We start from the raw sequence: 144,179 nt of genomic DNA, 5'->3' as shown, positions 1-144,179 counted from the left end.
TAAACCAGCACCGTTCAGGCCAGCTGGTCGCCTGCATGCCCTTTTAAAGGTGGAGAGTTGGGACATCCTGTCTCAAAACACATCCCACCCTGTTCATACTGAGAATCCCAGGGTGGAGAGCTGGGACATCCCGTCTCAAAAACACATCCCACCCTGTTCATACTGAGAATCCCAGGGTGGAGAGCTGGGACATCCCGTCTCAAAAACACATCCCACCCTGTTCATACTGAGAATCCCAGGGTGGAGAGCTGGGACATCCCGTCTCAAAAACACATCCCACCCTGTTCATACTGAGAATCCCAGGGTGGAGAGCTGGGACATCCCGTCTCAAAAACACATCCCACCCTGTTCACACTGAGAATCCCAGGGTGAACAGGTGAGACACCCTGCCTCAAAACACATCCCACTTGCTCCTAGTGAGAGCTGGGTCATCCTCTCTCTCAAGAATGTTTAATATCCAATTTTTCCGAAGATACAAAAATAGGTGGGAGGGAATGTTGTGCTGAGGACATAAGGAATCTGCAAGGGGATATAGATAGGTTGAGTGAGTGCGCAAAAACTTGGCGGACGGAGTTTAATGTAGGAAAGTTTGAGGTCATACACTTTGGTGGGAAGAATCAAAAGGCAGACTATTATTTAAATGGTGAGAAACTTCAAAAAAAGTGCAGCACAGAGGGATCTGGGTGTTCTTGTGCATAAAACACAAAAAGTTAGCATGCAGGTGCAGCAAGTAATTAAGAAGGCAAATGGAATTTTGGCCTTTATTGCCAAGGGGTTGGAGTTTAAAAATAGGGAAGTCTTGTTCCAACTGTACAGGGTGTTGGTGAGGCCGCACCTGGAGTACTGTGTACAGTTTTGGTCCCTGTATTTAAGGAGATACTGGCATTGAAGGCAGTTCAAAAGAGATTCACGAGGCTGATTCCTGGGATGAAGGGGTTGACTTATCAAGAACGACTAAACAGGTTAGGCCTTTATTCGTTAGAGTTTCGAAGAATGAAGGGTGATCTTATTGAAATGTACAAGATTCTGAGGGGACTTGACAGGGGAGATGTTGAGAAGATGTTCCCACTAGTGGGGGAATCTCGAACTAGGGGACATAGTTACAGAATAAGGGGACACTCATTTAAAACTGAGATGCGAAGGAATTTCTTCTCTCAGAGGGCAGTGAATGTCTGGAATTCTCTACCCCAGAGTGTTGTGGAGGCTAGATCACTGAAAGTACTTAAAGAGGAGGTAGATAGATTTTTGAAATATTGGTGAGTTGAGGACTATGAGGAGCTGGCAGGAAAGAGGAGTTGAAGTCTGGGGCAGATCAGCCATGAACTTATTGAATGGTGGGGCAGGCTTGAGGGGCTGAATGGCCTACTCCTGCTCCTATTTCTTATCTTCTTATGTTTAAGCACATCCCACCTTGTTCATACTGAGAATCCCAGGGTGGAGAGCTGAGACATCCTGTCTCAAAACACATCCCACCCTGTTCATACTGAGAATCCCAGGGTGGAGAGCTGAGACATCCTGTCTCAAAACACATCCCACCCTGTTCATACAGAGAATCCCAGGGTGGAGAGCTGAGAGATCCTGTCTCAAAACACATCCCACCCTGTTCATACCAAGAATCCCAGGGTGGAGAGCTGGGACATCCTGTCTCAAAACACATCCCACCCTGTTCATACTGAGAATCCCAGGGTGGAGAGCTGAGACATCCTGTCTCAAAACACATCCCACCCTGTTCATACCAAGAATCCCAGGGTGGAGAGCTGGAACATCCTGTCTCAAAACACATCCCACCCTGTTCATACTGAGAATCCCAGGGTGGAGAGCTGGGTCATCCTGTCTCAAAACACCTCAAACCCTGTTCATACTGAGAGTCCCAGGGTGGAGAGCTGGGAAATCCTGTCTCAAAACACATCCCACCCTGTTCATAACGGGAATCCCAGGGTGGAGAGCTGAGACATCCTGTCTCAAACCACATCCCACCCTGTTCATACTGAGAATCCCAGGGTGGCGAGCTGGGTTATCCTGTCTCAGAACACCTCCTACCCTGTTCATACTGAGAGTTCCAGGGTGGAGAGCTGGGACATCCTGTCTCAAAACACACCCCACCCTGTTGATACCGAGAATCCCAGGGTGGAGAGCTCGGTCATCCTGTCTCAAAACACATCCCACCCTGTTCATACCGGGAATCCCAGGGTGGAGAGCTGAGACATCCTGTCTCAAAACACATCCCACCCTGTTCATACCGAGAATCCCAGGGTGGAGAGCTGGGTCATCCTGTCTCAGAACACCTCATACCCTGTTAATACTGAGAGTCCCAGGGTGGAGAGCTGGGACATCCTGTCTCAAAACACACCCCACCCTGTTGATACCGAGAATCCCAGGGTGGAGAGCTGGGTCATCCTGTCTCAAAACACATCCCACCCTGTTCATACTGAGAGTCCCAGGGTGGAGAGCTGGGACATCCTGTCTCAAAACACATCCCACTCTGTTCATACTGAGAATCCCAGGGTGGAGAGCTGGGACATTCTGCCCCCAAATACATCCCACTTCTTCAAGAGAATCCCAAGGTGGAAAGCTGGGATATCCTGTCCCAAAACACATTAAACGTGTTCATGAGAATCCCATGGTGGAGAGCCAGGACATCCTGTCTCAAAGCTCATCCCACCCGGTTCATACTGAGAATCCCAGGGAAAGGACCATGGCCCAGAGTCTGGTACAAAACCAAAGCAGAGGGAAAGAGGAGGAGAGAACAGGAAGTAAATCAAGGAGTGTGGATTGAGGGACACCAGGTTTCAGTTTTAGACCCTGTAGAGTTTAGATTAGATTAGATTAGATTAGAGATACAGCACTGAAACAGGCCCTTCGGCCCACCGAGTCTGTGCCGAACATCAACCACCCATTTATACTAATCCTACACTAATCCCATATTCCTACCAAACATCCCCACCTGTCCCTATATTTCCCTACCACCTACCTATACTAGTGACAATTTATAATGGCCAATTTACCTATCAACCTGCAAGTCTTTTGGCCTTTTTAGGAGGGGTTCAGCGACAGAACAAGGAGCAGATAGGGAGACTGGTGTGCATTCCAGCACAATGGGGATGTGGGGGTAGGGAGATTCGGTAGGGCTGTGTATTAGGGGTATAGGAGGGACAGAGAGGAAAGGTGAGAGGAGTCATTGATAGGGAACTGTCTGACCTGGGGGAGCGTCCTGGGTAATTAATCTGCCATTGAAAGCACCATTGTTGAATGGATGATTATTTTCAGAGTGACCTGGGGGTTCATGTGCGTAGATTTGAAGATGGGAGGACATATTGAGAGAATAGTTGGCTTAGCATTTGGGATCTTGGGATTCATGAATAGAGGTATTGAGCAGAAAATCTGAGAATTTATGCTGAACTTTTATAAAGCTCTGGTTAGGTCATAACTAAAGTATTGCATTCAGTTCTGATCAGCACACTTTCAGAAGGATGTGAATGTCCTGGAGAGGGTGAACAGGAGATTTACCAGGATGGTTCCATGGATGAAGGAATTTAGCTACGAGGTTAGGTTGGAGAAGCTGGGATTGTTCTCCTTGGAGCAAAGGAGATTGAGGGGAGATCTGACAGAGGTGTACACGACGATGGCAGGTTTTGATAAGGTAGATAAAGAAAAGCTGTTCCCATTAGCTGATGGTACAAGGACTAGTGGACACAGATTAAGGTTTCGGACAAGGGGGATGTGAGGGAGACTTTTCTATGCAGCGAGTGGTAATGACCTGGAACTCACTGCCCATGAGGGTGGTGGAAGCGGAGATGATGAATGATTTCAAAATGAAATTGGATGGATTCTTGAGGGAAATAAGCCCACAGGGCGACGGGGATAGAGCAGGGTAATGGGACATAACTGGATTGCTCTACCGAGAGCTGGCATGGACTCAATGGGCCGAAAGGCCTCCCATCTATGCCATAAATGACGACGACTCATTTGTGTAATCTCTCTTCATAATTTAACCCTTGGAGTCCAGGTATCATTCAGGTAAATCTTCGCTGCACTCCCTCCAAGGCCAATATATCCTTCCTAAGGTGTGGTGCCCAGAACTGAACACAATACTCCAGGTGTGGTCTAACCAGGGCTTTGCGTATCTCTGTGCTTTCCCAGTCACACTGATACCTGAAATCTTTTCCTACAGACAGAACTAGGCTGATTCCTGGGATGAAGGGGTTGACTTATCAAGAACGACTAAACAGGTTTGGCCTTTAATCGTTAGAGTTTAGAAGATTGAGGGGTGATCTTACTGAAATGTACAAGATTCTGAGGGGGCTTGACAGGGGAGATGTTGAGAAGATGTTCCTATTAGTGGGGGATTCTCAAACTAGGGGACAATATTACAGAATAAGGGGACACTCATTTAAAACTGAGAGGGTAGTGAATGTCTGGAATTCTCTCCCCCAGACAGTTGTGGAGGCTGGATCACTGAAAGTATTTAAAGAGGAGGTGGACAGATTTATGACATATCGGGGAGTTGAGGGCTATGAGGAGCTGGCAGGAAAGAGGAGTTGAGGTCTGGGGCAGATCAGCCATGAACTTATTGAATGGTGGGGCAGGCTTGAGGGGCTGAATGGCCTACTCCTGCTCCTATTTCTTATGTTCTTATGTTTAAGCATACCCCACCTTCTTCATACTGTGAATCCCAAAGTGGAGAGCTGAGACATCCTGTCTCAAAACACATCCCACCCTGTTCATACTGAGAATCCCAGGGTGGAGAGCTGGGTCATCCTGTCTCAGAACACCTCATACCCTGTTCATACCGAGAGTCCCAGGGTGGAGAGCTGGGTCATCCTGTCTCAGAACACAGTGGCGCAGTGGTTAGCACCACAGCCTCACAGCTCCAGCGACCCGGGTTTAGTTCTGGGTACTGCCTGTGCGGAGTTTGCAAGTTCTCCCTGTGTCTGCCTGGGTTTCCGCCTGGTGCTCCGGTTTCCTCCCACCTCCAAAAGACTTGCAGGTTGATACTTAAATTGGCCATTGTAAATTGCCCCTTGTGTGGGTAAGTGGTAGGAGAATGGTGGGGATGTGGTAGAGAATATGGGATTAATGTAGTTTTAGTATAAATGGGTGGTTGTTGGTCGGCACAGACTCGGTGGGCCGAAGGGCCTGTTTCAGTGCTGTATCTCTAAATAAATAAAACTAAATAAACAGACAAAGCTTTCTCCTTCCACGTTCAAAGGTCGATGACATTCAGGTCCTGATGAATCGACTGACTCTGTCAGATCTTGATGTGATGTTTGCTTTGAGTTTCCCCACCTGCAAATCCTCCCCTTTCAATCACCTGTAAAAGAAGTTTACAAAACCCATCACAATCAGTACAGGCGAGAAATTCGGAATAGGCAAACATTTCTGTTGCTTTGAGTTTGCTGTGTGTAATTCCTCTGCTTCTGAACCAGTGACGACAGCCATCACTGTCATTCTGGGATAGAAATTCACAACAATCTCTCGTACTGCTTCCCAGCACAGGATGGCAGTGCAAGCACCCTAGAAAGATGGCGGTCATTAACCCGGGCTCCAAGGCTCCACTTTACAGTTTTTGTTACAGCATATTACTGCTGCGCCTCTCTTTAAGTTACTGATGTAAAAAAAAAACCTTCACAGGAGGTCAGCGACCACATCCAACACCCACCACCACACAAACCGGCTCCCAATTGGTCCGTTCGTGTTTCTCGACTCAGTTCTGTGAGCAACACCTGTAATGAAACAAAAGCAAAATACTACAGATGCTGGAAATTGGAAATAAAAGGAGAAAATACTGGAAATACTCAGCAGGTCGGGCAATATCTGTGGAGAGAGAAACAGAGTTAACGTTTCAGATGCATTGAGCCGCCGGGGCCTGCAGATTGAAACAAAAAATATAAAATGATCACTGTCAGGACTCTAGTCTACACATATACAGTACTTTTATATCTTTTAAATAAATACTGTATATTTTATAATAATTATTATAATTAATAATTAATCACTCAGGACCTTCCTGGTCTCTGCATCTCAGCTGCTCATTGGATAAACTTGCAGCAAGTATTTCAACCTGTAAAGCAGGAGTCCAGGTAATGTACAATGATATTTTCTGAGCCTTCAGGAAATTGTTGTGTTTACTTTAAGCAATACAGATACTGGTACAGTGTGGCACAGCCTGTCTGGGCTTCAGTTCAACACATGACCAAACAATCACTGACTTTGTGGCTCCAATCTTCATCTTTTTAAACAACCGTTCAAGTCCAATTAATACTGTGTGTGTCCGACCCGGACCCCAAGCCCGACCCGGACTGAGCACGAAAGCCGGACCCGGAAGAGTGACCCGACCCGAACCCGACACATGTCGTCGGGTCCCGTCAGTTTCGGGTCGGGTAGCCGGCCTTTATGGCTGGGTTCACTTCTGCACTCACTGGTTCCCCTCTCTCTCCCCTGCTGAAGGTGTTGACCGTGTGTACGAGCTCTCTCCCCCTCCTCCGACCCTCTGCCCTTCCTGTCCCATTTCTGATGATGGGCTCTCACTGACCACTCTCCATTTTGCTCCCTGATCATCATCATTTCATATGTTCATCCATTCAGAAGGAGGCCATTCAGTCCATCATGTCTGTTTTGGCTCTCTGAAAGAACTATTCAATTAGTCCCACTCTCCTACACTTTCCCCATAGCCTTGGAAAATTTCCCCTCTGAAGTTTTTATCCAATTTCCTTTTGAAAGTTATTATTGAATCTGCTTCCTCCACCCTTTCAGGCAGTGCATTCCAGATCAGAACAACTCACTGTCTAAAAACATTTCTCCTCACCTCCTCCCACTGGCTTTATTGGCCAATTATTTTAAATCTCTGTCCTCTGGTTACTGACCCTCCTGCCAGTGGAAACAGTGTCTCCTCAACTCAATGGAAATCCCTCATCATTTTGAACATGTCTATTAAATGTCCCCTTAACCTTCTCTGCTCTCAGGAGAACAATCCCAGATTCTCCAGCCTCTCCAGAGAACTGAAACCCCTCATCCCTGGTATCATTCTAGTAAATCTCCTCTGCACCCTCTCCAAGGCCTTGATTCTTTTCCAAAGTCTGGTGTCCAGAACTGGACGCAATACTCCAGCTGAGATCTAACTAGTGATTTATAAAGGTTTAGCAGAATCTCCTTGCCTCTGTATTCTTGGCTTCTATCTTAAAGCCAAGGATCGGGTCTACTTTTTAAATAGATTTATTAATTTGTCCTGCCACCTTCAAAGATTTGTGTACACGCACCCCCAGTCTCTCTGATCCTACACTGTTTAAAATTGGACTATTTAGTTTATATTGCCTCCCCTCATTCTTCCTTCCAAAATGCATAACTTTACACCTCTCTGCATTAAATTTCATCCACCATCTATCTGCCCATTGTCCACCAGGCTGTCAATATTCTCCAGAGATCTGGCACCATTCTTCTCACTCTTTACCGCTCCTCTGTCATTTACAGACATTCCCAGACTAGTCCCCATTTCTCCTCCATTTACAGACGCTCCCTGAGAGTACCCAGTTCTTGTTGATTCTCCCGGAGTTTGCCTCTTGCACTGCGCTTTCCGTCCGGGGTGATCCCGGGAGCCGCTCCCCTCCGGGGTTTATTAACCCGCTCCCTGCACACCTCTTACCTGGCAGCTCACAATGCCCAGCTGATTGACAGCAGCTCCGGACCAATGGGAAGAATGGGGCAGAGCTGGAGGACCGAGCAGGTGGGTGGTCCTCCAACCAATCGGATTGAGTGAGGGGCGGAGCCTGTGGCACCGAGTGGGCGGGGCTGAGACCACATCTCCCTCTTTGGATGACACTCTGCATCATTTTGAAAACTGATTTCTCTCAAACGCCAGGAGAAAACAGGCCTTTTCTGTTGTGACTTTAAACAGATGAAACCCTGTGGATGTGGAGCAAACATTTCAACATTTGTTAGTGAAGTGGATTCATTCAGGACAGACAGGAGGGATTATTTCAGGAAATAACACTGTGCAGTGATTGTTTCTCTTTGAACACTTCCCTTGGAGAACAGTGTGAATTAGTGGAAGGATTCACAGGCTGTTTAACCATTTGATTCCAGCTGATCCGTTGGTCAGTCTTTAACCGGGAGAGTTTGATGAACTCCCACAGCTCACACAATCTTTATTACTGGCAGCTGCCTGAGATGTCGTGGACAGTGATGTTTCAGTGGAAAAGGCTGCATTTTCTATTACTGCGCCATCTAGTGGTTGCGTTGTCAGCAAACGCAGCCTATCACAAACTATCTCTCTCAGGGACGGCTCATGTCAGACACTGAACAAATAGCACCCCACAGGGACATCACAAACTGTCCCCTCCCTGGGATGGCTCATGTCAGACACTGAACACACTGCACCCCACAGGGACATCACAAACTGTCCCTTCCCTGGGACAGCTCAGGGACAGACACTGAACACACTGCACCCCACAGGGACATCACAAACTGTCCCCTCCCTGTGATGGCTCATGTCAGTCACTGAACGTATTTCACACCACAGGTACCTCAAAATCTGGAGCAATAGGCCTGTAGAACTTTTTCATACTGCATTAATAATAAAGCCACTCACATCACAATATACTTAATTTAAATTAAACTGGGTCACAGTCCCATATATCTGAGTATTAATCCATCCCTGTGTCCAGTAAACCCGAGCATTAATCCACCCCAGTATGTATACACTGATGAACTTTTGTTGAATTCCCTCCAGGGAAAGTATGTCCCTCCTTAGGTAAAGAGACCAAAACTACACAGTACTCCAGGTGGGGTCTCACCAATGTCCTGTACAATTGTAGTTTGACTTCTTTACTCTTCTGCTCCAATCCCTTTGGAACAAAAGCCAACATCCGAATTGCTTGCTGTACCTGCATACTAACTTTGTGATTCATGTACAAGGACACCAGGTCCCTCTGAATACAAACATTTTTCAGTCTCTCACCGTTCATAATTTAAAAAACAATTTCTACCAAAGTGGATGATGTCACAATTCACCACATTGTATTCCATCTGCCATGTTCCTGCCCACTCACCCAGCCTGTCTACATCCCTCTGCAGCCACTTTACGTCCTCCTCTTTCCCACCTAAGTTTGTACCATCAGCAAACCTAGACCCGGTACACACAATCCCCTCATCTAAGTCATTAATATAGATTGTAAATAGCTGAGGCCTCAGCACTGATCCTTGCGGTACCTCGCTAGTTACAGCCTGCCAACCTGAAAATATCCCATTCATTCCCACTCTCTGTTTTCTGTCCATTAATCAATCCTCAATCCATGCTAATTCCTCAATCCCATGAGTCCTGATTTTGTGTAATAACCTCTGGTGTGGCACCTTATCAAATGCTTCTTGAAAACCTAAATACACGACTGGTTCCCCCTTATCCACCTTACTAGTTACATCCTCAAGACACACTGACAGATTGTTTAAACATGATTTCTCTTTGATGTCCACGTTGACTCTGCTTAATCATATTATGATTTTCTAAGAACCCTATTACCACGTCCCTAATAATAGACTCTTGCATTTTGCTGCCTACTGATGATAGGCTAACTGGTCTATAGTTCCCTCTATTCTCCCTCCTTTCTTGGATGGCAAGGTTATGTTTGCTACCTACCAATCCTTGAGAACTGTGCTAGAATCTAAGGAATTCTGGAAGATCAAAACCAATGCATCCACTATTGTTACAGCTAACTCTCATAAAACCCTAGATGCAGATCATCAGGTCCAGGGGATTTGTCACCACTTTATCCCATTAATTTGAGATGAAAGGTCACACAGACATGAACTGTTAACTCTGTTTCTCCATAAATGCTGCCAGTCCTGGTGAGCATTTACCGTTTGTGTTTCAGTTCTACACTCACTGGTTCCCCTCCCTCTCTTCCCCTGAAGGTGCTGACTCTGATTGGGTTCAGATCTACACTCACTGGTTCCCCTCTCTCTCTCTCCTCCCCTGAAGGTGCTGATTCTGTCTGTGTGTACGTGCTCTCCCCCAGCTCCTCCTACATTCTGGCCCTACCTGTCCATTGTCACATCTCCCAGTTCTGGTGATGGGCTCTCCTCCTTATGCAGATGCTCCCTGATTCATATAATCATGCAGAGAAGGAGGCCATTTACCGTTTGTGTTTCAGTTCCACACTCACTGGTTCCCCTCTCTCTCTCCTCCTCTGAAGGTGCTGACTCTGTCTGTGTGTACGTGCTCTCCCCCCACTCCACATCTCCCAGTTCTGGTGATGGGCTCTCACTGACCACTCCCCATTTCTCCTTCTTATGCAGATGCTCCCTGATTCATATAATCATGCAGAGAAGGAGGCCATTTAGTCCATCATGACTGTGCTGGCTCTCTGAAAGAACTATTCAATTAGTCTCACTCCCCTACACTTTCCCCATAGCTTTGGAAAATTTCCCCTCTGAAGCTTTCATCCAATTCTCTTTTGAAAGTTATTATTGAATCTGTTTCCTCCACCTTTTCAGACAGTGCATTCCAGATCAGAACAACTCACTGTCCAAAAACATTTCTCCTCACCTCCTCCCACTGGCTTTATTGGTCAATTATTTTAAATCTCTGTCCTCTGGTTACTGACCCTCCTGCCAGTGGAAACAGTGTCTCCCTCTCTACTCAATGAAAATCCCTGATCATTTTGAACATGTCTATTAAATCTCCCCTTAACCTTCTCTGCTCTCAGGAGAACAATCCCAGCTTCTCCAGAGAACTGAAACCCCTCATCCCTGGTATCATTCTAGTAAATCTCCTCTGCACCCTCTCCAAGGTCTTGATTCTTTTCTAAAGTCCAGAACAATACACGATACTCCAGCTGAGATCTAACTCGTGATTTATAAAGGTTTAGCAGAGTCTCCTTGCCTCTGTATTCAAGGCTTCTATTATCAAGCCAAGGATCTGGTCTGTGTTTTAAACAGCTTTAAAAATTTGTCCTGCCACCTTCAAAGATTTGTGTACACGTACCCACAGGTCTCTCTGATCCTACACTGTTTAAAATTGTACTATTTAGTCTGTGTCACCTGTCCTCAATCTTCCCTCCAAAATGCATTATTTTACACTTTTCTGCATTTAATTTCATCTGCCCGGTATCTGCCCATTGCACCAGTCTGTCAACATCCTCCAGAGATCTGGTACCATCCTTCTCATTCTTTACCACTCCTCTCTCATTTACAGACATTTCCTGACCAGTCCCCATTTCTCCTCCATTTACAGACAGTAACATCTTCACTCTTTTCTGCTGATCTTGTGCAGCAGGGCTGGTGTGGATAGAAGGACTTGGGCTGCAAGGTACAGTCTCCCTGAGGGTGATGATGAACATTCTTGTGTCACAGTTCAGTGAGATCTGATCATTTACTGAGTGAGTGAGTCTGTATCAATGTAACTCAGACACAGCTTGTGTCACAGTTCAGTGAGATCTGATCATTTACTGAGTGAGTGAGTCTGTATCAATGTAACTCAGACACAGCTTGTGTCATAGTTCAGTGAGATCTGATCATTTACTGAGTGAGTGAGTCTGTATCAATGTAACTCAGACACAGCTTGTGTCATAGTTCAGTGAGATCTGATCATTTACTGAGTGAGTGAGTCTGTATCAATGTAACTCAGACACAGCTTGTGTCACAGTTCAGTGAGATCTGATCACTTACTGAGTGAGTGAGTCTGTATAAATGTAACTCAGACACAGCTTGTGTCATAGTTCAGTGAGATCTGATCACTTACTGAGTGAGTGAGTCTGTATCAATGTAACTCAGACACAGCTTGTGTCATAGTTCAGTGAGATCTGATCATTTACTGAGTGAGTGAGTCTGTATCAATGTAACTCAGACACAGCTTGTGTCACAGTTCAGTGAGATCTGATCATTTACCGAGTGAGTGAGTCTGTATCAATGTAACTCAGATAGACACAGCTTGTGTCACAGTTCAGTGAGATCTGATCATTTACCGAGTGAGTGAGTCTGTATCAATGTAACTCAGATAGACACAGCTTGTGTCACAGTTCAGTGAGATCTGATCATTTACTGAGTGAGTGAGTCTGTATAAATGTAACTCAGACACAGCTTGTGTCATCGTTCAGTGAGATCTGATCATTTACCCAGTGAGTGAGTCTGTATAAATGTAACTCAGACACAGCTTGTGTCACAGTTCAGTGAGATCTGATCATTTACTGAGTGAGTGAGTCTGTATCAATGTAACTCAGACACAGCTTGTGTCATAGTTCAGTGAGATCTGAACATTTAGTGAGTGAGTGAGTCTGTATCAATGTAACTCAGATAGACACAGCTTGTGTCACAGTTCAGTGAGATCTGATCATTTACTGAGTGAGTGAGTCTGTATCAATGTAACTCAGACACAGCTTGTGTCACAGTTCAGTGAGATCTGAACATTTACTGAGTGAGTGAGTCTGTATAAATGTAACTCAGACACAGCTTGTGTCATAGTTCAGTGAGATCTGATCACTTACCCAGTGAGTGAGTCTGTATCAATGTAACTCAGATAGACACAGCTTGTGTCACAGTTCAGTGAGATCTGATCATTTACTGAGTGAGTGAGTCTGTATAAATGTAACTCAGACACAGCTTGTGTCACAGTTCAGTGAGATCTGATCATTTACTGAGTGAGTGAGTCTGTATCAATGTAACTCAGACACAGCTTGTGTCATAGTTCAGTGAGATCTGATCATTTACTGAGTGAGTGAGTCTGTATCAATGTAACTCAGACAGACACAGCTTGTGTCACAGTTCAGTGAGATCTGATCATTTACTGAGTGAGTGAGTCTGTATCAATGTAACTCAGACACAGCTTGTGTCACAGTTCAGTGAGATCTGATCACTTACTGAGTGAGTGAGTCTGTATAAATGTAACTCAGATAGACACAGCTTGTGTCATCGTTCAGTGAGATCTGATCATTTACCCAGTGAGTGAGTCTGTATAAATGTAACTCAGATAGACACAGCTTGTGTCACAGTTCAGTGAGATCTGATCATTTACTGAGTGAGTGAGTCTGTATAAATGTAACTCAGATAGACACAGCTTGTGTCTAGTTCAGTGAGATCTGAACATTTACTGAGTGAGTGAGTCTGTATCAATGTAACTCAGATAGACACAGCTTGTGTCACAGTTCAGTGAGATCTGATCATTTACTGAGTGAGTGAGTCTGTATCAATGTAACTCAGACACAGCTTGTGTCTAGTTCAGTGAGATCTGAATATTTACTGAGTGAGTGAGTCTGTATCAATGTAACTCAGACACAGCTTGTGTCTAGTTCAGTGAGATCTGATCATTTACTGAGTGAGTGAGTCTGTATCAATGTAACTCAGACACAGCTTGTGTCTAGTTCAGTGAGATCTGATCACTTACCCAGTGAGTGAGTCTGTATAAATGTAACTCAGACACAGCTTGTGTCATAGTTCAGTGAGATCTGATCATTTACTGAGTGAGTGAGTCTGTATCAATGTAACTCAGACACAGCTTGTGTCATAGTTCAGTGAGATCTGATCATTTACTGAGTGAGTGAGTGAGTATCAATGTAACTCAGACACAGCTTGTGTCACAGTTCAGTGAGATCTGATCACTTACTGAGTGAGTGAGTCTGTATCAATGTAACTCAGACACAGCTTGTGTCACAGTTCAGTGAGATCTGATCATTTACCCAGTGAGTGAGTCTGTATAAATGTAACTCAGACACAGCTTGTGTCACAGTTCAGTGAGATCTGATCATTTACTGAGTGAGTGAGTCTGTATCAATGTAACTCAGATAGACACAGCTTGTGTCACAGTTCAGTGAGATCTGATCATTTACTGAGTGAGTGAGTCTGTATAAATGTAACTCAGACACAGCTTGTGTCACAGTTCAGTGAGATCTGATCACTTACTGAGTGAGTGAGTCTGTATCAATGTAACTCAGACACAGCTTGTGTCACAGTTCAGTGAGATCTGATCACTTACTGAGTGAGTGAGTCTGTATCAATGTAACTCAGACACAGCTTGTGTCACAGTTCAGTGAGATCTGATCATTTACTGAGTGAGTGAGTCTGTATAAATGTAACTCAGATAGACACAGCTTGTGTCATAGTTCAGTGAGATCTGATCACTTACTGAGTGAGTGAGTCTGTATCAATGTAACTCAGACACAGCTTGTGTCACAGTTCAGTGAGATCTGATCATTTACTGAGTGAGTGAGTCTGTATCAATGTAACTCAGACACAGCTTGTGTCACAGTTCAGTGAGATCTGATCATTTACTGAGTGAGTGAGTCTGTATAAATGTAACTCAGATAGACACAGCTTGTGTCACAGTTCAGTGAGATCTGATCATTTACTGAGTGAATGAGTCTGTATCAATGTAACTCAGACACAGCTTGTGTCACAGTTCAGTGAGATCTGATCATTTACTGAGTGAGTGAGTCTGTATCAATGTAACTCAGACACAGCTTGTGTCACAGTTCAGTGAGATCTGATCATTTACTGAGTGAGTGAGTCTGTATCAATGTAACTCAGACACAGCTTGTGTCACAGTTCAGTGAGATCTGATCATTTACTGAGTGAGTGAGTCTGTATCAATGTAACTCAGACACAGCTTGTGTCACAGTTCAGTGAGATCTGATCACTTACTGAGTGAGTGAGTCTGTATCAATGTAACTCAGACACAGCTTGTGTCACAGTTCAGTGAGATCTGATCATTTACCGAGTGAGTGAGTCTGTATCAATGTAACTCAGACACAGCTTGTGTCACAGTTCAGTGAGATCTGATCATTTACTGAGTGAGTCTGTATAAATGTAACTCAGATAGACACTTCTTGTGTCATAGTTCAGTGAGATCTGATCATTTACCGAGTGAGTGAGTCTGTATCAATGTAACTCAGACACAGCTTGTGTCACAGTTCAGTGAGATCTGATCATTTACTGAGTGAGTGAGTCTGTATCAATGTAACTCAGACACAGCTTGTGTCACAGTTCAGTGAGATCTGATCATTTACTGAGTGAGTGAGTCTGTATCAATGTAACTCAGACACAGCTTGTGTCACAGTTCAGTGAGATCTGATCATTTACTGAGTGAGTGAGTCTGTATAAATGTAACTCAGATAGACACAGCTTGTGTCACAGTTCAGTGAGATCTGATCATTTACTGAGTGAGTGAGTCTGTATCAATGTAACTCAGACACAGCTTGTGTCACAGTTCAGTGAGATCTGATCACTTACTGAGTGAGTGAGTCTGTATCAATGTAACTCAGACACAGCTTGTGTCACAGTTCAGTGAGATCTGATCATTTACCGAGTGAGTGAGTCTGTATCAATGTAACTCAGACACAGCTTGTGTCACAGTTCAGTGAGATCTGATCATTTACTGAGTGAGTGAGTCTGTATAAATGTAACTCAGATAGACACAGCTTGTGTCATAGTTCAGTGAGATCTGATCATTTACCGAGTGAGTGAGTCTGTATCAATGTAACTCAGACACAGCTTGTGTCACAGTTCAGTGAGATCTGATCATTTACCGAGTGAGTGAGTCTGTATCAATGTAACTCAGACACAGCTTGTGTCACAGTTCAGTGAGATCTGATCATTTACTGAGTGAGTGAGTCTGTATAAATGTAACTCAGACACAGCTTGTGTCATAGTTCAGTGAGATCTGATCATTTACTGAGTGAGTGAGTCTGTATAAATGTAACTCAGACACAGCTTGTGTCACAGTTCAGTGAGATCTGATCATTTACTGAGTGAGTGAGTCTGTATCAATGTAACTCAGATAGACACAGCTTGTGTCATAGTTCAGTGAGATCTGATCATTTACTGAGTGAGTGAGTCTGTATCAATGTAACTCAGACACAGCTTGTGTCATAGTTCAGTGAGATCTGATCATTTACTGAGTGAGTGAGTCTGTATAAATGTAACTCAGACACAGCTTGTGTCACAGTTCAGTGAGATCTGATCATTTACCCAGTGAGTGAGTCTGTATCAATGTAACTCAGATAGACACAGCTTGTGTCATCGTTCAGTGAGATCTGATCATTTACTGAGTGAGTGAGTCTGTATAAATGTAACTCAGACACAGCTTGTGTCACAGTTCAGTGAGATCTGATCATTTACTGAGTGAGTGAGTCTGTATAAATGTAACTCAGACACAGCTTGTGTCACAGTTCAGTGAGATCTGATCACTTACTGAGTGAGTGAGTCTGTATAAATGTAACTCAGACACAGCTTGTGTCACAGTTCAGTGAGATCTGATCATTTACTGAGTGAGTGAGTCTGTATAAATGTAACTCAGATAGACACAGCTTGTGTCACAGTTCAGTGAGATCTGATCATTTACTGAGTGAGTGAGTCTGTATCAATGTAACTCAGACACAGCTTGTGTCATAGTTCAGTGAGATCTGATCATTTACTGAGTGAGTGAGTCTGTATCAATGTAACTCAGACACAGCTTGTGTCACAGTTCAGTGAGATCTGATCATTTACCCAGTGAGTGAGTCTGTATCAATGTAACTCAGATAGACACAGCTTGTGTCATCGTTCAGTGAGATCTGATCATTTACTGAGTGAGTGAGTCTGTATAAATGTAACTCAGATAGACACAGCTTGTGTCATCGTTCAGTGAGATCTGATCATTTACTGAATGAGTGAGTCTGTATAAATGTAACTCAGACACAGCTTGTGTCACAGTTCAGTGGGATCTGATCATTTACTGAGTGAGTGAGTCTGTATCAATGTAACTCAGATAGACACAGCTTGTGTCACAGTTCAGTGAGATCTGATCACTTACTGAGTGAGTGAGTCTGTATAAATGTAACTCAGACACAGCTTGTGTCACAGTTCAGTGAGATCTGATCACTTACCCAGTGAGTGAGTCTGTATCAATGTAACTCAGATAGACACAGCTTGTGTCACAGTTCAGTGGGATCTGATCATTTACTGAGTGAGTGAGTCTGTATCAATGTAACTCAGATAGACACAGCTTGTGTCACAGTTCAGTGAGATCTGATCATTTACTGAGTGAGTGAGTCTGTATAAATGTAACTCAGACACAGCTTGTGTCACAGTTCAGTGGGATCTGATCATTTACTGAGTGAGTGAGTCTGTATCAATGTAACTCAGATAGACACAGCTTGTGTCACAGTTCAGTGAGATCTGATCACTTACCCAGTGAGTGAGTCTGTATCAATGTAACTCAGATAGACACAGCTTGTGTCATAGTTCAGTGAGATCTGATCACTTACTGAGTGAGTGAGTCTGTATCAATGTAACTCAGATAGACACAGCTTGTGTCATAGTTCAGTGAGATCTGATCACTTACTGAGTGAGTGAGTCTGTATCAATGTAACTCAGATAGACACAGCTTGTGTCACAGTTCAGTGAGATCTGATCATTTACTGAGTGAGTGAGTCTGTATCAATGTAACTCAGATAGACACAGCTTGTGTCATAGTTCAGTGAGATCTGATCACTTACTGAGTGAGTGAGTCTGTATCAATGTAACTCAGATAGACACAGCTTGTGTCACAGTTCAGTGAGATCTGATCATTTACTGAGTGAGTGAGTCTGTATCAATGTAATTCAGACACAGCTTGTGTCACAGTTCAGTGAGATCTGATCATTTACTGAGTGAGTGAGTCTGTATCAATGTAACTCAGACACAGCTTGTGTCACAGTTCAGTGAGATCTGATCACTTACTGAGTGAGTGAGTCTGTATCAATGTAACTCAGATAGACACAGCTTGTGTCACAGTTCAGTGAGATCTGATCACTTACTGAGTGAGTGAGTCTGTATAAATGTAACTCAGACACAGCTTGTGTCACAGTTCAGTGAGATCTGATCACTTACCCAGTGAGTGAGTCTGTATCAATGTAACTCAGATAGACACAGCTTGTGTCACAGTTCAGTGAGATCTGATCACTTACCCAGTGAGTGAGTCTGTATCAATGTAACTCAGATAGACACAGCTTGTGTCACAGTTCAGTGAGATCTGATCACTTACTGAGTGAGTCTGTATAAATGTAACTCAGATAGACACAGCTTGTGTCACAGTTCAGTGAGATCTGATCATTTACTGAGTGAGTGAGTCTGTATCAATGTAATTCAGACACAGCTTGTGTCACAGTTCAGTGAGATCTGATCATTTACTGAGTGAGTGAGTCTGTATAAATGTAACTCAGACACAGCTTGTGTCACAGTTCAGTGAGATCTGATCATTTACTGAGTGAGTGAGTCTGTATCAATGTAACTCAGATAGACACAGCTTGTGTCATAGTTCAGTGAGATCTGATCATTTACTGAGTGAGTGAGTCTGTATCAATGTAACTCAGATAGACACAGCTTGTGTCATAGTTCAGTGAGATCTGATCACTTACCCAGTGAGTCTGTATAAATGTAACTCAGACACAGCTTGTGTCATAGTTCAGTGAGATCTGATCATTTACTGAGTGAGTGAGTCTGTATCAATGTAACTCAGATAGACACAGCTTGTGTCATAGTTCAGTGAGATCTGATCATTTACTGAGTGAGTGAGTCTGTATCAATGTAACTCAGACACAGCTTGTGTCACAGTTCAGTGAGATCTGATCATTTACTGAGTGAGTGAGTCTGTATAAATGTAACTCAGACACAGCTTGTGTCACAGTTCAGTGAGATCTGATCATTTACTGAGTGAGTGAGTCTGTATCAATGTAACTCAGATAGACACAGCTTGTGTCATAGTTCAGTGAGATCTGATCATTTACTGAGTGAGTGAGTCTGTATAAATGTAACTCAGACACAGCTTGTGTCATAGTTCAGTGAGATCTGATCATTTACTGAGTGAGTGAGTCTGTATCAATGTAACTCAGACACAGCTTGTGTCATAGTTCAGTGAGATCTGATCACTTACTGAGTGAGTGAGTCTGTATAAATGTAACTCAGATAAACACAGCTTGTGTCACAGTTCAGTGAGATCTGATCATTTACCGAGTGAGTGAGTCTGTATCAATGTAACTCAGACACAGCTTGTGTCATAGTTCAGTGAGATCTGATCATTTACTGAGTGAGTGAGTCTGTATAAATGTAACTCAGACACAGCTTGTGTCATAGTTCAGTGAGATCTGATCATTTACTGAGTGAGTGAGTCTGTATCAATGTAACTCAGACACAGCTTGTGTCATAGTTCAGTGAGATCTGATCATTTACTGAGTGAGTGAGTCTGTATAAATGTAACTCAGACACAGCTTGTGTCATAGTTCAGTGAGATCTGATCATTTACTGAGTGAGTGAGTCTGTATCAATGTAACTCAGACACAGCTTGTGTCACAGTTCAGTGAGATCTGATCATTTACCCAGTGAGTGAGTCTGTATCAATGTAACTCAGATAGACACAGCTTGTGTCATAGTTCAGTGAGATCTGATCACTTACTGAGTGAGTGAGTCTGTATCAATGTAACTCAGACACAGCTTGTGTCATAGTTCAGTGAGATCTGATCATTTACTGAGTGAGTGAGTCTGTATCAATGTAACTCAGACACAGCTTGTGTCATAGTTCAGTGAGATCTGATCATTTACTGAGTGAGTGAGTCTGTATCAATGTAACTCAGACACAGCTTGTGTCATCGTTCAGTGAGATCTGATCATTTACTGAGTGAGTGAGTCTGTATCAATGTAACTCAGACACAGCTTGTGTCACAGTTCAGTGAGATCTGATCACTTACCGAGTGAGTGAGTCTGTATAAATGTAACTCAGATCGATACAACTTGTTCGAACAGACCTGAGGAGGAAGAAGCTCTGATCTAACTACTGGACTTTCTCTTCTCCTCAATTGGGAAAAGGTGACTCTATCGATACATTCAAAACCACTAATAAAGTCATTAAAGATGATTTGTTGTTGTGAGCTGAATTATTTGGCAGAATTCGAGTCAATGGCATTGACCCAGAGCCTGAGTCATCAGTTATGAATTAGTAGGAGATGTGGCACTGAATCTGGATCAATGAGCAGAGAGTGGGAAGAATGTGAGAGACAGGGTTTATACATTTAGGGGAATGAAAAGAGAAAGATTATTCCATAGAAACCAAAATTGTCCATTCTCAATTTCTATCCTGTACTGACAGTGATAACTTTTATAAACTCGTTTTACAAGATCTTACAAGGAGAGGATTTGCAGACAGGAAACTCAAACCAAAAATCACAGCAAGATCTTACAGATTCACTTAATTTATGTATAATCGGCCTCTGATTATGGAAGGAGAAACGTTACTTTATTTTGTCTGCGGGGAAAGGTTTAAATCATCACAGAGGCTGGAAAAGCACCGAGACGCACACACACACCTGAGTGAGAGTGTTCTAGTGCATTGACTGTGGAAAGAGCTTTAACCGGTTACACAGCCAGAAAAAAATTACACCATTCACAGTGGGGAGAAACCGTACACGTGTTGTGCGTGTGGATGAGACTTCAACCAATCGTCCAAGCTGGAGAGACACAAGGACACCTGCGTCACAGAGAAACCCTGGAAATGTGGGAACTTTACCCATCAGAATGGGAATCTCATCTGCTCAGTCATACTGGGGAGTGGGCATTCACCTTCTCTGTGTGTGGGAAGGGATTCACTCAGGCAAACTGCTGATACACCAGGCTGTTCACACTTTGGAGAAGCCGATTGCCTGCTCTGTGTGTGTAGGAAGGGATTCACTTACTCATCCATCCTGTAAAAAAACACCAGCAAGCTCTAGTCACTGCAGGGTTGGATTCTGCTGTTATTGCTGTTGTTAATCACATTGAACAAGTTGCCTTCACATAGCGTTTTTAATGTCGGAAAACATCCCAAGGATGGTTATCAAAGAATATTTGACATGGAGCCACATAAGGTGAAATTAGGGCAGCTGACCAAAAGCTTGGTCAAAGAGGCAAATCTGAAGGAGCGTCTAAAAGGAGAGGAAGAGCAGGGTAGAGTTTTAGGGATGGAATTCCAGAACTTAGCAATTCAGCAGCTGATCGCACGGTCACCAATGATGGAGCATCAAAATAGGGGATGAACAAAAGGCCAGAATTGGAAGAGGGTAGATATCTTGGAGGGTTGTAGGGCTGGAGGAGATTACAGAGATAGGGAGGGGTGAGGGATCTTCTTTGGCCTCCTTGTCTCGAGAGACAATGGGGAAGCGCCTGGAGGTGGTCAGTGGTTTGTGAAGCAGCGCCTGGAGTGTCCATAAAGGCCAATTCTAGAGTGACAGACTCTTCCACAGGTGCTACAGATAAAATTGGTTGTCATGGCTGCCAGACAATTGGCTCTCCCCTTGCGCTTCTGTCTTTTTTCCTGCCAACTGCTAAGACTCTATCACTCGCCACACATTAGTCCCGCCTTTATGGCTGCCCGCCAGCTCTGTCGATCACTGGCAACTGATTCCCACGACTTGTGATCAATGTCACAGGATTTCATGTCGCGTTTGCAGACGTCTTTAAAGCGGAGACATGGACGGCCGGTGGGTCTGATACCAGTGGCGAGCTCGCTGTCCAACGTGTCTTTGGGGATCCTGCCATCTTCCATGCGGCTCACATGGCCAAGCCATCTCAAGCGCCGCTGACTCAGTAGTGTGTACAAGCTGGGGATGTTGGCCGCCTCGAGGACTTCTGTGTTGGAGATGCGGTCCTGCCACCTGATGCCAAGTATTCTCCGGAGGCAGCGAAGATGGAATGAATTGAGACATCGCTCTTGGCTGACATACGTTGTCCAGACCTCGCTGCCGTAGAGCAAGGTACTGAGGACACAGGCTTGATACACTCGGACTTTTGTGTTCCGTGTCAGTGCGCCATTTTCCCACACTCTCTTGGCCAGTTTGGACATAGCACTGGAAGCCTTTCCCATGCGCTTGTTGATTTCTGCATTGAGAGACAGGTTACTGGTGATAGTTGAGCCTAGGTAGGTGAACTCTTGAACCACTTCCAGAGCATGGTCGCCGATATTGATGGATGGAGCATTTCTGACATCCTGTCCCATGATGTTCGTTTTCTTGAGGCTGATGGTTAGGCCAAATTCGTTGCAGGCAGCCACAATCCTGTCGATGAGTCTCTGCAGACACTCTTCAGTGTGAGATGTTAATGCAGCATCGTCAGCAAAGAGGAGTTCCCTGATGAGGACTTTCCGTACTTTGGTCTTCGCTCTCAGACGGGCAAGGTTGAACAACCTGTCACCTGATCTTGTGTGGAGGAAAATTCCTTCTTCTGAAGTCTTGAACGCATGTGAGAGCAGCAGTGAGATGATGATCCCAAACAGTGTAGGTGCGAGAACACAGCCCTGTTTCACACCACTCAGGAAAGGGGTCTGATGAGGCGCCGCTATGCTTAATTGTGCCTTTCATATTGTCATGGAATGAGGAGCCTGTTTAAAGCGACTCGAGCAAAGACTTTCCCCACTATGCTGAGCAGGGAGATTCATTGGTAGTTGTTGCAGTCACCGCGGTCACCCTTGTTCTTTTCGAGGGTGATGATATTGGCATCACGCACGTCCTGTGGTACTGCTCCCTCACTCCAGCACAGGCAAAGCAGTAAGGAGAGTGCGGAGAGTATAGCAGGCTTGGCACTCTTGATTATTTCAGGGGTAATGCCGTCCTTCCCAGGGGCTTTTCCGCTGGCTAGAGAATCAATGGCATCACTGAGTTTCGATTTTGTTGGCTGTTCGTCCAGCTCATCCATGACAGGCAGAGACTGGGCTGCATTGAGGGCTGTCTCAGTGACAACATGTTCCCTGGAGTACAGTTATCGGTAGTGCTTCACCCAGCGGTCCATTTGCTTGTGTTGGTCAGTGATTGTGTCCCCTGATTTAGATTTGAGGGGGGCGATCTTCCTGATGGTTGGTCCAAAAGCTCTCTTAATGCATTCCTCTGATGTTTCCGGTGTCGGAGGCCAGCTGAATACGACTGCATAGGTGTTGCCAGTCGTCATTTGCACAGCGCCTGGCTGTTCTTTGTGCAGCGCATCTGGCTGCTTTAAGTGCTACGGATGTTAACCCCCTGGGGGCTTTCTTGTAGTTCAGCAGTGCAATGCACCTGGCAGCTATGACAGGTTCCAGCTCTTCAATGTGAGATTGAAACCAGTCTGCATTCTGCTTCACACGTTTGCCACAGGTGGTCATTGCTGAGTCACAGATGGCATCTCTGACGTTGGCCCACTTAGTCTCTGCATCCCCTGCAGGAATGTTTTGAAGGGCTTTTTCAAGTGAATTTAGAAACTTATGTAACGGCTGCGGATAAGAAATTCTGCTAGTGTTGATGCACGGGCGGCCCTTCTGCTTGGAGTGATGCAGCATCTTTGTTTTGAGTCTAACCTTGCTGCACACCAGGGAGTGGTCGGTGTCGCAGTCCGCACTGTGGAAGCTGCGTGCAACTTGAACGCTGTTGAAAGAGGCTCGCCTCTTTAAGAAGAGAATATATCTTGGAGGGTTGTAGGGCTGGAGGAGATTACAGAGATAGGGAGGGGTGAGGGATACAGCAATTGAAAACAAAGATAAGAATTTTAAAATTGAGGAATTACTTGACCAGAAGTCAATGTAGTTCAGCAAACACAAGGGTGATGGGTGAACAGGATTTGATGTGTGTTCGGACATTAGCAGTGGAGTTTTGGATGACCTCAAATTTCCAGAGGGTAGAAAGTGGGAGTCCAGCCAGGAGTATGTTGAAACAATCAAGTCTAAGGGTAACAAAGGCATGGATGAGGCTAACAGCAGCAGATGAATTGAGGGAGGGGCAGTGTCGGCCAATTTACAGAGATTGGGAATAGGCAGACTTGGTGACGGCACGGATATGATGTCAGAAGCTCATCTTGGGGTCAAATAGCACACCAAGGTTGTAAAACATCTGGTTTAGTGTCAAACAGTTGCCATGGAGAGGGATAGAGTCTGAAGCGAGGGAACGGATGGTGGAGCGGAGACCAAAGACAATGGATTCAATCTTCCCAATATTTAATCGGAGGAACTTTCTGCTCTTCCACCACTGGATATCGGACATGCAGTGTGACAATATAGTCGAGAGAGGTGGTGGTGAGGTAGGGCTGGGCACAACCAGCGTACATGTGAAAACACTGTTTTTCAGATGGTGCTGTTGAGTGACAGCATGTTGATGAGAAATCGGAAGGGGACAAGGATCGATCCTTAGAGGACACCACAGGTAACTGTGTCGGACTGGGAAGAGAAGCCATTGCAAGTGATATTCTGGCTATGATTAGATATTGATGGAACCAGGAGGGTGCAGTCCCACCCAGCTGGATAACAGTGGAGAGGTGTTGGAGGAGGATGGTGTGGTCAACTGTGTCAGAGGCTGCAGACAGGTCGAGAAGGATGAGGAGGGAAAGTTTACCTTTGTCACAGTTATATAGAATGGCATTTGTCACTTTGATATGAGTTGTTTCTGTACTGTGTCAGGGACAGAAACCTGACTGGAGGATTCGAACATGGAGATCTGGGCAAGATGGATTTGGGAGGCAACAAGACGTTCCAGGATTTTGGAGAGGAAAGGGAGGTTGGAGATGGGGCTTTACTTTACAAGGACATTGGGGTCCAGGGTTGGTTTTCTTGAGGAGGCGACGATGACAGCAAATATAAAGGAGAGGGGGACAGTACGTGAAGAGAGAAAACCATGAACAATATCAGCTTACATGGGAAAGTGGCCGGTCAGCGGTTTAGTGGGAATAGGGTTGAGGGAACAGGGGGTGGGTCTCATCGACAAGATGAGCTCGGAGAGGGCATGAGGGAAATAGGAGAGAAAGTAGAGAAAGATGTGGGCTCAGGGACCGGGCAGGGGGATCATTCGAGGCAGTTTGGGCCAATAGGCTAGAGGAAGGGAGGGAAGCAGCAGAGGCAGCTGATTGGATGATAATCTTATTGACAAAGATGACCAGGAGATCCTCACATGAGGAGGTGAGGATGGAGGAGACAGGGGAGAGGGAGAGCACTTCAAAAGGAATGAACATGTGTTTGAGATATGAAAAAGTCTGATTTATTTGACTTTCATCCACAATATTAAAACCTATAACTGGGCTGGAGTTTATCAGCGGAAACAGATTCCAATGAACATAGTTCAGTCCTGGATGCGATTAACAGCCGAATCCAACCATTGTCATTACTTGTGAACTCGCTGGTGTCTCAGCAGGTGGGATGACTGAGTGAATCCCTGCCCACACTGAGAGCAGGTGAACGGCTTCTCCCCAGTGTGAACTCGCTGGTGTGTCAGCAGGTTGGATGACTGAGCAAACCCCTTCCCACACTCGGAGCAGGTGAACAGCCTCTCCCCAGTGTGAGTGCGCTGGTGTACAGTGAGGTCGCCTGATCGTCTGAACCCAGTCCCACAGTGAAAACACCTGAACGGTCTCTCATCAGTGTGAACACGTTGATGGATCATCAGTTCAGTGGACTGTTTATAGCAATTCCCACAGTCCGGACATTTAAAGGGTCTCTCCTCAGTGTGAACTCGCTGGTGTGTCAGCAGGGTGGATGACTGAGTGAATCCCTTCCCGCACTCAGAGCAGGTGAATGGCCTCTCCCCAGTGTGAACTCGCTGGTGTTTCAGCAGGTTGGATGACTGAATGAATCCTTTCCCACACTCAGAGCAGGTGAATGGCCTCTCCCCGGTGTGAACTCGCTGGTGTTTCAGCAGGGTGGATGACTGAGCAAATCTCTTCCCGCACACAGAGCAGGTGAACGGCCTCTCGCCAGTGTGAACTCGCTGGTGTGTCAGTAGGGTGGATGAATCAGCAAATTTCCTACCACACTCGGAGCAGGTGAACGGCCTCTCCCCAGTGTGAACTCGCTGGTGTGTCAGCAGGTTGGATGACTGAGCAAACCCCTTCCCACACACTGAGCAGGCGAACGGCCTCTCCCCAGTGTGAACTCGCTGGTGTGTCAGCAGGTTGGATAACTGAGTGAACGCATTTCCACACTCTGAGCAGGTGAACGGCTTCTCCCCAGTGTGAGTGCACTGGTGTACAGTGAGGTGCCCTGATCGCCTGAAACCAGTTCCACAGTGAGAGCACCGAAATGGTCTCTCATCAGTGTGAATACATCGATGGGACACCAATTCTCCGGAACATTTATAGCAATTCCCACAGTCTGGACATTTAAAAGGACTCGCCCCAGTGCGAACTTGCTGGTGTATCAGCAGGTGGGATGAAGTAGTGAAAGAGTCCTGTTTCTCCCCACTGTCAACATTGATTTTTCCTTCTATGTTCAAAATCCTACGATACTCAGGTTATGATAAATTGGGCCACTTCGTTAGATCCTGATCTGATGTTTTGTTCGAGTTTCCCCACTGCAAATCCTCTCCTTCTAAAACCCTGTGAAAATGATTTAAAACAGAAAAAAGATAGTGTGAGAGACCCCACAAAAACACAAAGGCAGGTTGTGAAATGGATCCGAATGAATCTGGTCATTTATGGGGCCGACACGAGGAGAAGGTGACCATGAAAGCTCCTGGATTGACGGACAAACCCAACTGGTTCACTAATGTCCTTCAGGGAAGGGAACCTGACACCCAGTCTGGACCTACACAAGACTCTGCTCTCTATGGGACGAAAGAGAGGGAGGGGCAGGGAGAGGAGAGGGATTTTACATATCCACTTTGGCAGGAGGAATAGATGTGCAGAGCATTTCTTAAATGGTAAGAGATGAGAAAGTGTAGATCCACAAAGGGACCTGGGTGTCATAGAGCACAGAAACAGGCCCTTCGGTCCATCGTGTCTGTGCCGACCATCAAGCACCTAATTATTCTAGTCCCATTTTCCAGCACTTGGCCCGTAGCCTTGTATGCTATGGCGTTTCAAGTGCTCATCTAAATACTTCTTAAATGTTGTGAGGGTTCCTGCCTCTACCACCACTTCAAGCAGTGTATTCCAGATTCCAACCACCCTCTGGGTGAACATTATTTTCCTCAAATCCCCTCACCTTAAATCTATGCCCCCTGGTTATTGACCCCTCCGCTAAGGGAAAAAGTCTCTTCCTATCTAACCTTTCAATGCCCCTCATAATTTTGTATTCCTCAATCATGACCCCCCCTCATCCTCCTCTATTCTAAGAGAAACAACCCTAGCCTTTTCAGTCTCTCTTCATAACTGAAATGCTCGAGCCCAGGCAACATCCTGGTGAATCTCCTCTGCACCCTCTCCAGTGTAATTACATCATTCCTACAGTGTGCTGCCCAGAACTGTACACAGTACTCCAGCTGTGGCCTAACTAGCATTTTATACAGCTCCATCATAACCTCACTGCTCTTATATTCTATGCCTCGGCTAATAAAGGCAAGTATCTCATATGCCTTCCTAACCACCTTATCTACCTGTGCTACTGCCTTCAGTGATCTATGGACAAGTACACCAAGGTCCCTCTGACACTCTGTACTTCCTAGGGTCCTACCATCCATTGTATATTCCCTTGCCTTGTTGGTCCTCCTAAAATGCATCATCTCACACTTCTCAGGATTAAATTCCATTCGCCACTGCTCCGCCCATCTTACCAGCCCATCTACATCATCCTGTAATCTAAGGCTTTCCTCCTCACTATTTACGACACCACCGATTTTCGTGTCATCTGCGAACTTATTTATCATACCTCCTATATTCATGTCTAAATCATTAATGTACACTACAAACAGCTAGGGTCCCAGCACCGATCCCTGTGGTACACCACTGGTCAGAGGCTTCCAGTCGCAAAAACAACCCTCAACCATCACCCTCTGCCTCCTGCCACCAAGCCAATTTTGGATCCAATTTGCCAAATTGCCCTGGATCCCATGGGCTCTTACCTTCTTAACCAATCTCCCATGCTGGACCTTATCAAAAGCCTTACTGAAGTGCATGTAGACTACATCAACTGCTTTACCCTCATCTACACATCTAGTCACCTCCTTGAAAAATTCAATCAAGTTAGTTAGACACGATCTCCCCCTGACAAAGCCATGCTGACTATCCCTAATTAACTCCTGCCTCTCTAAATGGAGATTAATCCTTCCTTCAAAAGTTTCCCAACCACTGATGTTAGACTCACTGGCCTGTAATTACCTGGTTTATCCTTGCTACCCTTCTTGAATAATGCAGCTCACCATCACCTTCTCAAAGGCAATTAGGGATGGGCAACAAATGCTGGGATCTTGCTGTGCAAAAATTCCCTTCAGCATTTCTGACTTTGCAACAATGCCTGTGTTTTAAAAATTAATTCATTGTCTGATTTCACAGCCTCAGGAGTGCTTTCACAAAGTTTGTTATAATTCCTGAATAATGCTTGTGTTTCAGGCAATGAGATAAATTCTGAGGGTTAAATGCAATGTGCAGCGGCCATTGTAACTCATTTTACTGAGTTTCTGATTGTAGATTTCTCTCTATCTATCTATCTATCTATCTATCTATCTATCTATCTATCTATCTATCTATCTATCTCTCTATCTATCTTTCCCCTTGAATGAGCAAAACAGGAGAGAGAGAGAGAAGGGAGAGAGTGAGGGAAACAGTGGGAGGGACTGCAAAACAGAGGGGCAGGGGGATGACGAGACACAGGACCTGGGGATCCCCAGTGTGTCGTCACTACCCAGCTCCCAGTCTCGGGAGTAAATTCAAGCAAAATACTGCAGATGATGGAAATCTGAAACAGAAACAAAAAGTGTTGGAAACACTCAGCAGGTCTGGCGGCATCTGTGGAGAGAGAAGCTGAGTTAACGTTTCAGGTCTGTGACCTTTCATCAGAAGTCAAGGTCACACACCTGAAGCATTAACTTTGCTTCTCTCTCCACAGATGCTGCCAGACCTGCTGAGTGTTTCCAACAATTTTTGTTTTTGTTTCTGGAGTAAATTCCCTGTCACACCCTTCCAGAAGGTCTGATTAAAAATAAGGTGTGTTTAAAAGGTCTCCTGAAGGAATCAGCAGCTTCTTCCCACTGTAACATTCAATGTAGAAAACACCAATCCTGGGCTGAGTGGGGACAGGGGCAGTGAACAGGAGAGGGATGGGGAATCACCAGTGTGTGTGTTTTTACAATGAGACATAAACAGATGGTGAGACTCAGAGAGAAATAGAGGGAGAGAACGAGAATGAAATGACAGGTTAAACACAGAGGGAGAGGGACAGGCTCTGGGGGTCTCCAGTGTTGAGTGACTGCCCAGCTCCCAGCCTGTGTCAGAAAATACCCTCCCCACCCCACTTCTCACATCTTTCCCAAAGGTCTGATGTGCAAAGATGAATCCTGGAACAATGATAAGTAATTATCATGAGTTCCGAAGAAGGGTCACTGACCTGAAACGGTAACTCTGCTTCTCTTTCCACAGATGCTGCCAGACCTGCTGAGTGGTTCCAGCATTTCTTGTTTTTATTTCAGATTTCCAGCATCTGCAGTATTTTGCTTTTATATAAGTAATTAGCACCTGAATGGTAGTTTTAAAGAGAGTTTAGCAGCTTCTGGACAGACTGGGGCCGAGTTGTGTCACTGTCCTCCTGTAGATTAGCTGAAAGACTCAGCAAATATTCTCAACAATGACCTTGTACTGGGATAAATTCACAGATCATCAAAAAGCAGCTCCCTGGAATGTCTCTGGTCAAAGCAGCCATGGTACCTGGATTAACATGACAATGGGCAAGATCTCAGCACCTAATAGCCCCTCTCACATTATAAATCTGTTCCCTCTTTACAGTCTCTGCATTTATAGTGGGGGATGTGTAAATGATGCTGAGATTGTCCATGTTAGTGAGTGACAGAGAGAAAAGTAGCCCTGGGCATTTGATGTGTCTTCTATTTTAAAAACTCTTTGTTTTGTTTTCATCAATGTTTCATTTCTCTCTTTCCAGGAGATTTTTAGAAGCTGCAACATGTCGATGCAGAGAGAAATTGTGTGTGTTTTGACAAGAGGAATCCTTGGACAAGAGCTTCCTCCAGACGGGAATAATAATAAAGATATATGTTTCTCTGTGTCACTCATTCTTACCTACAGATGAAATTCTTGTCTTTTGGGGGGTTTGAGATATTTTTACATCAACAACCCAATTCATTGCACCACGGTTGGCTCTGCTGCACAGGGGAGGAGTAAAAAGTGTGGGAATGCAATAGTTATAGGGGATTCAATTGTAAGGGGAATAGATAGGCGTTTCTGTGGCCGCAAAAGAGACTCCAGGATGGTATGTTGCCTCCCTGGTGCTAGGGTCAACGATGTCTCAGAGGCACAGTGGTTAGCACCGCAGCCTCACAGCTCCAGGGACCCAGGTTCGATTCTCGGTACTGCCTGTGTGGAGTTTGCAAGTTCTCCCTGTGACCGCGTGGGTTTTCGCCGAGTGCTCTGGTTTCCTCCCACTGCCAAAGACTTGCAGGCGATAGGTAAATTGGCTGTTGTAAAGTTCCCCTAGTGTAGGTAGGTGGTAGGGAATATGGGATTACTGTAGGGTTAGTATAAATGGGTGGTTGTTGGTTGGCACAGACTCGGTGGGCCGAAGGGCCTGTTTCAGTGCTGTATCCCTAAAGGAAAAAGCTGTTACAGGTCATTCTGAAGGGGGAGGGTGAACAGCCAGTGGTCGTGGTACATATTGGTACAAATGACAGAGGTTTAAAAAAAAGGATGAGGTCCTAAAAGCAGAATATAGGGAGCTAGGAAGTAAGTTGAAAAGTCGGGCCTCAAAGATAGTGATCTCAGGATTATTACCAGTGCCAAGTGCTAGTCAGAGTAGAAATAGCAGGATATATCGGATGAATATGTGGCTGAAGAGATGGTGTGAGGGAGAGGGTTTTAGATTCCTGGGACATTGGGACCGGTCCTGGGGGAGGTGGGACCAGTACAAACTGGATGGGTTACACCAGGGCAGGACCGGGACTGATGTCCGAGGGGGAGTATTTGCTAGAGTGGTTGGGGAGGGTTTAAACTTAAATGGCAGGGGGATGGGAACCTTTGCGAGGAGTCAGAGGAGGAGGGATCAAAGACAAGAACAAAAGACAGTAAAGGGAATAAGAAAAGTGATAGGCAGAGAAATCAAGGGCCAGAATCAAACGGGGCCACAGTGAAAAATAGTGGGAAGGGGACAAGTAATGTTAAAAAGACAAGCCTTAAGGCTTTGTGCCTTAACACGTGGAGCATTCGCAATAAAGTGGATGAATTAATCACGCAAATAGATGTAAACGGGTATAATATAGTCGGGATTACAGAGACATGGCTGCAAGGTGACCAGGGATGGGAAATGAACATCCAGAGGTATTCAGCATTTAGGAAGGACAGACAAAAAGTAAAAGGTGGTGGAGTCGCATTGCTGGTTAAAGAGGAAATTAACACAATAGTGAGGAAGGATATGAGCTCTGACAATGTGGAATCTGTATGGGTAGAGCTGAGAAACACTAAGGGGCAAAAAACGTTAGTGGGGGTTGTATATAAACCCCCAAACTGTAGTGGTGATGTTGGGAATGGCATTAAACAGGAAATTAGAGACGCATGCGATAAAGGAACATCTGTAATTATGGGTGACTTTCATCTGCATATAGATTGGGCAAATCAAATCAGTCAAAATACCGTAGAGGAGGAATTCTTGGAGAGTATACGGGATGGTTTTCTGGACCAATATGTTGAGGAACCAACTAGAGAACAGGCCATCCTAGACTAGGTATTGTGTAGTGAGAGAGGAATAATTGACAATCTAGTAGTGTGAGACACCTTCGGGATTAGCGACCATAATATAATAGACTTCTTCATCAAGATGGAGAGTGACATTGTTGATTCTGAGACAAGGGTCCTGAATCTTCGTAAAGGAATCTACGAAGGTATGAGGCAGGAGTTGGCCATGACGGATTGGGAAACATTACTTAAAGGGATGACGGTGGATAGGCAATGGCAAACATTTAAAGAGCACATGGATGAACTGCAACAATTGTTTAGCCCTGTCTGGCGCAAAAGTAAAACGGGAAAGGTAGCCAAACCATGGCTTACAAGGGAAATTAGAGATAGCATTAGATCCAAGGAAGAGGCATATAAATTTGCCAGGAAAAACAACAGACCTGAGGATTGGGAGTAGTTTAGAATTCAGCAAAGGAGGACAAAGGGATTAAGAAGGGGAAAATAGAGTACGAGAGCAAGTTTGCGGGGAACATAAAAACTAACTGTAAAAGTTTCTATAGGTATGTGAAGAGAAAAAGATTGGTGAAGACAAATGTAGGTCTCTTACAGTCAGAAACAGGGGAATTTATTATGGGGAACAAAGAAATGGCTGACCAACTAAATGCATACTTTGGTTCTGTCTTCACAAAGGAAGTGTGGAGTTTGCAAGTTCTCCCTGTGTCTGTGTGGGTTTCCTCCGGGTGCTCCGGTTTCCTCCCACATGCCAAAGACTTGCAGGTTGATAGGTTAATTGGCCATTATAAATTGCCCTTAGTATAGGTAGGTGGCAGGGGAAATATTGGGACAGGTGGGGATGTGGTAGGAATATGGGATTAGTGTAGGATTAGTATAAATGGGTGGTTGATGGTCGGCACAGACTCGGTGGGCCGAAGGGCCTGTTTCAGTGCTGTATCTCTAAACTAAACTAAACTAAAATATCCTACCAGAAATGTTGGGGAACACAGGGCTTAGTGAGAGAGAGGAATTGAAGGAAATCAGTATTAGGAGAGAAATGGTGTTGGGGAATTTGATGGGATTGAAGGCCGATAAATCCCCAGGGTCTGATGGTATGCATCCCAGAGTGCTTAAGGAAGTGGCCCCAGAAATAGTGGATGCATTGGTGGTCATCTTCCAAGATTCTATAGACTCTGGAACAGTTCCTACAGATTGGAGGGCAGCTAATGTAACCCCACTATTTAAAAAGGGAGGTAGAGAGAAAGTAGGGAATTATAGACCAGTCAGCCTGACGTCGGTAGTGGGGAAAATTCTGGAGTCCATTATCAAAGATTTTATAGCAGAGTACTTGGAGAACAGTGGTAGAATCAGACAGAGTCAGCATGGATTTACGAAAGGGAAATCATGCTTGACAAATCTACTAGAATTCTTCGAGGATGTAACTAGTAGAGTTGATGAGGGGGAGCCAGTGGATGTGGTTTATTTGGACTTTCAGAAGGTTTTCGACAAAGTCTCACATAAGAGATTAGCGTGTAAAATTAAAGCGCATGGGATTGGGGGTAGTGTACTGTAATGGATAGAAAATTGGTTGGCGGACAGGAAACAAAGAGTAGGGATAAATGGATCTTTTTCCAAATGGCAGGCAGTGACTAGTGGGGTACTGCAGGGATCGGTGCTAGGATCCCAGCTATTCACAATATATATTAATGATATAGATGAGGGAACTAAATGTAATATCTCCAAATTTGCAGATCACACAAAACTGGGTGGGAGGGTGAGTTGTGAGGAGGATGCAGAGAGGCTTCAGGGTGATTTGCACAAGTTGAGTGAGTGGGTTAATGCATGGCAGATGCAGTATAATGTGGATAAATGTGAGGTTATCCACTTTGGTAGCAAAAACAGGAAGGCAGATTATTATCTGAATGGCTATAAACTGAGAGAGGAGAATATGCAGCGAGACCTGGGTGTTCTCGTACACCAGTCGCTGAAGGTAAGCATGCAGGTGCAACTGGCGGTTAAAAAGGCAAATGGTATGTTGGCCTTCATAGCGAGAGGGTTTGAGTACAGGAGCAGGGATGTCTTGCTGCAATTATACAGGGTCTTGGTGAGGCAACACCTGGAATATTGTGTGAAGTTTTGGTGGCCTTATCTGAGGAAGGATGTTCTTGCTATAGAGTGAGTGCTGCGAAGGTTTACCAGACTGATTCCTGGGATGGCGGGACTGACGTATGAGGAGAGATTGAGTCGGTTAGGATTATATTCGCTGGAGTTCAGAAGAGTGAGGGGGGATCTCATAGAAACCTATAAAATTCTAACAGGACTTGACAGGGTAGATGCAGGAAGGATGTTCCCGATGGTGGGGGAGTCCAGGACCAGGGGTCATTGTCTCAGGATACGGGGTAAACCTTTCAGGACTGAGATGAGGAGACACCCAGAGAGTGGTGAGCCTGTGGAATTTGCTACCACAGAAAGCAGTTGAGGCCAAAACATTGTATGTTTTCAAGAAGGAGTTAGATATAGCTCTTGGGTCTAAAGGGATCAAAGGGTATGGGGCGAAAGCGGGAACAGGCTACTGAGTTGGATGATCAGCCATGATCATAATGAATGGCAGCTGCAGGCTCGAAGGGCTGAATGGTCTACACCTGCTCCTATTTTCTATGTTTCTGCAACAAGGTGGAGGGGGAGGGGCCTCAGAACCACAAAGGTTGAGAACCGTTGCTCCAGAACACCCTCTCTATCTCTTCCTGCAACTTTATCTCTGCACCTCCCTGGCTCTCAGCCTCTCCACGTCTTTCTTCATATCTCAGGATCTTTCTTTCTATCCCTATCTGTGTATCACTATCTCTCAACACCCTTCATAGCTCTGCCTCTCTATATTTCTACAAGTTCTTTTTTTAATCAATTTTCTTTCTCTCTGTCTGTCCATCTCTTCCATTACGTCTGTTTGTGTCAATCGCTCACTATTTCTGCCTTCTGCTCTCAGTTCCTATCACTGGTTTCTATGATTCTCTCTCCCTCTCTGTTTATTTCTCTCTCACTCAGTTCTGTCCTTCTCCCTGGATCTCTGGTTTCTGTGTCTCAGTGGCTCTCACTGGGAGAGATTTGGACTCAATGCCATTGTGTTGTCCAAGTGACAATGAACCGGGATCCTGCTTCCCATCTCTCCTGAGTTTCACTTGTTTATGTAAAAACAGGGAAGAGATGTGAAACAAGTGGCCGGTTCACAACTGCCCGGTTTGTACTATTGCATCAAGTCAAAGTCTAGGCCAATGTTTCCTTTCGCTCGCTGTGTGTCTGATCCCTGACTGTCTCTGCCTCTCTCTTGAGGTGAGGGAATGATAAGACATGATCTAACATTGGTGGGACAGGTTTGAAGGGTTGAATGGCCTCCCCTATCCTGTTCCTGTGCTAACCAATGTTTCTGAGTGTCTGTTCCCTGCTCAGGGGGAAGGGCCACCAAGCTCAGGTTTTGATTCCCAGTTTACTGATGGGAGGGGGGGGTGGTGGGGGGGGGGGGTGGCGGGGACAGGAGAAACACCTTTCTGCAGTGAAGGATACGTCTGGGGCTGGGATAATCCTGTGCACGAAGGGACAGAATACCAGTGAGCCTCTGCAGGTCCTTGCTCTATGTTCGCCCCTCTGTTTGGTTGGACATGAATTAAAGGTACAGGGGTGTGGAGACTTTTTGTTTTTGTGCATTTTATAGATTCACAGCTGCTTCTCTAGACAGGAATTGAAGGAAATTACAGAATTAGACAGGGTCTGTTCACAGGGAGGGGCAATTAGACAGGGTCTGTTCAAAGGGAGGGGCAATTAGACAGGGTCTGTTCACAGGGAGGGGGGAATTAGACAGGGTCTGTTCACAGGGAGGGATAATTAGACAGGGTCTGTTCACAGTGAGGGGGGAAATGGGTCTGTTCACAGGGAGGGGGAATTAGACAGGGTCTGTTCATAGGGAGGGGGGAATTAGACAGGGTCTGTTCACAGGGAGGGGGAATTAGACAGGGTCTGTTCACAGGGAGGGGGGAAATAGACAGGTTCACAGGGAGGGGGAATTAGACAGGGTTTGTTCGTAGGGAGGGGGAATTAGACAGGGTCTGTTCACAGGGAGGGGGAATTAGACAGGGTCTGTTCACAGGGAGGGGGGAAATAGACAGGGTCTGTTCACAGGGAGGGGGAATTAGACAGGGTTTGTTCGTAGGGAGGGGGAAATAGACAGGCTCTGTTCACAGGGAGGGGGAATTAGACAGGGTCTGTTCACAGGGAGGGGGATTTAGACAGGGTCTGTTCACAGGGAGGGGGGAATTAGACAGGGTCTGTTTACAGGGAGGGGGGAATTAGACAGGGTCTGTTTACAGGGAGGGGGGAATTAGACAGTGTCTGTTCACAGGGAGGGGGAATTAGACAGGGTCTGTTCACAGGGAGGGATAATTAGACAGGGTCTGTTCACAGGGAGGGGGAATTAGACAGGGTCTGTTCACAGGGAGGGGGAATTAGACAGGGTCTGTTCACAGGGAGGGATAATTAGACAGGGTCTGTTCACAGGGAGGGATAATTAGACAGGGTCTGTTCACAGGGAGGTGGAATTAGACAGGGTCTGTTCACAGGGAGGGATAATTAGACAGGGTCCGTTCACAGGGAGGGGGAATTAGACAGGGTCTGTTCACAGGGAGGGGGAATTAGACAGGGTCTGTTCACAGGGAGGGATAATTAGACAGGATCTGTTCACAGGGAGGGGGGAGTTAGACAGGGTCTGTTCACAGGGAGGGATAATTAGACAGGGTGTGTTCACAGGGAGGGGGAATTAGACAGGGTCTGTTCACAGGGAGGGGGAATTAGACAGGGTCTGTTCACAGGGAGGGATAATTAGACAGGGTCTGTTCACAGGGAGGGGGAATTAGACAGGGTCTGTTCACAGGGAGGGATAATTAGACAGGGTCTGTTCACAGGGAGGGATAATTAGACAGGGTCTGTTCACAGGGAGGTGGAATTAGACAGGGTCTGTTCACAGGGAGGGATAATTAGACAGGGTCTGTTCACAGGGAGGGATAATTAGACAGGGTCCGTTCACAGGGAGGGGGAATTAGACAGGGTCTGTTCACAGGGAGGGGGAATTAGACAGGGTCTGTTCACAGGGAGGGATAATTAGACAGGATCTGTTCACAGGGAGGGGGGAGTTAGACAGGGTCTGTTCACAGGGAGGGATAATTAGACAGGGTGTGTTCACAGGGAGGGGGAATTAGACAGGGTGTGTTCACAGGGAGGGGGAATTAGACAGGGTCTGTTTACAGGGAGGGGGAAATAGACAGGCTCTGTTCACAGGGAGGGGGAATTAGACAGGGTCTGTTCACAGGGAGGGGGATTTAGACAGGGTCTGTTCACAGGGAGGGGGGAATTAGACAGGGTCTGTTTACAGGGAGGGGGGAATTAGACAGTGTCTGTTCACAGGGAGGGTGAATTAGACAGGGTCTGTTCACAGGGAGGGATAATTAGACAGGGTCTGTTCACAGGGAGGGGGAATTAGACAGGGTCTGTTCACAGGGAGGGGGAATTAGACAGGGTCTGTTCACAGGGAGGGATAATTAGACAGGGTCTGTTCACAGGGAGGGATAATTAGACAGGGTCTGTTCACAGGGAGGTGGAATTAGACAGGGTCTGTTCACAGGGAGGGATAATTAGACAGGGTCCGTTCACAGGGAGGGGGAATTAGACAGGGTCTGTTCACAGGGAGGGGGAATTAGACAGGGTCTGTTCACAGGGAGGGATAATTAGACAGGATCTGTTCACAGGGAGGGGGGAGTTAGACAGGGTCTGTTCACAGGGAGGGATAATTAGACAGGGTGTGTTCACAGGGAGGGGGAATTAGACAGGGTCTGTTCACAGGGAGGGGGAATTAGACAGGGTCTGTTCACAGGGAGGGATAATTAGACAGGGTCTGTTCACAGGGAGGGGGAATTAGACAGGGTCTGTTCACAGGGAGGGGGAATTAGACAGGGTCTGTTCACAGGGAGGGATAATTAGACAGGGTCTGTTCACAGGGAGGGATAATTAGACAGGGTCTGTTCACAGGGAGGTGGAATTAGACAGGGTCTGTTCACAGGGAGGGATAATTAGACAGGGTCCGTTCACAGGGAGGGGGAATTAGACAGGGTCTGTTCACAGGGAGGGGGAATTAGACAGGGTCTGTTCACAGGGAGGGATAATTAGACAGGATCTGTTCACAGGGAGGGGGGAGTTAGACAGGGTCTGTTCACAGGGAGGGATAATTAGACAGGGTGTGTTCACAGGGAGGGGGAATTAGACAGGGTGTGTTCACAGGGAGGGGGAATTAGACAGGGTCTGTTTACAGGGAGGGGAATTAGACAGGGTGTGTTCACAGGGAGGGGGAATTAGACAGGGTGTGTTCACAGGGAGGGGAATTAGACAGGGTCTGTTCACAGGGAGATGGGGAAGAGTTAAATAGGGTCTGTTCACAGGGCAAGGGGGGAATTATACAGGGGGATCTCCTCACTGCTGCGGATAATTATATGGGGGGTCTGTTCATAGGTAGGGGTAATTAGATGTGGGGGGATTATTTGTGGAAGGTTGTATTTAGGGCAGCATGGGCATTAAAGCCCAGCCCCAAGGGGCATTAAAGTCGAGTTCCTCATACACACACACATACATATACACAGGGGGAAGCTCTGTTATACCAGGCAGTGCCTCAATGTCCTAACACAGAGTTCAGAGACACACACAAACTAACACACAGTTCCACAACTCTGGCCTGGATCGTCTGCTGCATGGAGGCAACTTCACCATTTCTGAAGTTAAGGAAGTGGTGGGTAGTCACTTCCTTGGAGCAGACATCATGTACAAAAATGCTCTTCTCTGGTTAATCAATGTATGCATTCTGGTTCAATACAGTGAGTGGCTGACCATCCTCCAGCAGCTCCCACTGCTGCTGGCCACATCCAGACCAGTCCTTCTTGGTGGTAACTTCAACTGCATCATTGATGTGGCTGGATGATCCAGCAGGGATAATAGACACCACGTCCAGACTCCTGATGGAAACGGTAAAGGATGCCAAGCTGCATGAGGGCGGCACAGTGGCACAGTGGTTAGCACCGCAGCCTCACAGCTCCAGGGACCCGGGTTCAATTCGGGGTACTGCCTTTGCGGAGTTTGCAAGTTCTCCCTGTGTCTGCGTGGGTTTTCTCCGGGTGCTCCGGTTTCCTCCCACAAGCCAAAAGACCTGCAGGTTGTTAGGTAAATTGGCCATTATAAATTGCCCCTAGTATAGGTAGGTGGTAGGGAAATGTGGGGATGTGGTAGGAATATAGGATTAGTATAAATGGGTGGCTGATGGTCGGCACAGACTCGGTGGGCTGACGGGCCTGTTTCAGTGCTGTATCTCTAAACTAAAACTATGACGTCTTCAGCAACACTGCAGATGGAGCACAGCATAGATACACCTGGTCAAGACCTGATGGGACGTCCGTTCCAGGATTGACTTCCTGTTTGTGTCCCGAGCATTCAGGATCAGATCCGCCGATGTTCTTCTCTGACCACTGCCTCCTACTAGCGGATTATCACTGACACGACAACCAGAGGGTTAGCTGGGGCACATGGAAGCTGAACATAAAACTGCTGACTGAAGAGAACAATGAGGAACTCAAAGGGGATTACAAAGGTTAGAGAACTGTAAAACTCCTCTTTGAGACCTGGTGGGTCACTGGTGGGAAGTGATCAAGGTGAACATCGAGAGGTTTTCATCCTCAAAGGGGTTCGGACGGCGACAGAGAGAGACAGAGGGAAATGTCCCGACTCCAGAAAAACAGGCAGAATCTGCTCCTGTTGCAATCGATGGGGGTTGAAGTCAAGAAGGATCTCCAACAGATGAAGAGCCAACCGGCCTCGCTCTTTACCTCAGAGGCCTCCAAGATAATCTTCCGGTCTAGAGTCTGCTCCGTGGAGCAGGATGAGATGTGCTCGCGCTTCTTCTTCCAAAAGGTACGCAGAGAGAGCTCTCTAATCAGCAGCCTGAAGGAAGAGGATGGCTTGGTAATGTCATCGCAGTCTGAGATACTAAGGATAAGCAAATCCTTTTATGCTGGGCTGTATGACATCAAGCCCACAGACAGCATGGCCTCCCAGTCCTTCCTGTCATCTATCAGGGAGGTCTTAGATGACAGTACATGGGAGAGTCTGGACAAACCGCTAACTCTGGACGAGCTGTCAAAGGCTGTAAGGCCCTTCGAGATGAGTAAAACAGCTTACCGGTTGAGTTGTATTCGACTCTGTGGACTGGATCATCCCAGACCAGCTGGAAGTGTACGAGAGTATGCTACTCAGGGATACAATTGACGAGGTACGGGACACGGAGTGGACACCTGCCTCATCAGCTTGGACCAGGAGAAGGCCTTTGACAGGATATCGCACGCCTAAACGATGGAAGTGCTCTCCAAAATGGGGTTTGGGGAGGGAATCCGCAATTGGATCCAACTGCTCTACACAAACAACAGTAGCGCAGTCTCAATCAATGGGTGAGAGATTCGCAATCAAATCTGGAGTCAGACAGGGCTGTCCTCTCTCCCTTGTCTTGTTCGTTTGCTGTATTGAATCCTTTGCTGAGTCCATCAGGAAGTATAGGACCATAAGAGGGGTGACAATTCCAGGCAGTGGGTCGATGGTGACATGGTGGTAATTTTTTTAGATTAGAGATACAGCACTGAAACAGGCCCTTCGGCCCACCAAGTCTGTGCCGACCATCAACCACCCATTTATACTAATCCTACACTAATTCCATATTCCTACCACATCCCCACCTATCTATATTTCCCTACCACCTACCTATACTACGGGCAATTGCTAATGGGCAATTTACCTATCAACCTGCAAGTTTTTGGCTTGGGAGGAAACCGGAGCACCCGGAGGAAACCCACGCAGACACAGGGAGAACTTGCAAACCCCACACAGGCAGTACCCAGAATTGAACCCGGGTCGCTGAACTGGTACTCCAGAGGCTAAACCTGCACACATGGGTTCAAATCCCATCATGGCAGCCGGTGGAATTTAAATTAAATTTTATTCATATTTTTGTGTCAAATTGAGCAGCGGCATTTTTATTCCTGGCAGCTGTCGAGAGTGATATTTCAGTCGATGAGGCTGCATTTGCGCATGTCCCAGTGATGCACCACCTCGTGGTTACGTTGCCAGCAAACGCGCGTCCTTAACACGTTCCCATTTTATTTCTCTGAGTCGGGAACATGAACTTCCCGACCATTCTCTGACATGTAAATGGCAGTCTATATGGCCCAAAATGCTCCGCGCGGAGAAATGCGGTCTATCGCCATCACAAGGGCCACAAGGCGCAGGCGTCAGATGGCCCCGCCCCCGGATCCCGCCTGTCTGCGCGGAGCGGCTCCCGGAAGCTGAGCAGGGCGAGTGCGGCCTCAGCCACAGCACCGAGTCTCGGTGGCTCTTCGACCCCGAATCGGAGACACCGGGCTCGGTGGACGTGTGGCGAGGTTCCCGGGAGGGAGGGAGGACCATTAAAGTGATGGTGTAGCGCCTACCCCATCCTGGCCGCCGCTTCCTGGTTTCTTCTCCCGTTTGCACCGGGTCAGGAAGCCTGTGAGTTGATTGGCTGGTAAGTATTGTAGCTTTGTTTCCCTTTCTCCAAAGTTAGGAAGTTAGTCCAAGGAGCTGGAAATTAAACATTCCCGTTTTCTTCAAAATAAAGGGGGAGCTTCCCGAGATTTAACTGACAGTAATAGTGAGGAGGAAAGCCTTAGATTACAGGAGGATATAGATGGTCTGGTAAGATGGGCGGAGCAGTGGCAAATGGAATTTAATCCTGAGAAGTGTGAGGTGATGCATTTTGGGAGGACCAACAAGGCAAGGGAATACACAATGGATGGTAGGACCCGAGGAAGTACAGAGTACTTGGTGTACATGTCCATAGATCACTGAAGGCAGCAGCACAGGTAGATAAGGTGGTTTCCACAGCCTTTTGCTGTATATTTTCAGAGAACGGGCAATTGCTCTCTCTCTCTCTTTCTCTCCAGCTGTCCCTGCTGGGTTACTTCTCTTGAGGCCTCACCCCCAATGGGTTCTCTTCATCCAGCTTGTTCGAGGCACATCCTGTGCTATGTGGGCACACCAGGATACTTCCCGGGTCCTGGGGTAACCACTTGTGCAGGAAGTGTCGTCAGTTGCAGCTCTGGGTTTTGAAACATGAGTACCAGCTGGCGTCACTGCGGCGCATCCGTGAGGTTGAGAGCTTCGTGGATAGCACGTTTTATAGATGTGGGCCACCCACGCAGCTTAAGTATATGCAGGGAGAGAGGGAATGGGTGGCGAACAGACAGTCATGAAGAAATAGGCAGGTAGTGCAGGAGTCGCCTGAGTGCATCTCACTCTCCAACCAATATTCAGTCCTGAATACTGATGAGAGTTTTGGTTCATCTGGAGAGTGCAGCCAAGGCCATGGCACCACGGGTGGCTCAGCTACACAAAGAAGACTGGAAGAGCAGTAGTGATAGGAGATTCGATAGTTGTGGAATAGACAGGCATTTCTGAAGCAACAGCTGTGTTGCCTCCCTCGTGCCAGGGTCAAGAATGTCACTGAACGTCTGTAGAGTGCCCTGAGGGGAGGGTGAATAGCCAACAGTCATAGTCCACATTGGTACCAACAACATAGGCAGAAAGAGGGATGTGGAGGAATAGGGAGCTGGTAGCAAATTAGTAATGCTCCTGTGAAGAGGCTCTGGGTGTTTTTACTATGTTAAAGGTGCTATATAAATGCACATTGTTGTTGTTGAGAGTGGGCAGGGATTCAGTTCCAGTCTGAGCTGGAAACTCCTGGGTGCAGTCACGTCAGGGAGAGGGTGTTCACCAGCTGAATATGGAAATGGATTCACTCAGTCATCCCATTTACTGATAGACCAGCACAGTCACACTGGAGAGAGACCGTTCAGATACTTCACGTGTGAAGGGATTTATTCAGTTTTCCCACCTTTTAACATCCCAGCTTTCAAAGTTCAAAGGATTTGATCCATAATCAGCACATTCTTACTGGAGAGAAGCTGTTTAAATATTCTGTGTGTGTGAAGAGATTCACTCGTTCATCCCACATGCTGACACACCACTGAGGTCACATGTGACCGGAGAGGTTGGATTCTGCTGTTATTGCTGCTATTTTGGGGAATCTGGATTGGTCCTGAGTTCCTGTTCCTCTTTTTGGTAGATAATGAAGAGTCCGTGCACTTGGGTTTCTATAGTTTTTTTTCCTAATTTTAATGATTGGTCCAGCCCCAGTCTTCACAAATTGCAACAAAAATGTTACATTTATTTGGGTCTACAATGGCGGGGTTTTTACCCAGCATTGTTTATGGTGGAGAATGTTCCTTATTCACACCACAGGAGACCGGTGCACAGGCACAATGCCAAACAATCTTAGTAACTAGTGCTTCCTGTCTCCCAGTTTTGTTTCTGCTGCCAGGCAGAGGAGGGTGCTGGTGGATGGGGACTGGCTGGGCCTCTGTTCAAGGAAGAAGGTTTTTCATGTTTGTGCCTTTGGCTCGGGCTGTTCATTATTCTGTCTTTAACACTCTCTCCACTAATGCTTTGTCTTTCATCACACCATTAGCACACTCTCTTTGCCTTTGCCCCATGACCTCCTCGTCAGTTAATCTCTCCAGCCCTCTGTCCTATCACACAGCTTCCCTTTGGTTCTCTTTCTCTCCACCCCCGCTTTACTTGCATCCTTTTACATTTCTAACCTTTGCCTGTTCCGATGAAAGGTCACAGATCTGAAACGTTAACTCTGCTTCTCTCTCCACGGATGCTGCCAGACCTGCTGAGTATTTCCAGCACTTTGTTTTTGTTTCAGATTTCCAGCATCCGCAGTATTTTGCTTTTATTTTTACCTAATGTATCCAATCTTTCTTCCGAACTAAAATTCTCCAGTCCAGGCAGCATCCTCATAAATCACCTCTGTACCCTCTCTAGTGCAACCACATCTTTCCGAAAGTGCAGTGACCAGAACTGCATGCAGTACTCCAGCTGTGTCCTAACCAGTGTTTTGTGCAGTTTGAGCATAACAGTCTCCCTGCAGTTACAGACCCATAGGAAAATTACAACACAGAAGGAGGCCATTCAGCCCATCGTGTCTGCACCAGCTGAAAAAACTAACTGCCCATTCTAATCCCACCTTCCAGCACTTCAGGTGCAGGTCCAGGTACCTTTTAAAAGAGTTGAGGGTTTCTGCCTCCACCACCTAATTTTAGACACCCACCACCCTCTAGGTGAAAAAGTTTTTCCTCATGTCCCCTCTGATCCTTCTACCAATCATCTTAAATCTGTGCTCCCTGGTAACTGACCTCTCCACTAGGGGAAACAGGTCCTTCCTGTCTGCTCTATCTAGGTCCCTCATAATTTTGTACACCTCAATTAAGTCACCCCTCAGCCGCCTCTGTTCTAAGGAAAACAACCCTAGCCGATCCAGTCTTTCCTCATAGCTGCAACTTTCGAGCCCTGGCAACATTCTTGTAAATCTCCTCTGTACACTCTCCAGAGCAATGATGTCCTTCCTGTAATGTGGTGACCAGAACTGTACACAGTACTCCAGCTGTGGCCTAACCAGCGTTTTATACAGTTCCAGCATTACATCCCTGCTTTTGTATTCTATACCTCGGCTGTTAATCGAAAGCATTCCATATGCCTTATTCGCTCTATCTACCTGTCCTGCCACCTTCAGGGACCTGTGGACATGCACTCCAAGGTCTCTCACTTCCTTTACCCCTCTCAATATTCTCTCGTTTATTGTGTATTCCCTCGCTTTGTTTGCCCTCCCCAAATGCATGACCTCACACTTCTCTGGATTGAATTCCATTTGTCAATTTTCCGCCCACTCAACCAAGCCAATTGATATCATTCTGGAATCTACAGCTATCCTCTTCACCATCAACTACACGGCCAAATTTCTGTGTCATCATCAAACTTCCAATCATGCTCCCACATTTAAGACCAAATCATTAATATATACCACAAACAAGCAAGGGACCCAACACTGAGCCTTGTGGAACGCCACTGGAAACAGCTTTCCATTGACAAAAACATCTGTTGACTACTACCCTTTGTTTCCTGTCACCGAACCAATTCTGGATCCAACTTGCATCTGCATTATTTTTCCCTTTGCTTTTGTTGGGACTTTGTTGCTTATTTTGGCTTCTTTTAGATTAAATGGGCCACATGTTTGGGGTAACAAGAAAGGAATGAATGTTCCATGGAATCTTGAACTGTCTGTTCCATATCTGGAAACATGACCAGGTAGATGTTGTGAAGATGTTTCCACTAGTGAGGGAATCTCGAACAAGGGAACATAGTTACAGAATAAGGGGACACTCATTTAAAACTGAGATGCGAAGGAATTTCTTCTCTCCGAGGGTAGTGAATGTCTGTAATTCTCTAACCTCAGAGAGTTGTGGAGGCTAGATCACTGAAAGTATTTAAAGAGGAGGTGGATAGATTTTTGAAATCTCGGGGAGTTGAGGGCTATGAGGAGCTGGCAGGAAAGAGGAGTTGAGGTCTGGGGCAGATCAGCCATGATCTTATTGAATGGCGGGGCAGGCTTGAGGGGCCGAATGGCCTACTTCTGCTCTTATTTTCTTATTTCTGTCCTATACTTATAGTGATGGCTTTTGTAAACTTCTTTTCCAGGGTGTTAGATGGGGAGGGTTTGCAGACAGGAAACTGAAACCAAGGATCAAATCAATATTTGACTGAGTCACGTGATTCGTCTGGACCTCGGCCTTTGAATGTGAAAGGATAAAGGTTAGTCTGTTCTGTCTGTGGGAAACAATTTCAAATGTGATTGGAGATACACAATGTCCTGACGAGACCTGAAGTTAGCAACGAAGATGAAGAGGAATTTCTTCTCTGATGGTTGTTTGGGTTTGGAATTCTCTACCCCAGAGAGCAGTGGCGGCTGGGTCATTGAATATATTCAAGGCTGAGCTAGGCGGACTTTTGATTGAGAAGGGAGTTATGGGGAGCTGACAGGAGCCACACTCAGATCAGTCATGACCTTACTGAATGAGGGGCCGAGGTTCCTATTTGTTAGCTTTCTATGTTCTTATGACACACCTGGAGTACTGTGTTCAGTTCTGGGTGCCATACCGTAGGGTTAAATTATAAGAGATTACACAAATGAATCATGGAGTCATTATGGCTCAGAAGGAGGCCGTTTGGCCCCTTTAATCCATGCCAGCGGTGTAGAGAAATCCAGTCAGTCCCCATTCCCCCACTCTGTCCCCGTGGCCCTGCAAGTTTATTTCCCTCAAGTGCCCATCCAATTTCCTTTTGACATCATTCATCGTCTCTGCTTGCATCACCCTCGTAGGCAGTAAGTTCCAAGTCATTACCAGTCGTTGTGTGTAAAACTTCTTCCTCACTTCCCTCCTGTATCTCTTATCCAAAACCTTAATCCGTGTTCCCTAGTCCTTGTACCATCAGCTAATGGGAACAGCTTTTCTTTGCCTACCTTGTCTGAACCTGTCGTAATTTTGACCCTCTCGATCAGATTTCCCCTCAATCTCCTTTGCTCCAAGGGGAACAACCCCAGCTTCTCCAACCTAACCTTCGAGCTGAAATCCCCCATCCCTGGAACCATTCTGGTAAATCTCTGCATCCTCGCAAGGACCCGCAGAGCCTCCCTAAAGTGTGGTCACCAGACCTGGATGCAAAACTATGGTTGAGGCTGAACAAGAGATTTATAAAAGTTCAACATAACTTCCCTGTTTTTGTACTCAATACCTCTATTTATGAAGCCCAAGATTCCATTCACTTCACTAACTACTCTATGTCAGTAGGTCCGGCCATCTTCATGTATCGAGACACATGAACCCCCTGGTCCCTCTGTCCCTGCACACTCTTGAGAACATTGCTTCTCCCAATCCCTTCTGCCAAAATGCATCACTCACTATGAGGTGGTATTCCCTGGAATTTAGAAGATTTAACTGGTAATTTGATGGAAATGTTCAGAATGTTAATCGGAACTGATAGGCTACATAGAGAGAAACTATTTCCCCTTGTTGGGGAATCTAGTACTAGGGGGTTTAGTGTAAACAATAGAGCCAGACCTTTCAGGAGTGAAGATAGGAGACACACAAAGGGTGGTAGAAGTTTAGAACTCTCTTCCACAAACAGCAGTTGATGTGAGATCAATGTTAATTTTAAATCCGACAGTGATAGATATTTGTTAACCAAAGGTATTAATGGAAATGGGACAAAGGCGGGTTTATAGAGTTAGATCACAGATCAGTCATTATCTCATTGCAGGGTGGAACAGGCTCGAGGGGCTAAATGGCCAACTCCTAGAATCATAGAAACTTACAGCACAGAAGGAGGCCATTCAACCCTTTGTGCTTGTGCTGGCTCTTTGAAAGAGCAGTTGTGTTTAGTCCCACACACCCACTTGTTGTTTGTAAGCCTGTAAGTTCCTCATTCTCAAATACCTGTCAACTCCCTTTTAAAATGACTGACTGAATCAGGTTCCACCACCATTTCAGGTGGAGCGTTCCAGATCCCGACAACTCTCTGTTGGTGCAGAAACTGCTGAACTCACTGTGGAGTCTGGAAGGTTCGAACCATAGAAACGTTACGTCCCGGAAAGAGGCCATTCAGCCCATTGTGTCTGCGCCAGCTGAAAAATCTAGCCGCCCATTCTAATCCCACCTTCCAGCACCTGGTCCATAGCCTTGCCGGTTACAGCACTTCAGGTACATGTCCAGGTACCTTTTAAATGAGTTGAGGGTTTCTGCCTCCACCACCATTCCTGACAGTGAATTTCAGACACCCACCACTCTCTGGGTGCAAAAGTTTTTCCTCATGTCCCCTCTAATCCTTCTACCCATCACCTGAAATCTGTGCCCCCTGGTAATTGACCTCTCCGCTCGGTGAAACAGGTCCTTCCTGTCTACTCTATCTCGGCCCCTCATAATTTTGTTCACCTCAATTAAGTCACCCCTCAGCCTCCTCTATTCTAATGAAAACAACCCCAGCCGATTCAATCTTTCCTCATCGCTGCAACTTTCGAGCCCTGGCAACATTCTTGTAAATCTCCTCTGTGCTCTATCCATAGCAAATATGTCCTTCTTGTAATGTGGTGACCAGAACTGTACACAGTACTCCAGCTGTGGCCTAACCAGCGTTTTATACAGTTCCAGCATTACATCCCTGCTTTTGTATTCTATACCTCGGCTGTTAATCGAAAGCATTCCATATGCCTTATTCGCTCTATCTACCTGTCCTGCCACCTTCAGGGACCTGTGGACATGCACTCCAAGGTCTCTCACTTCTTCTACCCCTCTCAATATCCTCTTGTTTATTGTGTATTCCCTCACTTTATTTGCCCTCCCCAAATGCATTACCTCACACTTCTCTGGATTGTATTCCATTTGCCACTTTTCCGCCCACTCAACCAAACCATTGATATCATTCTGGAGTTTACGACCATCCTCTTCACTATCAACTACACGGCCAATTTTTGTGTCATCAGCAAATTTCCCAATCATGCCTCCCACATTTAAGTCCAAATCATTAATATATAACACAAACAGGAAGGGACCCAACACTGAGCCTTGTGGAACGCCACTGGAAACAGTTTTCCATTCACAAAAATATCTGTCGACCACTACCCTTTGTTTCCTGTCACTGAGCCAAATTTGGATCCAACCTGCCACATTCCCCTGTATCCCATGGGCTTTCATTTTACTGACCAGTCTGCCATGTGGGACCTTGTCAAAAGCCTTGCTAAAATTCATGGAGATGACATTGACTGCACTACCCTCATCAATCCTCCTTGTTACTTCCTCAAGAAATTCAAATAAGTTAGTAAGACACGACCTTCCCTTAACAAATCCAAGCTGACTATCCCTGATTAATCTGTACCATACTAAGTGGCAGTTTATCCTATCTCTCAGAATTGATTCTAATAATTTGCCCAGCACCGAGGTCAGACTATCCGGCTTATAATTATTTGGCCTCTCCCTCGCACCCTTTTTAAACAATGGTATAACGTTCGCAGATCTCCAATCCTCTGGTATCTCTCCTGTATCTGGTGAGGATTTGAAGATGATTCTCAGCGCATCTGCTATTTCCTCCCTGGCTTCCTTTAACAACCTGGAATACAATCCATTCGGCCCTAGTGATTTATCCACTTTCAAAGTTGTCAGACCCTCGAGTACTTCCTCTCTCATTATGCTTACTATATCTAATATTTCACCCTCTTTTTCTACAATATCTGCATCATCCCTCTCTTTTGTTAAAACCGAGATATAAAAGTAATTAAGAATTCTTCCCACATCTTCTGCGTCCACGCATAAGTTCCCTTGTACATCTGATATGCCCTACCCTTTCCTTAGTTATCCTCTTGCTGTTAATGTGCTGATAAAACATTTTTGGGTTTTCCTTGATTTTACTGCCAATATTTTTTCATGTCCTCTCTTTGCTTTCCTAATTTCCTTTTTTGCTTCGCCCCTGCACTTTCTACACTCGGGCTTTCTAAAGTATTAATTTTTTTGTGACCGTCATAAGCTTTCTTTTTCTGCTTTATCTTGCCTTATATGGTTTTAGGTACCCAGGGGGCTCTCGATTTGGTAGTACCACCCTTTCTTTGTGGGGTCAAGTCTACACTGTGCCCGTAGGATCTCACTTTTGAATACCTCGCATTGGTTTGCCACTGATTTTCCTTCAAGTGGCTGTGTCCTGCCCACTTTTGCCAGATCACCTCTCAGCTTTGTAAAAGTTGCCTTCCCCCAATTTAGAACTTTTGCTCCTGTTCTATCTTTGACCTTTCCCATGATTATGCTAAAACTAACTGTATTATGGTCACTATTTCCAAAATGGTCACCCATTGTTTTTTCATCCACTTGCCCAGCTTCAGTTCCTAAAACTAAATCTAGAATTGCGCCCCCCCTCTTGTTGGGTTTGTTAAGTGCTGGCTAAAAACATGCTGTTGAATTCAGTTCAAGAATTTTTTGCCCTCTGTGCCCTTCACACTATTGGAAAGGTTGTAAAGTGCCTAGTCGAAAGATGAGCTGCTGTTCCTCGAGCTCCCATTGACCTTCATTGGAACAGTGCAGGAGGCCGAGGACAGAGAGGTCAGAGTGGGATGGAGAATTAAAATGGGAAGTGACTGGAAACTCAGGATCATGCTTGCAGACTGAATGGAGGTGTTCTTCAAAGTGATCACCCAGTCTGCATTTGGTCTTCCCAATATAGAACAGACCACATTGTGAGCAGTGAATATAATCTAGTAAATTGCAAGGAGTACAAATAAATCACTGGTTTCAGTCACAAAACCTTGAGAATATCCCAAAGGGAGATACTCTAGATGAAGAGTAAAGAGTACAAAGTAAAACAAACCGATTGCTAGAATATTAAACTCCGCCCCCGCTATAAAGATCGATGAACATCAGATATAAACCCCACTGTCAGAATGAACATGGTTCAGTCCTGGATGTGACTCACAGCAGCAGTAACAGCAGAATCCAACCCCCTGCAGTCACTTGTGAACTCGCTGGTGTTTCAGCAGGTGGGATGACTGAGAGAATCTCTTCCCACACTCGGAGCAAGTGAACAGCCTTTCCCCAGTGTGAACTCGCTGTTGTGTATAAAGGCTGGATCATTGAGTGAGTCCCTTCCCACACACGAAGCAGGTGAACGGCCTCTTCACAATGTGACTGTGTCAATGAGTTTCTAGCTCTGACGGGTAATTGAATTCCTTCTCACGGCCCCCATATTTCCACCAGCGTGACTGTGCTTGAGATTCGACAGGCCAGATGATTGGCTGAAGCCTCGTCCACACACACAACATGTGTACAGTTTCTCCCCACGATGAATGGGGCCTTTTGTTTTCATTTTCAAAGGCTGATGCTATTCAGTTCCTGATGAATTGAGTGACTGTCAGATCTTGATGTCGGGCTTGGTTTGAGCTTATCTGTGACAATTCATTGGGATGTAAACAGTGACCCTGGCAGATACCAACATGTTCAGGAGAGATGGTGAGAAAGCCTCTGTGTGCAGAGTGAGAATCAAATCAATGAGTCAATGATTTTCTCTCCTGGTCACTGGGGCCCTGAAGTTCCGCCCACTCTGTTCTGGTCCCACAAATTACTAGATTCATTCAGCTCAGTTTCACAACCTGTCTTTGTGTTTTGTGGCTTCTCTCTCACTTCATTTTTCCTGTTTTAAATTCATTTTACAGGGTGTTAGAAAGGAAGGATTTGCAGACGGGAAACTCAAACCAAACATCACGTCAGGATCTGACAGTCACTCGATTCATCAGGATCCAAATATCATCGGCCTTTAACCATGGAAGCAAAAAGCCGCGTTCACAGTGGGGAGAAACCCTACACGTGTTCTGTGTGTGGACGAGGTTACAGCCGATCCTCTGGCCTGTCGAATCACAAGTGCAGTCACACTAGGGAGAAGCCGTGGAAATGTGGGGACTGTGAGAAGGAATTCAATTACGCATCCCGACTGGAAGCTCATCGACACAGTCACACTGGGGAGAGGCCGTTCACCTGCTCAGTGTGCGGGAAGGGATTCACTCAGTCGTCGACCCTGCTGACACACCAACGAATTCACACCGGGGAGAAGCCGTTCACCTGCTTGGGGTGTGGCAAGGGATTCACTCAGCAATCCCACCTGCTGAGGCACCAGTGGGTTCACACTGGGCAGAGGCCGTTCACCTGCTCAGAGTGTGGGAAGGGATTTGCTCAGTCGTCGACCCTGCTGACACACCAGCGAATTCACACTGGGGAGAGGCCGTTCACCTGCTCTGGGTGTGGCAAGGGATTCATTCAGTCATCTGACCTGCTGAGACATCAGCGAGTTCACGCTGACGAGAGACCTTTTATATATCCAGACTCTGGGAATGGCTATAAATGTTCGGCTGAACCGATCATTCATCAATGTGTTCACACTGCCGAGAGACCATTCAAGTGCTCTCACTGCGGGAACGGGTTCTGGCGATCATATGACCTCAAAGTACACCAGCGTATTCACACTGGGGAGAGACCTTTTAAATGTTCAGATTGCGGGAATTACTATAAAAGTTCTCAGGAACTGATGTCGCATCAACGTGTTCACACTGACGAGAGACCGTTCAAGTGCACTCACTGCGGGGCTGAGTTCAGACGATCAGGCAACCTCACTGTACACCAGCGAGTTCACACCGGGGAGAGGCCGTTCACCTGCTTAGTGTGTGGGAAGGGATTCATTCGGTCATCTCAGCTGCTGACGCACCAGCGAGTTCACACTGGGGAGAGGCCGTTCGCCTGCTCTGTGTGTGGGAAGGTATTCACTCGGTCATCTCAGCTGCTGACACACCAGCGTATTCACACTGGGGAGAGACCTTTTAAATGTCCAGACTGTGGGAATAGCTATAAAAGTTCCAAAGAACTGATGTCCCATCAACGTGTTCACACTGACGAGAGACCGTTCAGGTGTTCTCACTGCGGGCAGGGGTTCAAGTGGTCAGAGAGCCTCACTGTACACCAGCGTATTCACACCGGGGAGAGGCCATTCTCCTGCTCTGTGTGTGGGAAGGGATTCACTCAGTCATCCACCCTGCTGCGACACCAGCGAGTTCACACTGGAGAGAAGCCATTCATCTGCTCCGTGTGTGGGAAAGGTTTCACGCATTCATCGAACCTTTTGACACACCAGCGAGTTCACAGGTGATTATAGGGCTTGGATTCAGCTGTTGTTGCTGCTGGTAATCACATCCAGGACTGAATCATGTTCATTCTGACAGTGGTGGTTTATTTCTGATGTCAGTTACCCCTCTTGGACTGAGCGTGTGCCCCACAGCATCTCATTCATGTGTGAATAGACCATCATGTCTGCAAACCTCATTTTTAATTTAAATCCACTCAGTAAATGTACTGAACAAAAGATGAACAATAAACAGATCACAGGCCAATCCTGCAGCTCTATATTGACAGGAGAAAGTCTGTTCCTTCGTTTGAGAATGAGGCTGTTTGAGCTCTGAATGTTTGTAAGCACCAGCAGACTTGAGCTGTTTGATGGACAGGCTGTTCACAGCTGTTAACATGTCAGATATTGAAGGAATTACTCTAAAAGTAAACTCACCAATTTATAACCTCAGACTCCAGTCCCTGCTGTAATTAATACTCAGCATCCATTAGTGCTGATTTACAGTCAATCACTGAATAGACTGGTTAATCTTTACTTATTTTGTGAAATACTCTCCCTATTAGTGCCCAACTGCTGGATAACTCTGATTACATTTCTATGTGTTTATACATGTTTATAAAGTGTCTGTGTGCCCAGATTTAACTAAGTTGTGATTTGTAACCAATAAATGATGTTTCGGACATGACTTGTAGTCTGGTATCTTGTTGATTTGTCAAGAAAGATTTAATTCACTCACTCAGCAGCTTGAGAGGAACCAGACTGAGGTTTAATGAACATAAGAAATAGGAGCTGGAGGAGGCCATTTGGCCCTTCGAGCCTGTTCTGCCATTCACCAAGATCACGACTGATCTTCTACCTCAACTCCACCTTCCCGCACTATCCCCATATCCCTTAATTCACTCAGTACCCAAAAATCTATCAATCTCTGTCTTAAATATACTCAACGACTGAGCATCCACAGCTCCCTGGGGTAGACAATTCCAAAGATTCACAACCCTTTCAGTGAAGACATTTCTCCTCATTTCAGTCTTAAATGACCGACCCCTTATCCCGAGACTGTGACCCAGTGTTCTAGATTCCCCAGACAGGGGAAACATTTTCTCAGCATCTCCCCTGACAAGTCCCTTCAGAATTTATTATGTTTCAGTTAGATCGCCTCTCATTCTTCTAAACTCCAGAGAATATAGGCTTAGTCTACTCAATCTCTCCTCATAGGAGGAGATGGATCACAGTGGGGGTGCTGTGGCAGTGGTTATGTTACTGAACTAGTAATCCAGAGGCCTGGACTAATGATGCAGAGACATGAATTCAAATCTCATCACGGCAGTTCAGGGATTTAAACTCAATTAATTAAATAAATCTGGGATAAGAAAAAAAACAAACTACCAAACTGTTCTTAAAAACCCAACTGGTTCACTAATTCTGATTATGGAAGGAAATCTGCCGTCCTTTTCCTCTGCCGTCCTTCCCCGTTCTGGCCACTATGTGACTGTCGACCCACAGAAATGGGGTTGTCTTAACTGCCCTATGAAACGGCCTAGCAAACTTTTAAGTTATATTCAAGGAAGTGGCTCACCACCACCTTCTCAAAGGCAACTCGGAATGTGCAATAAATGCTGGCCTTTCCAGTGATGCCCACATTGTGTGAATAAATAGAGTATCACCTCATCCCAGGAACCAGATGAGAGAATTTCTGTTGAATTCCCTCCAGGGCAAGTATGTCCCTCCTTACGTAAGGAGACCAAAACTACACAGTACTCCAGGTGGGGCCTCACCAATGTCCTGTACAATTGTAGTTTGACTTCTTTACTCTTCTGCTCCAATCCCTTTGGAACAAAAGCCAACATCCGAATTGCTTGCTGTACCTGCATACTAACTTTGTGATTCATGTACAAGGACACCTGGTCCCTCTGAATACAAACATTTTTCAGTCCCTCACCCTTCATAATTTAAAAAACAATTTCTACCAAAGTGGATGATGTCACAATTCACCACATTGTATTCCATCTGCCATGTTCCTGCCCACTCACCCAGCCTGTCTACATCCCTCTGCAGCCACTTTACGTCCTCCTCTTTCCCACCTAAGTTTGTACCATCAGCAAACCTGGACCCGTTACACACAATCCCCTCATCTAAGTCATTAATATAGATTGTAAATAGCTGAGGCCTCAGCACTGATCCTTGCGGTACCTCGCTAGTTACAGCCTGCCAACCTGAAAATATCCCATTCATTCCCACTCTCTGTTTTCTATCCATTAATCAATCCTCAATCCATGCTAATTCCTCAATCCCATGAGTCCTGATTTTGTGTAATAACCTCTGGTCTGGCACCTTATCAAATGCTTCTTGAAAACCTAAATACACGACTGGTTCCCCCTTATCCATCTTACTAGTTACATCCTCAAGACACACTGACAGATTGTTTAAACATGATTTCTCTTTGATGTCCATGTTGACTCTGCTTAATCATATTATGATTTTCTAAGGACACGATTATCACGTTGTAGACCCAGTAAAAATACATATAGTAAAAACACATTAAAACTTAGTTAAAACAAAGGGGCCACAGCACACAACAATAAATAATGTGTTAAAGCATGGGGAGGATGAGTAGAAAGGGGCCACAGCACACAGATGGCCGAGGAATTGTAAACAGTATAGATAAGACATATTGATGGTACCAGACCCTGTCTTTGCAGATAAAGGGAGTCGTCATGGATACCAGATAAGATTTGACTCATAGTAGGTAATGGGAAACTGTGAAGTTTTGAACAGGTTCTCAGAGCCAAATAAGGAATTATCATTATGTCCGTACACCAGACCCCTATGAGTAAGTAAGAGGGGCGGGTCTTGGAAACAAGATTTAACCCCTGACTGAAACTGAGGAAGGTACGAGAACCCCGGGGAAGAACACTGGAGGAGGTACCCTGAGCCAGGGGCTCAGAGAACAGAAGAGCAGCCGCAAGTCCGAGACTGATCACCTCGTGTCTTGGCATGTAGTATACTGTGCAAGGAGTGAGAGCTTGTACTTTGATGAGTTTTGATACTGTACAAGTTAGTGAGAGCTTATATTTGATGATTTAGTGTGTGAATAAAATATCGATATACCTTTCACCGATCGGATTCCGCGGATTCTTTCAGAGTAAGTGCGTGTTCGGCACAACAACGTCCCTAATAATAGATTCTAGCATTTGCTGCCTACTGATGATAGGCTAACTGGTCTATAAATTCCGTATTCTCCCTCCTTTCTTGAATAGCAAGGTTATGTTTGCTACCTACCAATCCTTGAGAACTGTGCTCGAATCTGAGGAATTCAGGAAGAACAAAACCAATGCATCCACTATTGTTGCAGGTAACTCTGAAAAAACCCTAGGATGTAGGTCGTGAGGCCCAGCGGATTTGAAAATACTTAGTCCATTAGTTTGTGATGAAAGGCCACACAGACATGCACTGTTAACTCTGTCTCTCTCCATATATGCTGCCAGACTTGGTGAGCATTTACTGTTTTTGTTTCAGTTCCACACTCACTGGTTTGCTCTCTCCTCCCCTGAAGGTGCTGACACTGACTGGGTTCAGTTCTACACTCACTGGTTCCTCTCTCTCTCCTCCCCTGAAGGTGCTGACTCTGACTGGGTTCAGTTCTACACTCACTGGTTCCTCTCTCTCTCTCCTCCCCTGAAGGTGCTGACTCTGACTGGGTTCAGTTCTACACTCACTGGTTCCCCTCCCTCTCCTCCCCTGAGGGTGCTGACTCTGGCTGGATTCAGTTCGACACTCACTGGTTCCCCTCCCTCTCCTCTCCTGAAGGTGCTGACTCTGGCTGGATTCAGTTCTACACTCACTGGTTCCCCTCCCTCTCCTGAAGGTGCTGACTCTGGCTGGATTCAGTTCTACACTCACTGGTTCCCCTCCCTCTCCTCTCCTCTCCTGAAGGTGCTGACTCTGACTGGGTTCAGTTCTACACTCACTGGTTCCCCTCCCTCTCCTCCCCTGAAGGTGCTGACTCTGACTGGATTCAGTTCTACACTCACTGGTTCCCCTCCCTCTCCTGAAGGTGCTGACTGGCTGGATTCAGTTCTACACTCACTGGTTCCCCTCCCTCTCCTCTCCTCTCCTGAAGGTGCTGACTCTGACTGGGTTCAGTTCTACACTCACTGGTTCCTCTCTCTCTCCTCTCCTGAAGGTGCTGACTCTGGCTGGATTCAGTTCTACACTCACTGGTTCCCCTCCCTCTCCTCTCCTGAAGATGCTGACTCTGGCTGGATTCAGTTCCACACTCACTGGTTCCTCTCTCTCATCTCCTCCCCTGAAGGTGTTGACTCTGTCTGTGTGTACGTGCTCTCTCCCCCTCCTCCGGCTGAGCAGCAGCAGATTTTGACTTCCTATTCTCAAATTGCCATGGCAGAATTTGAACTCTCGGCCTCTGGATTAATGTAACAGAACCACTAGTTGCACCAAGTTCTGCTCAATTGAGTGCTGCACGACAGAGTGCTTAACTCAGGAATTTGGTAAGTGTGGAAACGTCAAGGTTTGATCTCTTTCCAAAGACTCGTCAAGTTTGCACTGAGCATTTACCTTAACTTTCGTATTAAATTGTAGTTTCTTTCAGTCTTAGTGGTAAACAAGCTGCTTGCTTTTTTCAGCTGCTAATTCCTTTGTTAGCTAGTTAGAACTGGTTCCCTAGTCAGCAGGGCCTGACTCAGGTCGATGGAATTCTCGCCAGTATAAATACAGGAGGTTTTGTTAACGCACAAAGAAATAACACAAAGTTCTGCTCGAATGAGTGCTGAACTTGGGAATTTACTAAGTGTGGGAATTTGGTGCAGTGAGGGAGGAGGTCTTGTTCTGGTCTCTTACAGTACAAACAGTGATCCAAGAGAGGGAGCTGGAGACAGTGAAAGCTGCTAATTTGCTAAGTGTGGGAATTTGGTTAACGGAAAATCATGTTTAGCTAACATGCTGGAGTTTTTTGAGGAGGTAACAGAGAGGGTTGATGAAGGCAATGCAGTTGATGTGGTGTACATGGTCTTTCAAAAGGCGTTTGATACAGTGCCACACAACAGACCTGTGAGCGAATTTGTTGCTCATGGAATAAAAGATACAGTAGCAACATGGATACGAAATTGGCTGAGTGACAGGAAACAAAGAGTAATGGTTAATGGATGTTTTTCAGGCTGGAGGAAGGTTTGTCGTGGAGTTCCCCAGGGGTCAGTGTTGGGACCTTTGCTTTTCCTGATATATATTAATGGTCTATACCTTGGTGCACAGGACACGATTTAAAAGTTTGCAGATAATATGAAACTTGGAAGCATTGTGAACTCTGAGGAGGATAGTGTAGAACTTCAAAAGGACATAACATGTTGGTGGAATGGGCAGACAGGTGGCAAATACAGTTCAATGCAGTGAAATGTGAGGTGATTCATTTCGGTAGAACATGGAGAGACAATATAGAATAAAGGGTACAATTCTAAATGGGGTGCAGGAGCAGAGAGACCTGGGTGTATAGGTGTATAAATCATTGAAGGTGGCAGGACAGGTTGAGAGAGCAGTTAATAAAGCATACAGTATCCTGGGCTTTATTAATAGAGGCACAGAGTACAGAGCAAGGAGGTTATGTTGAACTTGTATAAGACACTAGTTCGGCCTCAGCTGGAGTATTACATCCAGTTCTGGGCGCCGTACTTGAGGAAAGACGTGAGGGCATTGGAGAGAGTACAGAAAGGATTCACGAGAATGGTTCCAAGGGTGAGGAATTTCAGTTATGAAGGTAGATTGGAGAAGTTAGGACTGTTTTCCTTGAAGAAGAGAAGGCTGAGAGGTGATATGATAGAGGTATTCAAAATCATGAGGGGTCTGGACAGAGTAGATAGAGAGAAACTCTTCCCACTCCTGAAAGGATCGAGAACGAGAGGGCACAGAATTAAAGTATTTGGTAAGAGAAGCAAAAGTGACATGAGGGAAAACTTTCACGCAGCGAGTGGTTAAGGTCTGGAATGTGCTGCCTGAGAACGTGGTGGAAGCAGGTTCAATTGAAGCATTCAACAGGGAATTAGACTGTTACATGAAAAGGAAGAATATGCAGGGTTATGGGGAGAAGGCAGGGGAATGGGACTGAGGGAGTTGCTCTTTCAGAGAGCCGGTGCGGACACGATGGGCCGAATGGCGTCCTTCTGCACTGTAACGATTCTGTGACACTCTGGCCCACTCTGTCTGTTGTAATATATACCATTTCTGGTGATGGACTCTCACTGACCTCTCTCTATTTCTCCTTCTTATGCAGATGCTCCCTGATCATCATCATTTCATATCATCATGCACTCAGAAGGAGGCCATTCGGTCCATCATGTCTGTGCTAGCTCTCAAAGAACTAACCACTTAGTCCCACTCCCCTGCACTTTCCCCATAGCTTTGGAAAATTTCTCTTCTGAATTATTAACCAATTCCTTTATGAAAGTTATTATTGAATCTCCTTCCTCCACCCTTTCAGGCAGTGCATTCCAGATCAGAACAACTCACTGTCTAAAAACATTTCTCCTCACCTCCTCCCACTGGCTTTATTGGTCAATTATTTTAAATCTCTGTCCTCTGGTTACTGACCCTCCTGCCAGTGGAAACAGTGTCTCCCTCTCTGCTCAGTGAAAATCCCTCATCATTTTGAACATGTCTATTAAATGTCCCCTTAACTTTCTCTGCTCTCAGGAGAACAATCCCAGCTTCTCCAGAGAACTGAAACCCCTCATCCCTGGTATCATTCTAGTAAATCTCCTCTGCACCCTCTCCAAGGCCTTGATTCTTTTCCAAAGTCTGGTGCCCGGAACTGGACACAATAACTTAGCTGAGATCTAACTGGTGATTTATAAAAGTTTAGAACAACCTTCTTGCCTCTGTACTCTAGGCTTCTATTTATAAAGTCAAGGATCTGGTCTGCTTATTAAACAGCTTTATTAATCTGTCCTGCCACCTTCAATGATTTGTGCACATGCACCCCCGGGTCTTGCTGATCCTGCACTGTGTTTAAAATTGGACTATTTTGTTAATGTTGAGTGCAGTAAGACTCTAAATGGGGGAGAGGAGGAAAGGGATCGAGGGTAGAGGAAGAGCTCACACAATGAGGGTGGACAGTCACACTCACCAGACACGGCTATGAACTCCTCGTAAATCCAACCCTTTGATTTCTGTGTTGTAACCATCTTTCCATCCATTCTGCTGCCTGGTCCTTCACTCCACACAGCCTGATCTTGGTCACCTTGCAGATTGTACAAACTGTTATGGATAGCGAGCTGGTGACAAAACAGAAAACAGAGAGTAGGGGTTAAGAGTAGCTACTCAGACTGGCGGAAGGTGGGAAGTGGTGTTCCACAGGGAGCGGTGCTGGGATCACTGTTATTCACCATTTACACAAACGATTTAGACTCGGGAATCGGAAGTACAATTTCAAAGTTTGTGGATGACACCAAATTGGGAGATGGAGTTACTCCTGAGGAAAACTGCGATAAAATGCACACAGCCATCAGTAAAGCTGCAGAATGGGATTGTAATTGGTAAATGAATGTCAATATAGATAAATGTGCTGTGATGTATTTTGGTAGGAAGAATAAGGAGGCCACAAACTACTTGGAAAATAAGAGTCTAAATGGGGCAGAGGAGCAAAGGGATCGAGGTCACAGATACACAGACCAGAATGTTGTTACCAGTGTCAATGAGACACTCTGTTTCCTCAGGTGTTCACTGGTCGCAGAAAGGATCAAGCAAGCTCCCTCTTTAGGGCCACAGAAGAGAGGCCAGCAGCCAGAGTAACACCCCACTCCCAATATGGTCCCTGCACATCCTGGACCGACACAATGCTGTGTTAACTAGACCCAAGAGCAGGTCCAAGATGAGATCATTCAACTTACCCACCGCCCCTACCCCCCCACCCCCTCCACACCGAGAGGTCAAAGATTAGGAGAATGAGGCTAAACTGTAACTAAAACGTTGAGGAGCAGCCCCTAAAGGTAACTATACAAGGACTGTAACCTCTCACACTGAATATCTGACATGGACCATGGACTCCTCTAGGCTGCAAACATCACATGCAGCCTGGGAGTGGGTAAAGCTGCTTAAAACTCTATTGTCCAGGAGGCTCCAACTCTAGGGCACTAGGAGAGGGTCGGGAACAGAGATCCTGAAGCCACGCCCACTCTGCTGCCAGACCCTGCCCCGTCCAAGATGGCGGCCAGTGCCCTCGCTGCCTGTCACCGCGGGGTAAACACGGGGCCTCAGCCTCACCAATGCCCTGTATAATTGCAGCAAGACAGCCCTGCTCCTGAACTCGAATCCTCTCGCTATGAAGGCCAACATACCATTTGCCTTTTTTACCGCCTGTTGCACCTTGTTGGAGAAATCCAGATTATGCCAAAGTGTTGAACAAATTCTCTGGACTCAGACTTTGAGAATAAACACTTTATTGCATGATATCATGGGGTGCACACCTTTCCTAAAGGCGGTCCAGTGCTACTCCAAAGAGCTACAGATCACGAGGATTTATTGTGGTTGCACAAACACGATAAATGCGGAAGAGTCAGCAACGAACAGTCTTTGCCCACTCTCCATATCTGTCATGAGTGCGGTCTCGACCATGTGACAGCTAATTGTGGTTAGTTGCTCTGTCTACATTTTATGACCGTTGGTTAGGTTAGCTACAAGCTGCGTCCTGTTTTTCTGTTTCTACAAAGTTAAGTAATAATTAGCAAGCACAGCAAAACTTCTCCCACACACTTGCATGCTTACCTTCAGCGACTGGTGTACGAGAACACCCAGGTCTCGCTGCATATTCTCCTCTCTCAGTTTATAGCCATTCAGATAATAATCTGCCTTCCTGTTTTTGCTACCAAAGTGGATAACCTCACATTTATCCACATTATACTGCATCTGCCATGCATTAGCCCACTCACTCAACTTGTGCAAATCACCCTGAAGCCTCTCTGCATCCTCCTCACAACTCACCCTCCCATCCAGTTTTGTGTGATCTGCAAATTTGGAGATACTACATTTAGTTCCCTCATCTATATCATTAATATATATTGTGAATAGCTGGGATCCTAACACCGATCCCTGCGGTACCCCACTAGTCACTGCCTGCCATTTGGAAAAAGACCCATTTATCCCTACTCTTTGTTTCCTGTCTGCCAACCAATTTTCTATCCATCGCAATACACTACCCCTAATCCCATGGGATTGAAGGCCAATAAATCCCCAGGGCCTGATGGTATGCATCCCAGTGGTAGAATCGGGCAGAGTCAGCATGGATTTACGAAAGGGAAATCATGCTTGACAAATCTACTAGAATTCTTCGAGGATGTAACTAGTAGAGTTGATGAGGGGGAGCCAGTGGATGTGGTTTATTTGGACTTTCAGAAGGCTTTTGACAAAGTCCCACATAAGAGATTAGCATGTCAAATTAAAGCGCATATACTGATTTCTTTCAGTTCCTCTCTGTCACTAAGCCCTGTGTTCCCCAGCATTTCTGGTATGATATTTGTGTCCTCCTTTGTGAAGACAGAACCAAAGTATGCATTTAGTTGGTCAGCCATTTCTTTATTCCCATAATAAATTCCCCTGTTTCTGACTGTAAGGGACATCGTTTGTCTTCACCAATCTTTTACTCTTCACATAGCTAAAGAAACGTTTACGGTCAGTTTTTATGTTCCCCGCAAGCTTGCTCTAGTATTCTATTTTCCACTTCTTAATCAATCCCTTGGTCCTCCTTTGCTGAATTCGAAACTGCTCCCAATCCTCAGGTTTGCTGCTTGTTCTGGCCATTTTATATTTCTCCTCCTTGGATCTAATACGATCCCAATTTCCCTTGTAAGCCATGGTTTGGCTACCTTTCCCATTTTATTTTTGCGCCAGACAGTGGCGCAGTGGTTAGCACCGCAGCCTCACAGCTCCAGCGACCCGGGTTCAATTCTGGGTACTGCCTGTGTGGAATTTGCAAGTTCTCCCTGTGTCTGCGTGGGTTTCCTCCGGGTGCACCGGTTTCCTCCCACTTGCCAAAGACTTGCTGGTTAATAGGTTAATTGGCCATTATAAATTGCCCCTAGTATAGGTAGGTGGTAGGGAAATATAGGGAAGGTGGGGATGTGGTAGGAATATGGAATTAGTGTAGGATTAGTAACAAATGGGTGGTTGATGGTCGGCACAGACTCGGTGGGCCGAAGGGCCTGTTTCAGTGCTGTATCTCTAAAAAAAAACAATTGTTGCAGTTCATCCATGCGCTCTTTAAATGTTTGCCATTGCCTCTCCATCGTCATCCCTTTGAGTAACGTTTCCCAATTCGTCATGGCCAACCCGTGCCTCATACCTTCCTTTACTAAGATTCAGGACCCTTGTCTCAGAATCAACTACGTCACTCTCCACCTTGATGAAGAATTCTATCATATTATGGCTGCTCATCCCCAAGGGGTCTCGCACCACTAGATTGTCAATTATTCCTCTCTCATTACATTGGCAGGTGAAGCTTGGACAAGAGGGCATAGCCTCAAGATTAGAGGGAGCAGATTTAGGACTGAATTAAGAAGGAACTTCTTCACCCAGAGGGTTGTTAATCTATGGAATTCCTTGCCCAGTGAAGTAGTTGACGCTTCTTCAGTAAACGTTTTTAAAGCTAAGGTAGATATCTTTTTGAACAATAAAGGAATTAAGGGATACGGTGAGAGCGCGGGTAAGTGGATCTGAGTCCACGAAAAGATCAGCCATGATCTTATTGAATGGCCTACTCCTGCTCCTAGTTCTTATGATCTTATTACACAATACCCAGTCTAGGATGGCCTGTTCTCTAGTTGTTTCCTCAACATATTGGACCAAAAAACCATCCCGTATACACTCCAAGAATTCCTCCTCTACGGTATTGTGACTAATTTGATTTGCCCAATCTATATGCAGATTAAAGTCACCCATAATTACAGATGTTCCTTTATCGCATGCATCTCTAATTTCCTGTTGAATGCCATTCCCAACATCACCATTACAGTTTGGGGGTCTATATACAACCCTCACTAACGTTTTTTGCCCCTTAGTGATTCTTAGCTCTCCCATACAGATTCCACACCGTCAGAGCTAATAGCTTTCCTCACTATTGCATTAATTTCCTCTTTAACCAGCAATGCAACTCCACCGCCTTTTACATTTTGTCTGTCCTTCCTAAATACTGAATATTGAATTCAAACAGCAGAGGCAACATGTGATAGACAGGGTGAAGCAATCCCACAGCCAACGGATCAGATCTAAGCTCTGCAGCCCTGCCATATCCATCATGAATGGTGAACAATTAAACAACTAACAGGAGGAGGAGGCTCCACAAATATCTCCATCCTCAATAATGGGGGGGAACCCAGCACATCAGTGCGAAAGACAACGCTGAAGAATTTGCATCCATCTTCAGCCAGAAGTGCTGAGTGGATGATCCATCTTGGCCTCCTCCTGAGATCCCCAGTATCACAGATGCCAGTCTTTAGCCAATCTGATTCACTCTACACAATATCAAAAAACAACTGAAGGCACTGGTACTGCAAAGGCTATGGGGCCCTGAAAACATTCTGGCAATACTACTGAAGACCTGTGCTCCAGAACTATCCGTGCCCCCAGCCAAGCTGTTGCAGTACAGCTACAATACTGGCATCTACTTGGCAATGTGGAAAATTGCCCAGTTATCCATGTGCACAAAAAGCAGGACAAATCCAACCCAGCCAATTACCGCCCTATCAGTCTACTCTCAATCATCAGCAAAGTGGAAGGGGTCGTCAACAGTGCCATCAAGCGGTACTTGCTCAGCAAGAACCTGCTCACTGACGCTCTGTTTGGGTTCCGCTCGAGCCACTCAGCTCCTGACCTCATTACAGCCTTGGTCCAAACAAGGACAAAAGAGCTGAACTCCAGAGGTGAAGTGAGAGTGACTGCCCCTGACATCAAGGCAGCATTTGACCCAGTTTGGCGTCAAGGAGCCCTAGAAAAACTGGAGTCAATAGGAATCATGGGGAAAACTCTCTGCTGGTTGGAGTCATACCAAGTGCAAGGTTGTGGTTGTTGGAGGTCAATCATCTCAGTCACAGGACATCACTGCAGGAGTTCCTCAGCGTAGTGTCCTAGGCCCAACCATCTTCAGCTGCTTCATCAATGATCTTCCTTCAATCATCAGGTCAAAAGTGGGGATGTTTGCTGATGATTGCATAACGTTCAGCACTATTCATGACTCCTCAGATACTGAAGCAGCCCGTGTACAGATGCAGCAAGAGCTGGACATATCCACGTTTGGGCTGTTAAGTGGCAAGTAACATTCATGCCACACAAGTGCCAGGCAATGACTTCCTCCAACAAGAGAGAATCTAACCATCTCTTCTTGACATTCAATGGCATTACCATCGCTGAATCCCCCACTATCAACATCCTGGGGGTTACCATTGACCAGAAACTGAACTGGAGTAGCCATGGCTCCAAGAGCAAGTCAGAGGCTGGGAATTCTGCAGCGAGTAACTCACCTCCTGACTCCCCAAAGTCTGTCCGCCATCTACAAGACACAAGTCCTGACCTGCCATTGGGAAAATGCTGGAGAACATTATTAGGGAAGTAGGAGGAAATTTCGATAATCATAATACAATCAAGCAGAGGCACCCATGGTTTTATGAAAAGGAAATCATGATTGACTAACTTATTAGAGTTGTTTGAGAATATAATGAACAGGGAGGATAAAGGGGAACCAGTAGATGTAGTGTATTTGGATTTCCAAAGGCATTTGATAAGGTGCCACATAAAAGGTTATTACACAAGATAGGGGTTCATGGTGTTGGGAGTAATTTATTAGCATGATTAGAGGATTGACTAAGAGGAAACAGAGAGGCAGGATTGATGGGGCATTTTCAGGTTGACAAACTGTAACTAGGGGAGTGTCACACGGGTCAGTGCTGGGGCCTCAACTACTTCCGAACTATATTCATGACATGGGTAAAGGGGCTGAGTGGATTATAGCCAAATTTGCTGATGATACAAATGTAAGTAGGAAAGCAAGTTGTGAGGAGGAAACAAAGTGTCTGCAAAGGGAAATAGATAGTTAAGTGAGTGGGGAAAAAATTGGCAGATGGAGTACAATGCAAGGTCTGGCTCTAATCTTAGACTGTGCCCCCAGTACTGGATTCCCCAAATAACGGAAATAGTTTCTCTCCATCTACCCCCTGATCAGTTCCAATTAAAAACATGAAAACTTGATCAAATCACCCCTTAATCATCTAAATTCCACAGAATACAACCCTCATAGAGAGGTGATGATTCTGGCAGAAGGGACAGGGCAAGGCAATGGACATTTAATAGTTATAAAGAGTGTGCAGGGGCAGAGGGACCCAGGGATTCAGGTGCACAGATTATTGAAGGTGACAGGACATATTGAGAGAGTATTTGGCAAAGCAAATGGGATCTTGGACTTCATAAATAGAGGTTTTGAGTGCAAAGCAGGGAAGTTATGCTGAACCTTTATAAAGCTCTGGTTAGGCCACAACTGGGGTATTATGTACAGTTCTGGTCACCACACTTCAGGAAGGATGTGAAGGTCCTTTAGAGGGTGTAGAGGAGATTTACCAGAATGTTTCCAGGGATGAGGGAATTTAGCTACAAGATTAGTTTGGAGAAGCTGGGGTTGTTCTCCTTGGAGCAAAGGAGATTGAGGGGAGATCTGATAGAGGTGTAAAGATTATGGCAGGTTTAGACAAGGTAGAGAAAGAAAAGCTGTTCCCATTATCTGATGGTAGGACTAGGGGACACAGATTAAAGGGATGTGATGAAGAACTTTTTTTTTTTACACTGTTGGTGTTAATGACCTGGAACTCGTTGCCTACGAGAATGGTGGAAGCAAAGACGATCAATGATTTCAAAAGGAAATTGGATGGGCACTTGAGGGAAATAAACCTGCAGGATTACGGGGATAGAGCGGGGGGAATGGGACTGACTGGATTGCTCTACAGAGAGCTGGCATGGAATCAAAAAGCTGAATGTCCTCCTTCTCTGTAATGACCATGACTCATTTGTGTAATCTCTCTTCGTAATTTAACCCTTGGGGTCCAGGTATCATTCAGGTAAATCTACGCTGCACTGCCTCCAAAGCCAATAAATCCATCCTAAGATATGTGCACAAACCTGAGCACAGCACTCCAGGTGTGGTCTAAGCAGGGCTTTGTGTATCTCAGTGCTTTTCCAGTCACACTGATGCCTGAAATCTTTTCCCGCAGACAGAACAGACAAACCTTTTTCCTTCCACATTCAAAGGTCGATGATATTCAGGTCCTGATGAATCGAGTGACTCTGTCTGATCTTGATGTGATGTTTGGTCTGAGTTTCCCCATCTGCACATTCTCCCCTTCTTAACCCCTGTAAAAGGAGTGGATAGAATCATGAATCATAGAAAGTCCATACAGAAAGAGGCCACTTGGCCCATCGTGTCTGTGCCAGCTGAAAAACGAGCCATCCACAAGCCAAATTCCACCTTCCAGCATTTGGTCTCCCCGCCCGCTCCTGAAACAAACACTGTTCCGCACTGCGCATGCCGCCTCAATGTCCGGGTGATTGACGGAAAGTCCTGACCAATAGCAAAAGGGGGCGGTGCCAGCGGCTACAGGCGCCCCGCCCACTTCGTGCCGCGAGCCCCGCCCTCCACTCGCTCCGATTGGTTGGAGGACCCGCGGCCCGTCCCGTCCTCCAGACCCGCCCCCGCTCTTCCTATTGGTCCGGATCATCCGTCAATCAGCCGGGCGGGTGGTGCGAGCTGAGCATGCGCTACCGGCAAGGCCTGAGGCAGAGAGTGCGGTTCCAGCAGGTGAGAGGGAGGCGGGTTAATAAAGCCCGGGGCTCGCAGGCTGCAGACACACCGAGTGTGGAGTCAGGAGACAATCTAAACAGGGAGATCCAAACAAACAACAAGATCAACCCCCAGCCGCGGCTTCCACCGCTTCCCTCCGGGCCGAATCTCAACAAAGAGCCGAGAGCAGAGACTGTCCCAAAATCCAGGAGAGGCAGGGAGCGTCTCTAAATGGAGGAGAACTGGAGACTGGTCAGGGAGTGTCTCTAAATGGAGGAGCAATGGGAACTGGTCAGGGAATGTCTCTAAATGGAGGAGAGCTGGAGACTGGTTAGGGAGCGTCTCTAAATGGAAGTGAAATGGAGACTGGTTAGGGAGCGTCTCTAAATGGAAGTGAAATGGAGACTGGTTAGGGAGCGTCTCTAAATGGAGGAGAAATGGAGACTGGTTAGGGAGCGTCTCTAAATGGAGGAGAACTGGAGACTGGTCAGGGATTGTCTCTAAATGAGGGAGCAATGGGAACTGGTCAGGGAATGTCTCTAAATGGAGGAGAAATGGAGACTGGTTAGGGAGCGTCTCTAAATGGAGGAGAACTGGAGACTGGTCAGGGATTGTCTCAAAATGAGGGAGCAATGGGAACTGGTCAGGGAATGTCTCTAAATGGAGACTGGTCAGGGATTGTCTCTAAATGAGGGAGCAATGGGAACTGGTCAGGGAATGTCTCTAAATGGAGGAGAAATGGAGACTGGTCAGGGAGTGTCTCTAAATGGTGGAGAAATGGGGACTGGACAGGGAGATTCTGTAAATGGGGAAGGTCCCTCTGTTCCTCTATACTTCTCATTATTCCACCATTTAGTGTGTATTCTCTTGCCTTGTTCACTTTTCCCAAATGTATTAGCTCACACTTCTCTGGATTGAATTCCATTTGCTGCTGTTCTCCACACCTGACTGGTCCATTGATATCTTCCTGCAGTCTACAGCTTTCTTCTTCATTATCAACCACACGGTCAATTTTTTTTATCATCTGCAAACTTCTTGCTCATACACCTTAAAGTCCAGATCATTGATATATCCCACAAAAAGCAAGGGGCCTGGTACTGAGCTTTGCAGAACCCCACTGAAAACAGTCTTCCAGTCACAAAAACACCATCAACCATTACCCTTTGCTTCCTGCCTCTGAGCCATTTTTGGCTCCTACTTTGCCTTGGATCTCATCGGCTTTTACTTTGGTGACGAATCTGCCGTGTTGAATCTTATCAAAAGCTTTGGTTACACTTCAGTCCCACTCTCCTCTTTGGTTGCTCGGTGTGGAGGGAGGTGGGTAACTGAGTGGATCTTCTCCTGGACCTGCTCTTGGGCCTGGTTAAAACAGCAATGTGTAGGTCCAGGATGTGCAGGGACTGTATTGGGCGTGGGGTGGGGGTGTCACTCTGACTGCCGGTCTCTCTTTCGTGGTCTTGTCCGTGGCCGGGTGACCCTGGAGAAGGAGCACACTTGATATCTTCTGCGCCCGGCGGGGGGGCTGCGGGTACCTCAGGGTACAGAGGGCCTAATAAGACACTGGTAATGCCATTCTGGCCGAGTTAGGTGGGTTCCCTTTGCTATTGTTGGGACTTTGTTGCTTATTTTGGCTTAGTTTGAATGGACCACAACATTTAAGAAGTATTTAGATGAGCACTTGAAACACCATAGCATACAAGGCTACGGGCCAAGTTCTGGAAAATGGGATTAGAATAGATAGGTGCTTGATGGCCGGCAGAGACACGATGGGCCGAAGGGCCTGTTTCTGTACTGTATAACTCTATGACTCTATGTTTGGGGAGATCAAGAGAGGAAAGAATGTTCCTTAGAAACTAGAATTGTTTGTTCTGAATTTCTATTCTGTACTGACAGTGATGACCTTTGTAAACTCCTTTTACAGCACATTAGAAGGGGAAGATTTACAGACGGGAAACTCAAACTAAACATCACGTCAGGATCTGACAGAGTCACTCGATTCATCAGGACCTGAATATCATTGGCCTTTGAATGTGGAAGGAGAAATGTTGTTCCGTCTGTGGGAAAAGATTTCAAACATCAGTGTGACTGGAAAATCACCGAGACACACACACACACACCCGAGTGAGAGTGTTCCAGTGCACTGACTGTGGAAAGAGCTTTAACCAGTTACACAGCCTGAAAAAAACATCACACCATTCACAGTGGGGAGAAACTGTGCACGTGTTCTGTGTGTAGACGAGGCTTCAACTGATCATCCAACCTGGAGAGACACAAGGACACCTGCATCATGGAGAAACCGTGGAAATGTGGGGACTGTGGGAAGGGATTCAATTACCCATCAGAACTGGAAGTTCACCGACGCAGGCACACCGGGGAGAGGCCGTTCATCTGCTCAGAGTGTGGGAAAGGATTCACTCGGTCGTCCAACCTGCTGACACACCGGCGAGTTCACACTGACGAGAGACCTTTTAAATGTCCAGACTGTGGGAATTGCTATAAAAGTCCTGCTGAATTGATGTCCCATCAACGTGTTCACACTGATGAGAGACCATTCAGGTGTTCTCACTGCGGGACTGGGTTCAAGCGATCATTTGATCTCACTGAACACCAGCGCACTCACACTGGGGAGAGGCCGTTCACCTGCTCAGATTGTGGGAAGGGATTCACCCAGTCTTACACCCTGCTGAGACACCGACACACTCACACCGGGGAGAGGCCATACACCTGCTCTGTGTGTGGGAAGGGATTCACTCACTCATCGGCCCTGCTGACACACCAGCGAGTTCACACTGGGGAGAGGCCGTTCACCTGCACTGTGTGTGGGAAGGGATTCACTGATTTATCCAACCTGCTGACACACCAGCGAGTTCACACTGGGGAGAGGCCGTTCACCTGTTCCACATGTGGAAAGGGATTTATTCAGTCATCACACCTGCTGACACACCAGCGAGTTCACAAGTGACTGCAGGGATTGGATTCTGCTGTTATTGCTGTTGTTAATCACATCCAGGACTGGACCATGTTGGGATTTATTTCAGTTCATAATCCCTGTACCTGGACTGGAGTTTACTATTTTGGATTTATGTCAAATAAATCAGCTTTGCATCAAACACAGACTGATGTCCTGTTACTGCACCATTTTTGGGCCTTTTCTGCATTTTTTGTGGAAGACTTGTATTTGTATAGAGCCTTTAATGACATCAGGATATCCCACAGTGTTTTACAGGTAATGAAGTTATTTTGATGTTTACTCAGTGCTGTTGACAGCTGTGACTCAGTGGGTAACACTCTCACCTCTGAGTCAGAAGGTCGTGGGTTCAAGTTTTCTGCACAACCTGAGCACAAAAATCAAGGCTGGTACTGCAATGCAGTACTGAGGGAGTGCTACATGCTTGGAGATCCTGTCTTTCAGATGAAAATTTAAACTGAGGCCCCTTCTTCCCCTTCAGGTGAATGTAAAAGATCCTGTTGCACTATTACAAAGACGAGCAGGGGAGTTATCCCCGGTGTCCTGGTCAATATTTATACGTTCATCGACATCAGTAAAACAGATGATCTGGTCATTATGACATTGCTGTTTGTGGGATCTTGCTGTGTACAAATTGGCTGCTGTGTTTCCTACATTCCGATAATGTCGACACTTCAAAAAAACTTAATTGGCTGTAAAATGCTTTAGAACATTCCGAGGTCGTTAAAGGCGCTATATAAATGAAAGCCCTTTTAGTTTTGGAAATATGGCATGAAGATTGTGCACAGCGAGTCCCACAAACAGAAAGGTGACCATGACCACATAATCTTAGTGTCACACACGCAAGAGGTGCAATGATACAAATTTGGACAAAATCTGAAGAGTTATAAAAACTGACTGTCCTTTAAAAAATGGACCTTTCTTTAAAAAGTGAACAATGCTCCAAAATGGCTGCTGAAGGAAAAGGACTTGCACTTTGTATATTCAACCGATCTGACAGGAGCAAAGGAAAATGTTTTAAGCTAAGAGGTGTCAATTGCACCCATCCTCAAATATTCCAGAATTGAATGGGTTCTTCTGAAACAAAGAAGGTGTGAAGTAGCCACATCCTGGGCCATTGTGCGATCACCACTGGGAAGAGACCAAAGTGTCTCCTACCCGGAGGTGAGAAGTAATGCAGCTTTATCTTCAAAAGCAGCTGAGAGAGAGAGAGAGAGACGCCAGAGAAAAAAGGCGGCAGTGTCCAGAAGCTTGTTTCCATCAAACCAGAAACACATGCCCTGCTACAGAATTCTGTATCCACTCTATACAGCAGTGAACTAGAAGTGATCCACTGACTTCAACTGAACTTTCAACCAAGAGAGAAATCTAAAAACGCCTCAGGCCTGCAAACAACGGGAACTGGATTTCCAAGAGAATTCAACAGGTTTACCATGACCTCCCCAGAAATCTACCACCCCCTCCCCCCACACTTCTAATTGCTTCCCCCTTTTTCCCTCTCTATCTGTTTCTTGTGTGTGAGTGGATGTGGTTGTGACAATTTCAGGATAAGGTGTATTGATCAATAAGCAATTGATTTTCTGTTTTAAAACCTACAAGAAAGCCTGTCACTGTCTGTTCATTTGACAAATAAAACACCAAGGGGCCAAACCCTTATAACAAACACACTTGCTGTGGTCAGGTGGGAGTTCAACAGTGGGGACAACCCAAATCTCACCACGTGGCCGTAACATTAGTGATGTTGCCTGAAGGATGAATATTGACAGCACACTGGGGAGAAAACCTCTGCTCTTCGAGATAACTGTGTGGGATCATTTGCGTCCATCTGAGAGGACAGATGGGGTCTTGTTTGAAGGTGTTATGTGAAATATGGGACCTCTGACACTGTAGTGTTCCCTCAGTGCTACATTGGAATATCAGCCGAGATTTTGTGCTCAAGTCTCTGGATGCGGATTTGAACCCACAACCTACAAATGCAGAGATGAGAATGTAAGCAACGAGCCAGGACTAACATCTCATCATTACTGTAGATTATTCCAGTTCTCAGACGTTCGGTTATTCTCGTGGCCAGGTCTCAGCTCCCTGTATATTCCAGAGTGCCTCTCCTAGTCTTGGTATCCAGGGAAGGTATCGGTAACATGCACATGTATCTGCCCTCGGAAGTGTTTGACGGAAGAGTGTAGATGGAGTTTTACTCTGTATCTGACAGGAGAGTGCGTCAAGCAGACACGCAGTGCTCTGAAAGTCCCGTTTCCAGGCACTGACATTCATTACCTCGTTAAGAACAACATTGAACCCAATGATAAGAGAAACCCATCAGTTTCTCTCCTGGGCACTCTTCCAGAGGGACAGTAAGTGTCCCTGACATTTTTGTACATTCTGCTCGATATCATGCCCCTTCCATCTCAGTCTAAATCATTAATATATACCACTGTGGAACCCCGCAGGAAACATGCTTCCAGTCATGAGTCAGTTCTGGATGTGATTAACACCAGCAATAACAGCAGAATCCAACCCCTGCAATCACTTGTGAACTCTCTGGTGTCTCAGCAAGTTGGATGACTGAGTGTATCCTTTCCCACACTTGGAGCAGGTGAACGGCTTCTCCCCAGTGTGAATGCGTTGGTGTCTCCACAGATTCCTTGTTCTTTTAAAGCTCTTCTCACTGTCAGAACATTTAAAACAGTTTTCCAGCTGTAATTTTTTTTTTCAGGCTGTGTAACTGGTTAAAGCTTTTTCCACAGTCAGTGACCTGTAACACTCTCACTCATGTGTGCGTCTCACTTTGTTTCCAGTCACACTGATGTTTGAAATCTTTTCGCACAGTCAGAATAGACAAACATTTCTTCTTCAACATTCAAAACCCGATGATATTCAGGTCCTGATGAAATCGAGTCACCTTGACATGATTTTTGCTTGACATTCCAGCCTGTAAATCCTCCCATTCTTATACCCTGTAAAAAGAGTTTACCAAAGCCATCACTGTCAGTCAGGATAGAAATTCACAACATTCTCTCCTCCTGCTTCCTGGCCCAGGATGGTCCTGCATGCGCCCTACTGCACATTCCCTTCCAATCTACCTCCTGTGACAGTCTCACATTGGAAATTGTTGGGCCCGACTGGGCTCAAAGATACTCGGGGTTAAACCCAGCAGCTTCTCCACCTCCACTACTGCTCAACCTGATGCAACAAAAAAGACCAACACAGGTCAGGGACCAACTTCCACATCCAACAGCCACAGTGGTTAGCACCGCAGCCTCACAGCTCCAGCGACCCGGGTTCAATTCTGGGTACTGCCTGTGTGGAGTTTGCAAGTTCTCCCTGTGTCTGCGTGGGTTTTCGCCGGGTACTCCGGTTTCCTCCCACCACCAAAAGACTTGCAGGTTGATAGGTAAATTGACCATTATAAATTGCCCCTAGTATAGGTAGGTGGTAGGGAAATATCGGGACAGGTGGGGATGTGGTAGGAATATGGGATTAGTGTAGGATTAGTATAAATGGGTGGTTGATGGTTGGCACAGACTCGGTGGGCCGAAGGGCCTGTTTCAGTGCTGTATCTCTAAATAGAAAAATAAAATAAATACAAACCAGCTCCTAATTGGTCCGTCTGTGTTTCTCAACTCAGTTCTGGGAGCAACGTTTGCAATAAAACCAAAGCAAAATACTGCTGATGCTGGAAATCTGAAATAAAAGGAGAAAATGCTGGAAATACTCAGCAGGTCGGGCAGCATCAGTGGAGGGAGAGACGACAGAGTTAATGTTTCAGGCACATCGAGCCGCCAGAGATGGTCGGCACAGACTCGGTGGGCCGAAGGGCCTGTTTCAGTGCTGTATCTCTAAACTAAACCTGCAGCCTGGAATTCAGAGTGGGAGAATGAGGAGAGGCAATATAATCCAACACTCACAGCAACCTACAATCCACCGACATTACCGGGATAGGGAGACAGAGTTTAGACACACTCAGCAACACGACTCCAGTAAAACAGCCCAGGAGGAAAAGGGGGAGCAGTGTGTGTACCTGCCCTGATATCCCCCTCCCCAGGCCTGTCAGTCAAACCCCCCACTCCTCCCAGTCCACAGCTCAGCCGAGCAGCTTGCACCTTCCTGCACATTGAGCCAGGTGTGACCCAATCCAAGGGGAGTCTTTGTGGAGCCAGGGAGGGGGCACCTCCTGCCCTGTGCTGTGTCCCAAATGGTTCCTCCCTCCCTCCCCTCCCCCAGGCCCCTTTTTTAACTGAGCTCAGTTTCTTTTCCTTTGATGTTGCAGTTTATTAATCCTCAGTTCCTCCAAAACAGCTGGAACGCAGGTGGCTATTAACCTGGGCCTGTTACCTGGAGAAAACCCCACAGCTGCAAACGTGGCACCTGAAGGTTATTAAATGGGTTTACAGCTCACACTGTGTGTTTCTCAAGTTTCCCCACCCAGTCCCCATTTCTAGAGAATTGGTAGAGAATTGTCCCTTCTGAGCTGGCAAATTGTGTATTTTTAGTTATCCTGATGTCTAATGTTTCATGCCGTCCATGTCTCCGCTTTAAAGACGTCCGCAAACGCGACATGAAATCCTGTGACATTGATCACAAGTCGTGGGAGTCAGTTGCCAGCGTTCGCCAGAGCTGGCGGACAGCCATAAAGGCGGGGCTAAAGTGTGGCGAGTCGAAGAGACTTAGCAGTTGGCAGGAAAAAAGACAGAGGCGCAAGGGGAGAGCCAACTGTGTAACAGCCCCGACAAACACATTTTTCTGCAGCACCTGTGGAAGAGCCTGTCACTCTAGAATTGGCTGCTCCACACACCACTGACCACCTCCAGGCGCTTACCCATTGTCTCTCGAGATAAGGAGGCCAAAGAGATGGAAGAGATGTCTAACACTCACACATCAATACAACGGGGAATCCCTGGAAACTCGCTGCAGGTCCTTCTTTATCTGGAGATCAAATGTCTGTTGTATAAGTGTACCAGCAGTTAACAGGCTCCTGTGTTGCAGACTTTAACCAATTTATTTTAAACCAGTGTATTTTAAATGAGTTCACACGTGCCTTAAAATGGTCGACTCAGAACTGTCACACAAACACAGAATAATTACCAGTTATTTTCAGACTGGAAGCTTAAACCCGCCGTATCACTTTCAGTCAGGAACAGATCTCAGTTTTACACCAATCTCTGATTTGACAGCACGTTTCCAGCATTCACTGTTGTTCTTCCTGACTCGAAACACAGTTGTAAAGGAGCCTTCTGTTCCGTGCCCAGGAGCTCTGAACCATGGAAGAGAGCGGCTGGGACACATTTCTTACAGGCCTCAGGATTAACCCACACGGGGACTTTGCTGTCAGTGAAGAGAGACGAGAAAGACCAAAGTGCCATTTGTCCCTCTCAGTGTGATCCTGAAGGACTGTGTTCAGGCTGAAGTTCTGTTCCTGCCGTACGTTCCTCCCCCCAGATTGTACTTTCTGATCTCCAGCCAGGTGGAAAGACAAAAATCTACAACAATGCGTTTAAAACAAAACTGATTTATTTGACATTTGTCTGTATAGTAAACTCCAGCCACGTTATAGGGATTATTCACATCAGCAGAAACAAACCCCAAATGTTCAAATAGAAAAGTTATGTCACAGAAGGAGGCCATTCAGCCCATCATGTCTGCATTGGCCGTTAAGAGTTACCCAGCCTAATCCCAGTTCCCAGCTCATGGTCTGTAGCCTCGTAGGTTACGGCTCCTCAATTGCATATCCAAGTACTTTTTAAATGTGATGAGGGTTTCTGCCTCGATCACCCTTTCAGTCAGTGAGTTCCAGACACCAACCCCCCAACCTTTTGGGTGAATAGATTTCTCAACTGTCTTCCAATCCTTCTGCCAATTACTTTAAATCTATGTCCCCTGGTCATTGACCTCTCTGATAATGGAAACAGCTCCTTCCTATCCACTCTATCTCAGCCCCTCATAATTTTATACATCTCAGTCTCCTCTGTTCCAAAGAAAACAACCCTAACCTAACCAATCTTTCCTCACAGCTAAAATTCTCCAATCCTGGCAACATCCTTGTAAATCTCCTCTGTACCCTCTCTAATGCAGTCACATTCTTCCTGTAATGCAGTGACCAGAACTGCACACAGTACTCCAGCTGTGGCCTAACCAGTGTTTTATACAGTTCCGGTCTATCCTCCCAGTTCTTATATCCTATGCCTTGGCCAATAAAAGAAAACATCGCGTCCGCCTTCTGAACCACCTTATCGACCTGTCCAGCCACCTTCAGGAATTTGTGGACGTGCACTCCAGGGTTCCTCTGTTTCTCTACATTTCTTAGTATCCTACCATTTACTGTGGATTCCCTTGTCTTTTTCACCCTCCCCAAATGCATTACCCCACACTTCTCTGGATTGAATTCCATTTTCACAGTATCACCGAATCGGTACAGATTAGAAGGAGGCCATTCGGCCCATCATGTCTGCATTGGCTCTCCAAAAGAGCAATTCACTCAGTTCCATTCCCCTGCCTTCTCCCCGTAACCCTGCACATTCTTCCTTTTCATTTAACAGTGTGATTCCCTTTGAAATGCTTCAATTGAACCTGCCTCCACCACACTCTCAGGCAGCGCATTCCAGATTTTAACTATTCACTATATGAAAAAGCTTTCTTCATGTCACTTCTACTTCTCTTACCAATTACTTCAAATCTGTGCCCTCTCGTTTTCGATCCTTTCACAAGTGAGAACAGTTTCTCTCTATCTACTCTGTCCGGACCTCTCATGATTTTGAATACCTCTATCAAATCACCTCTTAGCCTTCTCCAAGGCAAACAGTCCTAACTTCTCCAGTCTATGGGTGCAGTGGTTAGCACTGCAGCCTCACAGCTCCAGCGGCCCAGGTTTGGTTCGGGGTACTGCCTGCGCAGAGTTTGCAACTTCTCCCTGTGACCGCGTGGGTTTCCGTCGGGTGCTCTGGTTTCCTCCCACAGCCAAAGACTTGCAGGTTGATCGGTAAATTGGCCATTGTAAATTGCCGCTAGTGTAGGTGGGTGGCAGGAGAATTTAGAGAAGGTGGGGATGTGGTAGGGAATATGGGATTCATGTAGGATTAGTATAAATGGGTGGTTGAAGGTGGGCCGAAGGGCCTGTTTCAGTGCTGTATCTCTCTATGACTATCTTTATAACTGAAGTTCCTCATCCCTGGAACCATTCTCGGCAATCTTTTCTGTACTCTCTCTGATGCCCTCACATCTTTGCTAAAGTGCGGCACACAGAATTGGATGCAGTACTCCAGCTGAGGCCGAACTCGTGTCTTATACAAGTTCAACATAACCTCCTTGCTCTTGTACTCTCTGCCCCTATTAATAAAGCCCAGGATATTGTATGCTTTATTAACCACTCTCTCAACCTGTCCTGCCACCTTCAATGACTTATGCACGTTTACACCCTGGTCCCTCTGCTCCTGCACCCCCTTTAGAATTGTACCCTTTACTTTACATTCTCTCTCCATGTTCTTCCTACCAAAATGAACCACTTCACATTTCATTGCATTGAACTTCATCTGCCACCTGTCTGCCCATTCAACCAACTTGTCTATGTCCTTTTTGATTTCTACACTATCCACCTCACAGTTCACAATGCTTCCAAGTTTTGGATCATTCACAAACTCTCAAATTGTGCCCTGCACACCAAGGTCTAGGTCGTTAATATATATCAGGAAAAGCAAGGGTCCCAACACTGATCCCTGGGGAGATCCACTACAAACCTTCCTGCAGCCCAAAAAACATCCATTAACCATTACTCTTTGTTTCCTGTCACTCAGCCAATTCTGTATCCATGTTGCGACTGTCCCTTTTATTCCATGAGCTATAACTTTGCTCACAAGTCTATTGTGTGGCACTGTATCAAATGCATTTTGAAAGTCCACGTACACCATATCAACAGCATTGCCCTCATCAGCCCTCTCTGTTACCTCCTCGAAAAGCTCCAGAAAGTTAGTTAAACATGATTTTCCCTGAAGAAACCCAAGCTGTCTTTCTTTAATTAACCCTGCTGCCTATCTGACCAGTCCAGTGATATCTTCCTGCAGTCGACAGCTTTCTTCCTCACTGCCAACCACACGGGCCACTTTTATATACCACAAAAAGCAAGGGACCTGGTACTGAGTCCTGTGGAACGACACTGGAAACAGGCTTCCAGTCATGAGTTAATTCTGGATGTGATACAACCCCTGCAGTTATATGTGAACGCGCTGCTGTTTCAACAGGTTGGATAAATGAGTGAATCCTTGCCCACACTCAGAGCAGGTGGGCGGCCCTGCCCACACCGTGCTCAAGCCCCGCCCCCTCACTGTCTCCCATTGCTTGGAGGGACCCGCGGCGCATTCAGACCCGCCCCCCGCTTTTCTACTGGTCCGGAGCTGCCGAGAATGGTTCCAGGGATGAGGAACTTCAGTTATAAAGATAGTCATAGAGAGATGCAGCACTGAAACAGGCCCTTCGGCCCACCTTCAACCACCCATTTATACTAATCCTACATTAATCCCATATTCCCTACCACATCCCCACCTTCTCTAAATTCTCCTGCCACCCACCTACACTAGGGGCAATTTACAATGGCCAATTTACCGATCAACCTGCAAGTCTTTGGCTGTGGGAGGAAACCAGAGCACCCGACGGAAACCCACGCGGTCACAGGGAGAAGTTGCAAACTCTGCGCAGGCAGTACCCCAAACCAAACCTGGGTCGCTGGAGCTGTGAGGCTGCAGTGCTAACCACTGCGCCCATAGACTGGAGAAGTTAGGACTGTTTGCCTTGGAGAAGGCTAAGAGGTGATTTGATAGAGGTATTCAAAATCATGAGAGGTCCGGACAGAGCAGATAGAGAGAAACTGTTCTCACTTGTGAAAGGATCGAAAACGAGAGGGCACAGATTTGAAGTAATTGGTAAGAGAAGTAGAAGTGACATGAAGAAAGCTTTTTCATATAGTGAATAGTTAAAATCTGGAATGCGCTGCCTGAGAGTGTGGTGGAGGCAGGTTCAATTGAAGCATTTCAAAGGGAATCACACTGTTAAATGAAAAGGAAGAATGTGCAGGGTTACAGGGAGAAGGCAGGGGAATGGAACTGAGTGAATTGCTCTTTTGGAGAGCCAATGCAGACATGATGGGCCGAATGTCCTCATTCTATGCTGTACCGATTCGGTGATACTGTGAAAATGGAATTCAATCCAGAGAAGTGTGGGGTAATGCATTTGGGGAGGGTGAAAAAGACAAGGGAATCCACAGTAAATGGTAGGATACTGAGAAATGTAGAGGAACAGAGGGACCTTGGAGTGCATGTCCACAAATTCCTGAAGGTGGCTGGACAGGTAGATAAGGTGGTTCAGAAGGCGGACGCGATGTTTTCTTTTATTGGGCAAGGCATAGGATATAAGAACTGGGAGGATAGACCAGAACTGTATAAAACACTGGTTAGGCCACAGCTGGAGTACTGTGTGCAGTTCTGGTCACTGCATTACAGGAAGAATGTGACTGCATTAGAGAGGGTACAGAGGAAATTTACAAGGATGTGGGCAGGATTGGAGAATTTTAGCTGTGAGGAAAGATTGGTTAGGCAAGGGTTGTTTTCTTTGGAACAGAGGAGGCTGAGGTGTATAAAACTGTGAGGGGCTGAGATAGAGTGGGTAGGAAGGAGCTATTTCCATTATCAGAGAGGTCAGTAACCAGGGGACATAGATTTAAAGTAATTGGCAGAAGGATTGGAAGACAGTTGAGAAATCTTTTCACCCAGAGGGTTGGGGGGTTGGTGTCTGGAACTCACTGACTGAAAGGGTGATCGAGGCAGAAACCCTCATCACATTTAAAAAGTACTTGGATATACAATTGAGGAGCCGTAACCTACGAGGCTACAGACCAAGAGCTGGAAAGTGGGATTAGGCTGGATAACTCTTAACGGTCAGTGCAGACATGATGGGCTGAATGGCCTCCTTCTGTTTTATAACTTTTCTATTTGAACATTTGGGGTTTGTTTCTGCTGATGTGAATAATCCCTATAACTTGGCTGGAGTTTACTATACAGACAAATGTCAAATAAATCAGTTTTGTTTTAAACGCATTGTTGTAGATTTTTGTCTTTCCCACCTGAGTGTTTAGCATCACCTGGCTGGAACTCAGAAAGGACAATCTGGGGGGAGGATCGTACGGCAGGAACAGAACTTCAGCCTGAACACAGTCCTTCAGGATCACACTGAGAGGGACAAACGGCACTTTGGTCTTTCCCGTCTCTCTTCACTGACAGCAAAGTCCCCGTGTGGGTTAATCCTGAGGCCTGTAAGAAATGTGTCCCAGCCGCTCTCTTCCATGGTTCAGAGCTCCTGGGCAAGGAACAGAAGGCTCCTTTACAACTGTGTTTAGAGTCAGGAAGAACAACGGTGAATGCTGTAAACATGCTGTCAATTCAGAGATTGGTGTAAAACTGTGATCTGTTCCTGACTGAAAGTGATATGGTAGATTTAAGCTTCCAGTCTGAAAATAACTGGTAATTATTCTACAAATCTTTCATGTGTTTGTGTGACAGTTCTGAGTCGACCAGTTTAAGGCACGTGTGAACTCATTTAAAATACACTGGTTTAAAATAAATTGGTTAAAGTCTGCAACACAGGAGCCTGTTAACTGCTGGTACACTTATACAACAGACATTTGATCTCCAGATAAAGAAGGACCTGCAGCGAGTTTCCAGGAATTCCCTGTTGTATTGATGTGTGAGTGTTAGACATCTCTTCCATCTCTTTGGCCTCCTTATCTCGAGAGACAATGGGTAAGCACCTGGAGGTGTCAGTGGTGTGTGCAGCAGCCAATTCTAGAGTGACAGGCTCTTCCACAGGTGCTGCAGAAAAATGTGTTTGTCGGGGCTGTTACACAGTTGGCTCTCCCCTTGCGCCTCTGTCTTTTTTCCTGCCAACTGCTAAGTCTCTTCGACTCGCCACACTTGAGCCCCGCCTTTATGGCTGTCTGCCAGCTCTGGCGAATGCTGGCAACTGACTCCCACGACTTGTGATCAATGTCACAGGATTTCATGTCGCGTTTGCGGACGTCTTTAAAGCGGAGACATGGACGGCATGAAACATTAGACATCAGGATAACTAAAAATACACAATTTGCCAGCTCAGAAGGGACAATTCTCTACCAATTCTCTAGAAATGGGGACTGGGTGGGGAAACTTGAGAAACACACAGTGTGAGCTGTAAACCCATTTAATAACCTTCAGGTGCCACGTTTGCAGCTGTGGGGCTTTCTCCAGGTAACAGCCCCAGGTTAATAGCCACCTGCGTTCCAGCTGTTTTGGAGGAACTGAGGATTAATAAACTGTAACATCAAAGGAAAAGAAACTGAGCTCAGTTAAAAAAGGGGCCTGGGGGAGGGGAGGGAGGGAGGAACCATTTGGGACACAGCACAGGGCAGGAGGTGCCCCCTCCCTGGCTCCACAAAGACTCCCCTTGGATTGGGTCACACCTGGCTCAATGTGCAGGAAGGTGCAAGCTGCTCGGCTGAGCTGTGGACTGGGAGGAGTGGGGGGTTTGACTGACAGGCCTGGGGAGGGGGATATCAGGGCAGGTACACACACTGCTCCCCCTTTTCCCCCTGGGCTGTTTTACTGGAGTCGTGTTGCTGAGTGTGTCTAAACTCTGTCTCCCTATCCCGGTAATGTCGGTGGATTGTAGGTTGCTGTGAGTGTTGGATTATATTGCCGCTCCTCATTCTCCCACTCTGAATTCCAGGCTGCAGGTTTAGTTTAGAGATACAGCACTGAAACAGGCCCTTCGGCCCACCGAGTCTGTGCCGACCATCTCTGGCGGCTCGATGTGCCTGAAACATTAACTCTGTCGTCTCTCTCTCCACTGATGCTGCCCGACCTGCTGAGTATTTCCAGCATTTTCTCCTTTTATTTCAGATTTCCAGCATCAGCAGTATTTTGCTTTGGTTTTATTGCAAACGTTGCTCCCAGAACTGAGTTGAGAAACACAGACGGACCAATTAGGAGCTGGTTTGTATTTATTTTATTTTTCTATTTAGAGATACAGCACTGAAACAGGCCCTTCGGCCCACCGAGTCTGTGCCAACCATCAACCACCCATTTATACTAATCCTACACTAATCCCATATTCCTACCACATCCCCACCTGTCCCGATATTTCCCTACCACCTACCTATACTAGGGGCAATTTATAATGGCCAATTTGCCTATCAACCTGCAAGTCTTTTGGTGGTGGGAGGAAACCGGAGCACCCGGAGAAAACCCACGCAGACACAGGGAGAATTTGCAAACTCCACACAGGCAGTACCCAGAATTGAACCCGGGTCGCTGGAGCTGTGAGGCTGCGGTGCTAACCACTGCGCCACTGTGCCGCCCCTGGACATGAGAATAACCGAAGTTCTGAGAAATGAAATAATCAAGAGTAATGATGAGATGTTAGTCCTGGCTCGGTGCTTACATTCTCATCTCTGCATTTGAAGGTTCTGGGTTCAGATCCACATCCAGAGACTTAAGCACAAAATCTCGGCTGACATTTCAATGTAGCACCGAGGGAACACTGCAGTGTCAGAGGTCCCATATTTTACATAACACCTTCAAACAAGACCCCATCTGTCCTCTCAGATGGACGCAAACAATCCCACAAAGTTATCTCGAAGAGCAGAGGTTTTCTCCCCAGTGTGCTGTCAATATTCATCCTTCAGGCAACATCACTAATGTTACGGCCACGTGGTGAGATTTGGGTTGTCCCCACTGTTGAACTCCCACCTGACCACAGCAAGTGTGTTTGTTATAAGGGTTTGGCCCCTTGGTGTTTTATTTGTCAAATGAACAGACAGTGACAGGCTTTCTTGTAGGTTTTAAAACAGAAAATCAATTGTTTATTGATCAATACACCTGATCCTGAAATTGTCACAACCACATCCACTCATGCATTCACACACACACACACACAAGAAACAGATAGAGAGAGAAAAAGGGGGAAGCAATTACAAGTGGGCGGGGGGGGGGATAGGTTTCGGGGGAGGTCATGGTAAACCTGTTGAATTCTCTTGGAAATCCAGTTCCCGTTGGTTGCAGGCCTGAGGCGTTTTTAGATTTCTCTCTTGGTTGAAAGTTCAGTTGAAGTCAGTGGATCACTTCCAGGTCACTGCTGTATAGAATAGATACAGAATTCTGTTGCAGGGCATGTGTTTCTGGTTTGCTGGAAACAAGCTTCTGGACACTGCCGCCTTTTTTCTCTGGCGTCTCTCTCTCTCTCTCAGCTGCTTTTGAAGATAAAGCTGCATTACTTCTCACCTCCGGGTAGGAGACGCTTTGGTCTCTTCCCAGTGGTGATCGCACAATGGCCCAGGACGTGGCTACTTCACACCTTCTTTGTTTGAGAAGAAGCCATTCAATTCTGGAATATTTGAGGATGGGTGCAATTGACACCTCTTAGCTTAAAACATTTTCCTTTGCTCCTGTCAGATCGGTTGAATATACAAAGTGCAAGTCCTTTTCCTTCAGCAGCCATTTTGGAGCATTGTTCACTTTTTAAAGAAAGGTCCATTTTTTAAAGGACAAAGTCAGTTTTTATAACTCTTCAGATTTTGTCCAAATTTGTATCATTGCACCTCTTGCGTGTGTGACACTAAGATTATGTGGTCATGGTCACCTTTCTGTTTGTGGGACTCGCTGTGCACAATCTTCATGCCATATTTCCAAAATTAAAAGGGCTTTCATTTATATAGCGCCTTTAACGACCTCGGAATGTTCTAAAGCATTTTACAGCCAACTAAGTTTTTTTGAAGTGTCGATACTATCGGAATGTAGGAAACACAGCAGCCAATTTGTACACAGCAAGATCCCACAAAACAGCAATGTCATAATGACCAGATCATCTGTTTTACTGATGTTGATGAAGGTATAAATATTGACCAGGACACCGGGGATAACTTCCCTGCTCGTCTTTGTAATAGTGCAACAGGATCTTTTACATTCACCTGAGGGGGAAGACGGGGCCTCAGTTTAAATTTTCATCTGAAAGACAGGATCTCCGAGCATGTAGCACTCCCTCAGTACTGCATTGGAGTACCAGCCTTGATTTTTGTGCTCAGGTCGTGCAGAAAACTTGAACCCACGACCTTCTGACTCAGAGGTGAGAGTGTTACCCACTGAGACACAGCTGTCAACAGCACTGAGTACACGTCAAAATAACTTCATTACCTGTAAAACACTGTGGGATATCCTGATGTCATTAAAGGCTCTATACAAATACAAGTCTTCCACAAAAAAAGCAGAAAAGGCCCAAAAATGGTGCAGTGACAGGACATCAGTCTGTGTTTGATGCAAAGCTGATTTATTTGACATAAATCCAAAATAGTAAACTCCAGTCCAGGTACAGGGATTATGAACTGAAATAAATCCCAACACAGTCCAGTCCTGGATGTGATTAACAACAGCAATAACAGCAGAATCCAATCCCTGCAGTCACTTGTGAACTCGCTGGTGTGTCAGCAGGTGTGATGACTGAATAAATCCCTTTCCACATGTGGAACAGGTGAACGGCCTCTCCCCAGTGTGAACTCGCTGGTGTGTCAGCAGGTTGGATAAATCAGTGAATCCCTTCCCACACACAGTGCAGGTGAACGGCCTCTCCCCAGTGTGAACTCGCTGGTGTGTCAGCAGGGCGGATGAGTGAGTGAATCCCTTCCCACACACAGAGCAGGTGTATGGCCTCTCCCCGGTGTGAGTGTGTCGGTGTCTCAGCAGGGTGTAAGACTGGGTGAATCCCTTCCCACAATCTGAGCAGGTGAACGGCCTCTCCCCAGTGTGAGTGCGCTGGTGTTCAGTGAGATCAAATGATCGCTTGAACCCAGTCCCGCAGTGAGAACACCTGAACGGTCTCTCATCAGTGTGAACACGTTGATGGGACATCAATTCAGCAGGACTTTTATAGCAATTCCCACAGTCCTGGACATTTAAAAGGTCTCTCGTCAGTGTGAACTCGCTGGTGCGTCAGCAGGTTGGACAACCGAGTGAATCCTTTCCCACACTCTGAGCAGGTGAACGGCCTCTCCCCAGTGTGTCTGCGTCGGTGAACTTCCAGTTCTGATGGGTAATTGAATCCCTTCCCACAGTCCCCACATTTCCACGGTTTCTCCATGATGCAGGTGTCCTTGTGTCTCTCCAGGTTGGATGATCAGTTGAAGCCTCGTCTACACACAGAACACGCGCACAGTTTCCCCCCACTGTGAATAGTGTGATTTTTTTTTCAGGCTGTGTAACTGGTTAAAGCTCTTTCCACAGTCAGTGCACTGGAACACTCTCACTCGGGTGATTTTCCAGTCACACTGATGTTTGAAATCTTTTCCCACAGACAGAACAAACATTTCTCCTTCCACATTCACAGGCCAATGACATTCAGGTCCTGATGAATCGAGTGACTGTCAGATCCTGACGTGCCGTTTAGTTTGAGTTTCCCGTCTGTAAATCTTCCCCTTCTAATATGCTGTAAAAAGAGTTTACAAAAGTCATCACTAACAGTACAGAATAGAAATTCAGAACAAACAACTCTAGTTTCTAAGGAGCATTCTTTACTCTCTTGATCTCCCCAAACATAGAGTTATACAGCACAGAAACAGGCCCTTCGGCCCATCGTGTCTCTGCCGGCCATCAAGCACCTATCTATTCTAATCCCATTTTCCAGAATTTGGCCCGTAGCCTTGTATGCTATGGTGTTTCAAGTGCTCATCTAAATACTTCTTAAATGTTGTGGTCTATTCAAACTAAGCCAAAATAAGCAACAAAGTCCCAACAATAGCAAAGGGAACCCACCTAACTCGGCCAGAATGGCATTACCAGTGTCTTATTAGACCCTCTGTACCCTGAGGTACCCGCAGCCCCCCGGCCAGGCGCAGAAGATATCAAGCGTGCTCCTTCTCCAGGGTCACCCGGCCACGGACAAGACCACGAAAGAGAGACCGGCAGTCAGAGTGACACCCCCACCCCACGCCCAATACAGTCCCTGCACATCCTGGACCTACACATTGCTGTTTTAACTAGGCCCAAGAGCAGGTCCAGGAGAAGATCCACTCAGTTACCCACCTCCCTCCACACCGAGCAACCAAAGAGGAGAGTGGGACTGAAGTGTAACCAAAGCTTTTGATAAGGTTCAACATGGCAGATTCGTCACCAAAGTAAAAGCCGATGAGATCCAAGGCAAAGTGGCAAGTAGGAGCCAATAATGGCTCAGAGGCAGGAAGCAAAGAGTAATGGTTGATGGTGTTTTTCTGACTGGAAGACTGTTTTCAGTGGGGTTCTGCAAAGCTCAGTACTAAGCCCCTTGCTTTTTGTGGGATATATCAATGATCTGGACTTTAAGGTGTATGAGCAAGAAGTTTGCAGATGATAAAAAAAATTGACCGTGTGGTTGATAATGAAGAAGAAAGCTGTAGACTGCAGGAAGATATCAATGGACCAGTCAGGTGGGGAGAACAGCGGCAAATGGAATTCAATCCAGAGACGTGTGAGCTAATACATTTGGGAAAAGTGAACAAGGCAAGAGAATACACACTAAATGGTGGAATAATGAGAAGTATAGAGGAACAGAGGGACCTTCCCCATTTACAGAATCTCCCTGTCCAGTCCCCATTTCTCCACCATTTAGAGACACTCCCTGACCAGTTCCTATTGCTCCCTCATTTAGAGACAATCCCTGACCAGTCTCCATTTCTCCTCCATTTAAAGACGCTCCCTGCCCAGTCTCCTTTTAAAGACGCTCCCTGACCAATCTCCCTTTCTCCTCCATTTAAAGACGCTCCCTGACCAGTCTCCATTTCACTTCCTTTTAGAGATGCTCCCTGACCAGTCTCCATTTCTCTTCCATTTGGAGACTCTCCCTGACCAGTCTCCAGCTCTCCTCCATTTAGAGACATTCCCTGACCAGTTCCCATTGCTCCTCCATTTAGAGACGCTCCCTGACCAGTCTCCAGTTCTCCTCCATTTAGAGACGCTCCCTGACCAGTCTCCAGTTCTCCTCCATTTAGAGACGCTCCCTGCCTCTCCTGGATTTTGGGACAGTCTCTGCTCTCGGCTCTTTGTTGAGATTCGGGCCGGAGGGAAGCGGTGGAAGCCGCGGCTGGGGGTTGATCTTGTTGTTTGTTGTGATCTCCCTGTTTAGATTGTCTCCTGGCTCCACACTCAGTGTGCCTGCAGCCTGCGAGCCCCGGACTTTATTAACCCGCCTCCCTCTCACCTGCTGGAACCGCGCTCTCTGCCTCAGGCCCTGCCGGTAGCGCATGCTCAGCTCGCACCACCCGCCCGGCTGATTGACGGATGCTCCGGACCAATAGGAAGAGCGGGGGGCGGGTCTGGAGGACGGGCCGGGCCGCGGGTCCTCCAACCAATCGGAGCGAGTGAAGGGCGGGGCTCGCGGAAAGGAGAGGGCGGGGCGCCCGCATCCGACGGCCCCGCTCACTCTTGCTATTGGTCAGGACCTTCCGTCAATCACCCGGACATTGAGTCGGCATGCGCAGTGCGGAACAGTGTTTGTTTCAGGAGCGGGCGGGGAGACCAAATGCTGGAAGGTGGAATTTGGCTTGCGGATGGCTCGTTTTTCAGCTGGCACAGACACGATGGGCCAAGTGGCCTCTTTCTGTATGGACTTTCTATGATTCATATTTCTATCCACTCCTTTTACAGGGGTTAAGAAGGGGAGAATGTGCAGATGGGGAAACTCAGACCAAACATCACATCAAGATCAGACAGAGTCACTCGATTCATCAGGACCTGAATATCATCGACCTTTGAATGTGGAAGGAAAAAGGTTTGTCTGTTCTGTCTGCGGGAAAAGATTTCAGGCATCAGTGTGACTGGAAAAGCACTGAGACACACAAAGCCCTGCTTAGACCACACCTGGAGTGCTGTGCTCAGGTTTGCGCACATATCTTAGGATGGATGTATTGGCTTTGGAGGCAGTGCAGCGTAGATTTACCTGAATGATACCTGGACCCCAAGGGTTAAATTACGAAGAGAGATTACACAAATGAGTCATGGTCATTACAGAGAAGGAGGACATTCAGCTTTTTGATTCCATGCCAGCTCTCTGTAGAGCAATCCAGTCAGTCCCATTCCCCCCGCTCTATCCCCGTAATCCTGCAGGTTTATTTCCCTCAAGTGCCCATCCAATTTCCTTTTGAAATCATTGATCGTCTTTGCTTCCACCATTCTCGTAGGCAACGAGTTCCAGGTCATTAACACCAACAGTGTAAAAAAAAAAGTTCTTCATCACATCCCTTTAATCTGTGTCCCCTAGTCCTACCATCAGATAATGGGAACAGCTTTTCTTTCTCTACCTTGTCTAAACCTGCCATAATCTTTACACCTCTATCAGATCTCCCCTCAATCTCCTTTGCTCCAAGGAGAACAACCCCAGCTTCTCCAAACTAATCTTGTAGCTAAATTCCCTCATCCCTGGAAACATTCTGGTAAATCTCTTCTACACCCTCTAAAGGACCTTCACATCCTTCCTGAAGTGTGGTGACCAGAACTGTACATAATACCCCAGTTGTGGCCTAACCAGAGCTTTATAAAGGTTCAGCATAACTTCCCTGCTTTGCACTCAAAACCTCTATTTATGAAGTCCAAGATCCCATTTGCTTTGCCAAATACTCTCTCAATATGTCCTGTCACCTTCAATAATCTGTGCACCTGAATCCCTGGGTCCCTCTGCCCCTGCACACTCTTTATAACTATTAAATGTCCATTGCCTTGCCCTGTCCCTTCTGCCAGAATCATCACCTCTCTATGAGGGTTGTATTCCGTGGAATTTAGATGATTAAGGGGTGATTTGATCAAGTTTTCATGTTTTTAATTGGAACTGATCAGGGGGTAGATGGAGAGAAACTATTTCCGTTATTTGGGGAATCCAGTACTGGGGGCACAGTCTAAGATTAGAGCCAGACCTTGCATTGTACTCCATCTGCCAATTTTTTCCCCACTCACTTAACTATCTATTTCCCTTTGCAGACACTTTGTTTCCTCCTCACAACTTGCTTTCCTACTTACATTTGTATCATCAGCAAATTTGGCTATAATCCACTCAGCCCCTTCATCCATGTCATTAATATAGTTCGGAAGTAGTTGAGGCCCCAGCACTGACCCCTGTGGCACTCCACTAGTTACAGTTTACCAACCTGAAAATGCCCCATCAATCCTGCCTCTCTGTTTCCTCTTAGTCAATCCTCTAATCATGCTAATAAATTACTCCCAACACCATGAACTCCTATCTTGTGTAATAACCTTTTATGTGGCACCTTATCAAATGCCTTTGGAAATCCAAATACACTACATCTACTGGTTCCCCTTTATCCTCCCTGTTCATTATATTCTCAAACAACTCTAATAAGTTAGTCAATCATGATTTCCCTTTCATAAAACCATGGGTGCCTCTGCTTGATTGTATTATGATTATCGAAATTTCCTCCTACTTCCCTAATAATGTTCTCCAGCATTTTCCCAATGGCAGGTCAGGACTTGTGTCTTGTGGATGGCGGACAGACTTTGGGGAGTCAGGAGGTGAGTTACTCGCTGCAGAATTCCCAGCCTCTGACTTGCTCTTGGAGCCATGGCTACTCCAGTTCAGTTTCTGGTCAATGGTAACCCCCAGGATGTTGATAGTGGGGGATTCAGCGATGGTAATGCCATTGAATGTCAAGAAGAGATGGTTAGATTCTCTCTTGTTGGAGGAAGTCATTGCCTGGCACTTGTGTGGCATGAATGTTACTTGCCACTTAACAGCCCAAACGTGGATATGTCCAGCTCTTGCTGCATCTGTACACGGGCTGCTTCAGTATCTGAGGAGTCATGAATCGTGCTGAACGTTATGCAATCATCAGCAAACATCCCCACTTTTGACCTGATGATTGAAGGAAGATCATTGATGAAGCAGCTGAAGATGGTTGGGCCTAGGACACTACGCTGAGGAACTCCTGCAGTGATGTCCTGTGACTGAGATGATTGACCTCCAACAACCACAACCTTGCGCTTGGTCTGACTCCAACCAGCAGAGAGTTTTCCCCGTGATTCCTATTGACTCCAGTTTTTCTAGGGCTCCTTGACGCCAAACTGGGTCAAATGCTGCCTTGATGTCAGGGGCAGTCACTCTCACTTCACCTCTGGAGTTCAGCTCTTTTGTCCTTGTTTGGACCAAGGCTGTAATGAGGTCAGGAGCTGAGTGGCTCGAGCGGAACCCAAACAGAGCGTCAGTGAGCAGGTTCTTGCTGAGCAAGTACCGCTTGATGGCACTGTTGACGACCCCTTCCACTTTGCTGATGATTGAGAGTAGACTGATAGGGCGGTAATTGGCTGGGTTGGATTTGTCCTGCTTTTTGTGCACATGGATAACTGGGCAATTTTCCACATTGCCAAGTAGATGCCAGTATTGTAGCTGTACTGCAACAGCTTGGCTGGGGGCACGGATAGTTCTGGAGCACAGGTCTTCAGTAGTATTGCCAGAATGTTTTCAGGGCCCCATAGCCTTTGCAGTACCAGTGCCTTCAGTTGTTTTTTGATATTGTGTAGAGTGAATCAGATTGGCTAAAGACTGGCATCTGTGATACTGGGGATCTCAAGAGGAGGCCAAGATGGATCATCCACTCAGCACTTCTGGCTGAAGATGGATGCAAATTCTTCAGCGTTGTCTTTCGCACTGATGTGCTGGGTTCCCCCCCAATATTGAGGATGGAGATATTTGTGGAGCCTCCTCCTCCTGTTAGTTGTTTAATTGTTCACCATTCATGATGGATATGGCAGGGCTGCAGAGCTTAGATCTGATCCGTTGGCTGTGGGATTGCTTAGCCCTGTCTATCACATGTTGCCTCTGCTGTTTGAATTCAATATTCAGTATTTAGGAAGGACAGACAAAAAGTAAAAGGCGGTGGAGTTGCATTGCTGGTTAAAGAGGAAATTAATGCAATAGTGAGGAAAGCTATTAGCTCTGACGGTGTGGAATCTGTATGGGAGAGCTAAGAAACACTAAGGGGCAAAAAACATTAGTGAGGGTTGTATATAGACCCCCAAACTGTAATGGTGATGTTGGGAATGGCATTCAACAGGAAATTAGAGATGCATGCGATAAAGGAACATCTGTAATTATGGGTGACTTTAATCTGCATATAGATTGGGCAAATAAAATTAGTCACAATACCGTAGAGGAGGAATTCTTGGAGTGTATACGGGATGGTTTTTTGGACCAATATGTTGAGGAAACAACTAGAGAACAGGCCATCCTAGACTGGGTATTGTGTAATAAGATCATAAGAACTAGGAGCAGGAGTAGGTCATTCAATAAGATCATGGCTGATCTTTTCGTGGACTCAGATCCACTTACCCGCGCTCTCACCGTATCCCTTAATTCCTTTATTGTTCAAAAAGATATCTACCTTAGCTTTAAAAACGTTTACTGAAGAAGCGTCAACTACTTCACTGGGCAAGGAATTCCATAGATTAACAACCCTCTGGGTGAAGAAGTTCCTTCTTAATTCAGTCCTAAATCTGCTCCCTCTAATCTTGAGGCTATGCCCTCTTGTCCAAGCTTCACCTGCCAATGTAATGAGAGAGGAATAATTGACAATCTAGTGGTGCGAGACCCCTTGGGGATGAGCAGCCATAATATGATAGAATTCTTCATCAAGGTGGAGAGTGACCTAGTTGATTCTGAGGCAAGAGTTATGAATCTTAGTGAAGGAATCTACGAAGGTATGAGGCACGGGTTGGCCATGACGAATTGGGAAACATTACTTAAAGGGAGAATGGTGGATAGGCAATGGCAAACATTTAAAGAGCGCATGGATGAACTGCAACAATTGTTTATTCCTGTCTGGCGCTAAAGTAAAACGGGAAAGGTAGCCAAACCATGGCTTACAAGGGAAATTAGAGATAGCAATAGATCCAAGGAAGAGGCATATAAATTTGCCAGGAAAAACAACAGACCTGAGGATTGGGAGCAGTTCAGAATTCAGCAAAGGAGGACCAAGGGATTGATTAAGAAGGGGAAAATAGAGTACGAGAGTAAGCTTGCGGGGAACATAAAAACTGACTGTAAAAGTTTCTATCGGTATGTGAAGAGAAAAAGATTGGTGAAGACAAACGAGGTCCCTTACAGTCAGAAACAGGGGAATTTATTATGGGAATAAAGAAATGGCTGACCAACTAAATGCATACTTTGGTTCTGTCTTCACAAAGGAGGACACAAATATCATACCAGAAATGCTGGGGAACACAGGACCTATGGAGAGAGAGGAACTGAAAGAAATCAGTATTAGTAGAGAAATGGTTTTGGGGAAATTGATGGGATTGAAGGCCAATAAATCCCCAGGGCCCGATGGTATGCATCCCAGAGTACTTAAGGAAGTGGCCCCAGAAATAGTGGATGCATTGGTGGTCATCTTCCAAGATTCTATAGACTCTGGAACAGTTCCTACAGATTGGAGGGTAGCTAATGTAACCCCACTATTTAAAAAGGGAATTATAGACCAGTCAGCCTGACGTCGGTAGTGGGGAAAATTCTAGAGTCCTTTATCAAAGATTTTATAGCAGAGTACTTGGAGAACAGTGGTAGAATCAGGCAGAGTCAGCATGGATTTACGAAAGGGAAATCATGCTTGACAAATCTACTAGAATTCTTCGAGGATGTAACTAGTAAAGTTGATGAGGGGGAGCCACTGGATGTGGTTTATTTGGACTTTCAGAAGGCTTTTGACAAAGTCCCACATAAGAGATTAGCGTGTCAAATTAAAGCGCATGGGATTGGGGGTAGTGTATTGCGATGGATAGAAAATTGGTTGGCAGACAGGAAGCAAAGAGTAGGGATAAATGGGTCTTTTTCCGAATGGCAGGCAGTGACTAGTGGGGTACCGCAGGGATCGGTGCTAGGACCCCAGCTATTCACAATATATATTAATGATATAGATGAGGGAACTAAATGTAGTATCTCCAAATTTGCAGATGACACAAAACTGGGTGGGAGGGTGAGTTGTGAGGAGGATGCAGAGAGGCTTCAGGGTGATTTGCACAAGTTGAGTGAGTGGGCTAATGCATGGCAGATGCAGCATAATGTGGATAAATGTGAGGTTATCCACTTTGGTAGCAAAACAGGAAGGCAGATTATTATCTGAATGGCTATAAACTGGGAGGGGAATATGCAGCGAGACCTGGGTGTTCTCGTACACCAGTCGCTGAAGGTAAGCATGCAGGTGCAACTGGCGGTAAAAAAGGCAAATGGTATGTTGGCCTTCATAGCGAGAGGATTCGAGTTCAGGAGCAGGGCTGTCTTGCTGCAATTATACAGGGCATTGGTGAGGCTGAGGCCCCGTGTTTACCCCGCGGTGACAGGCAGCGAGGGCACTGGCCGCCATCTTGGACGGGGCAGGGTCTGGCAGCAGAGTGGGCGTGGCTTCAGGATCTCTGTTCCCGACCCTCTCCTAGTGCCCTAGAGTTGGAGCCTCCTGGACAATAGAGTTTTAAGCAGCTTTACCCACTCTCAGGCTGCATGTGATGTTTGCAGCCTAGAGGAGTCCATGGTCCATGTCAGATATTCAGTGTGAGAGGTTACAGTCCTTGTATAGTTACCTGTAGGGGCTGCTCCTCAACGTTTTAGTTACAGTTTAGCCTCATTCTCCTAATCTTTGACCTCTCGGAGTGGAGGGGGTGTGGGGGTAGGGGCGGTGGGTAAGTTGAATGATCTTCTCTTGGACCTGCTCTTGGGTCTAGTTAACACAGCATTGTGTAGGTCCAGGATGTGCAGGGACCATATTGGGAGTGGGGTGTTACTCTGGCTGCTGGCCTCTCTTCTGTGGCCCTCGAGAGGGAGCTTGCTTGATCCTTTCTGCGACCAGTGAACACCTGAGGAAACAGAGTGTCTCATTGACACTGGTAACAACATTCTGGTCTGTGTATCTGTGACCTCGATCCCTTTGCTCCTCTGCCCCATTTAGACTCTTATTTTCCAAGTAGTTTGTGGCCTCCTTATTCTTCCTACCAAAATACATCACAGCACATTTATCTACATTGACATTCATTTACCAATTACAATCCCATTCTGCAAGTTTACTGATATCTATGTGTATGTTGTCACGGTTTTCCTCAGGAGTAACTATATCTCCCAATTTGGTGTCATCCAAAAATTTTGAAATTGTATTTCCGATTCCCGAGTCTAAATCGTTTGTGTAAATGGTGAATAACAGTGATCCCAGCACCAATCCCTGTGGAACACCACTTCCCACCTTCCGCCAGTCTGAGTAGCTACTCTTAACCCCTACTCTCTGTTTTCTGTTTTGTCACCAGCTCGCTATCCATAACAGTCTGTACAATCTGCAAGGTAACCAAGATCAGGCTGTGTGGAGTGAAGGACCAGGCAGCAGAATGGATGGAAAGATGGTTACAACACAGAAATCAGAGGGTTGGATTTACGGGGAGTTCATAGCCGTGTCTGGTGAGTGTGACTGTCCACCCGCATTGTGTGAGCTCTTCCTCTCCCCTCGATCCTTTTCCTCCTCTTCCCCATTTATAGTCTTATTACACTCAATATTAACAAAATAGTACAATTTTAAACAGTGTAGGATCACCTGGGGGTGCATGAACACAAATCATTGAAGGTGGCAGGACAAATCAATAAAGCTGTTTAATAAGCAGACCAGATCCTTGACTTTATAAATAGAAGTCTGGGTACAGAGGCAAAAAGGTTGTTCTAAACCTTTAAACTAGTTAGATCTCAGCTAAGTTATTGTGTCCAGTTCCGGGCACCAGACTTTAGAAAAGAATCAAGGCCTTGGAGAGGGTGCAGAGGAGATTTACTAGAATTATATCAGGGATGAGGGGTTTCAGTTCTCTGGAGAAGCTGGGATTGTTCTCCTCAGAGCAGAGAAGGTTAAGGGGAGATTTAATAGACATGTTCAAAATGATGAGGGATTTTCATTGACTAGAGAGGGAGACACTGTTTCCACTGGCAGGAGGGTCAGTAACCAGAGGACAGAGATTTAAAATAATTGACCAATAAAGCTAGTGGGAGGAGGTGAGGAGAAATGTTTTTAGACAGTGAGTTGTTCTGATCTGGAATGCACTGTCTGAAAGGGTGGAGGAAACAGATTCAATAATAACTTTCATAAAGGAATTGGTTAATAATTCAGAAGAGAAATTTTCCAAAGCTATGGGGAAAGTGTAGGGGAGTGGGACTAAGTGGTTAGTTCTTTCAGAGAGCCAGCACAGACATGATGGACTGAATGGCCTCCTTCTGAGTGCATGATTATATGAAATGATGATGATCAGGGAGCATCTGCAGAAGAAGGAGAAATGGAGAGTGGTCAGTGAGAGCCCATCACCAGAAATGGTATATATTACAACAGACAGAGTGGGCCAGAGTGTCACAGAATCGTTACAGTGCAGAAGGACACCATTCGGCCCATCGTGTCCGCACCGGCTCTCTGAAAGAGCAACTCCCTCAGTCCCATTCCCCTGCCTTCTCCCCATAACCCTGTATATTCTTCCTTTTCATGTAACAGTCTAATTCCCTTTTGAATGCTTCAATTGAACCTGCTTCCACCACGTTCTCAGGCAGTGCATTCCAGACCTTAACCACTCGCTGCGTGAAAAAGTTTTCCCTCATGTCACTTTTGCTTCTCTTACCAAATACTTTAAATCTGTGCCCTCTCGTTCTCGATCTTTTCACCAGTGGGAACAGTTTCTCTCTATCTACTCTGTCCAGACCCCTCAAGATTTTGAATACCTCGATCAAATCACCTCTCAGCCTTCTCTTCTCCAAGGAAAACAGTCCTAACTTCTCCAATCTATCTTCATAACTGAAATTTCTCATCCCTGGAACCATTCTCGTGAATCCTTTCTGTACTCTCTCCAATGCCCTCATTTCTTTCCTCAAGTGCGGCGCCCAGAACTGGATGTAATACTCCAGCTGAGGCCGAACTAGTGTCTTATACAAGTTCAACATAACCTCCTTGCTCTGTACTCTGTGCCTCTATTAATAAAGCGCAGGATACTGTATGCTTTATTAACTGCTCTCTCAACCTGTCCTGCCTCTTTTAATGATTTATACACCTATACACCCAGGTCTCTCTGCTCCTGCACCCCATTTAGAATTGTACCCGTTATTCTATATAGTCTCTCCATGTTCTACCGAAATGAATCACTTCACATTTCTCTGCATTGAGCTTCATCTGCTACCTGTCGGCCCATTCCACCAACTTGTCTATGTCCTTTTTGAATTCTGCACTAGCCTCCTCACAGTTCACAATGCTTCCAAGTTTCATATCATCTGCAAACTTTTAAATCGTGTCCTGTACACCAAGGTCTAGACCATTAATATATATCAGGAAAAGCAAAGGTCCCAACACTGACCCCTGGGGAACTCCACGACAAACCTTCCTCCAGCCTGAAAAACATCCATTAACCATTACTCTTTGTTTCCTGTCACTCAGCCAATTTCATATCCATGTTGCTACTGTATCTTTTATTCCATGAGCAACAAATTCGCTCACAGGTCTGTTGTGTGGCACTGTATCAAACGCCTTTTGAAAGACCATGTACACCACATCAACTGCATTGCCTTCATCAACCCTCTCTGTTACCTCCTCAAAAAACTCCAGCAAGTTAGTTAAACATGATTTTCCGTTAACCAAATTCCCACACTTAGCAAATTAGCAGCTCTCACTGTCTCCAGCTCCCGCTCTTGGATCACTGTTTGTTCTGTAAGAGACCAGAACAAGACCTCCTCCCTCACTGCACCAAATTCCCACACTTAGTAAATTCCCAAGTTCAGCACTCATTCGAGCAGAACTTTGTGTTACTTACTTTGTGCGTTAACAAAACCTCCTGTATTTATACTGGCGAGAATTCCATCGACCTGAGTCAGGCCCTGCTGACTAGGGAACCAGTTCTAACTAGCTAACAAAGGAATTAGCAGCTGAAACAAGCAAGCAGCTTGTTTACCACTAAGACTGAAAGAAACTACAATTTAATACGAAAGTTAAGGTAAATGCTCAGTGCAAACTTGACGAGTCTTTGGAAAGAGATCAAACCTTGACGTTTCCACACTTACCAAATTCCTGAGTTAAGCACTCTGTCGTGCAGCACTCAATTGAGCAGAACTAGTGGTTCTGTTACATTAATCCAGAGGCCGAGAGTTCGAATTCTGCCATGGCAATTTGAGAATAGGAAGTCAAAATCTGCTGCTGCTCAGCCGGAGGAGGGGGAGAGAGCACGTACACACAGACAGAGTCAACACCTTCAGGGGAGGAGATGAGAGAGAACATAGAACATAGAACATAGAAAATACAGCACAGAACAGGCCCTTCGGCCCACGATGTTGTGCCGATCCTTTGTCCTCTGTCGAGGACAATTTAATCTATACCCCATCATTCTCCTTTATCCATATACCTATCTAAAAGCCGTTTGAAAGTCCCTAAAGTTTCTGACTCAACAACTTCCCCAGGCAAGGCATTCCATGCCCCGACCACTCTCTGGGTAAAGAACCTTCCCCTGACATCCCCCTTATATCTCCCACCCTTCACCTTAAATTTATGACCCCTTGTAACGCTTTGCTCCACCCGGGGAAAAAGTTTCTGACTGTCTACCCTATCTATTCCCCTGATCATCTTATAAACCTCTATCATGTCACCCCTCATCCTTCTCCGTTCTAATGAGAAGAGGCCTAGAATGTTCAGCCTTTCCTCGTAAGACTTATTCTCCATTCCAGGCAACATCCTGGTAAATCTCCTCTGCACCCTCTCCAAGGCTTCCACATCCTTCCTAAAATGAGGCGACCAGAACTGCACACAGTACTCCAAATGAGGCCTTACCAAGGTCCTGTACAGCTGCATCATCACCTCACGGCTCTTAAATTCAATCCCTCTGCTAATGAACGCTAACACCCCATATGCCTTCTTCACAGCCCTATCCACTTGAGTTGCAACTTTCAACGATCTATGCACATAGACCCCAAGGTCTCTCTGCTCCTCCACATGCCCAAGAACCCTACCGTTAACCCAGTATTTTGCATTCGTGTTTGTCCTTCCAAAATGGACGACCTCACACTTTTCAGGGTTAAACTCCATCTGCCACTTTTCAGCCCAGCACTGCAACCTATCCAAGTCCCTTTGCAGACGACAATAGCCCTCCTCGGTATCCACAACTCCACCAACCTTTGTATCATCTGCAAATTTACTGACCCACCCTTCGACTTCCTCATCCAAGTCGTTAATAAAAATCACAAACAGGAGAGGACCCAGAACTGATCCCTGTGGCACGCCACTGGTAACTGGGCTCCAGGCTGAGTATTTACCATCTAAGACCACTCTCTGCCTTCTATCAGTTAGCCAATTCTTAATCCAACTGGCCACATTCCCCACTATCCCATGCCTCCTGACTTTCTCCATAAGTCTACCATGGGGGACCTTATCAAATGCCTTACTAAAATCCATGTACACCACATCCACTGGTTTACCCTCATCCACTTGCTTGGTCACCTGCTCAAAGAATTCAATCAGGCTTGTGAGGCAAGACCTACCCCTCACAAAACCGTGCTGACTGTCCCGAATCAAGCAGTGTCTTTCCAGATGCTCAGAAATCCTATCCCTCAGCACCTTTTCCATCAACTTGCCTACCACCGAAGTAAGACTAACTGGCCTGTAATTCCCAGGGTTGTTCCTATTCCCTTTCTTGAACAGGGGCACAACATTTGCCACCCTCCAATCACCTGGTACCACCCCCGTCAACAGAGAAGATGAAAAGATCATTGCCAGCGGCTCTGCAATTTCATCCCTTGCTTCCCATAACATCCTTGGATATACCCCGTCAGGCCCGGGAGACTTGTCTATCTTCAAGTTATTCAAAAACCCCAACACATCTTCCCTCCTAACGAGCACTTCCTCGAGCTTACCAGTCTGTTTCACACCGTAATACACCCCTTCTCATTCGTAAATACCGAAGAGAAGTACTCATTCAAAACCTCACTTATCTCTTCCGGCTCAACACACAGTCTCCCGCTATTGTCCTTGACCGGACCTACGGTCCCCCTAGTCATCCTCATATTTCTGACATACGCGTAAAAGGCCTTGGGGTTTTCTTTTATCCTACCCGCCAAGCACTTTTCATGCCCTCTCTTAGCTCTCCTAATCCCTTTCTTCAGATCCTTCCTGGCCATCTTGTATCCCTCCAGAGCTATGCCTGTGCCCTTTTTCCTCAACCTTATATACGCATCCTTCTTCTTCCTAACAAGACTCTCAACCTCTCTTGTCAACCACGGTTCCCTCACATGACCATCCCTTCCCTGTCTGACAGGGACATGCTTATCAATGGCCCCTACTATCTGCTCCTTGAAAAAGTTCCACATTTCGACCGTGCCCTTCCCTGCCAGCATATGCTCCCAACTTATGCTCCTCAGTTCCTGCCTGACAGCATCATATCTACCCTTCCCCCAATTGTAAACCTTGCCCTGTTGCACATACCTATCCCTCTCCATTACCACAGTGAATGCTACAGAATTGTGATCACTATCTCCAAAGTGCTTGCCCACCAACAGCTCTATCACTTGCCCTGGTTCATTACCTAGTACCAAATCCAATATTGCCTCCCCTCTGGTCGGGCAGTCTACATACTGAGTCAGAAAAGCTTCCTGGACATACTGCACAAACACTACCCCATCCAAACTATTCGATCTAAAGAGTTGCCAATCAATATTTGGGAAGTTGAAATCCCCCATAATTACTACCCTGTGACTTCTGCTCCTTTCCAAAATCTGTTTCCCAATCTGCTCTTCCACCTCCCTGCTGCTATTGGGGGGCCGATAGAAAACTCCCATCAAGGTGACTGCTCCTTTCCTGTTCCTGACCTCAACCCACAGTGCCTCAGTCGGCAGATCCTCCTCGAAAATTCTTTCAGCAGTTGTTACACTATTTCTAACTAACAATGCCACCCCCCCACCTCTTTTACCACCATTCCTAATCTTATGAAAACATCTATAACCAGGTACCTCCAAGAACCATTCCTCCCCCTCACCTATCCACGTTTCAGTGATGGCCACAACATCGTAGTCCCAAGTGCCCATCCACGCCTTCAATTCACTCACCTTATTCCTGATGCTTCTTGCGTTGAAGTATACGCACTTTAACCCTTCTCCGTGCCCATCTGTCCTCTGTGACAGTGCTACCTTCCCCAATACCTCACTACACTCTTTGTCTTTCTGAGTGGACCCACTGGTCCCTGGACTACAAGTCCGGTTCCCATCCCCCTCCCAAACTAGTTTAAACCCTCCCGAACAGTACTAGCAAACCTCCCTCCCAGGATATTGGTGCCCCTCTGGTTCAGATGCAGCCCGTCCTGTTTGAACAGGTCCCATCTTCCCCAGAATGCAGTCCAATTATCCAAGAACTGGAAGCCCTCCCTCCTACACCATTCCTGCAGCCACGTGTTCAGCTGTGCTCTCTCCCTATTCCTAGCCTCACTATCACGTGGCGCCGGCAACAAACCAGAGATAACAACTCTGTCCGTCCGAGCTTTCAGCTTCCAGCCTAACTCCCTAAACTCACTTCTAACATCTGTGCCACCCTTCCTTCCTACGTCGTTGGTGCCAATGTGCACCACGACCTCTGGCTGCTCCCCCTCCCCTTTAAGGATCCTGAAGACGCGATCACAAACATCACGGGTCCTGGCACCAGGGAGGCAACAAACCATCCGTGCGTCTCGCTTGCGCCCACAGAACCGCCTGTCGGTACTCCTCACCATCGAGTCCCCGATGACTAGTGCTCTCCCGTTCTCCCTCCTTCCCTTCTGAGCCACAGTGCAGGACCCCGTGCCAGAGGCCCGTTCACTGCAGCCTGCCCCCGATAGGCCGTCCCCCCCAACAGTATCTAAAACTGTATACTTGTTGTTGAGGGGAACGACCACAGGAGATCCCTGCACTGACCTCTTCCCACCTCTAACTGTTACCCAGCTGCCTTTGTTTTGTGGAGTAACGACATCCCTGTAGCTTCTATCTATCACCCCCTCAGCTTCCCGAATGATCCTCAGTTCATCCAGCTCCAGCTCCAGTTCCCTAACACGGTCTGATAGGAGCTGGAGACGGATGCACTTCCAGCAGGTGAAGTCGGCAGGGTCACCGGAGGTTCCCCTCACCTCGAACATACTGCAGGAGGAGCACTGCACTCCCCTGGCTGTCATTTCTTTTACTCAATTACCCCTTAATTAAGTACAAATATAGATATTAACAAAAACAGTGAAATAGCTTACCTGTTCAGTCCTTTTTGGTTAGAGGAGGAGGGTAAAAAGGGTCTTATTATTAGGTTAGAGGAGGAGGATGGGTGGGAGACACTACATGTGTAGTGTCTCGGGTTAACTCTGCTCCGCACCTTTAAAGAAAATACCTACCCAGGAGTCCTTGCTGCCGTCCAGCTTCCGGTTCCTCCCGCGCCAAAAGTAACTTGAACACAAGGAAAACAGTAAGTACAACTTTTAAAACACAGCTCCTGGTGCCTTCACTTACCCACCGAAGAGTCGCTACCTTCTCCTGCTGCTCCGCCGGGAAATGAGCCAGAGAGGAACCAGTGAGTGTAGAACTGAATCCAGCCAGAGTCAGCATCTTCAGGACAGGAGAGGGAGGGGAACCAGTGAGTGTAGAACTGAACCCAATCAGAGTCAGCACCTTCAGGAGAGGAGAGGGAGGGGAACCAGTGAGTGTAGAACTGAATCCAGTCAGAGTCAGCACCTTCAGGAGAGGAGAGAGAGGGGAACCAGTGAGTGTAGAACTGAACCCAGTCAGAGTCAGCACCTTCAGGAGAGGAGAGGGAGGGGAACCAGTGAGTGTAGAACTGAATCCAGTCAGAGTCAGCACCTTCAGGAGAGGAGAGAGAGGGGAACCAGTGAGTGTAGAACTGAATCCAGCCAGAGTCAGCACCTTCAGGAGAGGAGAGGGAGGGGAACCAGTGAGTGTAGAACTGAACCCAGTCAGAGTCAGCACCTTCAGGAGAGGAGAGGGAGGGGAACCAGTGAGTGTCGAACTGAATCCAGTCAGAGTCAGCACCCTCAGGGGAGGAGAGGGAGGGGAACCAGTGAGTGTAGAACTGAACCCAGTCAGAGTCAGCACCTTCAGGAGAGGAGAGAGAGGGGAACCAGTGAGTGTAGAACTGACCCCAGTCAGAGTCAGCACCTTCAGGAGAGGAGAGGGAGGGGAACCAGTGAGTGTAGAACTGAACCCAGTCAGAGTCAGCACCTTCAGGAGAGGAGAGGGAGGGGAACCAGTGAGTGTAGAACTGAACCCAGTCAGAGTCAGCACCTTCAGGGGAGGAGAGAGCAAACCAGTGAGTGTGGAACTGAAACAAAAACAGTAAATGCTCACCAAGTCTGGCAGCATATATGGAGAGAGACAGAGTTAACAGTGCATGTCTGTGTGGCCTTTCATCACAAACTAATGGACTAAGTATTTTCAAATCCGCTGGGCCTCACGACCTACATCCTAGGGTTTTATAAGAGTTACCTGCAACAATAGTGGATGCATTGGTTTTGTTCTTCCTGAATTCCTCAGATTCGAGCACAGTTCTCAAGGATTGGTAGGTAGCAAACATAACCTTGCTATTCAAGAAAGGAGGGAGAATACGGAATTTATAGACCAGTTAGCCTATCAGTAGGCAGCAAATGCTAGAATCTATTATTAGGGACGTTGTTGTGCCGAACACGCACTTACTCTGAAAGAATCCGCGGAATCCGATTGGTGAAAGGTATATCGATATTTTATTCACACACTAAAGCATCAAATATAAGCTCTCACTAACTTGTACAATATCAAAACTCATCAAAGTACAAGCTCTCACTACTTGCACAGTATAGGGCGGCACAGTGGCGCAGTGGTTAGCACCGCAGCCTCACAGCTCCAGGGACCCGGGTTCGATTCCGGGTACTGCCTGTGTGGAGTTTGCAAGTTCTCCCTGTGTCTGCGTGGGTTTTCTCCGGGTGCTCCGGTTTCCTCCCACAAGCCAAAAGACTTGCAGGTTGATAGGTAAATTGGTCTTTATAAATTGTCACTAGTATAGGTAGGTGGTAGGGAAATATAGGGACAGGTGGGGATGTTTGGTAGGAATATGGGATTAGTGTAGGATTAGTATAAATGGGTGGTTGATGTTCGGCACAGACTCGGTGGGCCGAAGGGCCTGTTTCAGTGCTGTATCTCTAATCTAATCATACTACATGCCAAGACACGAGGTGATCAGTCTCGGACTTGCGGCTGCTCTTCTGTTCTCTGAGCCCCTGGCTCAGGGTACCTCCTCCAGTGTTCTTCCCCGGGGTTCTCGTACCTTCCTCAGTTTCAGTCAGGGGTTAAATCTTGTTTCCAAGACCCACCCCTCTTACTTACTCATAGGGGTCTGGTGTACGGACATAATGATAATTCCTTATTTGGCTCAGTGAGAACCTGTTCAAAACTTCACAGTTTCCCATTACCTACTATGAGTCAAATCTTATCTGGTATCCATGACGACTCCCTTTATCTGCAAAGACAGGGTCTGGTACCATCAATATGTCTTATCTATACTGTTTACAATTCCTCGGCCATCTGTGTGCTGTGGCCCCTTTCTACTCATCCTCCCTATGCTTTAACACATTATTTATTGTTGTGTGCTGTGGCCCCTTTGTTTTAACTAAGTTTTAATGTGTTTTTACTAGATGTATTTTTACTGGGTCTACAACGTGGTAATCGTGTCCTTAGAAAATCATAATATGATTAAGCAGAGTCAACGTGGACATCAAAGAGAAATCATGTTTAAACAATCTGTCAGTGTGTCTTGAGGATGTAACTAGTAAGATGGATAAGGGGGAACCAGTCGTGTATTTAGGTTTTCAAGAAGCATTTGATAAGGTGCCAGACCAGAGGTTATTACACAAAATCAGGACTCATGGGATTGAGGAATTAGCATGGATTGAGGATTGGTGAATGGATAGAAAACAGAGTAGGAATGAATGGGATATTTTCAGGTTGGCAGGCTGTAACTAGCGAGGTACCGCAAGGATCAGTGCTTAGGCCTCAGCTATTTACAATCTATATTAATGACTTAGATGAGGGGATTGTGTGTAACGGGTCCAGGTTTGCTGATGGTACAAAATTAGGTGGGAAAGAGGAGGACGTAAAGTGGCTGCAGAGGGATGTAGACAGGCTGGGTGAGTGGGCAGGAACATGGCAGATGGAATACAATGTGGTGAATTGTGACATCATCCACTTTGGTAGAAATTGTTTTTTAAATTATGAACGGTGAGAGACTGAAAAATGTTTGTATTCAGAGGGACCAGGTGTCCTTGTACATGAATCACAAAGTTAGTATGCAGGTACAGCAAGCAATTCGGATGTTGGCTTTTGTTCCAAAGGGATTGGAGCAGAAGAGTAAAGAAGTCAAACTACAATTGTACAGGACATTGGTGAGGCCCCACCTGGAGTACTGTGTAGTTTTGGTCTCCTTACGTAAGGAGGGACATACTTGCCCTGGAGGGAATTCAACAGAAATTCTCTCATCTGGTTCCTGGGATGAGGTGATACTCTATTTATTCACACAATGTGGGCATCACTGGAAAGGCCAGCATTTATTGCACATTCCGAGTTGCCTTTGAGAAGGTGGTGGTGAGCCACTTCCTTGAATATAACTTAAAAGTTTGCTAGGCCGTTTCATAGGGCAGTTAAGACAACCCCATTTCTGTGGGTCGACAGTCACATGGAGGCCAGAACGGGGAAGGACGGCAGAGGAAAAGGACGGCAGATTTCCTTCCATAATCAGAATTAGTGAACCAGTTGGGTTTTTAAGAACAGTTTGGTAGTTTGTTTTTTTTCTTATCCCAGATTTATTTAATTAATTGAGTTTAAATCCCTGAACTGCCGTGATGAGATTTGAATTCATGTCTCTGCATCATTAGTCCAGGCCTCTGGATTACTAGTTCAGTAACATAACCACTCTGCCACAGCACCCCCACTGTGATCCATCTCCTCCTATGAGGAGAGATTGAGTAGACTAAGCCTATATTCTCTGGAGTTTAGAATGAGAGGTGATCTGACAGAAACATAATAAATTCTTAAGGGACTTGTCAGGGTAGATGCTGAGAAAATGTTTCCCCTGTCTGGGGAATCTAGAACACTGGGTCACAGTCTCAGGATAAGGGGTCGGTCATTTAGGACTGAAATGAGGAGAAATTTCTTCACTGAAAGGGTTGTGAATCTTTGGAATTGTCTACCCCAGGGAGCTGTGGATGCTCAGTCGTTGAGTATATTTAAGACAGAGATTGATAGATTTTTGGGGACTGAGTGAATTAAGGGATATGGGGATAGTGCGGGAAGGTGGAGTTGAGGTAGAAGATCAGTCGTGATCTTGGTGAATGGCAGAACAGGCTCGAAGGGCCAAATGGCCTCCTCCAGCTCCTATTTCTTATGTTCATTAAACCTCAGTCTGGTTCCTCTCAAGCTGCTGAGTGAGTGAATTAAATCTTTCTTGACAAATCACCAAGATACCAGACTACAAGTCATGTCCGAAACATCATTTATTGGTTACAAATCACAACTTAGTTAAATCTGGGCACACAGACACTTTATAGACATGTATAAACACAGAGAAATGTAATCAGAGTTATCCAGCAGTTGAGCACTAATAGGGAGAGTATTTCACAAAAACAAGTAACAAAGGTTAACCTGGTTATTCAGTGATTGACTGTAAATCAGCACTAATGGATGCTGAGTATTAATTACAGCAGGGACTGGAGTCTGAGGTTATAAATTGGTGAGTTTACTTTAAGAGTAATTCTTTCAATATCTGACATGTTAACAGCTGTGAACAGCCTGTCTATCAAACAGCTCAAGTCTGCTGCTGCTTACAAACATTCAGAGCTTAAACAGCCTCATTCTCGAGCTAAAGAACAGACTTTCTCCTGTCAATATAGAGCTGCAGGATTGGCCTGTGATCTGTTTATTGTTCATCTTTTGTTCAGTACATTTACTGAGTGGATTTAAATTGAAAATGAGGTTTGCAGACATGATGGTCTATTCACACATGAATGAGAGATGCTGTGGGGCACACGCTCAGTCCAAGAGGGGTAACTGACATCAGAAATAAACCCCAACTGTTAGAATGAACATGATTCAGTCCTGGATGTGATTAACAGCAGCAATAACAGCAGAATCCAACCCCTGTAATCACCTGTGAACTCGCTGGTGTGTCAAAAGGTTCGATGAATGCGTGAAACCTTTCCCACACACGGAGCAGATGAATGGCTTCTCTCCAGTGTGAACTCGCTGGTGTCGCAGCAGGGCGGATGACTGAGTGAATCCCTTCCCACACTCTGAGCAGGAGAATGGCCTCTCCCCGGTGTGAATACGCTGGTGTACAGTGAGGCTCTCTGACCACTTGAACCCCTGCCCGCAGTGAGAACACCTGAACGGTCTCTCGTCAGTGTGAACACGTTGATGGGACATCAGTTCTTTGGAACTTTTATAGCTATTCCCACAGTCTGGACATTTAAAAGGTCTCTCCCCAGTGTGAATACGCTGGTGCGTCAGCAGCTGAGATGACCGAGTGAATACCTTCCCACACACAGAGCAGGCGAACGGCCTCTCCCCAGTGTGAACTCGCTGGTGTGACAGCAGCTGAGATGACCGAATGAATCCCTTCCCACACACTGAGCAGGTGAACGGCCTCTCCCCGGTGTGAACTCGCTGGTGTGCAGTGAGGTTGCCTGATCGTCTGAACTCAGCCCCACAGTGAGTGCACTTGAACCGTCTCTCGTCAGTGTGAACACGTTGATGCGACATCAGTTCCTGAGAACTTTTATAGTAATTCCCGCAATCTGAACATTTAAAAGGTCTCTCCCCAGTGTGAATACGCTGGTGTACTTTGAGGTCATATGATCGCCAGAACCCGGTCCCGCAGTGAGAGCACTTGAATGGTCTCTCGGCAGTGTGAACACGTTGATGGGACTTCACTTCTTTGGAACTTTTATAGCTATTCCCACAGTCTGGACATTTAAAAGGTCTCTCCCCAGTGTGAATACGCTGGTGTGTCAGCAAATGAGATGCCCGAGTGAATCCCTTCCCACACACAGAGCAGGCGAACGGCCACTCCCCAGTGTGAACTCGCTGGTGTGACAGCAGCTGAGATGACCGAATGAATCCCTTCCCACACACAGAGCAGGTGAACGGCCTCACCCCGGTGTGAACTCGCTGGTGTACAGTGAGGTTGCCTGATCGTCTGAACTCAGCCCCGCAGTGAGTGCACTTGAACGGTCTCTCGTCAGTGTGAACACGTTGATGCGACATCAGTTCCTGAGAACTTTTATAGTAATTCCCGCAATCTGAACATTTAAAAGGTCTCTCCCCAGTGTGAATACGCTGGTGTACTTTGAGGTCATATGATCGCCAGAACCCGTTCCCGCAGTGAGAGCACTTGAATGGTCTCTCGGCAGTGTGAACACATTGATGAATGATCGGTTCAGCCGAACATTTATAGCCATTCCCAGAGTCTGGATATATAAAAGGTCTCTCGTCAGCGTGAACTCGCTGATGTTTCAGCAGGTCAGATGACTGAATGAATCCCTTGCCACACCCCGAGCAGGTGAACGGCCTCTCCCCAGTGTGAATTCGCTGGTGTATCAGCAGGGTCGACGACTGAGCAAATCCCTTCCCACACTCTGAGCAGGTGAACGGCCTCTGCCCAGTGTGAACCCACTGGTGCCTCAGCAGGTGGGATTGCTGAGTGAATCCCTTGCCACACCCCAAGCAGGTGAACGGCTTCTCCCTGGTGTGAATTCGCTGGTGTGTCAGCAGGGTCGACGACTGAGTGAATCCCTTCCCACACTCTGAGCAGGTGAACGGCCTCTCCCCGGTGTGACTGAGTCGATGAGCTTCCAGTTGGGATGCGTAATTGAATTCCTTCTCACAGTCCCCACATTTCCACGGCTTCTCCCGAGTGTGACTGCACTTGTGATTCGACAGGCCAGAGGATCGGCTGTAACCTCGTCCACACACAGAACACGTGTAGGGTTTCTCCCCACTGTGAACGCGGCTTTTTGCTTCCATGGTTAAAGGCCGATGATATTTGGATCCTGATGAATCGAGTGACTGTCAGATCCTGACGTGATGTTTGGTTTGAGTTTCCCGTCTGCAAATCCTTCCTTTCTAACACCCTGTAAAATGAATTTAAAACAGGAAAAATGAAGTGAGAGAGAAGCCACAAAACACAAAGACAGGTTGTGAAACTGAGCTGAATGAATCTAGTAATTTGTGGGACCAGAACAGAGTGGGCGGAACTTCAGGGCCCCAGTGACCAGGAGAGAAAATCATTGACTCATTGATTTGATTCTCACTCTGCACACAGAGGCTTTCTCACCATCTCTCCTGAACATGTTGGTATCTGCCAGGGTCACTGTTTACATCCCAATGAATTGTCACAGATAAGCTCAAACCAAGCCCGACATCAAGATCTGACAGTCACTCAATTCATCAGGAACTGAATATCATCAGCCTTTGAAAATGAAAACAAAAGGCCCCATTCATAGTGGGGAGAAATTGGACACATGTTGTGTGTGTGGACGAGGCTTCAGCCAATCATCTGGCCTGTCGAATCTCAAGCACAGTCACGCTGGTGGAAATATGGGGGCCGTGAGAAGGAATTCAATTACCCGTCAGAGCTAGAAACTCATTGACACAGTCACATTGTGGAGAGGCCGTTCACCTGCTTCGTGTGTGGGAAGGGACTCACTCAATGATCCAGCCTTTATACACAACAGCGAGTTCACACTGGGGAAAGGCTGTTCACTTGCTCCGAGTGTGGGAAGAGATTCTGTCAGTCATCCCACCTGCTGAGACACCAGCGAGTTCACAAGTGACTGCAGGGGGTTGGATTCTGCTGTTACTGCTGCTGTGAGTCACATCCAGGACTGAACCATGTTCATTCTGACAGTGGGGTTTATATCTGATGTTCATCGATCTTTATAGCTGGGACGGAGTTTAATATTCTAGCAATCGGTTTGTTTTACTTTGTACTCTTCACTCTTCATCTAGAGTATCTCCCTTTGGGATATTCTCAAGGTTTTGTGACTGAAACCAGTGATTTATTTGTACTCCTTGCAATTTACTAGATTATATTCACTGCTCACAATGTGGTCTGTTCTATATTGGGAAGACCAAATGCAGACTGGGTGATCACTTTGAAGAACACCTCCATTCAGTCTGCAAGCATGATCCTGAGTTTCCAGTCACTTCCCATTTTAATTCTCCATCCCACTCTGACCTCTCTGTCCTCGGCCTCCTGCACTGTTCCAATGAAGGTCAATGGGAGCTCGAGGAACAGCAGCTCATCTTTCGACTAGGCACTTTACAACCTTTCCAATAGTGTGAAGGGCACAGAGGGCAAAAAATTCTTGAACTGAATTCAACAGCATGTTTTTAGCCAGCACTTAACAAACCCAACAACAGGGGGGGCGCAATTCTAGATTTAGTCTTAGGGACTGAAGCTGGGCAAGTGGATGAAAAAACAGTGGGTGACCATTTTGGAAATAGTGACCATAATACAGTTAGTTTTAGCATAATCATGGGAAAGGTCAAAGATAGAACAGGGGCAAAAGTTCTAAATTGGGGGAAGGCAACTTTTACAAAGCTGAGAGGTGATCTGGCAAAAGTGGGCAGGACACAGCCACTTGAAGGAAAATCAGTGGCAAACCAATGCGAGGTATTCAAAAGTGAGATCCTACGGGCACAGTGTAGACTTGACCCCACAAAGAAAGGGTGGTACTGCCAAATCGAGAGCCCCCTGGGTACCTAGAACCATATAAGGCAAGATAAAGCAGAAAAAGAAAGCTTATGACAGTCACAAAAAAATTAATACTTTAGAAAGCCCGAGTGTACAAAGTGCAGGGGTGAAGCAAAAAAGGAAATTAGGAAAGCAAAGAGAGGACATGAAAAAATATTGGCAGTAAAATCAAGGAAAACCCAAAAATGTTTTATCAGCACATTAACAGCAAGAGGATAACGAAGGAAAGGGTAGGGCATATCAGATGTACAAGGGAACTTATGCGTGGACGCAGAAGATGTGGGAAGAATTCTTAATTACTTTTATATCTCGGTTTTAACAAAAGAGAGGGATGATGCAGATATTGTAGAAAAAGAGGGTGAAATATTAGATATAGTAAGCATAATGAGAGAGGAAGTACTCGAGGGTCTGACAACTTTGAAAGTGGATAAATCACTAGGGCCGAATGGATTGTATTCCAGGTTGTTAAAGGAAGCCAGGGAGGAAATAGCAGATGCGCTGAGAATCATCTTCAAATCCTCACCAGATACAGGAGAGATACCAGAGGATTGGAGATCTGCGAACGTTATACCATTGTTTAAAAAGGGTGCGAGGGAGAGGCCAAATAATTATAAGCCGGATAGTCTGACCTCGGTGCTGGGCAAATTATTAGAATCAATTCTGAGAGATAGGATAAACTGCCACTTAGTATGGTACAGATTAATCAGGGATAGTCAGCTTGGATTTGTTAAGGGAAGGTCGTGTCTTACTAACTTATTTGAATTTCTTGAGGAAGTAACAAGGAGGATTGATGAGGGTAGTGCAGTCAATGTCATCTCCATGAATTTTAGCAAGGCTTTTGACAAGGTCCCACATGGCAGACTGGTCAGTAAAATGAAAGCCCATGGGATACAGGGGAATGTGGCAGGTTGGATCCAAATTTGGCTCAATGACAGGAAACAAAGGGTAGTGGTCGACGGATATTTTTGTGAATGGAAAACTGTTTCCAGTGGCGTTCCACAAGGCTCAGTGTTGGGTCCCTTCCTGTTTGTGTTATATATTAATGATTTGGACTTAAATGTGGGAGATATGATTGGGAAATTTGCTGAGGACACAAAAATTGGCCGTGTAGTTGATAGTGAAGAGGATAGTCGTAAACTCCAGAAAGATATCAATGGTTTGGTTGAGTGGGCGGAAAAGTGGCAAATGGAATACAATCCGGAGAAGTGTGAGGTAATGCATTTGGGGAGGGCAAATAAAGTGAGGGAATACACAATAAACGAGAGGATATTGAGAGGGGTAGAGGAAGTGAGAGACCTTGGAGTGCATGTCCACAGGTCCCTGAAGGTGGCAGGACAGGTAGATAGAGCGAAGAAGGCATATGGAATGCTTTCGATTAACAGCCGAGGTATAGAATACAAAAGCAGGGATGTAATGCTGGAACTGTATAAAACGCTGGTTAGGCCACAGCTGGAGTATTGTGTACAGTTCTGGTCAGCACATTACAGGAAGGACATCATTGCTCTGGAGAGAGTACAGAGGAGATTTACAAGAATGTTGCCAGGGCTCGAAAGTTGCAGCTATGAGGAAAGATTGAATCGGCTGGGGTTGTTTTCCTTTGAACAGAGGAGGCTGAGGGGGTGACTTAATTGAGGTGAACAAAATTATGAGGGGCCGAGATAAAGTAGACAGGAAGGACCTGTTTCACCTAGCGGAGAGGTCAATTACCAGGGGGCACAGATTTAAAGTGATGGGTAGAAGGATTAGAGGGGACATGAGGAAAGACTTTTGCACCCAGAGGGTGGTGGGTGTCTGAAATTCACTGTCAGGAATGGTGGTGGAGGCAGAAACCCTCAACTCATTTAAAAGGTACCTGGACATGTACCTGAAGTGCTGTAACCGGCAAGGCTATGGACCAGGTGCTGGAAGGTGGGATTAGAATGGGCGGCTAGTTTTTTCAGCTGGCGCAGACACAATGGGCTGAATGGCCTCTTTCCGGGACGTAACATTTCTATGGTTCTAACCTTCCAGACTCCACAGTGAGTTCAGCAGTTTCTGCACCAACAGAGAGTTGTCGGGATCTGGAACGCTCCACCTGAAAAGGTGGTGGAACCTGATTCGATCAGTCATTTTAAAAGGGAGTTGACAAGTATTTGAGAATGAGAAATTTACAGGCTTACAAACAACAAGTGGGTGTGTGGGACTAAGCACAACTGCTCTTTCAAAGAGCCAGCACAAGCACAAAGGGTTGAATGGCCTCCTTCTGTGCTGCAAGATTCTAGGAGTTGGCCATTTAGCCCCTCGAGCCTGTTCCACCCTGCAATGAGATAATGGCTGATCTGTGATCTAACTCTATAAACCCACCTTTGTCCCATTTCCATTAATACCTTTGGTTAACAAATATCTATCACTGTCGGATTTAAAATTAACATTGATCTCGCATCAACTGTTGTTTGTGGAAGAGAGTTCTAAACTTCTACCACCCTTTGTGTGTCTCCTAACTTCACTCCTGAAAGGTCTGGCTCTATTGTTTACACTAAACCCCCTAGTACTAGATTCCCCAACAAGGGGAAATAGTTTCTCTCTATGTAGCCTATCAGTTCCGATTAACATTCTGAACATTTCCATCAAATTACCAGTTAAATCTTCTAAATTCCAGGGAATACCACCTCATAGTGAGTGATGCATTTTGGCAGAAGGGATTGGGAGAAGCAATGTTCTCAAGAGTGTGCAGGGACAGAGGGACCAGGGGGTTCATGTGTCTCGATACATGAAGATGGCAGGACCTACTGACATAGAGTAGTTAGTGAAGTGAATGGAATCTTGGGCTTCATAAATAGAGGTATTGAGTACAAAAACAGGGAAGTTATGTTGAACTTTTATAAATCTCTTGTTCAGCCTCAACCATAGTTTTGCATCCAGGTCTGGTGACCACACTTTAGGGAGGCTCTGCGGGTCCTTGCGAGGATGCAGAGATTTACCAGAATGGTTCCAGGGATGGGGGATTTCAGCTCGAAGGTTAGGTTGGAGAAGCTGGGGTTGTTCCCCTTGGAGCAAAGGAGATTGAGGGGAAATCTGATCGAGAGGGTCAAAATTACGACAGGTTCAGACAAGGTAGGCAAAGAAAAGCTGTTCCCATTAGCTGATGGTACAAGGACTAGGGAACACGGATTAAGGTTTTGGATAAGAGATACAGGAGGGAAGTGAGGAAGAAGTTTTACACACAACGACTGGTAATGACTTGGAACTTACTGCCTACGAGGGTGATGCAAGCAGAGACGATGAATGATGTCAAAAGGAAATTGGATGGGCACTTGAGGGAAATAAACTTGCAGGGCCACGGGGACAGAGTGGGGGAATGGGGACTGACTGGATTTCTCTACACCGCTGGCATGGATTAAAGGGGCCAAACGGCCTCCTTCTGAGCCATAATGACTCCATGATTCATTTGTGTAATCTCTTATAATTTAACCCTACGGTATGGCACCCAGAACTGAACACAGTACTCCAGGTGTGTCATAAGAACATAGAAAGCTAACAAATAGGAACCTCGGCCCATCATTCAGTAAGGTCATGACTGATCTGAGTGTGGCTCCTGTCAGCTCCCCATAACTCCCTTCTCAATCAGAAGTCTGCCTAGCTCAGCCTTAAATATATTCAATGACCCAGCCGCCACTGCTCTCTGGGGTAGAGAATTCCAAACCCAAACAACCATCAGAGAAGAAATTCCTCTTCATCTTCGTTGCTAACTTCAGGTCTCGTCAGGACATTGTGTATCTCCAATCACATTTGAAATCGTTTCTCACAGACAGAACAGACTAACCTTTATCCTTTCACATTCAAAGGCCGAGGTCCAGACGAATCACGTGACTCAGTCAACTCTTGATTTGATCCTTGGTTTCAGTTTCCTGTCTGCAAACCCTCCCCATCTAACACCCTGGAAAAGAAGTTTACAAAAGCCATCACTATAAGTATAGGACAGAAATAAGAAAATAAGAGCAGAAGTAGGCCATTCGGCCCCTCAAGCCTGCCCCGCCATTCAATAAGATCATGGCTGATCTGCCCCAGACTTCAACTCCTCTTTCTTGCCAGCTCCTCATAGCCCTCAACTCCGATATTTCAAAAATCTATCTACCTCCTCTTTAAATACTTTCAGTGATCCAGCCTCCACAACTCTCTGAGGTTAGAGAATTACAGACATTCACTACCCTCGGAGAGAAGATATTCCTTCGCATCTCAGTTTTAAATGAGTGTCCCCTTATTCTGTAACTATGTTCCCTTGTTCGAGATTCCCTCACTAGTGGAAACATCTTCACAACATCTACCTGGTCATGTTTCCAGATATGGAACAGACAGTTCAAGATTCCATGGAACATTCTTTCCTTTCTTGTTACCCCAAACATGTGGCCCATTTAATCTAAAAGAAGCCAAAATAAGCAACAAAGTCCCAACAAAAGCAAAGGGAAAAATAATGCAGATGCAAGTTGGATCCAGAATTGGTTCGGTGACAGGAAACAAAGGGTAGTAGTCAACGGATGTTTTTGAGAATGGAAAGCTGTTTCCAGTGGCGTTCCACAAGGCTCAGTGTTGGGTCCCTTGCTTGTTTGTGGTATATATTAATGATTTGGTCTTAAATGTGGGTGCATGATTGGAAGTTTGATGATGACACAAAAATTTGGCTGTGTAGTTGATGGTGAAGAGGATAGCTGTAGATTCCAGAATGATATCAATTGGCTTGGTTGAGTGGGCGGAAAATTGACAAATGGAATTCAATCCAGAGAAGTGTGAGGTCATGCATTTGGGGAGGGCAAACAAAGCGAGGGAATACACAATAAACGAGAGGATATTGAGAGGGGTAGAGGAAGTGAGAGACCTTGGAGTTCATGTCCACAGGTCTCTGAAGGTGGCAGGACAGGTAGATAGAGCGAAGAAGGCATATGGAATGCTTTCGATTAACAGCCGAGGTATAGAATACAAAAGCAGCAGGGATGTAATGCTGGAACTGTATAAAACGCTGGTTAGGCCACTGCTGGAGCATTGCGTACAGTTCTGGTCACCACATTACAGGAAGGACATCATTGCTCTGGAGAGAGTACAGAGGAGATTTACAAGAATGTTGCCAGGGCTCGAAAGTTGCAGCTATGAGGAAAGAGTGGATCGGCTGGGGTTGTTTTCCTTAGAACAGAGGAGGCTGAGGGGTGACTTAATTGAGGTGTACAAAATTATGAGGGGCACAAAATTATGAGGGACCTAGATAGAGTAAACAGGAAGGACCTGTTTCCCCTAGTGGAGAGGTCAGTTACCAGGGGGCACAGATTTAAGGTGATTGGTAGAAGGATTAGAGGGGACATGAGGAAAATCTTTTTCACCTCGAGGGTGGTGGGTGTCTAAAATTAGGTAGTGGAGGCAGAAACCCTCAACCCTTTTAAAAGGTACCTGGACCTGCACCTGAAGTGCTGGAAGGTGGGATTAGAATGGGCGGTTAGTTTTTTCAACTGGTGCAGACACGATGGGCTGAATGGCCTCCTTCTGTGCTGTAACCTTCCTATGGGTCTGTAACTGCAGGGAGACTGTTATGCTCAAACTGCACAAAACACTGGTTAGGACACAGCTGGAGTACTGCATGCAGTTCTGGTCACTGCACTTTCGGAAAGATGTGGTTGCACTAGAGAGGGTACAGAGGTGATTTATGAGGATGCTGCCTGGACTGGAGAATTTTAGTTCGGAAGAAAGATTGGATACATTAGGTAAAAATAAAAGCAAAATACTGCGGATGCTGGAAATCTGAAACAAAAACAAACTGCTGGAAATACCCAGCAGGTCTGGCAGCATGTGGGATGAACGAGTGAATCTCTTCACACACACAGAATATTTAAACAGCTTCTCTCCAGTAAGAATGTGCTGATTATGGATCAAATCCTTTGAACTTTGAAAGCTGGGATGTTAACAGGTGGGAAAACTGAGTAAATCCCTTCACACAGGTGAAGTATCTGAACGGTCTCTCTCCAGTGTGACTGTGCTGGTCTATCAGTAAATGGGATGACTGAGTGAATCCATTTCCATATTCAGCTGGTGAACACCCTCTCCCCGACGCGACTGCACCCAGGAGTTTCCAGCTCAGACTGGAACTGAATCCCTGCTCATCCTCAACAACAACAATGTGCATTTATATAGCACCTTTAACATAGTAAAAACATCCCGAGACTCTTCACAGGAGCATTACTAATTTCCTACCAGCTCCCTATTCCTCCACATCCCTCTTTCTGCCTATGTTGTTGGTACCAATGTGGACTATGACTGTTGGCTATTCACCCTCCCCCTCAGGGAACTCTACAGACGTTCAGTGACATTCTCGACCCTGGCACGAGGGAGGCAACACAGCTGCTGCTTCAGAAATGCCTGTCTATTCCACAACTATTGAATCTCCTATCACTACTGCTCTTCCAGTCTTCTTTGGACAGCTGAGCCACCCGCGGAGCCATGGCCTTGGCTGCACTCTCCAGATGAACCAAAACTCTCATCAGTATTCAGGACTGAATATTGGTTGGAGAGTGAGATGCACTCAGGCGACTCCTGCACTACCTGCCTATTTCTTCATGACTGTTGACCACCCATTCCCTCTCTCCCTGCATATACTTAATCTGCAGGGTGACCTACATCTATAAACATGCTATCCACGAAGCTCTCAACCTCACGGATGCGCCGCAGTGACACCAGCTGCTGCTCATGCTCCACACTGCCTGTGTGGAGTTTGCAAGTTCTCCCTGTGTCTGCGTGGGTTTCCTCCGGGTGCTCCGGTTTCCTCCCACATGCCAAAGACTTGCAGGTTGATAGGTAAATTGGCCATTAGAAATTGCCCCTAGTATAGGTAGGTGGTAGGGAAAATATAGGGACAGGTGGGGATGTGGTAGGAATATGGGATTAGTGTAGGATTAGTATAAATGGGTGGTAGATGGTCGGCACAGACTCGGTGGGCCGAAGGGCCTGTTTCAGTGCTGTATCTCTAAACTAAACTAAACTAAAACCCAGAGCTCGTGCTGCTGCAACTGACGACACTTCCTGCACAAGTGGTTACCCTAGGACACGGGAAGGATCCTGGTGTGCCCACATAGCACAGGATGTGCCTCGAGCAGGCTGGATGAAGAGGACCCATTGGGGTGAGGCCTCAAGAGAAGGCACCCAGCTGGAGAGAGAGAGAGAGAGAGAGAGAGAGAACGATCACCTGTTCTCTGAAAATATACAGCAAAAGGTTGTGGAAACCACCTTATCTACCTGTGCTGCTGCCTTCAGTGATCTATGGACATGTACACCAAGGTCCCTCTGTACTTCCTAGGGTCCTACCATCCATTGTATATTCCCTTGCCTTGTTGATCCTCCCAAAATGCATCACCTCACACTTCTCAGGATTAAATTCCATTTGCCACTGCTCCGCCCATCTTACCAGACCATCTATATCCTCCTGTAATCTAAGGCTTTCCTCCTCACTATTACTGTCAGTTAAATCTCGGGAAGCTCCCCCTTTATTCTGAAGAAAACGGGAATGTTTAATTTCCAGCTCCTTGGACTAACTTCCGAACTTTGGAGAAAGGGAAACAAAGCTACAATACTTACCAGCCAATCAACTCACAGGCTTCCTGACCCGGTGCAAACGGGAGAAGAAACCAGGAAGCGGCGGCCAAGATGGGGTAGGCGCTACACCATCACTTTAATGGTGCTCCCTCCCTCCCGGGAACCTCGCCACACGTCCACCGAGCCCGATGTCTCCGATTCGGGGTCGAAGAGCCACCGAGACTCGGTGCTGTGGCTGAGGCCGCACTCGCCCTGCTCAGCTTCCGGGAGCCGCTCCGCGCAGACAGGCGGGATCCGGGGGCGGGGCCATCTGACGCCTGCGCCTTGTGGCCCTTGTGATGGCGATAGACCGCATTTCTCCGCGCGGAGCATTTTGGGCCATATAGACTGCCATTTACATGTCAGAGAATGGTCGGGAAGTTCATGTTCCCGACTCAGAGAAATAAAATGGGAACATGTTAAGGACGCGCGTTTGCTGGCAACGTAACCACGAGGTGGTGCATCACTGGGACATGCGCAAATGCAGCCTCATCGACTGAAATATCACTCTCGACAGCTGCCAGGAATAAAAATGCCGCTGCTCAATTTGACACAAAAATATGAATAAAATTTAATTTAAATTCCACCGGCTGCCATGATGCGATTTGAACCCATGTGCGCAGGTTTAGCCTCTGGAGTACTAGTTCAGTAACATTACCACTATGTCACTATCCACCCACTGCCTGGAATTGACACCCCTCTTATGGTCCTATCCTTCCTGGTGGACTCAGCAAAGGATTCAATACAGCAAACGAACAAGACAGGGGAGAGAGGACAGCCCTGTCTGACTCCAGATTTGATTGGGAATCTCTCACACATTGATTGAGACTGCGCTACTGATGTTTGTGTAGAGCAGTTGGATCCAATTGCGGATTCCCTCCCCAAACCCCATTTTGGAGAGCACTTCCATCATGTAGGCGTGCGATATCCTGTCAAAGGCCTTCTCCTGGTCCAAGCTGATAAGGCAGGTGTCCACTCCGTGTCCCGTACCTTGTCAATTGTATCCCTGAGTAGCATACTCTCGTACACTTCCAGCTGGTCTGGGACGATCCAGTCCACAGAGTCGAATACAACTCAACTGGTAAGCTGTTTTACTCATCGCGAAGGGCCTTACAGCATTTGACAGCTCGTCCAGACTTAGCAGTTTGTCCAGACTCTCCCATGTACTGTCATCTAAGACCTCCCTGATAGGTGACAGGAAGGACTGGGAGGCCATGCTGTCTGTGGGCTTGATGTCATACAGCCCAGCATAAAAGGATTTGCTCATCCTTAGTATCTCAGACTGCGATGACATTACCAAGCCATCCTCATCCTTCAGGCTGCTGATCACAGAGCTCTCTCTGCGTACCTTTTGGAAGAAGAAGCGCGAGCACATCTCATCCTGCTCCACGGAGCAGACTCTAGACCGGAAGATGATCTTGGAGGCCTCTGAGGTAAAGAGCAAGGCCGGTTGGCTCTTCATCTGTTGGAGGTCCTCCTTGACTTCAACCCCCATCGATTGCAACAGGAGCAGATTCTGCCTGTTTTTCTGGAGTTGGGACATTTCCCTCTGTCTCTCTCTCTCGCCGTCTGAATCCCTTTGAGGATGAAGAACCTCTCGATGTTCACCTTGATCACTTCCCACCAGTGTGTTGGGTCTCAAAGAGGAGTTTTACAGTTCTCCAACCTTTGTAATCCCCTTTGAGTTCCTCATTGTTCTCTTCAGTCAGCAGTTTTATGTTCAGCTTCCATGTGCCCCAGCTAACCCTCTGGTTGTCGTGTCAGTGAGAATCCGCTAGTAGGAGGCAGTGGTCAGAGAAGAACATCGGCTTGACATCGGTGGATCTGATCCTGAATGCTCGGGACACAAACAGGAAGTCAATCCTGGAACGGACGTCCCATCAGGTCTTGACCAGGTGTATCTATGCTGTGCTCCATCTGCAGGGTTGCAGGATCCCGGTTCATTGTCACTTGTACAACACCATGGCACTGAGTCCAAATCTCCCCCAGTGAGAGGCACTGAGACACAGAAACCAGAGATCCAGGGAGAAGGACAGAACTGAGTGAGAGAGAAATAAACAGAGAGGGAGAGAGAATCATAGAAACCAGTGATAGGAACTGAGAGCAGAAGGCAGAAATAGTGAGCGATTGACATAAACAGAAGCGATGGAAGAGATGGACAGACAGAGAGAAAGAAAATTGATTAAAAAAACAACTTGTAGAAATATAGAGAGGCAGAGCTATAAAGGGTGTTGAGAGATAGTGATACACAGATAGGGATCGAAAGAAAGATCCTGAGATATGAAGAAAGACGTGGAGAGGCTGAGAGACAGGGAGGTGCAGAGATAAAGTTGCAGGAAGAGATTGAGAGGGTGAAATATACAGGGGGTTACTCTGGGTGTTCTGGAGCAACGGTTCTCAACCTTTGTGTTTCTGAGGCCCCTCCCCCTCCACCTTGTTGTAGAAACATAGAAAGTAGGAGCAGGAGTAGGCCATTCAGCCCTTCGAGCCTGCATCTGCCATTCATTATGATCATTGCTGATCATCCAACTTAGTAGCCTGTTCCCGCTTTCGCCCCATACCCTTTGATCCCTTTAAACCCAAGAGCTATATCTAACTCCTTCTTGAAAACGTACAATGTTTTGGTCTCAACTGCTTTCTGTGGTAGCGAATTCCACAGGCTCACCACTCTCTGGGTGAAGAAATTTCTCCTCATCTCAGTCCTGAAAGGTTTACCACGTATCCTTAGACTATGACCCCTGGTTCTGGACTCCCCCACCATCGGGAACATCCTTCCTGCATCTACCCTGTCAAGTCTTGTTAGAATTTTATAGGTTTCTATGAGATCTCCCCTCACTCTTCTGAACTCCAGCGAATATAATCCTAACAGACTCAATCTCCTCATATGTCAGTCCCGCCATCCCAGCAATCAGTCTGGTAAACCTTTGCTGCACTCCCTCTATAGCAAGAACATCCTTCCTCAGATCAGGAGACCAAAACTTCGCACAATATTCCAGATGTGGCCTCACCAAGACCCTGTATAATTGCAGCAAGACATCCCTGCTTTTGTACTCAAATCCTCTCGCTATGAAGGCCAACATACCATTTGCCTTTTTAACCGCCTGTTGCACCTGCATTCTTACCATCAGCGACTGGTGTACGAGAACACCCAGGTCTCGCTGCATATTCCCCTCTCTCAGTTTATAGCCATTCAGGTAATAATCTGCCTTCCTGTTTTTGCTACCAAAGTGGATAACCTCACATTTATCCACATTATACTGCAACTGCCATGCATTAGCCCACTCACTCAACTTGTCCAAATCATCTTGAAGCCTCTCTGCATCCTCCTCACAACTCACCCTCCCACCCAGTTTTGTGTCATCTGCAAATTTGGAGATATTACATTTAGTTCCCTCATCGAAATCATTAATGTATATTGTGAATAGCTGGGATCCTAGCACCGATCCCTGCGGCACCCCACTAGTCACTGCCTGCCATTCGGAAAAAGACCCATTTATCCCTACTCTTTGTTTCCTGTCCGCCAACCAATTTTGTATCCATTACGGTACACGACCCCCAATCCCATGCGCTTTAATTTGACATGCTAATCTCTTATGTGGGACTTTGTCGAAAACCTTCTGAAAGTCCAAATAAACCACATCCAGTGGCTCCCCCTCATCAACTCTACTAGTTACATCCTCGAAGAATTCTCGTAGATTTGTCAAGCATGATTTCCCTTTCATAAATCCATGCTGACTCTGCCCGATTCTACCACTGTTCTCCAAGTGCTCTGCTATAAAATCTTTGATAAAGGACTCTAGAATTTTCCCCACTACCGACGTCAGGCTGACTGGTCTATAATTCCCTGCTTTCTCTCTATCTCCCTTTTTAAATAGTGGGGTTACATTAGCTGCCCTCCAATCTGTAGGAATTGTTCCAGAGTCTAAACAATCTTGGAAGATGACCACCAATGCATCCACTATTTCTAGGGCCACTTCCTTAAGTACTCTGGGATGCATACCATCCGACCCTGGGGATTTATTGGCCTTCAATCCCATCAATTTCCCCAACACCATTTCTCGACTAATACTGATTTCCTGCAATTCCTCTCTCTCACTAAGCCCTGTGTTCCCCAACATTTCTGGTAGGATATTTGTGTCCTCCTTTGTGAAGACAGAACCAAAGTATGCATTTAGTTGGTCAGCCATTTCTTTATTCCCCATAATAAATTCCCCCGTTTCTGACTGTAAGGGACCTAAATTTGTCTTCACCAATCTTTTTCTCTTCACATACCTATAGAAACTTTTACAGTCAGTTTTTATGTTCCCCGCAAACTTGCTCTCGTACTCTATTTTCCCCTTCTTAATCCCTTGGTCCTCCTTTGCTGAATTCTAAACTACTCCCAATCCTCAGGTCTGTTGTTTTTCCTGGCAAATTTATATGCCTCTTCCTTGGATCTAATGCTGTCTCTAATTTCCCTTGTAAGCCATGATTTGGCTACCTTTCCCATTTTACTTTTGCGCCAGACAGGGCTAAACAATTATTGCAGTTCATCCATGTGCTCTTTAAATGTTTGCCATTGCCTATCCACCGTCATCCCTTTAAGTAAAGTTTCCCAATCCGTCATGGCCAACTCCTGCCTCATACCTTCGTAGATTCCTTTACGAAGATTCAGGACCCTTGTCTCAGAATCAACAATGTCACTCTCCATCTTGATGAAGAAGTCTATTATATTATGGTCGCTAATCCCGAAGGTGTCTCACACTACTAGATTGTCAATTATTCCCTTATCATTACACAATACCCAGTCTAGGATGGCCTGTTCTCTAGTTGGTTCCTCAACATATTGGTCCAGAAAACCATCCCGTATACTCTCCAAGAATTTCTCCTCTACGGTATTTTGACTGATTTGATTTGCCCAATCTATATGCAGATGAAAGTCACCCATAATTACAGATGTTCCTTTATCGCATGCGTCTCTAATTTCCTGTTTAATGCCATTCCCAACATCACCACTGGAGCTGTGAGGCTGCGGTGCTAACCACTGCGCCACTGTGCCTCTGAGACATCGTTGACCCCTAGCACCAGGGAGGCAACATACCATCCTGGAGTCTCTTTTGCGGCCACAGAAACGCCTATCTATTCCCCTTACAATTGAATCCCCTATAACTATTGCATTCCCACACTTTTTACTCCTCCCCTGTGCAGCAGAGCCAACCGTGGTGCAATGAATTGGGCTGTTGATGTAAAAATATCTCAAACTCCCCCAAAAGACAAGAATTTCATCTGGAGGTAAGAATGAGTGACACAGAGAAACATATATCTTTATTATTATTCCCCTCTGGAGGAAGCTCTTGTCCAAGGATTCCTCTTGTCAAAACACACACAATCTCTCTCTGCATCGACATGTTGCAGCTTCTAAAAATCTCCTGGAAAGAGAGAAATGAAACATTGATGAAAACAAAACAAAGAGTTTTTAAAATAGAAGACACATCAAATGCCCAGGGCTACTTTTCTCTCTGTCACTCACTAACATGGACAATCTCAGCATCATTTACACATCCCCCACTATAAATGCAGAGACTGTAAAGAGGGAACAGATTTATAATGTGAGAGGGGCGATTAGGTGCTGAGATCTTGCCCATTGTCATGTTAATCCAGGTACCATGGCTGCTTTGACCAGAGACAATCCAGGGAGCTACTTTTTGATGATCTGTGAATTTATCCCAGTACAAGGTCATTGTTGAGAATATTTGCTGCATCTTTCAGCTAATGTACAGGAGGACAGTGACACGACTCGGCCCCAGTCTGTCCAGAAGCTGCTAAACTCTCTTTAAAACTACCATTCAGGTGCTAATTACTTATATAAAAGCAAAATACTGCGGATGCTGGAAATCTGAAATAAAAACAAGAAATGCTGGAACCACTCAGCAGGTCTGGCAGCATCTGTGAAAAGACAAGCAGAGTTAACGTTTCAGGTCAGTGATCCATCAGGCAGTGGTCTGCACGGAACGTCCTCAAGGCCCTACGGGAGAAGGAGACGGGGGATCCTGTCGGATGGTTCCCTGAGCAGACCGCCAAAGTTATTTGGCGGAATGCCTCATCGCCAGAACTTTCAAACAAGCACCAAGATGTAGCTTGGCTGGTGGTGAGAAGGGCCCTCCCCGGCAGATCCTTCATGCACGCCCGAAGTCTCGCCCCCTCTGCACAATGCACCCGCGGTAGCTGTGGTGGGGAAGAGACGGTCGCCCACCTCCTCCTGGAATGTGTCTTTGCAAAGCAAGTGTGGAAAGAGATGCAGTGGTTTTTGTCGAGGTTCATCCCAAGCAGCTCTGTAACACAGGAGTCTATGCTCGACGGGCTGTTCCCAGGGACACACACTGAGACAAACATCAACTGCCGCTGGAGGACTATCAATTCAGTGAAAGACGCCCTTTGGTCTGCCCGAAACTTGCTGGTCTTCCAGCGCAAAGAGTTGTCCACGACCGAATGTTGCAGACTGGCACATTCCAAGGTCCAGGACTACGTGCTGAGGGACGCACTAAAGCTTGGGGCAGCCGCAGCAAAGGCTCAATGGGGAAAGACCACAGTGTAAGGTCCCCCACACCAAGGTGAACTGAGGGGCTGGATCCATGGGAAACCCCTCGAACTGTATCGGGAAAATTTCTGTCTCCTGTATAATGTAAAAAAGTATCTGGCACGACAAATGTGAAATGGAAGGGTTGTGAGGCAACTCATGATTGTATAGAAGGAAACTGATCACCTTTGCACTGTTTGTATTTTTTGACTTGATGCTGTTTTAAACTGTTTGGGAATGTAATTTTTACAGATTTTTATGAATAAGGTATATTTTGGAAATAAAAAAAAACGTTTCAGGTCAGTGACCCTTCTTCGGAACTCATGATAATTACTTATCATTGTTCCAGGATTCATCTTTACACATCAGACCTTTGGGAAAGGTGTGAGAAGTGGGGTGGGGAGGGTATTTTCTGACACAGGCTGGGAGCTGGGCAGTCACTCAACACTGGAGACCCCCAGAGCCTGTCCCTCTCCCTCTGTGTTTAACCTGTCATTTCATTCTCGTTCTCTCCCTCTATTTCTCTCTGTGTCTCACCATCTGTTTATGTCTCATTGTAAAAACACACACACTGGTGATTCCCCATCCCTCTCCTGTTCACTGCCCCTGTCCCCACTCAGCCCAGGATTGGTGTTTTCTACATTGAATGTTGCAGTGGGAAGAAGCTGCTGATTCCTTCAGGAGACCTTTTAAACACACCTTATTTTTAATCAGACCTTCTGGAAGGGTGTGACAGGGAATTTACTCCAGAAACAAAAACAAAAATTGTTGGAAACACTCAGCAGGTCTGGCAGCATCTGTGGAGAGAGAAGCAAAGTTAATGCTTCAGGTGTGTGACCTTGACTTCTGATGAAAGGTCACAGACCTGAAACGTTAACTCAACTTCTCTCTCCACAGATGCCGCCAGAACTGCTGAGTGTTTCCAACACTTTTTGTTTCTGTTTCAGATTTCCATCATCTGCAGTATTTTGCTTGAATTTACTCCCGAGACTGGGAGCTGGGTAGTGACGACACACTGGGGATCCCCAGGTCCTGTGTCTTGTCATCCCCCTGCCCCTCTGTTTTGCAGTCCCTCCCACTGTTTCCCTCACTCTCTCCCTTCTCTCTCTCTCTCCTGTTTTGCTTATTCAAGGGGAAAGATAGATAGATAGATAGATAGATAGATAGATAGATAGATAGATAGATAGATAGATAGATAGATAGAGAGAAATCTACAATCAGAAACTCAGTAAAATGAGTTACAATGGCCGCTGCACATTGCATTTAACCCTCAGAATTTATCTCATTGCCTGAAACACAAGCATTATTCAGGAATTATAACAAACTTTGTGAAAGCACTCCTGAGACTGTGAAATCAGACAATGAATTAATTTTTAAAACACAGGCATTGTTGCAAAGTCAGAAATGCTGAAGGGAATTTTTGCACAGCAAGATCCCAGCATTTGTTGCCCATCCCTAATTGCCTTTGAGAAGGTGATGGTGAGCTGCCTTCTTGCACCACTGCAGTCTGTCTAGTCCAGCTACTCCCACAATATTGTTAGGAACGGAGTTCCAGGATTTTGATCGGTGTGACAGCAAAGAAACAGTGATATATTTCCAAGTCAGGATGGTGTGTGGCTTGGAGGGGAATTTGCATATGGTGGTCTTCCCATGCACCTGCTGCCCTTGTCTTCTAAGTGGTAGAGGTCACGGGTTTGGAAGTTACTATCGAAGGAGTATTCACGATTTGCTGCAGTGCATCTTGTACACGGTACACACACTGCTGCCACTGTGTGCCAGTGGTGGAGGGAGTGAATATTGAAGGTGGTGGATGGGGTGCTGATCAAGCGTGCTGTTCTGGCTTGGATGGTGTCAAACCTCTTGAGTGTTGTTGGAGCTGTATCCATCCAGGCAAGTGGAGAGTATTCCATCACACTCCTGACTTGTGCCTTGTAGATGCTGGACAGACGCTGGGGAGTCAGGAGGTGATTTAGTCACCACAGAATTCCCAGCCTCTGACCTATTTAAGAAGGGATGGAGCCAGAAAACAGGGAACTACAGACCTGTTAGCCTAACATCAGTAGTAGGGAAAATGCTAGAATCTATGCTAAAGTATGTGATAAATGGACACTTGGATAATAATGATTTGATTGGGCACAGTCAACATGGATTTATGAATGGGAAATCATGTTTGACGAACCTGTTGGAGTTGTTTGAGGATGTTACTATCAGAACTGACAAAGGGGAGTTGGTGGACGGAGAAAACTTGGATTTTCAGAAGGCTTTTGATAACATACCCCACAGGAGGTTGGTTGGCAAAATTAAAGCACATGGGATAGGAGGTAATATAATGGCATGAATTAAGGATTGGTTAACAGTCAGAAAACAGAGAATAGGAATAAACGGGTCATTTTCGTATTGGCAGGTTGTGACTAGTGGAGTACCACAAGGATCAGTACCTGGGACCCAGCTGTTCACAATATATATCAATGATTTGGATGTGGAGACAAAATAGCCAATACAGAGGGATGGCTGCAAGGTGACCCAAGCTGGGACCTGAATATTCAAGGGTATATGACATTTCAGAAGGACAGGAAGCTAGGAAAAGGTGGGTGGTATAGCTCTATTAATTAAGGATGTCATTAATGCCATAGTGAGAGATGACCTTAGTTCTAAAGATCAAGATGCAGAATCAGTTTGAGTAGAGATAAGAAATAGCAAAGGTAAGAAGTCATCTGTGGAAGTAGTTTATAGGCCCTCTAACAGTAACTACATTGGAGGACAGAGTATACAGGAAGAAAAAATGTGGGCTTGTAAGAAAGGCACTGCAGTAATCATGGGTGATTATAATCTACATATCGATTGGCAAAGGTAGACTTCATAGAGTGTATTTGGGACAATTTCCTGGAGCAGTACATTCTGGAGCCAACCAGAGTGCAGGTTATTCTAGACCTTGTAATGTGCAATGAAACAGGATTAATTAATGACCTCATAATAAAGAAGCCTCTAGGTAGCAGTGATCATAATATGATTGAATTTCACATTCAGTTTAAGGGTGAGAAGTGTGGGTCTAAGACTAGTGTTTTAAACATAAATAAAGACAATTACAAGGGTTTGAAGTGAACTGGGAAATCAGGTTAAAGGGTAGACATTAGAGATGCAGTAGCAGACATTTAAGGAGATATTTCATAACACTCAGCAAAGATAAATTCCAATGAGGAAAAAGACTCTGAGAAGGATGTACCATCTGTGGCTAACTAAGGAAATTATGGATAGTATTAAATTGAAAAAAAAGCGTGCAATTCTGCAATAATTAGTGGTAGGTCAGAAGATTGGACAGAATTTAAAAACTAGCAAAGAATGATGAAAAAAAAAATAAAGAGGGAGAAATTCAAGTATGAGAGAAAGCTAGCTAGAAATATGCAAAGGGATAGTAAGAGTTTCTACAAATATTTAAAAAGGAAAAGAGTAACTAAAGTGAGCATTGGTCCTCTAGAGAGAGGGAGAGAGTCTGAGGAATTATTAATAAGAAATAAGGAAATGGCAGAAGCGTTGAACAGATATTTTGTATTTGTATTCACTGTAGAAGACAGAAATAACATCCCTCAAATACTTGTAAATCAGGAGGTGAAAGGGAGGGAGGAACTTAAAACAATTACAATCACCAGGGAAAGGTTTCTGAGAAAACTATTGGAACTAAAGGCTGACAAGTCCTGAGGACCTGATGGCCTGAATCCTCAGGTCTTAAAAGAAGTAGCTGCTGAGATAGTAGATACATTGGTTGTAATTTTCCAAAATTCCTTAGATTCTGGAAAGGCCCCATCACTTTGGTAAATAGCGAATGCAACTCCTCTATTCAAGAAAGGAGGGAGACAGAAAGCAGGAAAATAGGGGGCAGTTAGCCTAACATCTGTCATAGGGAAAATGATAGAATCCATTATTAAGGAGGTTGTAGCAGGGCACTTAGAAACTCTTAATGTTCAAGCAGAGTAAACATGGTTTTGTGGAAGGGAAATCGTGTTTGACCAATTTATTAGAGTTCTTTGAGGAAGCAGCAGGCAAGCTGGATAAAGGGGAACCTATAGGGGTGGTGTACTTTTATTTCCAAAAGGCATTTGATAAGGTACCACATCAAAGGTTTCTACACAAGATAAGAGCACATGGTATAGGGGTAACATATTAGCATGGATAGAGGATTGGTTAGCTAACAGGAAACAGAGAGTAGGTATAAATGGGTAATTTTCTGGTTGGCAAGCTATAACTAGTGGAGTGCCACAAGGATCAGTGCTGGGGCCTCAATTATTTACAACCTATATCAATGACTTGGTGAAGGGATCCAATTTATGGGTTGCTAAATTTGTTGAGGTCACAATGATAGGTAGGAGAGTAAGTTGTGAAGAGGACATAAAAAGTCTACAAAAGGATATTGATAGGTTAAGTGAGTGGGCAAAAATTTGGCAGATGGAGTATAATTTGGGAAAATGTGAAATTGTCCAATTTGACAGGAAGAATAGAAAAGCAGTATATTCTTTCTTATTTAAATGGAGACAGATTGCAGAACTCTGCAGTACAGAGGGATCTGGGTGTCCGGGTACATAATTCACAAAAAGCTAGTATGCAGGTACAGCAAGTGATTAGGAAGACAAATGGAATGTTGTAGTTTATTGTAAGGAGAATGGAATGTAAAAGTAGGGAAGTTGTACTATGGTTATACAGGACGTTGGTGAGACCACATCTGGAGTACTGCATATTGTTTTGGCTTCGTTACTTAAGAAAGGATATAATTGCATTAGAAGCAGTTCAGAGAAGGTTCACTCGACTGATTGCTGGGATGAAGGGGTTCTCTCATGAGGAAATGTTGGGTCTGTGTCCACTGGAGTTTTTAAAGACTGAGTTAGATAGATTGTTGAATGAAAAGGGAGTCAAGGGTTATGGGGAGTACAGAGGAAAGTGGAGTTGAGACTACAACAAGGTCAGCCATGATCTTATCGAATGGCGGAGCAGGCCTGAGGGGCAGAATGGCCTACATCTGCTCCTAATTCATTTGTTGATATTTGTATGTTCTTTCTCCTTTTCTCTTTCACTCCTTGTCCATTTCTCTCTCCCTTTCTCTCTATCTGTTCAAGAAGGAAGTACTTTTTTATGCAGCAGGTGATGACCTGGAACTCGCTGCCCACAAGGTGATGAAAGCAAAGACAATGAATGACTTCAAGAGGAAGTTGGATGGCCACTGGGGAGAAATAGACTCGTGGGGCTACGGGGATCAAGCCAGGCCGTGGGACTAACCGCACAGCTCCATGGAGAGCCGGCATGGACTTGATGGGCCACATGGCCTCCTTTTGTGCCATAAATGACTCTATGACTCTGTGTCAGATGTAATCTTAATTGATGAAGGTTCACTGACCCGAAACGTTAACTCTGCTTCTCTTTCCACAGATGCTGCCAGACCTGCTGAGTGGTTCCAGCATTTCTTGTTTTTATTTCAGATTTCTAGCATCCGCAGTATTTTGCTTTAATCTTAATTGAAATGTGCAACAAAATGTTTCTGTCTAAGCATTTTAAAAATGTCAGCAGGTTGCTGAGTTTGGCATATTTTGTTCAATGAGATCACATCGAATTCTTGCAAACTCGATTGAATAGAGGCCTGAAGAGAGAAATAGAGACAGTCATAGAATCAGTCTGGAGAGACGTCATTGCACTCCCTCTCCGGCAAGTAGATCCAAAGCTGTTATTAATCACATCCCTCAGGGCTCAACAATCAAAGAGTGCCAATGCAATTGAGTTACTGTATGAGTAAGTTGTTAGTTGCATGTCAATTTGATCGCAGAAAATTATTTTATGTTCCCTAATGAGAAGTTTCAATGGCGTCTTTGATACCCAGACTTCCCGGCGAAGGTGAATGTGCCACAGTCACGCTGCAGGATTCTAGTGCGCAGGCGCAGTGCGGGCTTGCCTCTGCAGCATGTGCATGATCAATGTGATCTGATCAGGGCGAGTGCTGGAGGTGCTTTTGCAGCAGGTGAGACGGCGAAATGCAGGAAAGGAATGGAGCTAGCGGGGGTGTGGGGAGGCTTCAGACAGTCTGGTGCAGGTCATAAGCCCCGAATGAGAAGCTCCAGGTCACCCTTTGCAGCTGCGCGGCTTTTCCCCGGGACCAGGCCCAGGTTAACGGCCACCTCTTTGGTGAGCCGCCATCTTGCTTGAGCGGGGAGCAGAGCGAATAAAGCGCCATCTTGGTGACGACACAGGGAGTGGGCGGGGCTTCAGGCTCCCAGTGACCAGGAGAGAAAATCATTGACTTGATACTCACTCTGCACACAGGGGCTGGAGAACTGAACCCAGCCAGAGTAGAGGGAGGGAGAGAGAAAACTGGCAGTGGAGGAAAGAGATGGTGCCATGGGTTTGGATTTCAGCAGCAGGAGATTGTGTGGGACGGGGATTTACAGCTTCAGGGGAATAAGAGAGGATAAAATATTTCATAAGACACTAGAATTGTCTGTCCTGAATTTCTATCCTGGACTGACGGTGATGACTTTTATAAATTCCCTTTACAGGGTATTGGAAAGGCAGGACTGACACACAGCAAACTCAAACCAAGAGAAATGTCTATCCTGCACTAACCGTGATGACTTTTGTAAACTCCTTTCACAGGGTATTAGAAGGAAAAGATATACAGACGTTGGTTTTATCCTCACTCAGGGGATATCTCACCATCTCTCCTCAAGGTGCTGGTAAGTGTTACTGTTTACATCCTACAGAATTGTGACAGAAGGGCCCCAAATTTAGGCGTGTTGTAACTCAGAACTGATCTGTAAACCAAAAGCAAAATACTGCAGATGATGGAAGTCTGAAATATAAACAGAAAATGCTGAAAATATTCAGGTCAGGCAGCATCTGTGAAGAGAAAGACAGAGTTAATGTTTTAGGTCTTGGTCCTTTCATCAGAGCTGGAAAAAGTTAGAGATGATGTAACAGATTTTAAGCAAGTACAGAGGGAGGGAAAAGAACAAAAGAGAATGGCAAAGGAAGGATGGTACAAGGCAAAAGCAGATGGTAATGGTACCAGTAAATAGATGTGCCCAGAGGAGGTTTAAATGGGAATAGCAGAACCATTCCCAACAGCTGCTCTCTGGAAAAACTGGGTGTGGTGATTAGGATCTGTAATAATTGAACTCCAATGACCTGGGCACCGGAAACGACAATGGCAAACCCAACCCTGTCGACTCGGCAAAGTCCTCCTTAATAACATCTGGGGGCATGTGCCAAAGTTGGGAGAGCTGCCCCACAGACTAGTCAAGCAATAGCTTGACATAGTCATACTCACAGAATCATACCTGACAGACAATGTCCCAGACACGGCCATCACCATCCCCGGGTATGTCCTGTCCCACCAGCAGAGGTGGTGGCACAGTGGTATACAGTAGGGAAGGAGTTGCCCAAGGAGTTCTCAACATCGACTCCGGACCCCATGAAGTCTCGTGGCATCGGGTCAAACATTGACAAGGAAACCTCCTGCTGATTACCACCTACCGCCCTCCCTCAGCTGATGACTCAGTACTCCTCCATGTTGAACAGCACTTGGAGGAAGCACTGAGGGGGGCAAGTGCACAGAATGTACTCTGGGTGGGGCACTTCAATGTCCATCACCAAGAGTGGCTTGGTAGCACCACTACTGACCGAGCTGGCCGAGTCCTAAAGGACATATCTGCTAGACTGGGTATGCGGCAGGTGGTGAGGGAACCAACAAGAGGGGAAAACATACTTGGCCTCTTCCTCATCAATCTGCCTGCCGCAGATGCTTCTGTCCATGACAGTATTGGTAGAAGTGACCACTGCACAGTTGTTGTGGAGACGAAGTCCCGCCTTCACATTGAGGATACCCTCCTTTGTGTTGTGTGGCACTACCACTGTGCGAAATGGGATAGATTTCGAACAGATCTAGCAATGCAAAACTGGGCATCCATGAGGCGCTGTGGGCCATCAGCAGCAGCAGAATTGTACTCAACCACAATCTGTAACCTCATGGCCTGGCATATCCCCCACTCTACCATTACCATCAAGCCAGGAGAGCAACCCTGGTTCAATGAAGAGTGCAGGAGGGCATGCCAGGAGCAGCACCAGGCATACCTCAAAATGAGGTGTCAACCTGGTGAAGCTACAACACAGGACTATCTGCGTGCCAAACTACGTAAGCAGCATGTGATAGACAGAGCTAAGCGATCCCATAACCAACGAATCAGATCTAAGCTCTGCAGTCCTGCCACATCCAGCCGTGAATAGTGGTGGACAATTAAACAACTAACTGGAGGAGGTGGCTCTACAAATATCCTCATCCTCAATGATGGGGGAGCCCAGCATATCAGTGCGAAAAATAAGGCTGAAGCATTTGCAACAATCTTCAGCCAGAAGTGCCGAGTTGATGATCCATCTCCGCCTCCTCCTGAAGTCCCCAGCATCACAGATTCCAGACTTCAGCCAATTCGATTCGCTCCCTGTGATATCAAGCAACGACTGAAGGCACTGGATACTGCAAAGGCTATGGGCCCTGACAATATTCCAGCAATAGTACTGAAGACCTGTGCTCCAGAACTTGCCGTGCCCCTAGCCAAGCTGTTCCAGTGCAGCGACAACACTGGCATCTACCTTGCAATGTGGAAAATTGCCCAGGTATGCCCTGTACACAAAAAGCAGGACAAGTCCAACCCACCCAATTACCGCCCCATCAGTCTACTCTCTATCATCAGTAAAGTGATGGAAGGTGTCATCAACAGTGCTATAAAGCGGCACTTGCTTAGCAATAACCTGCTCAGTGACGTTCAGTTTGGGTTCCGCCAGGGCCACTCAGCTCCTGACCTCATTACAGTCTTGGTTCAAACATGGACAGAAGAGCTGAACTGGTGAGGTGAGAGTGACTGCCCTTGACATCAAGGCAGCATTTGACCGAGGATGGCATCAAGGAGCCCGAGCAAAACTGAAGTCAATGGGAATCGGGGGAAAACCCTCCGCTGGCTGGAGTCATACCTAGCGCAAAGGAAGATGGTTGTGGTTGTTGGAGGTCAATCATCTGAGCTCCAGGACATCACTGCAGGAGTTCCTCAGGGTAGTGTCCTCGGCCCAACCATCTTCAGCTGTTTCATCAATGACATTCCTTCAGTCATAAGGTCAGAAGTGGGGATGTTCGCAGATGATTGCACAATGTTCAGCACTATTCGTGACTCCTCAGATACTGAAGCAGTCCGTGTAGAAATGCAGCAAGACCTGGACAATATCCAGACTTGGGCTGATAAGTGGCAAGTAACATTCGCGCCACACAAGTGCCAGGCAATGACCATCTCCAACAAGAGAGAATCTAACCATCTCCCCTTGACATTCAACGGCATTACCATCGCTGTGTCCCCCACTATCAACATCCTCAGGGTTACCATTGACCAGAAACTGAACTGGAGTAGCCAGACATATACCGTGGCTACAAGAGCAGGTCAGAGACTAGGAATCCTGAGGCGAGTAACTCACCTCCTGACTCCCCAAAGCCTGTCCACCATCTACAAGGCACAAGTCAGGAGTGTGATGGAATACTCTCCAATTGCCTGGATGGGTGCAGCTCCAACAACACTCAAGAAGCTCGACACCATCTAGGACAAAGCAGCCGGCTTGATTGGCACCCCATCTACAAACATTCACTCCCTCCACCACCGATGCACATCTACAAGATGCACTGCAGCAATGCACCAAGGCTCCTTGGACAGCACCTTCCAAACCCGCAACCTCTACCTACTAGAAGGATAAGGGCAGCAAATACATGGGAACACCACCACTTGCAAGTTCCCCTCCAAGTCACACACCATCCTGACTTGGAACTATATCGCCGTTCCTTCACTGTCGCTGGGTCAAAATCCTGGATCTCCCTTCCTAACAGCACTGTGGGTGTACCTACCCCACATGGACTGCAGCAGTTCAAGAAGGCAGCTCACCACCACCTTCTCAAAGGCAATAGGGATGGGCAATAAATGCTGGCCTGGCCAGTGACACCCACATCCCATGAATGAATAATAAAAAAAGAGAATTCCATAGATTCATAGCCCGCTGAGTAAAGAAATTTCACCTCATCTCTGTCCGAAGTGGCTTTCCCCTTATTTTGAAATTGTGTCCCCTGTTTCTAGATTCCCCAACCAGGGGAAACATCTTAGCTGCATCTCCCCTGTCTATCCCTTTAAGTATTTTGTAGCTTTCAATGAGATCACCTCTCATTCTTTGAATCTGTAGAGAATACAGGCCCAGTTTCCCCAATCTCTCTTCATTGGACAGTCCTGCTGTCACGGGAACAAGTCTGGTGAATCTTTGTTGCACTCCCTCTATGGCAATAATATCCTTCCTAAGGTAAGGGAACCAAAACTGCACACACTACTCCAGGTGCGGTCTAACCGTGGTTGCATACAATTGAAGCAAGACTTCACTACTCCAGTACTCTCATCCTCTTGTGATGAAGGCCAACATACCATTAGCCTTCCTAATTGCTTGCTGAACTTGCATGTTAGCTTTCAGTGACTTATTGACAAGGACACCTGCGCTATGTGGGAATCAGGGATGCTTCCAGTGTCCCTGACGACCACGTGTGCAGGAAGTGTATCCATCTGCAGCAACAGCCAACCGCATTATGGAGCTGGAGCTAAGGGTGGATTCAACCGTGGAACATCCGCGATGCTGAGGACTTCGTGGATAGCACGTTTAGTGAGGTGGTCACACCGCAGGTACTGGCTGCAGAGGCAGAAAAGGGATGGGTGACCAGATGGAGTAGTAGGTGCAGGCAGGTAATGCAGGAGTCCCCTGTGGCCATCCCCCTCTCAAACAGATATACCGCCTTGGATACTGTTGGGGGGGAGTGACCTCCCAGGGGAAAGCAGCAACAGCCAGGTCAGTGGCACCCAGGATGGCTCTGCTGCACAGCAGGGGAGAAAAAGGGGTGGAAAAGCTACAGTGAAAGGGGATTCTATCGTAAGGGGTGCGGATAGGCGTTTTTGTGGCTGCAAACGAGGCTCTAGGATGGTATGTTGTCTCCCAGGTGCTAGGGTCACGGATGTCACGGAGCGGCTGCAGGACATTCTGAAGGGGGATGGTGAGCAGTCAGAGGTCGTGGTACACATTGGTACCAACGACATCGGTAGAAAGAGGGATGAGGTCCTGCAACAAGAATTTAGGGAGCTCGGTAGCAGATTAAAAAACAGGACTTCAAAGGTTGTAATCTCTGGATTACTCCCTTTGCCACGTGCTAGTAAGTATAGGAATAGGAGGATAGAGCAGATGAATGCATGGCTGAGGAGATGGTGCAGGAGGGAGGGCTTTAGGTTGCTAGATCACTGGGTCTGTCCCTGGCAAAGGTGGGACCTGTACAAGTTGGACGGGTTGCACCTGAACCGGAATGGGACCAACATCCTTGCTGGGAGGTTTGCTAGTGCTGTTGGGGGGGCGGGGGTGGTTAAACTCATTTGGCTGGGGGTGGGATACAGAGTGGAGGTACAGTAGGGGGTGAGGCACAGTTAAATATGGAAGAGAAACAGAGTCAGTCTGGAAGGCAGAGCAAATATAGCACAAGTGAGAAATGCAAGGCTGGATTGCTTATACTTTAATGCAAGGAGTCTTGCTAATAAGGCAGATGAATTGAGGATGCACATGGGATTATGATATTATTGCTATCACAGAGACATGGCTGAGGGAAGGGCAGGACTGGCAACTCAATATTCCTGGGTATAGAATCTTCAGGCATGACAGGGGAGGGGATAAAAGAGGAGGTGGCATTGCACTGTTGATCAAGGAGTCAATTACTGCAGTAAGGAGGGATGATATCTTAGAAGGTTCCTCAAATGAGGCCATATGGGTAGAACTTAAAAACAAAAGGGGGGCCATCACTAGGCTGGGAGTGTACTATAGGCCTCCAAACAGTCAGGGAGAGATAGAGGAGCAGATATGTAGGCAAATGTCAGAGGTGTAAAAATAATAGGGTAATCATAGCAGGGGATTTCAACTTGCCCAATATCAAATGGGATCGTCTTAGTGTAAAAGGCTTAAAGGGGGCAGAATTCTTAAAATGCATACAGGAGAGCTTTTTGAGCCAGTACCTAGTAAGTCCTACAAGAGAAAGGGCAGTACTGGACCTAATACTAGGGAATGAAGCTGGACAAGTGTTAGAAGTGTCAGTGGGGGGGGCATTTCGGGGATAGTGACCATAACTCTGTAAGATTTAAGGTAGTTATGGACAAGGACAAAGTCGGGCCAGAAATAAAGGTACTGAATTGGGGGAAGGCCGATTTCAATTTGATAAAACAGGATCTGTCCAAAGTGGACTGGGAGCAGCTACTTGTAAGAAAGTCTACATCAGACCAGTGGGAGTCATTCGAAGAGGAAATAGTGAGAGTTCAGAGCCAACATGTACCCTTTAACGTGAAGGGTAGGACTAACAAGTCCAGGGAACTCTTGATGCCAAGGGATATAGAATATTGGATCAGAAAAAAAAAGGAGGCTTATGGCAGATTCAGAGCGCTGAAAACAGCAGAGGCACTAGAGGGGTATAGTAAGTGTAGGGGGTATTTAAAGAAGTAATTAGGAGAGTGAAAAGGGGACAGGACAAAACATTGACGGGCAAGATAAAGGAAAATCCTAAGGCATTTTATAAGTATATTGTGGGCAAGAGGATAACCAGGGAAAGAGTAGGGCCCATTAGGGATCAAAGTGGCAATGTGTGTGTGGAGCCAGAGGACATAGGTGAGGTTTTAAATGATTGCTTTTCATCTGTTTTCACTGTGGAGAATGACGATGTAGGTGCAGAGATCGGGAGGGGGATTACGATATACTTGAACATATTAACATTGAAAGGGAGAAAGTATTAGATGCTTTAGCGGGCTTAAAAGTGGATAAATCCCCAGGCCCAGATGAGATGTATCCCAGGCTGTTATGTGAGGCAAGGGAGGTGATTGCAGGGGCATTGAGACAAATTTTCAGATCCTCTCTGGCCACGGGAGAGGTACCAGAGGACTGGAGGACAGCAAATGTGCTACCATTATTCAAGAAGGGTAGCCAGGATAAACCAGGTAATTACAGGCCGGTGAGTCGAACATCAGTGGTTGGGAAACTTTTGGAAAAACTTTTGAAGGACAGGATTAATCTCCATTTGGAGAGGCAGGGGTTAATTAGGGATAGTCAGCATGGCTTTGTCAGGGGGAGATCGTGTCTAACTAACTTGATTGAATTTTTCAAGGAGGTGACTAGATGTGTAGATGAGGGTAAAGCAGTTGATGTAGTCTACATGGACTTCAGTAAGGCTTTTGATAAAGTCCCGCATGGGAGATTAAGAAGGTAAGAGCCCATGGGATCCAGGACAATTTGGCAAATTGGATCCAAAATTGGCTTAGTGGCAGGAGGCAGAGGGTAATGTTTGAGGGTTGTTTTTGCGAATGGAAGCCTGTGACCAGTGGTGTACCACAGGGATCGGTGCTGGGACCCTAGCTGTTTGTAGTGTACATAAATGATTTAAACATGAACATAGGAGGTATGATCAGTAAGTTTGCAGATGACACGAAAATTGGTGGTGTCGTAAATAGTGAGGAGGAAAGCCTTAGATTACAGGAGGATATAGATGGGCTGGTAAGATGGGCGGAGCAGTGGCGAATGGAATTTAATCCTGAGAAGTGTGAGGTGATGCATTTCAGGTGGACTAACAAGGCAAGGGAATATACAATGGATGGTAGGACCCTAGGAAGTACAGAGTGTCAGAGGGACCTTGGTGTACTTGTCCATAGATCACTGAAGGCAGCAGCACAGGTAGATAAGGTGGTTAGGAAGGCATATGGGATACTTGCCTTTATTAGCCGAGGCATAGAACATAAGAGCAGTGAGGTTATGGTGGAGCTGTATAAAACGCTAGTTAGGCCACAGCTGGAGTACTGTGTACAGTTCTGGGCAGCACACTGTAGGAATGATGTAATTACACTGGAGAGGGTGCAGAGGAGATTCACCAGGATGTTGCCTGGGCTCGAGCATTTCAGTTATGAAGAGAGACTGAAAAGGCTAGGGTTGTTTCTCTTAGAATAGAGGAGGATGAGCGGGGGTCATGATTGAGGAATACAAAATTATGAGGGGCATTGAAAGGTTAGATAGGAAGAGACTTTTTCCCTTAGCGGAGGGGTCAATAACCAGGGGGCATAGATTTAAGGTGAGGGGATTTGAGGAAAATAATGTCCACCCAGAGGGTGGTTGGAATCTGGAATACACTGCTTGAAGTGGTGGTAGAGGCAGGAACCCTCACAACATTTAAGAAGTATTTAGATGAGCACTTGAAACGCCATAGCATACAAGGCTACGGGCCAAGTGCTGGAAAATGGGACTAGAATAATTAGGTGCTTGATGGTCGGCACAGACACGATGGACCGAAGGGCCTGTTTCTGTGCTCTATGACACCCAGGTCCCTTTGTGGATCTACACTTTCTCATCTCTTACCATTTAAGAAATGCTCTGCACATCTATTCCTCCTGCCAAAGTGGATATGTAAAATCCCTCTCCTCTCCCTGCCCCTCCCTCTCTTTCGTCCCATAGAGAGCAGAGTCTTGTGTAGGTCCAGACTGGGTGTCAGGTTCCCTTCCCTGAAGGACATTAGTGAACCAGTTGGGTTTGTCCGTCAATCCAGGAGCTTTCATGGTCACCTTCTCCTCGTGTCGGCCCCATAAATGACCAGATTCATTCGGCTCCATTTCACAACCTGCCTTTGTGTTTTTGTGGGGTCTCTCACACTATCTTTTTTCTGTTTTAAATCATTTTCACAGGGTTTTAGAAGGAGAGGATTTGCAGTGGGGAAACTCGAACAAAACATCAGATCAGGATCTAACGAAGTGGCCCAATTTATCATAACCTGAGTATCGTAGGATTTTGAACATGGAAGGAAAAATCAATGTTGACAGTGGGGAGAAACAGGACTCTTTCACTACTTCATCCCACCTGCTGATACACCAGCAAGTTCGCACTGGGGCGAGTCCTTTTAAATGTCCAGACTGTGGGAATTGCTATAAATGTTCCGGAGAATTGGTGTCCCATCGATGTATTCACACTGATGAGAGACCATTTCGGTGCTGTCACTGTGGAACTGGTTTCAGGCGATCAGGGCACCTCACTGTACACCAGTGCACTCACACTGGGGAGAAGCCGTTCACCTGCTCAGAGTGTGGAAATGCGTTCACTCAGTTATCCAACCTGCTGACACACCAGCGAGTTCACACTGGGGAGAAGCCGTTCGCCTGCTCAGTGTGTGGGAAGGGGTTTGCTCAGTCATCCAACCTGCTGAAACACCAGCGAATTCACACTGGGGAGAGGCCGTTCACCTGCTCCGAGTGTGGTAGGAAATTTGCTGATTCATCCACATTACTGACACACCAGCGAGTTCACACTGGCGAGAGGCCGTTCCCCTGCTCTGTGTGCGGGAAGAGATTTGCTCAGTCATCCACCCTGCTGAAACACCAGCGAGTTCACACCGGGGAGAGGCCATTCACCTGCTCTGAGTGTGGGAAAGGATTCATTCAGTCATCCAACCTGCTGAAACACCAGCGAGTTCACACTGGGGAGAGGCCATTCACCTGCTCTGAGTGTGGGAAGGGATTCGCTACTTCATCCCACCTACTGATACACCAGCGAGTTCACACTGGGGAGAGGCCATTCACCTGCTCTGAGTGCGGGAAGGGATTCACTCAGTCATCCACCCTGCTGACACACCAGCGAGTTCACACTGGGGAGAGACCCTTTAAATGTCCAGACTGTGGGAATTGCTATAAACAGTCCACTGAACTGATGATCCATCAACGTGTTCACACTGATGAGAGACCGTTCAGGTGTTTTCACTGTGGGACTGGGTTCAGACGATCAGGCGACCTCACTGTACACCAGCGCACTCACACTGGGGAGAGGCTGTTCACCTGCTCCGAGTGTGGGAAGGGGTTTGCTCAGTCATCCAACCTGCTGAGACACCAGCGAATTCACACTGGGGAGAGGCCATTCACCTGCTCCGTGTGTGGGAAGGGATTCACTGATTCATCCAATCTGCTGACACACCAGCGAGTTCACACTGGGGAGAAGCCGTTCACCTGCTCTCAGTGTGGGCAGGGATTCACTCAGTCATCCCACCTGCTGAGACACCAGCGAGTTCACAAGTAATGACAATGGTTGGATTCGGCTGTTAATCGCATCCAGGACTGAACTATGTTCATTGGAATCTGTTTCCGCTGATAAACTCCAGCCCAGTTATAGGGGTTAATATTGTGGATGAAAGTCAAATAAATCAGATTTATGTTAAACACACAGTGTGCAGACTTTTTCATATCTCAAACACATGTTCATTCCTTTTGAAGTGCTCTCCCTCTCCCCTGTCTCCTCCATCCTCACCTCCTCGTGTGAGGATCTCCTGGTCGTCTTTGTCAATAAGATTGAGATCATCCAATCAGCTGCCTCTGCTGCTTCCCTCCCTTCCTCTAGCCCATTGGCCCAAACTGCCTCGAATGATCCCCCTGCCCGGTCCCTGAACCCACATCTTTCTCTACTTTCTCTCCAATTTCCCTCATGCCCTCTCCGAGCTCATCTTGTTCATGAGACCCACCCCCTGTTCCCTCAACCCTATTCCCACGAAACTGCTGACCGGCCACTTTCCCATGTTAGCTGATATTGTTCATGGTTTTCTCTCTTCACGTACTGTCCCCCTCTCCTTTATATTTGCTGTCATCGTCGCCTCCTCAAGAAAACCAACCCTGGACCCCAATGTCCTTGTAAAGTAAAGCCCCATCTCCAACATCCCTTTCCTCTCCAAAATCCTGGAACGTTTTGTTGCCTCCCAAATCCATCTTGCCCAGATCTCCATGTTCGAATCCTCCAGTCAGGTTTCTGTCCCTGACACAGTACAGAAACAACTCATATCAAAGTGACAAATGCCATTTTATATAACTAGGACAAAGGTAAACTATCCCTCCTCATCCTTCTCGACCTGTCTGCAGCCTCTGACACAGTTTGACCACACCATCCTCCTCCAACACCTCTCCACTGTTATCCAGCTGGGTGGGACTGCACCCTCCTGGTTCCATCATTATCTAATCATAGCCAGAATATCACTTGCAATGGCTTCTCTTCCCAGTCCGACACAGTTACCTGTGGTGTCCTCCAAGGATCGATCCTTGTCCCCTTCCGATTTCTCATCAACATGCTGTCACTCAACAGCACCATCTGAAAAACAGTGTTTTCACATGTACGCTGGTTGTGCCCAGCCCTACCTCACCACCACCTCTCTCGACTATATTGTCACACTGCATGTCCGATATCCAGTGGTGGGAGAGCAGAAAGTTCCTCCGATTAAATATTGGGAAGATTGAATCCATTGTCTTTGGTCTCCGCTCCACCATCCATTCCCTCGCTTCAGACTCCATCCCTCTCCATGGCAACTGCCTGATACTAAACCAGATGTTTTACAACCTTGGTGTGCTATTTGACCCCAAGATGAGCTTCTGACATCATATCCGTGCCGTCACCAAGTCTGCCTATTCCCAATCTCTGTAAAATTGGCCGACACTGCCCCTCCCTCAATTCATCTGCTGCTGTTACCCTCATCCATGCCTTTGTTACCTCGAGACTTGATTATTCCAACACACTCCTTGCTGGACTCCCACTTTCTACCCTCTGGAAATTTGAGGTTATCCAAAACTCCACTGCTAATGTCCTAACACACATCAAATCCTATTCACCGATCACCCTTGTGTTTGCCGAACTACATCGACTTCTGGTCAAGTAATTCCTCAATTTTAAAATTCTTACCTTTGTTTTCTATTGCTGTATCCCCCACCCCTTCCTATCTCTGTAATCTCCTCCAGCCCGACAACCCTCCAAGATATATTCTCTTCTTAAAGAGGCGAGCCTCTTTAAACAACGTTCCACAGTGTGGATTGCGACACCGACCACTCCCTCGTGTGCAGCAAGGTTCCACTCGAACCAAAGAAGCTACATCACTCCAAGCAGAAGGGCCGCCCGCACTTCAACACGAGCAGAATTTCTTATCCGCAGCTGTGACATAAGATTCTAAATTCACTTGAAAAAGCCCTTCAAAACACTCCTACAGGGGATGCAGGGATGTAGTGGGGCCACATCAGAGGCGCCATCTATGACTCAGCAATGACAACCTACGGCAAACGTGAGAAGCAGAATGCAGACTGGTTTCAATCTCACTTTGAAGAGCTGGAACCTGTCATAGCCGCTAAGCGCATTGCACTGCTGAACTACAAGAAAGCCCCCAGGGGGTTGACATCTGTAGCACTTAAAGCAGCCAGAAGAGCTGCACAAAGAACAGCCAGGCGCTGCGCAAATGACTACTGGCAACACCTATGCAGTCGTATTCAGCTGGCCTCCAACACCGGAAACATCAGAGGAATGTATTATGGCATTGAGAGCTTTTGGGCCAACCATCAGGAAGATCGCCCCCCCCTCAAGTCTAAATCAGGGGACACAATCACTGACCAACACAAGCAAATGGACTGCTGGGTGGAGCACTACCTAGAACTGTACTCCAGGGAGAATGTTGTCACTGAGACAGCCCTCAATGCAGCCCAGTCTCTGCCTGTCATGGATGAGCTGGATGAACAGCCAACAAAATCGGAACTCAGTGATGCCACTGATTCTCTAGCCAGTGGAAAAGCCCCTGGGAAGGATGGCATTACCCCTGAAATAATCAAGAGTGCCAAGCCTGCTATACTCTCAGCACTCCATGAACTGCTTTGCCTGTGCTGGGACGAGGGAGCAGTACCACAGGACATGCACAATGCCAATATCATCACCCTCTATAAGAACAAGGGTGACCGCGGTGACTGCAACAACTACCGTGGAATCTCCCTGCTCAGCATAGTGGGGAAAGTCTTTGCTCGAGTCACTTTAAACAGGCTCCAGAAGCTGGCTGAGCGTGTCTACCCTGAGGCACAGTGTGATGCAGACGTTGTGGTAGGTACACAACTCAAGCAGTCTCTGTCCATTCTCATTCATCCTTCCAATGCCATAGTGCCCAAGGCAGGAGGGCCATGAGTCATGGTCGGACCCAACGCTTTAAAAAGGCTCCAGAAACTGGCTGAGCGTGTCTACCCTGAGGCACAGTGTGGCTTTCGAGCAGAGAGATCCACCATTGACATGCTGTTCTCCCTTTGCCAGCTACAGGAGAAATGCTGAGAACAACAGATGCCCCTCTACGTTGCTTTCAATGATCTCACCAAAGCTTTTGACCTCGTCAGCAGACGTGGTCTCTTCAGACTACTAGAAAAAATCGGATGTTCACCAAAGCTACTAAGTATCATCACCTCATTCCATGACAATATGAAATGCACAATTCAGCATAGCAGCGCCTCATCAGACCCCTTTCCTATCCTGAGTGGCGTGAAACAGGGCTGTGTTCTCGCACCTACACTTTTTGGGATTTTCTTCTCCCTGCTGCTCTCACATGCGTTCAATTCTTCCGAAGAAGGAATTTTCCTCCACACAAGATCAGGTGGCAGGTTGTTCAACCTTGCCCGTCTTAGAGTGAAGAACAAAGTACGGAAAGTCCTCATCAGGGAACTCCTCTTTGCTGACGATGCTGCTTTAACATCTCGCACTGAAGAGTGTCTGCAGAGACTCATCGACAGGTTTGCGGCTGCCTGCAACGAATTTGGCCTAACCATCAGCCTCAAGAAAATGAACATCATGGGACAGGACATCAGAAATGCTCCATCCATCAATATTGGCGACCACGCTCTGGAAGTGGTTCAAGAGTTCACCTACCTAGGCTCAACTATCACCAGTAACCTGTCTCTTGATGCAGAAATCAACAAGCGCATGGGAAAGGCTTCCACTGCTATGTCCAGACTGGCCAAGAGAGTGTGGGAAAATGGCGCACTGACACGGAACACAAAAGTCCGAGTGTATCAAGCCTGTGTCCTCAGTACCTTGCTCTATGGTAGCGAGGCCTGGACAATGTATGTCAGCCAAGAGCGACGTCTCAATTCATTCCATCTTCGCTGCCTCCGGAGAATACTTGGCATCAGGTGGCAGGACTGTATCTCTAACACAGAAGTCCTCGAGGCGGCCAACATCCCCAGCATATACACCCAACTGAGCCAGCGGCGCTTGAGATGGCTTGGCCATGTGAGCCGCATGGAAGATGGCAGGATCCCCAAGGACACATTGTACAGCGAGCTCGTCACTGGTA

At 46.3% G+C, this 144,179-nt stretch overlaps 2 protein-coding genes and 1 long non-coding RNA gene across 6 annotated transcripts; 1 reads left to right on the top strand and 2 right to left on the bottom strand.

Moving 5' to 3' along the window:
* Positions 1-24,988: 24,988 nt before the first annotated feature.
* On the bottom strand, positions 24,989-117,650 carry LOC137349164 (zinc finger protein 208-like). Its single transcript, XM_068014585.1, has 5 exons — positions 117,409-117,650; positions 113,621-113,734; positions 106,272-108,193; positions 84,488-84,958; positions 24,989-25,931 (listed from the first exon to the last, which is right to left on the bottom strand). The coding sequence occupies exons 3-5, from the start codon at positions 108,084-108,086 to the stop codon at positions 25,077-25,079; spliced, it is 3,141 nt and encodes a 1,046-aa protein (XP_067870686.1). The 5' UTR covers positions 108,087-108,193; positions 113,621-113,734; positions 117,409-117,650; the 3' UTR covers positions 24,989-25,076.
* Positions 26,109-66,765, bottom strand: LOC137349178 (uncharacterized). Its single transcript, XR_010969271.1, has 3 exons — positions 66,492-66,765; positions 59,357-59,504; positions 26,109-26,286 (listed from the first exon to the last, which is right to left on the bottom strand). It is a non-coding gene; the product is annotated as an uncharacterized lncRNA (long non-coding RNA).
* On the top strand, positions 40,902-140,230 carry LOC137349137 (zinc finger protein 229-like). Of its 4 annotated transcripts, XM_068014519.1 has the most exons (6): positions 40,902-41,146; positions 45,220-45,333; positions 50,768-52,244; positions 64,141-64,147; positions 69,336-69,488; positions 139,106-140,230. In XM_068014519.1, exons 3-6 carry the CDS (start codon positions 50,875-50,877, stop codon positions 140,126-140,128), a joined length of 2,553 nt encoding a protein of 850 aa, XP_067870620.1. In that variant the 5' UTR covers positions 40,902-41,146; positions 45,220-45,333; positions 50,768-50,874; the 3' UTR covers positions 140,129-140,230. The 4 variants fall into 4 exon arrangements, with proteins under 4 accessions (XP_067870620.1, XP_067870617.1, XP_067870618.1 ...); XM_068014516.1 differs by lacking the exons at positions 40,902-41,146; positions 45,220-45,333; positions 50,768-52,244; positions 64,141-64,147; positions 69,336-69,488 and adding exons at positions 87,540-87,812; positions 94,331-94,478; positions 130,592-130,671 and having other exon boundaries at positions 138,751-140,230; XM_068014517.1 differs by lacking the exons at positions 40,902-41,146; positions 45,220-45,333; positions 50,768-52,244; positions 64,141-64,147; positions 69,336-69,488 and adding exons at positions 87,540-87,812; positions 94,331-94,478 and having other exon boundaries at positions 138,751-140,230.
* Positions 140,231-144,179: the final 3,949 nt, after the last annotated feature.

Source organism: Heterodontus francisci, chromosome 34 (genome assembly GCF_036365525.1).
Source record: "Heterodontus francisci isolate sHetFra1 chromosome 34, sHetFra1.hap1, whole genome shotgun sequence".
Classification (NCBI taxonomy): domain Eukaryota; kingdom Metazoa; phylum Chordata; class Chondrichthyes; order Heterodontiformes; family Heterodontidae; genus Heterodontus; species Heterodontus francisci.
The sequence above is the reverse complement of the archived record's forward strand: the minus strand, read 5'-3'. Positions and strand labels throughout refer to the sequence as shown.

Coding starts and splice junctions, on each gene's coding strand:
- LOC137349137 (XM_068014519.1), top strand. CDS start 50,875: ATGGAAGCAAAAAGCCGCGTTCACAGTGGGGAGAAACCCTACACGTGT. Junction 69,489..139,105: donor ACCTGCTGACACACCGGCGA/GTTCACACTGAC, acceptor ACTGTACACCAG/TGCACTCACACTGGGGAGAA.
- LOC137349164 (XM_068014585.1), bottom strand. CDS start 108,086: ATGGAAGCAAAAAGCCGCGTTCACAGTGGGGAGAAACCCTACACGTGT. Junction 84,959..106,271: donor AGAAGCCATTCATCTGCTCC/GTGTGTGGGAAA, acceptor TTAAATGTCCAG/GACTGTGGGAATTGCTATAA. Junction 25,932..84,487: donor ACCTGCTGACACACCAGCGA/GTTCACAAGTGA, acceptor ACTGTACACCAG/TGCACTCACACTGGGGAGAA.